A 144,179-nucleotide genomic window follows, 5' to 3' on the forward strand; every position below is an offset into this window, starting at 1 on the left:
AAAAATATAAGTGGTAGGAATTAAACCCGAATTTTCACTTACACTCCTTCCTTCGAAATCATCCATACTATCCCTTTCCTCTTATGTAGAGAGGAGTTGGAAAATATCGTTATCAATCAGATGATGGATGTATGGAGGTCTTAGTTAATTTAGCATTTTCCAAGCAATAGATTGTAATGAATCGAGACAATTGGACAAAATTTGATTGAATCAAATTATCACGTAAGGTGTTTACAAAATTGTACATCGGCAAATATTTCCTTGTGGGCGCCCTTTTCGGAATTCTAATGTGCTACAAATTTGACTTGGGCATCAAGGTGATTTTCATTAGGCTATTCTACTTTGATTAAACTGCCTTCAGCTTGAGTAAGCTGTCACTAAGAATGGAGACACTTCAGCTAATTTTTTGAGCTATGCAAGATTTGAAAATACATCAATTTTTGCTACAAATAAGTGTGTGGTTATGCTTAAGTAGGGATATAATAGTGACATTAATGATACTAAGTTTTACCATTAATGAAGTAACCTCCCATGAAATTTTTACAAATCACTATGTGGCGGCTTGCAAATTAATGTTAGACTACTTGTTAAATGCTTGTGGACAGAGAGCTAAGTTTTATAGTATTATCACTTCTTAAAATTGAACAAATGTGGTAGTTTACTTCTTGCATGAAGTTTGGTTGTTTTCACTTCTCAGGGTCTTTGGTATGGGATGCTTCTTGGGGTAATGCCTTCAGACTCTTGGAATATTGTTGGTAGTTTGCCTAAGAAAAAGGGGGTATAATTTCCCTTTACAAATTTCGCAAAGATTTTCCATGAGGACCGCAATTTGATTAAATTTTGTCCAAGAAATAAAACCATAATTTCTTTGCATTCATTTGGAGAACGAAGTAATGAAAGAGTTGAGCAAATAAGCGTGTGCTTCCTTTCGTCTCTTACAAACTAGCCCTTCAGCTTGAGCACCTCGACAACACTTGAGTTGTGCATTTTTAACTGCTTTTTAAGAGTTTCTTGTTTATATTCTGCTGCTTTTCTTTTTTCTTTTTTTTGGCTTGCTTGTATGGCCATTATGTAAATGTAATTGGCTTTTGATTCATTTATTAATTTTGACAAGCAATGTTGGTATCTTTTAATAAGTTATTTTGTATTCTTCTGTTGGGGCTTGGAAGCAAAGGAGCAATAGTCTCCACCAAGCAAGAGGATAGGATGTCTGAATTGTTGAAATTGCCGTATACTTTAAGTTACATTGGGTACACGACAGTATGTGTCCCTACGGGGGGACATCTGATAAAATTGGAACGATACATAGAAAGATTAGCATGGTCCTACGCACAAATCAAGAAGACGGCAGTATGTATAAATGGATCTCAGTGTGTTTGATTATCAAAAAAAGGAAAAATAATAAAATTAAAACAAATATAGAAAAAAAATAAAGATTATTAAACAAAGATTGTGTAATAAAATCTTGACCTTGAATTGTTCTAGGCGATATCCTACCTTAAACCCAAAAAAAAAAAAAAAATTAAAAACTCTCTACTACCCTCACATGGACCCGTCCAAGGCTAAGGGTGTGTTTGATAAAAATGAAATTTGAAATTTGAAATACGAGGTTTGAATCTATTAAGTTATTGAATTGTTAAATGTACTAAATACGATACATTTAAGTATATATCACATTAAGTGATAAGTGAATAGTTCATCATTTATTTTTAAAAGCAAGTTTTACCTAAGAAATTCAGTGCCATTTAATTAATTCAAATGTTCAATTTTTTACAATCAAACGTGTCTGATCATATTAAGATCTAATTTATTAAGTTGAAATACTGAATTGAATTATCAAACAAGACCTAAGTTTACTCTCTATTACATCTAAAGTCTTGTACTCTAAGCTAACAACATAGGAAGAGGGAAAGTTGTGTCAATATAGACTTGTATGTATGTAGTACGTTTATATGTTAATTTTACATGCGTTTGGATAATGGTTTATTAGCCAAATTTTATTCAATTATATCACAAACACATTTTTTAATATGCTTTTAATCTCACGTGCATCATATAAAAAAATGCTACAGTGTTTATTCAAAATATTATTTCAAATAATCTCCTATCCAATCACACTAGTAAGTCAAAATTTGTGCAAGTGTAAAAGGACCCTCAAAATAAATGGAGAAAAGAGCCAAACACTTGAACGAGCAGTTAGCAGTTTAGTTCAGCTTTCAGCATCTCAAGCGTGCACTTGACCGTGACGCTTAGCAGTTATTTCAGATTTCAGCTTCATGACTTGAAAATTGGATGCTGGCGAGCTTTCTACAACTTTGGCAGTTTATTTCAACTTCATTGACTTTAAAATTGGATACTGGGGAGCTTTTGGAAAATAGAATAGTGCTTTTGGATTTTTGAATAAACACAAACTTTTTCCTAATCAAGTGCAGTAAATTACAATAAAATTTTAGATAAACTTCCAAAAACACACCACTGTCACGGATTCATAGTTATTACCCCTAATCCGCTAGCAATTGATCCATCGCTCAGCGGATTCCTAATCTAACCAAATAAGGAGTTGACACAATCGGGGGTTAATAACCATGCTTAACCCCAATTTAGTTCAACTTTTTCCTCAATTTAGTTCAATATTGAGCAGTCAACCCAGCCAGTTAACTGTACTTTGAACTGGTGGGCCTAAAATTCATCCACCTGTTCAGTTATAAAACATTAACAAGTGCTTGTTGAAAGAATGTGTATATGTCCGTCTGTTAAAAAAATCTTCCCAAAGAACATGTGTAATCTTTGACTTTAAGAAAGAATTCGGATGCAAAGAAACTTGGCATTGAACAAAATAAATGAAAAATGAAAGGTAAGGTAAATTAATAAAATTAAGAACATAGAACAAGACAAAGATATATAATATTTGAGTAAATCGTATATACACTGACAGTGTATATACTGTCATGATTGGATGCATGACACACTTGTAAAATTTGGATTTCAAATTCAAATTCGAATTATGTGTCGTGTATCTAATGGTGAAAGTGTATACACTGCCAGTGTATAAAAGATAAAACCATAATATTTACCTAAACACATCATAGATGTCAACACAATTACGTATCCTAGTGGATAAGCATGCATGCACGTTTAATTTGTAGTGGATGCAAAGGGATCTATGCTTGTACGCTTCAACGTCTATGATCCACAATGTCAAAGATGCTGCTTGAATTAGTTGATGTTCGCATGAATACACAAGAAAAGATGGAAGCAATAGAAAGGAAACACTCAATTATGAATCGTGACTGTTGAATTGAAATGATGTTTAGGTATCGTATTAGAATCTAAAGCTTCTTTAATGGAGTTTTTTGCTTGTCACTTGGGCTGCAATAATTTGCTTTTTGGGTACGTCATAAGCAAATCTTCCAAGCCTCATTTGGTAAAACGAAAAGGCTTTGAAACTTGTGTTAACCTCACTCTTGGTCCCTAGATTTATAATAAAAATTTAAAGTGAAAAAAAAAAAAAAGCTGTTTGAGATGAAAGAAGTAGAACATAGACCTTGAACAATCAAGCATGCATTATTGAGATAACGAATAACTGCAATTTTGTGATTGGAAAACGACTTACTCAAAAATTGGTGCATAAGGCATAAGGGTAAGGATCTTTTGGATGGAGTAACACGAATTCATATTCACGAGTACAATAGCAGGCTCGACTCAGTGTCGGCCGAATTCAAAGAAATCTTTCAAACACTGGACTTGAACGTCGAGAAATGGTTTATCAAACTCGACGACTTCATTGAAATTTCCCAAAAAAACTGGTTATAAATAAGAAAAGTCTTCCAATTGTCGAGGATGGTCATCCACCTCTCTGAGTCTTCTAGCTATAAGAAATGAAATCAAATGTAATTGGAGACTAAATGTTAGAAAACCAATGTTAGGGTAAAAATGATAAATATTTCGTATGAAGGTTTAAATTTTTCTTTCCTTCTCTTTTTTTCTTTTTCTGGTAATCTAGTGGATTAGAAACTTGATGCCATGTTAGGGTATATCATTGTTGGCATATTAAATCAAGACTCAAAAAAAATAGAAATTTCTGTATTATTATTTAACAGTAGTGTTTTAGTCAAGTTATGGTAGTTCACTGTTTAGGAATTAGCATTTTATTGAGAAATTTCTTATAGTTGTAAGACTTGTTTACCAGGTCACGTGATTTATTAATAGGGAGTCTTATTATTGTGGTTAGTTGAGAAAAGTGAAGGATTAAATATCTTGTAATTACGTAATTAAGTATGATTAATGATATATTATTAGTATTATTCCTCTTCTCCTACACATACTTGTATGTATGTAAATTGCCTCTCTATATATATTGATTTTGTGAAATATATCTCCTATGACTTTTTAGTGGAATTTTTTGGTTCTGCAATCATGCTACTAAATTAAGTAGTACTTTAGGAGCATCCAAGCACAAAGTATTCATTAACAACATGTACAAGGATCAAGTCACATCACTTTCTAAAAGGTAGTTTTTAGTCAAAAAAAAAAACAAAGGGATAATTTCAAAAACGTCCCTCAAGGTGTCTGACATTATCACTTAGAATCCCTAAAGTTTTAAAAATACTACTTGCCTCCCTTCTTTTCAAATTTTTTGTAACATCTTAAGCCCAATTCAAAATATATCATTAGAATACTCATTCTAGGAAAGAGAAAATAATTTCTTTCTAGCATTGCCTTACTATTTTACAAAATTATAAGTGTATAAATGAAAAATTAAGAACAAAGATAAAGAGCATGAAGATGTAATGTTAGAACAAAATATAGAAGTCAGACCCATAAGTAACATGTTTTCTTAAAGTACAAACATATACTAAATATTTATTTTAGATATTTTCCAACTACAAAAGATTTTTTTTCTTTAGGATATATCTGTTTTGTACTCTAAGGTCATATAAAATCAGGAATAGACCCAATGTTATAAAATCAGATATTTTCAAATCAAGAAAGGTTTCTAAAATTATTCCAAAACAAAAGAAACAAGAATACTATGGTAGTGTAATTTAATTCTGACCACACATATTCTAGGATGAAGTGCCCGTCTAAAGAATACTATGATAGTGTAATTTAATTTTGACCCCACATATTCTACGATGAAGTACCCATCTAGCATTCAATTTGTAGGACACACTCAAGTCACTGTATTTGTAGGACACACTCAAGTCACACTTATGCTTGCACTCCTTCAATTGTCCCAACAGCAATTTAACTTTTTGTCTTTGGATCCTTAATTTAAGAGAAGTTCTCCTCCAATTTCCAGTACCCTTTACGTCTCTCCCTTTATATTTATTTGTCTTTCTGGCATACTAGTATATGACTGTGTGTAGTGCCTGTACAGGCCATGGAGGAAGACCACAATCAGCCCCTGCTCTCCACTTTTTATGATGCCCATAATCCAAACGCAATTGACCAGAATAATTCTATAATTGAAAAGAAGCCCTGTTCAGTTACAGCTGATCACACATTTTATAATACTAGCATCATTGGCTTCTCAAGAGAATTCTATATTGAATTGAAGAAGCTTTGGTCCCTAGCCGGTCCATTTATATTTGCTTCAGTTTGCCTGTACGGCCTCGGCTGCTTCACTCAGATATTTGCTGGCCATTTGGGAACCATTCAACTTGCTGCAATTTCAGTTGAAAATTCAGTCATAGCAGATTTTGGCTATGGCATTCTGGTACATAGACATTCTATTCATCCGCAAAATTCACTATTTATTGTTCTTTCTTTCTTTTTTTTTTTCTTTTTGTTTCCTTAGATGCATGAAATTTAGCACCTAGATTAGATAAACTTTGTTCCCTATTTTCTAACAGCTTCAGAAAATCCTTGTGTCACCATTTAAATTTAGTTCCTGGTAGATGATTAATTTGCACGAGTCTCTTTTCTATGAAATTCCTTCGTCGGTAAATGGTAACTGATGAATGATTAATTTCATTTCTTCTGCAGGCAGGAACGGCAGGTGCATTAGATACTCTATGTGGACAAGCATATGGAGCGAAGCAATATGATATGCTTGGAATATACATGCAAAAGTCATGGTTTATCCTCACCAGTGCAACACTAGGAAATCTCTCTCTCTTCATATTTGCAACCCCAGTCCTGAAATTCCTAGGCCAAACTGCTACAATATCTACTGAGGCAGGAAGATTTGCCTTGTGGATGATTCCACAGCAGTTTGCATATGCATTGATGATTCCAACCACAAAGTTTCTCCAAGCTCAAAGCAAGGTTAAAGAGATGGCTCTGATAGCTGCGGTGGCGCTTTCTCTACATGTTTTTCTGGGCTGGTTTTTGATACTCAAGATAGGATGGGGTCTTCCCGGCGCGGCCCTGATGCTGAATTCATCATGGTGGTTTGTAGCAGTGGCTCAGTTCTTGTATATCATCTCTGGTAGCTGTGGTCAAACTTGGTCTGGCTTTTCATGGAAAGCCCTCACAAATCTTTCAGGATTTCTCAAGTTATCAGTGTTATCAGCTCTTATGCAATGGTATAATTCTTGGAATTCATGTATGTATATTGACTGAACTGACATATTGATTTGGAGAAATTGAATTCATTTTTAATCACTTGTACAACTAAAAGACCGAGTTCATCAAATTTTGGGGGGCAAAATTAGTAAAGAAGTATACTTAGCAGGGCATCCTTCCATTTATGCAGAACCCTTGAAAACTTCTAACATTTCAAGAAAGTATAAATTGATTTCTAAAATCTAGGGATGGCAAAGTCTAATTTCTATAGGCATAAAAACGAAAATTTTAATGTGTTTAAGGGGATATATTAGAATGTTTAAAATCTTGGGGGCAGCATCTGCCAATGACTTGTACAATCGTAATTTTTAAAATTGGATGTATTTACCATGACATTTTTTTCCTTGATATGATGTACTTTTTCCAAAAAAGAAAGTAAAAAAATAATGAAAATTTGGGCGAAAATTTGCAGTTTGCCATCGTGGAATGGGATGGCAGTGACCCTTCTTGCTGGATATTTAAAGAATGCTGAAGTTTCAGTGGCAGCATTGTCTATATGGTGAGTTCATACAATGGTCAAATCAAAACTCCATAATTGATGAATAGAACATTAAAGGTATGGATTGTTAGACAAGTCATATACCCATAAGCCAAAACAACTTGTGCAAGTTACCTAGTCCGAATTAAATAGATTTCTTCAGAACATGAGTTAACACTTTCTAGGTGACAATTATTAAAGATTCCCAAAGTTTTGAGTACCAAAACAAAAATACTTGTCCACTTTAGAACATGTTGAGGGGGAAAATGATGCATGACCCTTTTTTGGATTTTTTTTTTGGGGGGGGGTGGTGGTGGTGGGTAGGGGTGGTTAGTGATTGGTACCTTTTCGTTTACTTTAATGTTTAGTTTAGAGAAAGTCAGCTGCACGCAAGAAGACATTGAACTCAGAATTGGGGAGAAAGTTTAAGTTTTCTTGTCACAGCTCCAAGTTGGTGAAATTGACATATATGTAAGTTGTTAGAAAAATTTTTTTAAAAAATTAAGGAAAATGTTTACTGAATTGTCTGGCTATTATAATTAACCAAAATATCATTGTAGAAAATATTTCCCATACCAGTTCTTTTACTTTTTCCGTATTACTTGTTTTTATTGCCATATGTGCACTTATATTTTTTTAACTTCATTTTTTTTTTTTGAAAAACATTAACTCTCTAATTCCTACTTATCTAATTCTCAAAGACGCTCGTTAGACAAATTCTTAAAAAAAGAAAAAGAAAAAGTTGACCACTTAGAGAAAGGGTTGCTAAAAAAATGTTAAAAATCATAATTAATTAAATTGTTACTTATCTAAGTGTCGTACTTTGTTTGTTGGTTTGGCATTTGCAGCTTTAATATATTGGGCATAGCCACCACGGTGGGCTCGGGGTTTAGTGCTGCCGTAAGGTATGTTTTAAATGTGGTTTATTTACCTTCAAGAAGGGGAAAAAAATATATAAAAGTCTCATTAGTCATTTAATTTCACAAGTTGTTTTATTGTAAAATCGTGGTATTTATTTCATAGCAATAATTGTAAAACACAAAATCTATTATTAGAATAATACACGATAATTATCTATGAGTTCGAACTAATTTTACTTTGGACCTTTTAACTTATCACTCATTCTCACTTAAAATTTTGAAATTTCAATTTTTGGGACAAATTATACCATAAATTTGTATGTTCTTCCCATTTTAGTCCAATTATTACTCGTGTTGAAAAAGTAATGGACTTATTGCACATGCACTAGTTAGCAAGTCAAATTTAACTGTGAACCTCTAGCTTATTTTCTGCAATCAGTTTGCAACCCAAATTCTAATATTTGGACCCATAAAAAGTGCTCTGTTTTGGTCTATTCTTACAAAGTTGTTTTTGTCAATCATCCATCATGTGTCTATGTTTGTATTGCTGATAATAACACCGATTGAAATATTGCATGATATGCATGAAAGTGTAACATCTTAGTCAATTTGCTCTTTAATCGACATCTAAATCATGTTACAGGAAAATCAATCAAAGTACTTGAAACACTATATGATATGTTTTACCCAACTATGGAATAAATAGTTAAACAGGTTTATTCTTTGGTAAATAGGTCATTAATGAATACATTTTTTGCCCTTTAATTTATTGCTAATAACACCTTTTTTTCTTTTTTTTTGTACCATATTCCTCATTTACACAGTAATACCATGTCCTTTTGTGGTTTAGTTAATATTTGAAGAATTATGAGATTACAAAAAAAATGAGACAAATAATTCCATAAATCTAATCGAGACAGGGTAAATTAAATGTAAGGATAGAACAAAAAAAGAAAAAAAAGAGTTTGGGGATGCTAGGTGGAAATAGATAATTTATTAGAGGTGTAAAGTGAAATTTGACATGCTAATTAACGGTAAATAATGGACTCAGCATGTAAATGAGAATGGATTTAAAAGTAAAGGTTCAAAGTGGGAATGGGTTTTTAAAAAAAAAAAAAGTAAAAGCCTAGTTAGTAAAACAGTTAATATGTAATCAAAAGGTCATGAATTCGAGCCATCAATAAGAAAAATGGGAAAACATTATTGAGAGTGAGAGAGAGAGAGAATTAATGGATTAAAAGTTAGATGTAACATGAATCTTCTTTGGCTATGTATAGACTTCTAATCATGGCCGAAACTCGGGGGCTTGGGGGGGGGGAGAGGTCCTCAGCCTCCATGTCTTGAAAAATTAAGTTTTTTCTTCATTGAAAAGTTGAAATTTGTTTTAAAAAAATTGTATAAATTTGAACTATTACCCCTACAAAAAATTAAAAGTATTTCACATTGTAAACTTGAGTTTTAATTGAATTAGAGTTCGACCTCTCAAAAAAGAAAAGAAATAAAATTTCTAATTCCGCCTACGCTTATAATGACATTGGGCGTGCCTAAAATGACAGCGTGCGGGTGTCAAATGAATTGGGCTCGGGGCGATCAAGAGCTGCAAAATTGGCAGTAATGGTAGTCGGAATATTGTCCACCCTGTTCGGCCTTTTGTTTGCTCTGGTTCTGTTCTTACAACGGAAGCAATACCCAGCAATATTCTCAGATGATGAACAAGTTAAGCAGCTGGTGGAGGAGCTCACCCCACTTCTCGGAACTCATATAACTTTTTATTGCATTCCTGCAAATGGTACTCATCATTTCCAAAATTAATCCATTTTTGTGTGCTATAATCTTTTGGGTATTTTGAGCACTCTTTTAGTCATTTGTTCAAAATAGGTTACATATGGTGAAAGAGCTAACATAATCTGCTAATGCTTAATTTCAGAATTCAACTCTATTAGATTGCCAATTTATTTGAATAGCGTTGGTGTACTGTGCATCCGATTGTGTTAGTGTACTGTGCATATACTGTCAATGTATAGAATATCAATACATAAAAGTTTGATGAAATATTTTTATCTCGGGTCGTTCTCATAGCAACATCTAGAATAAAAGTAACTCTTAGGGTTATCATGTTAATGTGGAAAAGGTGTACTAAATTAGGAGAGAACAAGTATGCAATATGATAAATTATTTATATTGAAGACTAATGAATAGAGAATTTTATCATTAATAGGTCAATTTCAAAAAAATTTGGAAAAAGTTTGATTCAATTGGATTTTCTAAGCAAGCTTTTTTTTTTTTTTTTTTTTGTATAGGATGAGGCATTTGCACCGGAACTCTTCTACGAATTTCTTTACTCATTCTATTATTGTCTTTTGCATTTACAAGGATTTTCCACCATCAAAATTTTGAGCAAAATTAATGCTTATGAGCAATACAACATTTCAACTGTGTAGGTGTGGCTGCTGGAGCAGGGTGGCAAAATTTTGTAGCATATATGAATATTGGCTGCTATTTCCTGATTGGGGCTCCTTTGGGCATTGTATTATGCTTCAAATTTGACTTAGGCCTCAAGGTGAATTCATTAAGCTATTCTACTTTCACAAAATTGCCCATAGTTTTGATTAAACTATTGTTAAAACAGAGTTACCTATGCTAATTAATTAAACTAATGATGCAAATTTGGAAATATATTAATAATGTGATACAACTTAGTAATTATGCTTAACTAGGGACATCATAATTACAGTAACAGTACTGAATTTTACCATATTTACAAAAACAGCCCCTAAACTGTTTAAGGAACATTGTGGGGTGACTAGTAAAATGATGTTAAATTACTTTTTCAATGTGTGTGGATAACGACCTAACTCTTAAATTAGCACTTCTTAAATTTAATAACAAATACTATAGATGAAGTTTTGATTTAGTGATTAAGGTTGGGAACTAATGAATCAGAGATTCTAAATTCAAATTTAACATATATACGTGATTCTTTTCTCCCAGTATTTGTGGGTTATATATGTTTTAAAGTTGTAATCTCCACCATTTTGGGTAACTTTCTAGTATTATTGAGCTGTAATTTTTACCATTTACAGGCTAATTTGTTAATTGTATCATTCCCACCATTGTGCGTACTGTATAATCTTATAGAAAAATTCAACACAAAATACTAATTTACTGCCTACTTGAATTCTGGTTGATTTCAGGGTCTTTGGTACGGATTGCTTCTTGGATCATGCCTTCAAATTCTAGGAATATTGTTGGTAGTTTGCCTAGCAAACTGGAAAAAGGAGGTGCCTATACTCGCTTTACAAACTTTATAAATTATTTTGCATGAAAAATATTTTTTAATTAAACTAAGTGCAAGGCAGAAAACCATAAAATAATTTAATTCCTTCTAGAAACTAATCTAGTTATGGTGCTATGTAATTGCAGGCTTATGCGGCTCGAAAGAGACTAGAACAAATGGGAGGGAAAACGCTACCTCAAGATGATGAAGAGACATGAATTTTGGAGGCAGAAATCGTAGAAATAAAATAAAACTGAATCTAAGGTGTAACATTATAATTATATATATTAGGAAAATTGTACTCAATGACTCAAATTTTGTTCCATATCTTGTGAATATAAAATTAAGGGCTTGCATAGTGGATCTCCGTTATACTAGAATTTATATGTTCAACTGCTTGAAGATTTAAAATTAAAAATTCGTTATCTTTTTCAATATAGAAAACATAATTTTTCAATGAAAACATGTATATTTTTCTTGATAAATATCATGATTTCATTAAAGTTATATTTAATGGCAGATATTACATCAAACATACAAAGAGATACACTATATCTTGAGAATTAATAAGTGGAGACGTTATTCTATTATTCTCCTGCTTCTCTCTATAAAAATCCCCCAACTAAAATCTCATTCAACTCTCCTATGAGAGAGGGACCAAATAAATTTGCTCTAAAAAAATTCTCATTCAACTATGTTAAATTTTGATTGAAAGTGGATTCTATAATCACACGGGCAGAAAAAATAGTTGCACTATAAATTTAGTGAAAATAAACGTATGTGAATTGCCCCAAGAAAAGTATGACCAGATCACCAGTTAGAGACACCTTAAGGAAAGGTCAAAGGAAAAACGTTTTCTTTAATAAGTGATCATGAACAAAGAAGAGGGGAGAAAGAATGTAAAGGACAGGTTCCGAATTCGAGACTTCTCACTTAAACAAAAAAAAAAAAAAAAGACGAACAGAAAAGAGTTGGTTGCAAGAAACGTAACAATCAGACAGCATTTGTGGGAAGTGCTTTAGGGATGTGTATTTTTTTTTTTTTTTTGGCTAAAAGATCATGGGTTTCTTGTGCAATCTGAATTGCATTAATTTATGGCTTGGCATATTGTACTTTTACCCCAAAGTTTTCAATATTGGTAGTTAAAAACTGTGTCTGACAAATATTCTGGAATAATGAACTTTTAATTGGTTGAAGATTCTACTGTTTGAGGTGTTGAGATATTATTTGTTTATTGCTAGTTCCTAATGCTTTCTAAAAAAAAAAAAAAGTAACTTTTTTTAAACAAAAAAAGTGAGAAAAAAAAAAAGGTAAGCTAGCTAGTCTGTTGTTAAGATAAACCAGAATAATCTGTTATTTCCATAATTCTGCCATTACATATGTCATTTTTGAGATTGGAGCATATGTTCTTGATTTTTTTTTTCTTGGTAAATAGGAGGTGTTAAACCCAAGATTTTTCACTTATAATCTCTCCCCCCTACCATCCAACTCAATGTTCCTGATTGCATAATTGCAGGTATGTACAACTATAACAATACAGAAGCACAAACCAAACAAATTCTTCTTTTCTTTCTTGTAAATAAATAAAAATGCTCCAATCTTTATTTATGTATAATTGCTTATTGGGTTTGTCTAACTAGTTAAGTGCAGCCCAAGAGTTATATTTTTTAAAAGTAAAATTAAATCGGAAAAGTATATAAATGTACGGGAACAACGAATACGTGTATGTATATTGTATATTAAAAATACTCGGCACCTTAAATGCGCGCCTTAAATGCACTACTTAAAATTTAAAATATTTTACAAAGGGTTTGTCTAATGGATGTCCTCCTAACAATATGGGGTTTTAGGTATTAATATCCTAGAAATTGTAATTAAGGCGAGAGAATGTGGGAGAGTGCCTTTAGATTGTACGTTATAAGTTCCATCATATAAAAGTAATATTGAATCTATAAATTATGTTATTACTTTGTATTCCTTTCTTTTAACATAATCAATTGTTCTAAACTTGCTGGATAATTTACGGTGTAAATTGGTAAGCTGTCCTCTTAATCCTGTGCGTTTATTGAATACACTAAAGATGTGACAAATGAAAAGATAATGGAACACTCAAGCTTGAATTATAAGCATAACCTTAGACTTTTTCTCAACAACGAATTGTAGTTTTGCCCTGGAAACTTCTACAGATTCTTTGTACTTTTTTTATTTTAAAAGGGCCAATTTATACTTTTCCTTCATGATTGTGGTCTTGGCCAATCATAGAAGCGCTAATTAATTATCTGACAAGATATAATTTCATCATAGTGCTAATCATGTTCTTTTGGTCAATTTGAACATCTATTCAGACCCCCACCAAGAATTATCAGTCATAAAAAAGCATGATATTGCGGATTCTTGACATGGCCAGTCATGCTTTGGGAGTATACTCCCCCCCCCCCCCCCCCTCCCTCCCTCCCCCCCAAAAACCCCACCTTTCACTGTGTGTTTCTCAACAGCTAGTTTTCGTGGCCTTGTACACTATGAAGTAGACATAACTAAGTCATTAAACCACTTGTAACCAGGAACAACTTGATCTACATTACAGAATTTATTTCTTTGGAGCTTGGATTATTCAGTTTTATTTGGGTAAATTACACATAAGCCTCTTGTGGTTTTGCATATTGTCAAATGTTAAAATGATCCTCCTATAGTTTTAAAATAACCCTATAATTTCCATGTAATTTTATATAAAGTGGAAAATTGACGAAATGAACCATTAGTTAAGGCAATTGAAGCACACGCGTTTCAAAAGTGCATGTGATAGAATCACAATATTCACTTAATCCCCTTATAATTTGTATGAATATCTACTTTATCCCTCGGTAGTTTTATGTTTATCCACATAGTCCCCCTATGATTTTATATAAGATGGTTATATCGTTGTTTGATTTAATATTTAAATAAGAACACTATTAGTATTTTAATTAACGACATTGTGGATGATATTTTTCGTTAAGTTTTCACTTTACATGAAATCATAAGGGGATAAAGTGCATATTTTGAAAACGTTAGGAGAATCATATGGCAATCGATAAAAGCATAGGGGACTATTTGTAATATACCCATTTTATATTGAAATCAATCTAGATGCATGCCATACAATTTCAATTTAATTCGAACTTCAAATTTTGCAAATTAATATACATCCAAAAATTGTTAATATAAACATTATTAGTGTAGAAAAGATCTATACTTTTGTGGTTTGTCACGTGTTTTGATGCATTTAATAATTAGACACTTAGAGGAGAAAACGAAGGCCTTCAAATTATAGCTTGGTTACCATGGGTGCTCCAATAATTTAGTGGATTCAGCACAGAATGCAATTTACTGGGGCAATTCCTTCTTGTCTTAGTCGAGAGATTGAGTTAATTCACAGAAAACTCGAATGCCAAAAAGACTAGATCCCGTGTTCTAGCTTAAGCCATTTTCAAATCTAACCCGTGGGTTTACAATGCCGGCTGCTTAAGATCGTTGTCTTTAATAGACCCCTGTGCATGAAAAGGGGGAAAAAAAAAGGTAAATCATATTTGCACTTGAAATAGACCCCTACGCAAGAAAACAAAAGAAAGTTATTCTCTCCATTCCAGATTGTTTGTTGTAAATTCCAATTTTTTAAAAATAGTGACTTAATGGTAATATTAGTGGATTTGTGTCCAAAATTACCCTCAAAAATTCAAGTTTTAAAGGTGAATTTAGTATAAAATATAGATAAAAGTAGGAATGACATTAAACAAAGAGATCAAAATTAATTTTGACTTTGGTAAGATAACAAATAGTTTGAGACATTTCAAAATATAAAGTATGACACTTTCAATGAGACGAGGAAAACAAATCATATTTGTAGACTTTTAGTGATAGCGTGCTGGAAACTAAGCTTTTTTTATTCCCCTCTACTCCTTTGGCAACGATATGGATACCATCATAAGTTTAAGCACATCTTCAATGTTTTAAAAACTAGAAAAGTTAGCAATTCAATTATACTTTAACTCCAAGGAAATTGAATCCCTGGAATGTCAAACACATAGGTGCTATCCTCTTTCCTTCCTCTCATTTTCTCCAATTTCTCTCTTCTTTTTCTTCACTTTTCATACAATCTTCCTCTTCGCGAGGAAGATCACCTCCCATAGATTTTATTTTTAATAAAATCTCTTTTAAATTTTCTTAATAAGAATTCTCTGTTTCTCCTATGGTTCTTAGTTAGAATTTTTTCGTTTCTTCTAGAAGTTTCTAGTAAGAATTTTCTATTTTTTTTTCTTTTGTTATTAGATCCGAATTTAACCTAGGAGACAAAAATCAAATGACTTACACCCAACTGATCACTTAGGGTACTGGTTAGCTCGCTCGTTGCTCGCGCTCCTTTCCCTTATGTTAGACATTCCTTCTAATTAACAATTACTTTTTCCTATTATAGTGCTGAATTCGACAATGTAGAAAATCAATAATCACTTTTACTCACCATTATAGAATACTAATTTTATCTTTCATGAGTACTGATTTTGCACTTTTAACTATTCATTTCTTGACTTTCGATGCAAATCAACAGTGCCAAAAGATACCCTTTAGATAATTAAGAATTTGCCTTTTATAAAAAAGTGACACTTGGTCTCTTACTGAACCAGTGCCCTAGAAGCAATTGCTAGATAAACCCTTAACAAATCAAGTGCATAATGGTTAGTAACAAACAAATAAAAGATATGCTTGATTCATTTTTCTTTTTGTGTATGCGAATCAAAAGTAGAAAGTAACTCCACAGTAAATCGGTAGGCAGGCATTTACTACTTAATCAGAGAGTTGTGGCATCAAGTGCAGGTTAAGTGGCTTTTTAAAAATTTTAGACGGGTACGTAGTCCGGTGGTGATTCAGTGCTCACCGGCACCCCTAGACCCGGTTGGGTCTTCCCCTTAAATTAAGATAGTGTAGGATACTATAGATAAAAAAGTGACAATTAACCAAAAAAAAAAAAAAAAGTGCACGTATGTGTTGGTTGTCTCTGCAAAATGCTGTGACAGAAGAAGTATAGGAGCCAAACACACCCACCCGCCATGTTTACATGTTGCTTAGCATGTGTTCTTACACAATTGGCATTTGAGATGTGGAAATTAATGCAACCAATCATGTGCTTAGCACGTGTTTTATTTTATTCTTTGGGAATAAGAACTATATGAGTATAATTAATAGAAGACTTGAAAACATCATTACTCAAGAAAGGATGTACAAATTGAATAACATCTTGCCCAGTAATATGCCAAAATTTTTTATAAGCAAAATCTGTCAATTATAGTGACTCTTTACGCAATGCTCCTCCTGACTTTGTTAGGCAAATGATGAAAACTTATAAGTTTTACTCACCATTATAGAATACTCAATTTTTTATAAGTTTTTTTGATAAAACTTGTGCAATTTCACGTAATTGATGGAGAATATATATGATGAAAACAATTTTCCAACATGTAATCCCAATTGAACTTGTGAAATCATTGAGGGGCCGGAACTCCGTTAACGAAAATGTATTGATCTGTTTTTGGTCCCATCCAGCTTGCCCAAAAAGGCTGATATGATGGTTGGAAACAAATTGGGCCTCATGGGCTTGGATGTGGGCTTTTCGGGACACCCTAAACTAATGAAATTTTGTGCTTGAGCTCTAGGCCTATTTGGAACCCGAGTTTTTTTGCTCCATTCTATATAGACAAGTTTTCCAAAAATTTTGTTTATAATAACCTTCCAAAAACATTTCAAAATCTTTAATATACACCCCCCAAAATATCCAAAAGTAAATAAATGTTTTACTTTCTTAAATCTCCTTTTCTTCCTCCTCCCCCATCTAAACCTAATGCTGTCAAGTGATGCTTTGCTGACCGACTCCTCTACCAACAATCTCCCTTTTTCCTCCTCCTCCTCCTCTTGCTCTCCCTTTCCTCTCTCCTTCTTTCCTTTCATTCTCCCCCTCTCCCTTCCCTTCCCATGTCCCCCTATCCTCCTCTCCCCTCCTCTCCCTTCCCCTGCTCCATTCCTATCCCCATATGGGCCTTTGGTCACAATTGGTCATTGGGACCAAAGGCCACAAGGGAGAAGAGGTGGCGGATGAGGGGAAAGGAGTCGAAGAGGGGGGGAAGGAGGAGGAGAGGAAAGGGAGTGACTGTGAGAGAGAGAGAGAGACTGAGGGAAAAAAAAGAGAGGAAAGCCAACACCATCACTATTGGTGAAGGTGCCGGTGACCACAGCAAGTAGTGGGGAGAGAGTAAAGAGAAAAAGTAGTGGTGGGATGGGGGAGAAAAAGAAAAGAGGAAAGAAAAGGAAAAAGAGAAAAAAGAAAGTTTTACACACCTCAAAAAAATTTTCTACAAATTTTATAGTTAGTAATAGTTAAATTTTATACAAACACCCAAAAAACTCATCATCCAAATAGGTCCAAAAAACTCACGATCCAAATAGGCCCTTGTTGTTCAGACAAGATCTTTTGTCAATTAGGAAATAAAGTTTTCCTATTCTGTGTCCGAAGAAAATGTGAATTATATATTTTCTTAGCTAAAAATGTTTAGGCCATGTTTGGCAAATAATTTTTTGGGTTGTTTGTCTAATATTTTACTGTAATTTACTATAAAATTTGTAGCAAAACTTTTTGCAGTGTATATAAAGGAACTTTCCTTATTTTCCCTTTTCTTTTTCCTTTCTTTTTCTTTTGCCCTGTCTTTCCTCTCATTTTCTTCTCCCTCACTCCACTTCTCTTCTTTCCCCTCCCTCCCCACTGGTCGATCGTCGTAACTGGCACCTCCACCGACGTTGATCACAGGTGGTCCTTTTTTTCTTTTTCTCTCTCTTTCCTCCCTCTCCTCTGGTTGTGATGGAAAAAAGGGAAGGTGGCCGGGGGAGGGAGGGGGAGGAGGTGGTAGGGGCGAAAGAAGGAGGGGAGAACAGGAGAGAGAGATAGAGAGAGGAAAGAAAAGAAAGAAAGACAAGTCGCTGGCACCGGTGCTATTCGGTCCATGGTAGAGTTCAAGTCCAGCCCATACAATTTCACTAAGTCATTGAAGAAGAGGAAAACTCGAGAGAGCATGAAGTGTTATTTTCTCCTTGGAGTAACGCCAGTGCGAATGAGCTCGTTCTGTCCTTTAGTTGCACCGACTTATTTTACATGGTTCAAAGATGTAAGTCAAGATTGTCATTACATTGAGTTGCTTCCGTGGTATAGTTATTAAACCCGACCCGACCCGATAGTTGAATCGGTCAACTCGATGACTTGGGCATTAGATTGGGTTAGGTCTCTAATTTGACTGAACAAGGAATTGACCTGGTCAAATTCGACCAACCTGTTTGAGTTAGTGGTTCAATCAGAAACTCGTGCGGTTTTCCAATTGATCTAATTTACTTTTTTTCTTTTTACAGTTATGGGTCTTTGTTTTTGAAATAAAGTGTATATATGCTTTAATAAGATTTGTACTTTGGATTTTCATTTAAATGTGCATAAGACTTTACCACTTACTTAGTTTTTATTTGATAACTAAATATTTTTTTAATTTACTTGTTTACTTTTTTATTATACAATTAATATTTTTAACTTTTAAACTAACAGTATTTGAGTAGTTAAAAGATCCCTCTATTCTAAACAAAAAATAGAATAATGAAAAATAATGCTATTTTTTCAAAACAAGTGATATAATTGCATTTTATACTTGACTATACTATTTATTTATGTAAAAATATGATAAAATTAAATTAAATCTTCTATTAATAACTATGTATTCATTATATATCTTTTTAAGTACAACAATTAGGATCTAAAATCAATTATTATGTATTTTATTTATATTAAAATTAGTATTTTATATTTATAAATATTAAATTAATACTCATCGGTTCAACCACTGTCCAGTGACCAGTGATCTATTGACCCAATCCCTCTCTTAAGCGCTTTGTCGGGTCGAGTTTAATGACTATGCTTCATGACTTAGTGTCTTACCTTATATATGATTCTTTTATTTTTTTAATTTAATATCTTGTAGTACAATGCTTGTTTACTAATAAATAGAGGGAAATATAGCAAGTATAGTTGAGGTTTACATCTAATTTTAAAAAGAAATATAAAAACTAATCGTATCTATGCCAAGTCCTTAAAAATTACACCAAACACTAATCATATCTATTCCCAATTCCTTAATAGATGTGAATAGTAATCTAGCTTAGGTCTTGTTTGATAACCCAATTCACTACTTAAATTTAATGGAATCAAATCGTAACATGTTCAAACATGCTTGATAATAAAAATAGAATATCTAAATTAATTATGTGACACTAAATTTCTTAGGTAGAAGTTACTCCAAAAAAATATGTGATAAGTTATTTACTTATCACTTAAGCTAAGTTTGGGAGTTTAGGATAGAAAAGAGAAGAGGGAAAACTTAAGTTATGAGAGAAGAGAAGGGATTGTTATGTTGTTTGGGAGTTTTGAGAATTAGTGGAATGATTTTGGATATAAAAGTCATTAAATATTTGTTCAAGACATTTTTAAGGATAAAATAGGTATTTTAAAAAACTTTTATAAGCTTCCTCCAACTTTCTCTTCATTTCTCTCCAATTTGGGAGGAAAAATTTTACTTATTATTTATCCTCTTAAATCCTTCCATTTCTCTTCTTTTCTTTCCTAATTAAAACTAACAAACGAAGGAAATGTTCACTTTCTCTTCTTTCCCTTTCTTTTCTCTCCAAATCATCCACTCCCAAACGAACCCTTAATGTCATATACACTCAAATATACTAGATTTAGTATTTAATAACTTAGTAACTTAAAGGATTTAGACTTTAGATTTTAGAGTTCAGAATTCAGATTTAGTACTTAACAACTTGGTAACTTAATGCATTGTTAGTATTTGAAGGCCTAACATCTAAATTGACTAAAGGAATAATTTCATAAACATCCTTAATGTTTATGACAATTACAGGCAATATCTTTTAGGTTTGAAAAATTACAGTTATCTTCTGGTAAAATGACTAGAACAACCTTCATTTAAGCATTGAGTCTAACATCGTTAAGGCAAGTAATGGACTCTAAATTGAAATTACAAAATATTAACAAAAAATTAAGCAAATATAAGAAGCCAATTTTACTCAAATTACCTCAAATTCCTTCTTGATCCTACCAGCTATTCCATATCCAAAAAGCTCCATATTCACGCTCTTCTTCCAACAGTTCCAGTATTCTCCATTCTCTATAATCGTCATCACTTCTTCCTTAAATAAAGATCCTCTTGAATGAACTTTCCATGCATGGCATAAGGTATCGAGATGGCATTTGTTGACAATTTTGAACGGAGAATTGGGGAATTAGGGTTAATTTAAAGGTAACAAAATGATGGTGGTCTCTAGTTTTCAAGATATTTTTGCAGAGTTTAAAAGGTCGGAGATTTAAGGAGATAAAATGGCAAGAATATAAGTTGCTGGAAGAGCAGTGCATTTCCATCTTGGATGTTTTTGGAATTCAGAAATAGAGTCCATAATTTGGGCAAATAATGAGTACTTTTAAGGGACATTGTGTATCAAAAAGATGGTGGACAACTTTTACATGGCTTGAACTTGAAGGAAGTCAAAAAACCAAAATGCCCAACTACCTATTTTGTACCAAAATCATCCCATCTGTAAGACTCTTTCTTGATTTAAATTTACAGTATGGTTGAAGCTAAATCAGCGATACCATACCAGAAAAGTTAAGCGGAGAAAAGCAATTCAGAAATTTGATATATGCATACCCCTTCTTTTAGAAGGGTTTAGTTGATCAATTTTTTGTTTCAAAGAGTGGGATTCTTCTACTACTCCAGATTTGCATTTTCCATGCCATTTGGAGTAAAGAATTAGAAGATTTTCTTCTATTTCTTCACTAGCTTAAGGCCTTATGGAATTTGCATTACAAAAAGAGTTCTACGTTGGGAAGGTAGAAGTCTATGTAATCAATATTTGAATCATCGTTTTCCATTGGATAGGAAAATTGGACAAATATTTTAGATAGAGGATCCCGGGCAGTAAAATATATAAATTTGCTCAATGCTGAGGGTCAAGATGAGACGGACCTCAAAACTTGAGATTTGTCATGCGTACAAGTGAAGGCGAAAAGTGAGAATCGATCAAAAGTTAGATGTAATATGAATCTTCTTCTTTGGTCATAGACTTATAATGAAAGAGTTTGGCTAATGACTGCTTCGGGACACACTGTTAAGAGGAGCAAGTATTAATTTTTAACAAAAGTGTAACTATTTTGAGAAAGTGTCTAAATTTAGAGGGTGTAATAAAACAAATGTGTCTATTCACATAGTAAATAATGTATAATTTAAATATTTAACAAATGTTTTGAAGTCCCCCTTAGAAAAAATCATAATGAAATTTGGCATGCTATCAAGAGATGCAAAATTCTCAGTAATGGTGGTTGGAGTACTCTCCACTCCGTTCGTCCTTTTTGTTTGCATTGGTTCTATTCTTACAACGGAAGCAATACCCAGCAATCCTCTCAAACGATGCACAAATTAGACAGCTAGTGAAGGAGTTCACCCCATTTCTTGGAATCTACAAAAAAATTTTCTTGCATTAATTCCTTCAAATGGTGCTTACTATTTCCAAATTAATCTCTTTTTGTATGTAATAATCTTCTAGGTATTTTGCGCACTCTCTTACACATATGTTGAAAAAAGCTATATATATGGTGAAAAGTGAAAACCGAATATAATCTACTAATGCTTAATTCCATAATACATTTGACAATTTGACTAGATTGCCAAAATTACAAGTCACAACATCATCTAGTTAAAAATAAAGAGGATACAGAAGTAATCAACTGTTAGAAATTAGTGGTATCATGTTAAGGTGGAAAGGGTGTTCTAAAATAGGAGAGAACAAGTATGCAATGTAGTAAAATATTTATATTGAAGATTACTTAATAGAGAATTTTACTATTAACAGGTTAATTTGAAAAGGAATTGGACATAAGTTTGAATCAATCGGATATACTAAGCATGCATTTTTTGTATATGATGAGACATTTGCACCACAGCTCTTCCATGAATTTCTCTTGTTATTCTATTATTGTCTTTTATATTTACAAGGATTTTCCACTGTAAAAAATTTGAGAAAAATCAATGCTTATAAGCAACATAACATTTCAACTGTGTAAATGTGGCTGTTGGAGCAGGATGGGAAAATTTTGTAGCATACATGAATATTGTCAGCTATTCCTGGGTGGGGGCATCTTTGGGTATGGTATTGTGCTCCAAATTTGACTTAGGCCTCAAGGTGAATTCATTAAGCTATTCTACTTTCACAAAAAATGCCCTTAGTTTTGATTGAGCTATTATTAAAACATGGTACTTCTGCTAACTATTTAAACTAATGATGCAAATTTGGAAATATATTAATAATGTGATACAATTTAGTAATTATGCTTAACTAGGGGCATCGTAATTACAGTAACAGTACTGAATTTTACCATATTTACAAAAATAGAACCTAAACTGTTTAGGGAACAATATGGGGTGGCTTGTAAAATGATGTTAAATTACTTTTTCAATGCTTGTGGATAACGAGCTAACTTTTAATTTAGTACTTCTTAAGTTTAATAACAAATACTATAGATGGAGTTTTGATTTAATGATTAAGGTTGAGAACTAAGGAATTAGATATTCCAAATTCAAATCTAACATACATGTGTGACTTTTTTCTCCCAGTATCTGTGGGTTTTGTTATAAAGTTGTAATCTCCACCATTTTGGGTTACTTTTTAGTGTTATTGAATGGTAATTTTTACCATTTAAAGGCTACTTTGTTGATTGTATCATTCCCACCAGCATTGTGGCTACCTTCTAACTACTTGAATTTTGGTTGATTTCAGGGTCTTTGGTACGGAATGTTTGTTGGGGCATGCCTTCGAATTCTAGGAAGATTGTTGGTACTTTGCCTAGTAAACTCGAAAAAGAAGGTACCAATACACCCTTTACAATTATTTTGCTTGACAAATATATTTTGATTAAACTAACGGTTCATTTGATAAAACTGAACTCTAAATACTGAAATCTGAATTTTAAAATTTGAATCAATTAACTTATTGAATTATTAAATACTAAATTTGATACAATTAGGTATATATCACATAACTATAAGTGAATAGGTATCACTTATTTTTTGGTGCAAGTTCTAATTAGAAAATTCAATGCTACTTAATGAATTCAAATGTTCAATTTTTTGTTATCAAACGCTTGTAAATAGTTAAGATCTGAATCTATTAAATTTAAGTACTAAATTGGGTTATCAAACAGTGTCTAAGTGCAAGAGAGCAAACCATAAAATCATTTTATTTGTCCTAGAAGCTAAACTAGTTATAGTGCTATGTAATTGCAGGCTTTTGCGGTTCGACAAAGACTAGAACAAATGGGAGGGAAAAACGCTACCTCAAGATGATGAAGAAACTGTTGGAATGTATGCCCTAAAACAATGATTTTGTTTAATACATTCCTTATTATGTTTTGTATTTTAATAACTTCTTCTTTATCTGTTGAATGCTAGATATAACTGATAAAATCCTTAGAATACTTACTAATGTGATGGTGGTCACAAGTGTTGATGACTATAAGATATCAATAACATTTATAATAATATTCTTAAATTTCTCAAGTCATAGTACTAATAAAATAGGACATCATTAGTATGAAAAGACTAGTATACAATTAGTCTCTATTTAATGTAAGTAGTGGTTGTTCTCATCAATCATGGTATATAGATACTTAGATTAATGTGTAGATGATTTGTAAAGTACAAATACATTGGAATGATCCGCTTAGAGATCCTATAAGGATATCTATTTAGTGTCAATGGTTGTATCTCTTGTGATAAGTTATGTAAATGATCCTACGACTTGAGATCACCATAGTATCTTGAGTGTGAATCATTACATTTTGACTCTATTACTTGTTACTTATTAAGAGTGACTTATAGAATAGAGATTGGGTGTAGTGTGAAGCACGGAAAGGTAATGAGTGATCAAGATAGGATTCACCACTCTGATAGTAGGAGTTGATATCCGGATGGCCACTAGTAGGAAATTAACCCTAAAAGGTCGACTACATTAAGTTAATTGAAGAATATCTTCAAGTTAACCTAATCTAGGGTTAATCTAGAAACTAGTAAATTTAATTAGCCATTAAGGAACTGGCACTTATTCCTTATTCCTTGACTAATTGGATATCGGTGGTGAAACGATAATAATTAAATGGTAACTTCTCATGCAAAGGTTAGGTCAAAATTCCCTTGACTAATTCCGGGTACTTGGGTGGTCATGATGTGTTGCTAGACACTGCTCATGATTTATAATTATGAATTAATTAATTATTGTAATTAATAATAAAATAAAGTTGTCTATTTTATCTAATTCCTTTTGGGAATTATAAGTCATAATTATTGCCAATATATTTGGAGCCTATTGGATCACACGCATTAGAGTTTTGATTCTGGATTAAAATTATGTGTCCAAGTGAAGACTTGAAAATAAAGTATAAGATACTTTCGGGATTTAATTACAAAAAAAAATAAATTCCAGACCTATTTGAGTAGATAGGAAAAAATAGTTATCTCCTATCTATCAGATAGCTGAAAAATAGAGTTTGTTATAGGACAAAAAACCTATCTCTTCCTTTTTCTTTCTACCAATCCTATCTCTATTAGAACAAGGAAAAACCTATGACTCTCTCAAGGGAAAAATAGGGTTTTGGAATACATAGAGAGTAGAGAAAAAAAGGTGTGTGAGACACACATAGAGAGAAAAACATAAACAAGAAAGGTGAAAAGAAAGGCCGGCAACTTTCATCACTTTTACAGATATATCGTAGAGACGATCCAGATATCACTCTCGCGTGGATTTCGGTAGAGGCAGAACATCTGGACTGCTCAAGGGGCTGTTCGTCTTCTCCAATTCAGCAAACGAACGCCACACAGATTAAGGTAATCCGTTTTTCCCTCTCTTGTTGAACCATACGCAAAATCTAGGGTGATCCTTGAGTGGATTTTGGGAAATTTTTTTTTTTATTTTTCGCTACCTTTCTGTCCCAAAAACCCAATAGTGATATCAAAGCCATCCCTAGTATTTTTCGTATGACTTTATGTATTTTTTTGTTCATGGATTGATCTTGATTGTTGGATTTAAGAATATGCGATATTCTGGTTTGAATTTTTGGTGAGTTTTGTGTCTTTTATTAACCTATAGAACCTGGAAAAGTTTAAGGTTTTGATGGTTAAAGATTGCACAAAAATCTGCTGTTAGCTTTTGATGCATTAGCCTAAAAATTCTTGAATAACTTGGCATGCTAGAATCTGATTATAGCATCGTTATGAGTTTGATTTTACGGAGCTTTGTAGCTTCTTAATAACCTTTAAAAAACTGGAATAGTTGCAGGTTTTATCTGCTCATTATTGAATAAGAACTTGTCAGATTAATCATCACTTTGCCAAGTACTTGTGGTTCAAACTGTCCAACGTGATTATCAGGTTTTCTTTTTCTTTTGAGATGGAATCAGACCCTAAATCTCTGTTGTTGATCTGCAAGAGTTGCTGGTCTCTTAGTTTTTATGAAAAAAAAAATTTCGCAGCCAAAGTGCAGCAGTTTTGCTGCTACAACATCTCGACTATTGCAGCAAAATATTGCTGCCAGCGATCTTCCAAGGGCTGCCACCGGCTGCCGTTGCTATGTGAGGCCATGGGAGGCTTCCTTGGTGGTGATGGGAGGTTGCTATAGCTCTTGGTGGTTGCTGGGTAAGAAAATCAAGAGTTTTAAGGCGCAAGAATGCATCAAAAGTGCAGCAAGTTGCAACAGCAACCTATGCAAAAAAATTGCAGCAGGTTGCTGCAGTAGCCGAGAACCATTGTTGCCTACGACCACCTAGGAGCTACTGCTGGGAGCTGCTGCCACTGGTGGTCAGTGAAAAACCCAGTGGTGGTGGCTAGAGAGGTGGTACTTTGTGGTGGTTGCTGATGTTGCTAGAAAACGATTGCAATAGTAGTTTGGGAAACTAATGTTTTTGAAAATTTGAAGTTTTGAACTTTTGGCAATTTTGAATTTGATTCCAATTTTAATTGTTAAAATGTGTTATGGAATTTAATATTTCATGTTTTATTAGGTTGGGAATTGATTTGAAATTAATTTGATTAATTGAAAATATTTCCCAGTTATTTTCTTAATTTAGTTAGGAATAATGATGATCTAATAAGAATTTTTTTTCACCAAAAATTTCTTGCATGTATTTAGTCCCCAAATTTGTTTGGGAGCTTAACAAATTAAATCCAAACAATCCATGAATGAATGATTACTATATTTACATGCTTTCATTAAAGTTGTTTAAATTGCAAGAATACATGGTGGATGGTTGTGGATATAAAACCCAATTTGATTATGGATTTATGATTGAATGGTTGTATTTATTTGAAATAGGGTCTGCGTACCCTGCCTCTCTTAATTTCTAGTTGTAATTTCTCTTCTCATATAAGTCTCCCGAATGTAACTCGGGGTTTCTTCTATACTATTTGTAATAGATATTAGATAGAAGATAGATGATAGGAAATTGTATAATTAGCATAGAAATTGTAACTTGAAGATGAAGAAAAGGAGCCATGCAACAAAGAGGGGATTTTCTCGTGATTTTCGATTAAACCCTAGTCAACCACTAATTTCCCTAATGACTGGGGAAATTAGTTTAGAAGTATCCACAACCATCCACGTTTTAATTTCATGCTTATATATATTTTTGAAATGGTTATATGCAAGTCTATTGATGAGACCAACAAACAATTTTTTCAAAACTTTAATTACAAAATATTTTGAAGAAGGAGACAAATCCCTCAAATACAATATTAAATCAATAATAAAAGTTGCCTTCCATCATTATAGTATAAAACCAGAGTAGTTATTAAGTGCTAGCTTGTTAGGATTCACCTAAGGCTGCCTTACTTACTACATGTTTTTATTATGAGAAATGTTTTCAAGAATGATGGGTACGATTTAACTAAAATTATGGTTTGTTGGGATTCACTCAAGACCATTAATTTTACAGACAATGATTGGGTTAATACATAAAGATGTAAAATCAAAAGTTGATACCTGACTTATCTAGAAATTACAATTAATTTGTAATTGGTAAAGTACCTACCTTTCAAAATTATTTTTGATTTGTTGGGATTCACCCAAGGTTAAAAAAATTGAGATGGGATTCTAATCACTATGGATTTTAAGAAAATCTGAGTCAATTTAAGAGGGTAATTGATTCGAAAAAAAATAGTGGAAATAAAATCATAATTTCAAAATTTTTATGATTTTATTAAACAAAATTTTTCTCTTTAACAAACTCTATTTCTGTTGTAGAATAAGTAACAATTTGAGCCTTCGTACTATTTTCACTGATTGCAAACTTAACGACACAAACTTTCTCGATTGGCATCGAATGTTCTACTTGTTCTCACTCATGAAAAAATTGAATATGTGCTTGATGGGCCCATGCCCCAGGAACATGAACCAAATGCTCCTGCTGCTGCTCGAAATGCTTACAAGAAGCATAAGGATGACAATAGGGAAGCTTCATATATCATAGTAGCCTCCATGACTCCTCAGCTTCAGCAGCAGCACATGAACATGGGGGCATATGATATTGCACAACACGTGAGAGATTTGTTTGAACAATAATCAAGGACGGTGAGATATGATACCTCCAAAGAATTGTTCAGGTGCAAGATGGCAGAGGGAGCACCTGTTGCTCCACACGTCTTAAAAATAATTGGGCTAATTGAAAAATTGGTCGAATTAGGCTTTAAGATGGACCAGGAGGTGAATGTTGATTTAGTACTCCAATCTCTGCCAGATTCTTTCTCACAGTTTGTTATGAATTACCAGATGAATAATCTACAGCATACTTTGCCTCAATTGCTGAATGTGCTAAAAACTGCTGAGAAAAAAATAAAGAAAGGGAAGGGTCCCACTAATGTGCTTGTTGTTTCCTCCTCTAAGAAGAGGAAGAAGCAAGGAAAAGAGTTTAAGAAGCCCATAAACAAGCCTGTCAAGAAGCCCAAGAAGGACAAGGCAGACCAATCTAAAGCAACTTGCTTCCATTGTGGACAAACTGGACATTGGAAGAGGAATCGCAAGGCATATCTGGAGAGCCTAAAGCTAAAGAAGCTTGCTGAAACTTCATCACCTGGTACATATATGATTGAAATTAATGTATCTACTTCCGAATCAAACTCTTGGGTATTAGATACCGGATGTGATTATCATATTTGCACATCTTTGCAGGGTCTAAAAGACAGTAGACAATTGGGGAAAGATGAAGTCACTTTACGTGTTGGTAATGGAGCAAAAGTTGCTGCTCTAACTATAGAGACTTATTATATTGCTTTACCCAGTGGACTGATTTTAGAATTATCAAATTGTTATTATGTTCCAGCACTCGCTACGAACATTATTTCTATTTTCTGTTTGGATTTGAATGGATTTAGGATAACCCAGGAGAATAAATGTTGTTCTTTCTTTAAAAATGATGTGTTTTATGGTTCTGAAAATTGGAATAATGATTTATATATTCTAAATTTGGATAACCAAATTCTCAGTGTAAATAAAAAGAGAATGAGATTAGGTAAACTAAACAAAACCTATCTCTGGCACTGTAGACTTGGTCCTGTAAATGAGAAACGTATTTTCAAGTTACACAAAGGTGGATGCTTGGACTCATTTGATTATGAATCATATGATATATGTAAAGCTTGTTTACTTGAAAAAATGACAAAAATGCTCTTTACTGGAAAGGGAGAACGGGCTACTGATTTACTTGGGCTAGTACATACTGATGTATGTGGTCCAATATCAATTACAGCTAGAGGTGGATTTTCATACTTCATTACCTTCACAGATGATCATTTTAGATATGGTTATGTGTATTTAATGAAATACAAATCTGAATCTTTTGAATAGTTTAAAGAATTCAGAAATGAAGTAGAGAAACAAACAGGTAAAAGTATTATGACACTACGATCCAATCGTGGTGGAGAATACTTGAGTGATGAGTTTCGAGTTTATTTGAAGGATAATGGAATAGTTCCACAATGGACTCTTCCAAGTACACCATCGCTAAATGGTGTGTCTGAAAGGAGAAACCGAACCCTATTAGATATGGTACGGTTTATGATGAGCCACTCGAGTGCCCCAACATCGTTTTGGGGATATGCATTGGATACTGCCTCCCATACTCTTATTCGAGTACCCACCAAGGTTGTTGACTCAACTCTATATGAAATATGGAAAGGAAAGAAATCAAATCTATCCTACATGAAGGTTTAGGGCTGCCCAACTTATGTGAAGAGGGTAGAATCGGATAAGGTTGATACTAAATCTGATAAGTGTCTGTTTGTAGGGTATCCAAGAGAGTCTATAGAATACTATTTCTACAACCCAATTGAGCAAAAGGTGTTTGTCTCAAAATATGTTATTTTTCTAGAAAGAGAGTTTATTCTAGAAAGAGACAGTGGGAGTAGAATAGATCTTGAAGAAATTCAAGATCATCAAACAAACATTGAGCAACCTGTTGAAGAACAACTTCAGCCACATAATGATGGTGCACATACAGAAGTTGTGGATATACAAGGGTCCCGTAGGTCAGTAAGGGTACGCTCAGCTCCCAAGAGATATGAATTTCCTATGAGTCAAAACAATGATATACTAGTCATTCAAGATGACGAACTTACTACCTACCAAGAAGTGTTGGATAGTCCAGACTCCTCCAAATGGTTGGAAGCCATGAATTTCGAAATGAATTCCATGTACGACAACAAGGTATGGACCTTGGTTGATCCACCTGAAGGGATAAAACCTGTAGGGTGTAAATGGGTCTTCAAAAAGAAGACAGACGTGGAAGGAAATGTGATTACCTATAAAGCTAGACTGATAGTCAAAAGCTACAAGCAGAAAGAGGGAATCAATTATGAAGAAACCTTCTTACCAGTAACAATGTTTAAGTCCATTCGGATATTGCTTGCAATAGCAGCATATCATGACTATGAGATTTGACAGATAGATGTAAAGACTGCATTCCTTAATGGAAATTTGCAAGAAAATGTGTACATGACACAACCTGAAGGTTTTACAACTTCAAATTTCAGTCAAATATGTAAGTTACAGAGGTCCATTTATGGACTTAAGCAAGCATTTAGGAGTTGGAACATCCGATTCGATGAGACAATCAAAGAGTTTAGGTTTCTCAAGAATCCAAATGAGTCTTGTGTATACAAGAAGGTTAGTGGGAGTTCAATCGTTTTCCTTATACTATATGTGGATGACATATTACTAATGGGAAACGATATACCAATGTTACAATCGGTAAAGGGTTGGTTGTCAAAGAACTTTTTAGTGAAAGATTTAGGAGAAGCAACCTATATATTAGGCATTAAGATCTATAGAGATAGATCTAAAAGGCTGCTTGGTCTTTCACAATCTACATACATAGATAAGATCAGTCTAAGAAAAGCTTTGTACCTATAACTCATGGTATAAGCCTTTCTAAGAGCATGTGTCCTAAAACACAAGTTGAGACTAATAAAATGTATACTGTTCCATATGCTTCGGCAATTGGATCAATTATGTATGCTATTTTGTGCACAAGACCTGATGTCTTCTATACTCTGAGTGTTACGGGCAGATACCAAGCTAATCCAGGTAAGGATCACTAGACAGCCGTTAAGAATATTCTTAAGTACTTGAGAAGAACTAAAGATTTGTTCTTAGTATATGGAAAAGGTGAGTTGGAACTTAAGGGCTATATTGATGCAAGTTTTCAGTCGAATAAAGATAACTATAAGTCGCAGTCAGGTTTCATTTTTACTCTTAATGGAGGTGCTGTATGTTGAAAAGTTCCAAATAGGACACCACAGTAGATTCTACAATAGAGGCTGAATACATTGCAGCCTCGGAAGCAGCTAAGGAAGCCGTTTGGATTAAAAAGTTCATGACAGAATTTAGTGTGGTTCCAACCATTGTTGATCCAGTTACTCTGTACTGTGATAACAATGGAGCTATTGCTCAAGCAAAGGAACCTAGATCTTATCAGCGATCCAAACATGTACTTAGAAGATTTCACTTCATTAGAGAAATCATTGCTAGAAATGACGTAAAGATAGAGAGTCCTCACAGAGGATAACATAGCTGATTCTCTCACTAAAGTTCTTTCTCAAAAGAAACATAAAGGTCATGTATTGTCATTTGGATTGAATGTCATGAATGAAGTGTTTTAGTGCAAGTGGGAGATTGTTGGAATGTATGCCCTAAAACAATGATTTTGTTTAATACATTCCTTATTATGTTTTGTATTTTAATAATTTCTTCTTTATCTGTTAAATGCTACATATAACTGATAAAATCATTAGAATACTTACTAATGTGATGGTGGTCACAAGTGTTGATGACTATGAGATATCAATAACATTTATAGTAATATTCTTAAATTTCGCTAGTCATAGTACTAATGAGATAAGACATCATTAGTATGGAAAGACTAGTACACAATTAGTCTCTATTTAATGTAAGTAATTGTTGTTCTCATCAACCATGGTATATAGATATCTAAATTAATGTGTAGATGATTTGTAAAGTACAAATACATTGGAACGATCCGCTTAGAGATCCCATTAGGATATCTATCTAGTGCCAATAGTTGTATCTTTTGTGGTAAGTTATGTAACTGATCTTACGACTTGAAATCACCATAGTATCTTGAGTGTGAATCACTACATTTTGACTCTATTGTTTGTTACTCATTAAGAGTGACTTACAGAACAGAGATTGGGTGTAGTATGAAGTACGGAAAGGTAATAAGTGATCAAAATAGGATTCACCACTCCGATAGTAGGAGTTGATATCCGGATGGCCACTAGTAGGAAATTAACCCTAAAAGGTCGACTACATTAGGTTGATTGAAGAATATCTTCAAGTTAACCTAATCTAGGGTTAATTATGAAAACTAGTAAATTTAATTAGCCATTAAGGAATTGGCACTTATTCCTTATTCCTTGACTAATTGGATATCGATGGTGAAAAAATAATAATTACATGGTAACTTCTCATGGAAAAGTTAGGTCAAAATTTTCTTGACTAATTCCGGGTACTTGGGTGATAATGATGTGTTGCTAGACACCGCTCAAGATTTATAATTATGAATTAATTAATTATTGTAATTAATGATAAAATAAAGTTGTTTATTTTATCTAATTCCTTTTGAAAATTATAAGTCATAATTATTGCCAATATATTTGGAGCCTATTGAATCACACGCATTAGAGTTTTAATTCTAGATTAAAATTATGTGTCCAAGTGAAGACTTGAAAATAAAGTATAAGATACTTTCGGGATTTAATTACAAAGAAAATAAATCCCAAATCTATTTGAGCAGATAGAAAAAAATACTTATCTCCTATCTATCAGATAGTTGAAGGATAGAGTTTGTTATGGGATAAAAAACCTATCTCTTCCTTTTTCTTTCTACCAATCCTATCTCTATTAGAACAAGAAAAAACCTATGACTCTCTCAAGGAAAAAATAAGGTTTTGGAATACATAGAGAGTAGAGAAAAAAAATGTGTGTGAGACACACATAGAGAGAAAAACATAGACAAGAAAGGTGAAAAGAAAGGTTGGCAACTTTCATCACCTTTACACATATATCGTAGAGACGATCCAGATATCACTCTCACGTGGATTTTGGTAGAGGCAGAACATCTGGACTGCTCAAGGAGCTGTTCCTCTTCTCCAATTTGGCAGAGGAATGTCACACGAATTAAGGTAATCCATTTTTCCCTCTCTTGTTGAACCATACGCAAAATCTAGAGTGATCCTTGAGTGGGTTTTGAAATTTTTTTTTTTTTAATTTTCACTGCCTTTCTATTCCAAAAACCCAACAGAAACATGAATTATGGAGGCAAAAATTGTAGAAATAAAATAAGACTGAATTTAAGGGTCAACATTATTTTTTTAAATGACAAATCGTACACTAGGGAGAGATGTCAACCCTTAAATTTTATTAATAATAATAAATCAAAATACAAACATTAGAGGGGGACAGACCTGACCTCTAAGGAAAAAAGAAAATTATAAAGAAGGAATATGAACCCTTAAAAACCTACTTCCTGATGGGAAGAAAGGAGAGATTATCTAAACTGATGAACATCCTAACCGATACAGGCAAATTCATGTGAAGATGTCAAACCACAATCCAAATGCAAAGAAGCTAAGCAATCAGCCATGAAGTTAGCTTCTTTAAAAATAGGCTTAAGAGAAGCGGAAAGGGAAGACACCAATGCTCGAATCTGCCGCAACACAATACAAAGAGGCCATTTTACTGAAGGGAGGCAACATTATAATTGGATTAGAGCTATTAAACAGAACAAGCAGGTCAAAAACTCAATTGAGCTCAACTTGATAAGGCTCAAGCTCGACTTGTTAATTATAAAGAAGGAATATGAACCCTTAAAAACCTACTTCCTGATGGGAGGAAATGAGAGATTATCTAAACTGATGAACATCCTAACCGATACAGGCAAATTCATGTGAAGACGTAAAATCACAATCCAAATGCAAAGAAACTAAGCAATCAGCCATGAAGTTAGCTTCTTTAAAGATAGGCTTAAGAGAAGCGGAAAGGGAAGACACCAATGCTCGAATCTATCGCAACACATTGCAAAGAGGCCATTTTACTGAAGGGAGGCAACATTATAATTGGATTAGAGCTATTAAACAGAACGATCAGGTCAAAAACTCGATTGAGCTCAACTTGATAAGGCTCGAGCTCGGCTTGTTAATTGTGGTAAACGAGTCGAGTTCAAATTAGAAATATACTCGTTTAATTAACGAGTTGAGTAGGCTCGAATCGTTTGTTACTCGAGTAGCTCGATCGGGTAGGATAAGGAAGGACATATATGTCATTTTAAAAATCAAAAGAACAGAAATTCAGATTAGGGTTCTCGAGTTCTATTTCATTTTTCTTCTACTTCGATTTCACTCCATCTCCGCCTCTATGCCTCTCCGCCACACCCACGGCCCACTGGTCCACCATCTCTACCTCTCTGCCTCTCCATCACACCCCACCGGTCCACTAGCACCATAAAGTCCTTCATTTTTCATAGCCAAAACCAGTCACCGCCACAACCAGTTCTCTATTTTTCACAAACCAGTCACCTCTAGCCATCTCTGCTCTCCGATCTTCACCCAAAATCACCGCAAGCAACCATTGACCAATCCAATTTGACTGATTTCTCTAAACCACCGTGATTTCTGGTAGGTAGAAAGACCTATTATTTTCGAATGGTTGATGATAAGTTTCACATTTATCGACAAATTCATGCATATGCGAGGTTAATTATTTTTGTAAGGGAGTGAAAAGCGTTCTGGGCCAACATTGTTTGTATTGTACTCGAACTCAATGGTATACTTTCAGATAATCACCATTAGAGTAAAAAATGATTAATTAGCTGTATGTGCTGAAGACTTACTTGCCCATAATTAGCCTCAAAACATTTTTGGTCTTGGTGAAATGTTGTCTGAGAAAAGAAAATTTTTATTCTTTTTTTTTTGGATTGTTAAAACCCTAAAATTGTGTAATTTGTCCCTTCTAAGATTTTTTACGAGCTTTGAACAAATTTTAGCTAAACTATGGCCAAAAGTAGTCTCTCATTCCTCTGGATTGTAGACAAGTAGTCCAACTTAGGCTAGTTTAAGTTTGAATTGATTTTTAAGAAGTCTAACAAGTAGTAATTGTTATCAAGTATGTTTAGCTAGGTTAGTTTTTTAGTCTTCAATTAGCTATCCAACAAATCGAGTTTCCATTTAGCTTGAGCATTTTCACTAGAAAGTCACTCGTTAAATCTCATTCAAATGCCCTTTGTAGCCCTTGCATTTTCTTCTACTCTGATGGACATGAAACTTATCTAAGCTTTAAGGTTATGGCCAGTTAATTAAGTTTTTAAAAATTCATATAGAAAAAAATAAGCAAAGTTATTAATTAAGTTTTAAATTCATATAGTAATCTGCTGCCAAACTTTCCATTTCTTGAGCCATCCCTATACTCTAAACTACTCTTCCCCTCCCTGCACCGAAATAAACAATGTTTCTATCTTGATTTATCCAGTTAGTTTCGGCCATTTTCTTGAAGCAATCTTGGTCAGCAATTTCATTCTACTTTTCTCTTCCTTTGTTCTTCATTCTTTCGAGAAAATTAGTGTATACTCAACTACTGACACTATTAACAAATTTGTGATCATTGTTTGACATATTTGAGTGCAATTAAAAACCTTTTTTTTTGCCTTCTTTTTCTGCCATTTTTCTTTCTTTTTTGGATCATGCTAACAGTAAAATTAATTGGTTTTTTTCCTTTCAAAAAATAGGTATGTACAGTCCTCCATTTCATTCACACCAAGGATCATCATCAAGTCCTGTTATGGAGGTTGGAAATGAAGTTGTCAATCAAGAACTTGAGGTGGAGAAAAATGCTGATGAGATGAGCGAAGAAGAACTGGACTTAGATATCTTAGAGCAGTCGAATGAAGAAGTAGAAATAGGGCAAAAAAGTGATGATAAATGAGCAAAACCGTTTGAAAAAAAAAAAGCAAAGGAAAAAGAAGTCAACAATACGGGAGGATATGAAAATAGTAAAGCAGGTCGATGGAACAATGAAAGTGCAGTGCAATCATTGCAAAGAGTTGTTTGTAAAAAGTGCATCTGGAGCCACTTTTCAACACAAGCGTCACCTAAAAAATTGTCTGCAAAAGAAGCTAGCTATTGAGGAAGAAAATCGAAAAAAGCAGCAAGTCTTATCCTTCACCAAAGGACCCTCGAACGGTATAACTTCTATAACTAATTTTTCCTATGATCATGCCAAGATTCGAGAGTTAGCAGCTCATATAGTTCTTGTACATGAATATCCTTTCTCTATGTTGGACCATACTGTTTTTAACAAATTTATGAAAGCTGCATCTCTATTTTATAAAAAGATTAACCGGAAAACAGTAAAGGAAGATTGTGTGATTGTTTACATGCTTGAAAAGAGAAGGCTGAGAAATACATTAAAAGGTGCCAACAGGGTTAGTATAACTATAGATTTGTGGAAATCTAGTCAAAAAATTCAATACATAGTTGTGACAAGACATTTTGTTGATAGTGATTAAGAATTGCAAAAACGAGTTCTAAATTTTTGAATGTCCCACCTCCTCACACAGGAATAATTATTGCTGATACTTTAAGTAAGTATTTTCTTGAGTGAGAATTGCGAACAAGATTTCTACTATAACTGTAAACAATCTTTCTTATAATGATGTATGCATTAGGAGACTTAAGGAGAAGTTTTTCTCTTAGAAAAAGGTTAAGCATTGGAGGAAAAATTTTTCATGTTAGATGTTGTGCACATATACTTAATTTACTTGTTCAAGATGGTTGAATCAAATTGTTGATGTGATTGACGTTGTTCGAGAGGGGGTTAAGTATTTGAAATATTCAGAGTCTCGCCTCAATAACTTTGCCAAAATTAAAAAAAAAAGCTTCAATTGTCTTCTAAAAAGCTCATTTTGGATTGCCCAACTAGGTGGAATAGCACCTATTTGATGTTGGCGTCGACTCTAGAGTTTAGGGATGTATTTCCAGGATATGAGGATCCTGGGTTTCACTATGTACCAAGTGAGTATGAGTGGATGAAAATTGAAGAAGTATGTAAATTTTTGAGTATTTTTTATGAGATCACCAATATCATTTCTGGATCTGATTACCCAACCGCTACCTTTTTTCTTGTAAAGTTGTATAAGATTAAGGAGCTGTTAAATGAAAAAATTCTCGATTTTTCTAATCATATTAAGTCTATGGCTGAAAGTATGACACAAAAATTTGACAAGTATTGAGGGAGGGGAGGGGAAGTAATGTTTTAATGTCTTTGGGTGCCATTCTTGATCAGAGATATAAAATTGTCCTTGTTAATCATACTTTTCCAATTATTTATGGCGAGGATGCAGCCCCTGGGTATATTGATGAGATTAGACGCATTCTTTGTGAACTCTATAATAAATGTGTGGATGCTCACATCTCATCTCATGGTGAGGAACCATAAAGAGAAGTTGGAAAATGAAAACATGCAAAAATTACAAGTAAATCTATCCAAGAGGTTGCTAAAAAGTTTGGAGTTAATGTTATAATTGGGAAAGAAAAATTTTAGATGATTGTTAGTGAAATTGACAAGGCTCCTCCTAAAAAATCAGATTTAGATGTCTATTTGGAAGAGGGTAGGTATGTTTGTACTGTAAATGCAAATCTTGATGTCTTGAACCAGTGAAAAGGGGAAAGGTGGAGGTTTCCTATATTGTCAAGGATGGCAAGTGATGTACTCACTATTTCAGTTACAACCGTGGCCTCCAAATCTACTTTCAGTACTGGTGGTAGAATAATCGATGATCGGCATGCTTCTATGTCGGTTGAAATGATGCAAATGTTACTTTGTGGCAATGATTGGATCTGCAATCTTCATGGGTTAAAAACAAGTCTCATGTAAGAAAAACATAACTTCTACTACTTGTTTATTTTGATACCTCATTTTACCTTGTTAGGAGTTGTAACTTTCTTGTTTTCATTTTGTAAAAACCACTCAATGTTCCCGAATCATCTACAATTGAAGAAATTGATCTTCCAAACATCTGAAAGTTGTTTTCTGGAATATGTGATGCTATTTCTTGTTGAATTTGTTTGTTGAAGTAAACTTGGACTTTTCTTGTAATTTGTGAAACTAGACCTTTCTACATATTTGTGAAGCTGGACCTTTTAAGCTGGACAAATTTTTAGTTATCTAACGTTGTTTTATATAGTTATTTGGCTGCAATTTGTGTATTTGTTCAGTTGACTCAAATCCTGTTGGTCTTATGGATGTTGTCTTTGATGGAATTTGGCTGGAGTTTGTGTAGTTGTTGACTTTTATTCCTGACATTTTATTTCTGGAGTTGGTGTATTTGTTGACTTTTATTCCTGGAGTTTGTGTATTATGGATGTTATGGTCTTATATGTTTGTCTCGGATGGAATTTGGCATTGCATTTGGCATTCTTGGATTTTATGGTCTTTTATGTTGTCTCAGTTGAATCAAGTTCTGCTGACTTTTGGACAGGGTGTAACGTTTGTTCATTGTTTGATAGAAATTTCATGCTCGAGCTCGCTCGAGCTTAGCTCGTTTGTGGTAAACCAGTCAAGCATGAGTTTGAGCTCAAGTCACACATTTTATTTTGCGAGTCGAGTTCGAGTACACTTCAAGGCTTGTCCGCTTAGTCGAGTGAGCTCGAACCTAAGCACGAGTCGAGTTTGGCAGCCAAATACTCGATTCAATTAACAACTCTAAATTGGATATAAAAGGAAAAATTGAGTATGTTAGGATAGCCCAATTTTGCCAAATAATATTTGGTTTGCGTCATAAACACATTTCTTAACCCACCTTTTATATTTTCAATTATCTTTTTATATCACATATATCACATCACAAAAAGTGTCATATTTTGTTCTATACTTTATACATATAAAATCAAGGGCGTGCATAATGGATCTCAGTTATACAAGAATGTATATGTTGAATTGCTTGAAGACTAAAAATTGTCAATATAGAAAACATATAATTTTTCAACAAACAATTGCATTTTTTTTTATAAATATCATGGTTTTCATTAAAGTTGTATTTAATTGTAGATATTAAATCAGATATATACAAAGATACTATTTATCTGGGGAATTAATAAGTGGAGACATGATACTCTCCTCCTTTCTCTCTCTAAAAATCCTTCAACCAAAATCTCAACTAACTCTCCTATGGGAGAGGGATCAAACAAATTTGGTTTGTTCCCATTGGGAGGGAACTTCTCACTAGCTTTTATTTTGTTTGTTTAAAAAAAAATTCTCTCATAGCATTTCTTAATGAGAGATTCTTCTTTCCTAAAATTTTTTAGTGAGAGTTTTCTATTTTGTAGATTTTTCTAATGAGAGTTTCATTCTCTCTTATAATTTTCTTATGTGAGTGCTTTTATGATTTGACATTTTTTAGTGAAATTTGAGAGATTTCATTAAATTGACTTTTCAAATATGGAATTTCTCATGCCTATTATGTCATATCTAAACTTCTCTTTAAACATAAATTGTTGTTGTTATCAAATTTGACCTTTCAAAGAAAGGGATAATTTCAGAAACCTCCTTTGAGGTTTAAGATAGTTTCACTTAACACCCTTAAACTTTAAAAAATCTCACTTGGCTCCCTTGCTTTAAACTTTTTGTAACATTTAAAACCCATTTCAAAATATAATATTAAAAATCTCATTTTGGGAGAGAGAAATATAATTTCATTCCAAATTTGCTCTTTTCTTGTGATTTCTTAATTGTCATAATACACTAAATTTATTGCTTAACTTTTATAAATTGATATAGTTCTTTAATGCAAATTTAAGATTTAATAACAAGATTAAAAAAAAACTCTTTAACAATTTTTTTGTCATTGATTCGGACAGAAAATGTTAAATTACTTAAGATTATGAATGATTTACAGTTAACAGGCAATAATTTATAACCATGAGAATACCTTTTTGGACAAATTTAAAAAAAATACAAACAAGTTATATATAAATTTCAACATGTTGTATCTTTTTTAGTTGTCAAGCCATCGATTTAGAAAAAAATTTAAAAATTTAAAAATATGTAAATGATTTATAAATTAACTTAAAGCACTTTACACTAAAGAAAATTATCTTTGTAACTTGCAAAATCTTCAATAAACTTTGAAATATATACTCTTGGCATTTAAGAAAAAAAAAACTATATTTTGTCACATCAGAATAAACCTTTATACTTTTTGTTTTTATTTTTCATATGTTATTAATATATTCACATTTTGGTAATAAAACAACAAAAGGACACTTTGAAATAAGATTATAGTTGCTCTCTCAACATAAATTTTTTAATATTATATTTTGAAATTGGTTGTAAATGATACAAAAAGCTTAAAATACGAGAGGGAAGTAAAATTTTTAAAGTTCGAGGGTGCCAAGTGAAACTGTGAGAAACCTCAAAGGAGGTTTCTGAAATTATCCCTAAAAGAAATGCACACATCTATGAAGCAGCAGTGATTTATCTGAATAAATGATTTGGAGTTTCAAAATTTTTTGTGTGTTTATTAAATTCTAGCTCATATCCGCTGTCTCCGTTGTTTTCTAGATTTGTATATATTCATATCATATTTGATATATTTTGTGCGGGTAGTGTTGAAATTTTGCTTTTAAAAAGGGTGATGTTATTTACACTTCTATTATGTTATTTACATTTTCACCACCCTAATTTTATTTGGATGACACCATATACCCATATCCTAATTCCTTCTCCAACCCTAATTGGATAACCAAATCTAGTACAGTTAGCTCATGGGTGTTGAGAAGAAATTAAGGTAGGATACTATGATCTCGTCAAAATGAAAATGAGACAGTAAAAGTGCAAATAACATATATAAGAGTATAAATTGCATCAACCTCAAAAAAATAAAATAAAAATAAAAAAGTCAAGACGTGTAAGTTAGTTAGTCAAAAGTTTTGGACCAAGTAAAGCGTGTCTAAGATGAAAATAAATGCACAGCAGCCAAAGGGTTGACTTAGCCAAACAGGAAATTCAGCTTCTCCATCATGCATGTATAGTCTACTCGAACGTGGACTATACTCGAACGTGGCTTTTACACTGAAGCTTAGCTGTTTCTTTAAGATTCCTATTTGAAATTGACTTCATGATTGAATATTGGCAAGTTTTCTACAGCTAAAACTTTTGGTTTGTTTGGATTGAGCATTATTTTTTCAATTTTATTTACTTACATCATCATTATAATTTTCAATACACCTTTTTATTTTCTTAATTACCTTTTTATCTCATATATATCACATCACAAAAAATGTTACAGTAGAAATATCCCAAATAACTTACAATTCAAACAAATTCAATTTTAACAAGATCCTGAGTAAGAATTCATGTGTTGGGAATTGGGATGGAGAATATGATAGCATAATGTAATTTCTTCAAATGAAATTTTAGAATTGATTATCTCTAATTACAAGAAATCCACAATAATGTGAATAATATAGACAATCAATTGAGAATTACAATTCAATAATATCACAAACCAACTCATCAATAAGTGAAATATCAATTATTTGATAATCATGTTATACAACAATTGGATTTGTTTTTTTATATAAAATATAATATTTCGTTCCTTGACATCTACACTAATGATAGAAAATTCATTGAATATGTTAGAAAATGCAACTAATTTAAAATATCAGTAGATTTAACAGATTAAAAAATAATAAAAATTACATTATTGTAAAACTTCAACGGATCAGATAAATCATTAAATGATTAGTCTTTTACTAAATTAGGATGACAGAAGTTAGGACTCCGCGTACTTTAAATAACTATGCAAATCTCGACGTGCAAATCATAAAGACTAATGTAGGCAAGAAATTTGAGACTTCAGAAAATTACAAATTAGGAAAAAAAAAATGTCCAAGCTGACCAAAAAAATATGACGAGATCAAAAGTTCGAGATACCTTCGACGAAACGTCAAAGGAAAAACTTTTTTTTTTTAAATAACTGATAAGGAGCAAAAAGGAGTTGTTAGTTGCAAGAAACGTAACAATCAGACAGCATTTTCGAAGTACCTTAGGGAATTTTATTTTTAAATTCTTGGTTTCTTCTTCAATCTGAATTGCATTAATTAATGGCTTGATATATTGTACTTTTAACCCAAAGTTTTCAATATTAATAGTTAAAAATAGACTACGTGTGTTGTTCTGACAAAAATCCTGGAATAATGAACTTTTAATTGGTTGAAGATTCTGCTGTTTGAGCTGTTGAGATATTATTTGTTTATTGATAGTTTCTAATGCCCAAAAAAAAAAAATTTTTTTTTGTAACAACAAAAGGTAAAAAAATGGTAAACATGTCTCTTGTTAATGAAACACAAGAATTATATTTTATCCCCATTATTCTGCCATTACACGTCAGTTTTGGGATTGGAGTGTATGTTCTTGATCACATAGCTGCAAGTGTGTACGACTACAGCAATGCAGAAGCACAACCAAAAATTTTTTTTCTTTTTATTCTTGTAAATAAATAAAAATGATGTAATCTTTATTTGTGTATAATTGCTTATTGGGCTTATCTAACTTGTTAAGTGGAGCCCCAAGAGTTGTATTTTTAGTAGTAAAATTAAATTAGAAAAATACATAAATGCATTGGAACAATAAACACACCTGTGTACATTATATGTTAATAGAGTTGTAAATTAATCGAGTCGAGTCAAGTCGAATATCTCGTGTTTGAACTCTGTTCGTTAAACTATTCAAACAAGGCTTCTGTTTGTTCGATAATATTCGAGTTTCAAGTCTGTGTTCGTATTTGACTTGTTAAGTAAAATCCTAGTTCGGTTTCGAGTTTGAACTCGACTCATTTGACATAATCAAGCCATTTGCGAATAGGATCAAAACGTTCAAATTCAGGTTTTTTCTCTCACAAATTTGATACAATCTACCTATTTATAGTATTGACAAGTAAGGAACAACACGTTTCAGACTAATAGAGGCTAGAACGCTTGGAATAGAAATTAGGAATACAATACTTATCCTAAATTTTGTGAAATGACAATTAGATTCATATTCATGAATAATTGTTTAAATTCACGAACTAGATCATATTTGTTAGATTATTTATTGAGTCAAAATGTGTATTCAAACTCGGTTCATATAAAATTTTGAACGAGCCATTATCTAACATGAACGAGCCTAAATGATCGCATCTAATGAACAAGATAAAAGTAAAACGCCAAATTCTTAGACTTGACTGGATTCTCATGCACCCTAATTCATATATATTTCTCTCAATCCTAATTGACCTCGTAAAAAAAAAACAGTGGGTAGGAGTCCATGGTTTCTCGTGCTTTTTGGTCAATAAACCCAGTCAGGCAAGGTACGAAAAGGAAAGGCGAGTGGACAACTACGTAAACGCACCAACTGTAATGTGATGTAAAAGATAGGGGTGGTACCTTGGCAGTCTTCTTCTTTTGTTACTCTCTATCCCGTAGCCCCTCCCTCGTTTGCCCAATCTACATTCACCTTCCCTTCAAAATTTCAAACTTTACCCATATATATCTATGTCCCCAAAAAAGTTGCAAAAAAGGGATAATTTTTTATAATCCCAGTTCAGTTTTCTTCTTAATCTGGGGCCCGTTTTTATAATTTTCTTTCTGGGAATTGGGGTTTCTCAAGTTAGGCCTCGGATTATTGCACTGCCCCATGAAAAGGTAACTTTGATCTCACTTGATATAGATAGAATTTTCTGATGCCTAATTTGATTTTTGTTTTGGGCGGTTGAGAATTGAATTTAGTTTTGATGATTTTGGTTCAATTGTGGTATTGGGCTTATGGATGTAAGGCATTAAGAGAATTTAAAGTTGGGGTTTTTCTTCTTTTGTTTCTTTTGATTGTTATTGTGGGTTTTTCTTGGGTATAACTTCTTGATTATGTTTTAGGGATTTTGGAAAATGGGTTCTTGGGGCGCTTCTTATACATGGCTGGAATGAATATCAATTACCAATTTTGATCAATAAAGTTGGTTTGATCACGATTGACTTTAAGTTGTTTCTCTGATTCTTAGTTATGGTTATTATTGGACAGTTTTGCCAAGCATTTTTCTTGTTTTTAAATGTGGATTGTCACCAAGTGATGCATCCCCGTGTAGCAGAATTCAGTTTTAACAGCAGTCTGATGTTCTGTCATCGTTACTAGGGGATTGTGGTTTTGAAATGTACTGTAAACAGGGGAAACTTCAAAAAGATCGTAGACTTGTAACTTTTCTAGATCATTTCTGGAGGTTGGAGTAGTTTGCAGCTCCAATTCTTCTTATTTTGATTCGAAGTTCTGGTGACTAAAGTCAAAGAGAGTCTACCGTGTTTAGTTTTTGTATCCTTTGAATGCAAATATTATTTATGGGCTCCTTTGCTTCTAAATTGTGGTGACTGATAACATTGAACTCTCAATTTCTTGATGTGGATCGTAAAGAAATGACGCATGCTTTTTTAAATGTTCAATTGGGCTGGGTGTAAACACTTTTCTATTGAGGTTACTAGGAAGATTGTGCATCTGACAAATATCAACCTATCACCTTTGTAACCATTTCAGCTAGAAGAATAAAAGGTGTTTGGTAGATCTGTGCATTCTTTGTGTTATGTGTCATAGGTTGCAGGATAATGTTTTTAACCAATTGATATAACATTTCACATATCTAATACAGCAGGGATTCCATCATATTCAAGTTCGGCTGATATGCCCATGGGTGCAGCTCAATTTATTGGTTTGAGTAGATCCAAGAACTTATTTGTTAGCTGATCATCTTTGGTTAGTTTAGCTCATGCTCTCGATGATCAGGGAACGCTTCGGTTTGAATAGGCCCAATACAATGATAACAGCAAGGATGCAACTGCTGTAAGATGAATATTTAGCACTTCTTCTGAAAAGATCTTCTTGGTGGAATGAAATATTATTGTAATCATGACCAAAATTGCTTTGGGGCTCAGACATGTGCTGTTACTATTGCTTTTTGTAGCTATATTTAATTGTCATGTTACATCAGAAACTGAACAAGAAACCTCACGAAGTGTTAGAACTGCCCCATTGAAGAATGCAGACACTGGTGTTATTGATGGGTCAGGTGTGGAGCATGCTATTGGTTCTGATAGAACTGGGGAGTGGAAGGGGGGGAATAGCAGAGTTTCAGTGTCTACAGTGGCAATTTTCACATTGGCAATGGCTGCTGCTACTGGTTTGGGTGCTGTGCCCTTCTTCTTTGTGGAACTCGATCCCCAGTGGTCTGGAATATGCAACGGGATGGCTGCAGGTGTGATGTTGGCTGCAAGCTTTGACCTTATTCAAGAAGGACAGGACCATGGGAGTGGCAGTTGGGTCATGCTTGGTATTTTGGCTGGTGGCATTTTCATTTGGGTTTGTAAGAAGGTGACTTTCTTATCTCTCTCACCCAATTGTGCTATTTGAAAACTGAAATTATGTGTCAATAAAATGGAGGGATCATTGCTTTTCACATTTAATTACTTTCATTGCCAGTAATCTTCTTAGTAACCAATATCCAGCATATAAATCTGTAATTGTTTCACACCATACAATTTTTTTTCCTTGCCTTTGTGGTTACTTATCCTTGTAGCTTTCATGTAGTAATTAACACTAAACAAAATGCTGTTTTAACTTTTATTCTTTTTTCTCCGGTTTTCTTTTCTTGTCTAGTGTTATATACAATCACTATATGATTCAGAGGGTTTCTTTCCAGTGCCTTCCCAGCTTGGGGAAGTAGACCTATGGTGCAAAATTATCCTGGGTTGTCTACATTTCTGAATTTGGTGATTGACATTATTTTGGTGTTCATCTAGGTTTATGGTGACCTGATTCTACAGGGGTTTGCCTGTTTGGATCCTAAGTTCTGAATGGCTATTATATTGTTTTATTTGCCCAAATTTTAGGCAACATTTACATAAGCTATGCCCAGAATATGCTGCTGTTTCTGTTTTTTTGTTTCATATCAAGTTTATAGTCACTTACAAGATAAATAAGCTCCTTTGTTTTTTTCATCTTTTTAAGTCATGTTATTTTCTTCTTGCTTGTTTATAAGCTATCCTTGAAGATTATGCATCACAAGTTCCTGAGTTTTGTATTTCTTGGTTCTAAAATATGCAAGCAAAATACACATCAGAAATCTTAATCTGTCTGCAAGTTAGATTGTTATATGATCGAACTCCGTGGTATTATGTTGTTTTGAATTTTCTAGTTCTGTTGACATTCTTTTTCTTTTCTTCTTTTTTCTTTTGTAATTATGACTTGATGTTGGGAGACCCCAGCAATGTTAAACCACCATGCCAAGTTCAGTGTTTGAGTTTTGTGCCTTTGTTATACTAAATTTCCAATGATTTTGCTCACTAATGGCAAAAGCAATGTGATTTTTCTGTGTGGAGCTGGGGTATATGTTCTTGGTCGCTACAGTTTTCTGGAATAACTTAGGGACTGGAATCAGATAATTTAAGCAAACACATCTCAAAAAGTTGTTTATACTTTTGAAGCATACAAAGGTAGCTAATTTCAACCTTGGAATACAAAACTTTATTTTCCAAAAATCATGTGGCTTGTAGGGCATGATATTTCCATTTTACTATTGTTTGGTTGATTTCATGTCCATGGCCTACTTATCCAGTGCGTCTATTCTTGATACATAGATTCTTGAGCAATATGAAGAGGTAAGCATGTTGGACATCAAAGGAGCAGATGCAGCTAAAGCCATTCTTGTTGTTGGAATTATGACTCTTCATTCTTTTGGGGAAGGTTCTGGTGTTGGAGTATCCTTTGCTGGCTCTAAAGGTCTGTCACAGGGAATATTGGTTACTTTAGCCATCGCCGTGCACAATATCCCAGAGGGATTAGCTGTGAGTATGGTGCTTACATCAAGAGGTGTTTCTCCACAAAAAGCATTGATGTGGAGCATTATTACATCACTGCCACAGGTACTTGTTTTGGGTTTTGACCATTATTTACAATTCATTGATACATTGGCTAGACTTTTTGGACCTTGCACACATATTTAGCTAATGGTTTTCTTTTGTTAGCAGCTGCATATTGCTGCAATTTAGTGGTCTAATTACACGATACCCTTCTTCCTCTAGTTAATGCCCAATTATTTCTGGAATCTTGGTACAGCCAATTGTAGCAGTGCCATCATTTATTTGTGCTGATGCATTTAACAAGTTCTTGCCATTTGCTACTGGTTTTGCCGCTGGTTGTATGATTTGGATGGTTGTTGCAGAGGTGCTGCCAGATGGTTTCAAGGTAACTCTCTTTCTCTTTGTTTTATTACCTGTTTTGATGTGTGTGTTTTTGAGTTTAAATCCTTTGGTCTGGGTTTGGATGGAGCATGGCAATTGAATTTTCTCCTTAATATCTATACTATATATAAAAGGTGTAGGGGGTCTTTTGGTGTAAACTAAAACCTGTCGCTTTATGATATTCCTAAATTACCCTTCATGTATGACTGCCTTCTACATCTCCTTCCACCTCTCTCATAACTACCCACTGCCAAATAATAGTCTATTTGTTCGTCTACACTATATATAAAGGAGGAGGGGGTCTTTTGGTGTAAGCTAGAGCCTGTTACTTTATGATCTTCCTAAATTACCTTTCATAGATAACTGCCTATATCTCCTTCCACCTCTCTCATAACTACCCACTGCGAAATAATAGTCTATTTGTGCATTTTAATTATATGAATGTGAATTTTCTATTTATGTATTAAAAAAATATAAAATCAATTTTTATAAAAATTATTTCAACCAATATCTTTAAAAAAATTTATAATATTTTTTGTAGTTGTACACACATCGAGTGTGCCTTGAACACTAGTTGATATAGTTTCAATGATTATCTGTTAGGATTTGAAGTTTTTCGAGGATTTTTTCTATTTTTTCTGTATAGTTTGTGTTTGCTTTTGCTCATAGCTTGTGATTACTTTTCCTTGTAATTTCTAGCTGTTGCATAGATTGTAAACCTCTCTTGCAGGTGCTTCATCAATGATCAATAAAAATTAATGAGCTTAACCCCCCACCCCCCTTCCCCCTCCCCAAAAAAAAAAGAGAAACAAAAGGATTTGAATTGAAGAGGAAATTGTTGTAAAAATACCTGTGTATCACTATCAGTATGGCATGCTATAATACTATGTCATGTGGTGAATATTCACAATTATCTTAAAATAAATATCTTTTTTGATTATGCATATTAGGAGGCCTCTGCATCTCATGTAGCATCAGCAGCTACACTTTCAGTGGGTTTTATGGAAGCTTTGGGTGCTATATTCCAGAATTTCAGCAACAACTACAGGTGAGCTTATGCATCCATGCATGCATTTCTGCATTCTGAAATATGGTGACAAACTGGGAGAAAATAGTCTTCTGTTCTTATTATAGGAAGGCTGTTTCAAGTGTACGCACATTTGTTTGCTCCATATGTCGCTCTATTTTTTTCACCTTATATAAGTATAATATGTTTCTTTGCATGGCTTTATTGCATTTGAAGGTATACATGAATGTTTATGGAATTATTAGACTAAGGTGTATTAATATAGGCAGTTGCTTTTGAACCCTCTTGTTTTCCATAATGCATCCGTTGTCTTGTTTTTCGTGACCTTATCCTTGGAATTGAGACCTCCAACTGCCATTATGCTCAACAAAAGCATTTATTTAAAGGTTAGAAAAGTCTGGCTGTACAGGTGAATTTGATAAATTATCTTAACAATCTTGATGATGTCTAAAATTATGTAATGGCCTGATTATTAAATTGTGAAACAATTATATTCTTGCTCCAATCTGTTAATTGTGGTACAACTGGCAAGGTTAAGGAAAATCTGTAACATCTGTTAATTGTGGCAATCATTAAATTGAGCAGAATTTAGTTATCCATACTATTTTGCTGTCTCTTAAAGCGATATTTTGTGAGAGAAGTGGCATCGTATTTGGGATGTTGAGTTCGACGTTCTAAACAAAATAGGAATTTATTTAATAGATGATACCAATTGAGTACATGAATCTAGCACTTTCTAGTACTTGCTTATTATTATTGGCGGATGTGATCCCCAAATTGTTTTTTATCTTTGCTCTGTAGTTCTGAGGATGCTTCCGGTTTCTTTGTTTCACTGCTCTTTGGTCTTGGCCCATTGCTTGGAGGATTCGCCCTTGTTGCATTTGCTCTTGCTCTTCGTCTTCAGCATGCTCTCCTAACTGGGGTAGCTTCTGGTGTTGCCTTTATTCTTGGTGCCTGGCGGCCAGTACAACTGCTTCTTTCTTCGAAGATGGGGATTTTCCCCCTTATGCTGCTTCTTGCAGTGGGCTCTGCATTTGTCCATATAACTACTTCCAGTGCTTTAAAATTTGGAGGTCGGAAGCGCACTTCAGCTGATACATTATCTGCTGCAACTGGCATTCAAGTTAGTGCTCTTACCCTTCAGTCAATCTTGTGTTGTATGGCTGTTGCCCTTCATGCTCTTCCTGAGGGGCTTGCCTTAGGAGTTGCTGCACCTAAAGCATATGGGCTTGGTCAGTACATGGTGCTTCCTGTCTCCTTGCATGGTCTTCCTCGGGGTGCTGCTGTAGCTAGCTGCATTTTTGGGGCAACCGACAGCTGGCATGGCTCTCTTCTAGCTGCTGCTCTAATTGGGTTTGTTGGTCCGTTGTCTGCAATTGGAGCTATACTTGGAGGAATTGACTACAGTGGTTTGGACCACTTAATGGTGCTTGCATGTGGGGGATTACTCCCATGTTTCGGGAGTATTGTAAAAAGGGCAGTAAAATTAGACAAAAGAAGAACCGTATCGGGCTTGATAGTAGGCGTAGGATTTGCCAGCATCTGCCTAACTTTCACCAAGTTGGTGTGTTTGCACACACCTTATTGCAATTCTGCACCTGAGGCTGTGAGATGATACATGATGGAACTGCTGTATATATATGTATTGCTGCAGATTGGACGAGAGAACTTGTGACCAGTGCCTAGATAGTAGTAGTACTTAGGCTGGTTCATTCATCAATGCAAAAGCTCATTGAGCTGATTTTGTTAAACTTACATTTATTTCCACTGCTTTGCAAAAAGAGGGTATTACAATTATACAGCAAAGTAGGTGTTAAACTGTTTTGCCCTCTAATTGCAGGCATCACCAATTGACTTTATAGTCCCCTTTCAAATGAAAATGTGTAGTTATTTCCCTCTTAGTTAAATTGCTATATATGCACTGCCTTATTTTGGACAACTGCGTAAATTACTTCTGCTTCTGCAGCATTGCCATTTTTCTGCCTTGCATGGAACCTTGGTCATGTCTTGTGGCAACAAGAAGTAAGCGGTCCTGGGTGCAAATCTTGGAAGTTACATGGCTAATGAGACAATCTTGCAGATGTGACCGTCCTTGCTAGTACAGAATTAAGAGAAATTTCTCCTGTTTTCATGTGTTGGCAGCGTATTTTTGTATTCAATCAGTTGTCACTCTTGGTCACGGAAACCTAGATGAGAATTTCTGAAACAAGATGATGGAAAAGCTGTATATTTCCCTCAATTCTTGGCGAGGTAAGCTGATACATTCTCCTCAAATCCGGAAGCATATGCAGTACCTGCTTAGTCCCAGAAAGCTGCCAAAAATAGAATCTGAATGTTCTGATCCATCCAAAAATAGAAATCACCAAGTGTCATCTATAATGCTGACAAGTTTACTAGAGTAACTTTTTAAGTTTTGGATATATAATCATATACTCCTTTAAGCATGTAGTAAAAGAGTTTCTGTCATAAAGCTGTAATTCCAGAATTACAATGGTTACTAACTGTATTTCACAACAGGAAGTATCTATTAAATATGATCAATGTGCAAGACAATTAGACTTTTGATTGATAATGATAAATTAGACTTTAATAGTACAGAAAACAGTTTAAGACCAGATCAAATCCACCAAATACCACTTTGGTGATACAGACTAATGTCTTGCATCTACAGACTTGGAATGTTAGAAGAAAAGAACTAAAATACTAAAGAAAAAGACTTAAGAAATATATATATATATATATTGAAGAAATTCACCCCTATTACGTTTTCGCTTATTGTATAATTGTAACATATAGAGCCATAGAAGGGATTGGGTAATGGATTTTCTGCCACTTTAATCTGTTACTGGGGTCTGGCATGCGATATCGTGGGCAGGATCACACAAAGAGGCCAGCAAGCAAAGGTGCTGTTTTCTTCTTGCAGAAAATCCAACTGCCTCGCTCATGTCTAAACCATTGGAATGGAGGCTAGTTGGGAGTTTCCAGTCAAAATGATAGAGCAAAAGAGCTAATGGAAGCTCAATATTAGGCATAGCAAATGAAATTCCTGGGCACATCCTCCTTCCTGCACCAAAAGGGAGATACTCAAAGTGAGTTCCAGTGAAATCAATGGAGCTGTTTTCGAATCTCTCGGGTCTAAAACTCTCTGGATCATCCCAATACTCAGGGTCCCTTCCTATTGCCCAGACATTAACTATAACTCTGGTCTTGATGGGGATTATATATCCGTCTATTTCACATTGCTCCCTACATTCTCTAGGGAGTAAAAGTGCAGCAGGAGGGTGTAGCCTTAGAGTTTCTTTAACGACCAACTTCAGGTACTCCAAGTCTTGAACATCAGTTTCTTCAATTGTTGTTTTCTTTCCTATAAAGGCTCCCCTTATTTCAATCTGTGCCTTGGCCATCACATATGGATTTCTGATCATCTCAGCCATCGCCCATTCAACAGCTGCGGGTACATTTGCAAGGCCACCTGTAAACAAGTCCTGCATTTGTGCTAAATTTCTTGGTCACAAACTGCACATGGAAATCACAATTGAAGGCAAAAGGCAAAAAGAATTTCATGACATGTACTTACAATCAGAACAGCTTTGATATTGTTGTTGGTGATTGGAATTTGAAGATCACCACTTTCTTTTACTCTTAGTAGAACATCACTTAGATCTTCATCGCTGGATTCTCCCATGCCCTTTCTCGTTCTTGCTAAGTTATCAACACGCTCAGCAATTATGTTGTCGAAAATTTTATCAATCTTTTGGTGCATCTTCATGAATTTAGTACTCACCCGACTAAAGGGATGAAGCATCTTGTATGACGGAAAAAGATCAGAAACATCAAAAGTACTTACAACGGGCAGTGCTTGCTTCAAAACCTGTACGAATGTATCTTTATGCCGTCTGCTTACTTTCCCGAATGCTGCTCTAAAAACCATGGAGCTCGTGTAGGAGGACAGTTTTTCAGTTAAATTGATTGGAGCTCCAGCAACAGATAGAGCCTGGATAGATGAAATGAGATGCCAAGCCTCATCTTGCATGATAGAGCCAAATGATCGGACTTTCTCAGCACCAAGGAGCTCCATGGTGCATATTTTGCGCATTTGTCTCCAGTAAGGACCGTATGGGGAACCAGCTATGTTTGTACTGTCATAGCAAACAATCTTGGAAGCTAGAATTTCTGCCCTATCTGACAATGCAAGATCATGAGTTTTCAGAATCTCTCTAGCTAAACGTGGTGATGATACCACAATTGAAGAAATCTCCCCCAACTGAAGGTGCATCAGAGCACCATGTTTCTGAGCTAATTTTGCAAGAGCACGATAGGGTGGGGAACCTAGCAAATGATGCAAGTGTCCCACAAAAGGGAGCTTCCATGGAGATGGGGGTAGCTTCTGGGATGCTTTTGATCTCTTGCGTTTCTTGATTAAAGCTGTAACAACGGCTAGAAGAAGAAAACAAGCTATGAAGTTGGAGGTAAGATCCATCATCTTTCTACCTTTTATTATGCTATTGGACTAAGCCAAGCTAATTGGTTAAATAGAAGATCCTTCTGTTCTCAAGGAAGTGAGGATTCCAACTCTCATAGGCAGTAGGGAAGAGAAGATGCACCATATATTTTCAGTATGCGTGGGGTGGCTTTAAATCCTTAGTTGTGAAAGTTTTCGATCCAATTCAGTCGCCCAAATGAGACACTGTCACATGGTTTCCACTAACTCAGCTCATATGTAAAATCAAAAAAATTGTCACGTAACGAGATTAGTGAATTTAACATGGAAAGGTTTTTTATGTCTATGACTAAATTGCGATTGAATATCCGCAACCGAGGAGTTGAAGCCGCCACGGGAAAGATACAGAAAATAACTAACTAGAAGTCTTCAAATTAATAATAATGCAAAGTAACTAGAGATGCATACGAGTCAAATTTAATCGAGTAGCTCGCGAGCTTGTTCATTCAAAACTTGAGCTCGAACTCACATTGACCGAGTTCGAGTTTGAGTTTAATATGTGAAATTCGAAAGTTCGTCAAGCTTAATCGAATTCAATCGAACTTCACATATAAATATTTTTTAAAATTTTTTTATTTATTAGTATGAAATATTTATTTTGTCCCTTGTTTAAAATTATATAAAATATAAACTTATATTTCTTAAACTCAATAGGCTCGATTAGGTTTGATTAGACTCGATTGGGCTCGATAAGGAATACAAAATAAAATCGAACTAGAGTCGTGTACTACTCATCTCGATTGGATTCGATTACACCTCTAAAAGTAAATGTCTTTCAGTTAACTTGCTTTTTCAGTTTATATAAAATATAAACTTATATTTCTTAACCTCAATAGGCTCGATTAGGTTTGATTAGACTCGATTGGACTCGATAAGGAATACAAAATAAAATCGAACTAGAGTCGTGTACTACTCATCTCGATTGGATTCGATTACACCTCTAAAAGTAAATGTCTTTCAGTTAACTTGCTTTTTCTCCACGGAAGAGGTTTTTCAATTTTCCCAAACTTATGAAGATTATCATGCCGACATCTTTGCATTACTTCTATATTCTACTACTTGAGTGTACAAAAATCCTAGTCGTCCATTTGATTGTTTGCCCTCAATTGAGATAATACAATGCTTACAAGGAACAGGAACATTTATTGATAGTCATTTATCGTGCAATTGTTAAATAACATTTATTAGTAGTCATTCATCAACAAGAACATCTTATTATTAGGGGGTAATTTTAGATACCTCCCTTTGGGGTTTTTGACTATTTCATTGGCCTTCCTCCAAGTTTTGAAAATTACACTAACCTCCATTGACATTAATTATCTTGTAACATTAAAATCCAACCAATAATTATATCCCACAAACTCGAGATTAATTATAACACTTGTGTTATAATTTGGGATACTGTTTGTTTACACTAAATGTTGTAAAAATTACAATAATCATTCTATGTTGTAACATTATTGTTGTACCAAATTTGTGGGATATCACAATAATGGTACAACAATAATGTTACAATAATCACAAGTTTGGTTCATCGTTTTATCTTGTAACATTATTGTTGTACCAAAATTACATTATTGTTGTAACATTAAGTATGTAGTAAAAGAGTTCCTGTTGTACCAAATTTTCACAAATTAATTATTGTTGTAACATACCAAAACTGTCTTGCACAAATGTTGTACCAAAATTACAATAATGGTACAACAATAATGTTACAATAATCACAAATTTGGTGTATCGTATTATCTTGTCACATTAAGATCCAACAAATAATTATATCCCAATAATTATGTACACTTATGTTATACTATTGTACAATTTACAAATTGTGTTATACTGAACAAATTGTAGAGTTCAAATGTACAACAGTATAACACAAGTGTACACCAAATTATATCCCAATTCAAATCAACAACTGCACATATTAATACCTGACATAACCATACTTACCTTGATCTCTCAAAGCAATATTTGCACAAAAGAATTCTCAACGCAAACATTGGCAGGCTCTTAGAAATCAAAGGTAAACCACATTATCATAATCTTACATTTTGGAAATTTCAAGTTTTGGCCAAATTCTTGCCTTTGACTGTCAAGAAAGATCTATAATGGTTCTAGTTTGGGTTCTTTACCGGTCATGTCTGTCCAAATAGAGTTCTTCAGATACACAACTGCACGATTGGTTTCCATCCTTACTTATCTGCATCATTCCCTACTGATAAATTCACTTTTCATGTGACCTGCTTAAATTTACATCGATCGAAATTCATACGCAAATGAGACCCAACAGCTCAGAAATCTCAGAAACAATAATAGGATCGCTTGTCAACTGAGTTAGACTGAACTGAACCTGCCATCTTCTGCCAGCATTTTTTTAGCCTGAAAATCATAATCTGGAATCCTTTTGGATGATACGTTAGACTAAAGGACTCAGACTGAGAAAGTGACATCTAACTCTTTTCTTCTAAGATTAATCTTCTATACACTGATAATATATACACTATTATCGTTAGATACATGACAATTAATATGAATTTAAAATTCAAATTTTATACATGTATTGTAATGTAACTATGATAATATATATAATATCAATGTATATATAAGACTAACTCTTCCTTTCATAGTTGATTATTGAGGGATCACGGAAGATCTTTCTTATTTAATCATTGACAGAAGTATCAAAATTCCCTCGTTTTTTTTTTCCCCAACCATAAAGCAGTTGGATTAGCTGGTGCAACTCTATGTAGTCCAAAAACCTCCATGTTTAGGATTTGCTGATATCCTTCCATTAGTCTACTCCCAACAGTAGTAGACACCGTCTCCTCTCATCCTTCTTCTTCTCTCCTCTCCTCTTCCACTATCACTATTTAGCTCCCTTGCGGTGGAGGAAGCAGCGGCAGCAGCTTCTGCCAAAGGGATCACACTCATCTGCATATCTGCCAACAGGGATTCAGTCATGTGCATTACCTTTTTCTTCCATCTCCTTTCAAAATTCCAATATGATGATTCTTTGTAATGGATTGAAATTTTTTTTCTCGCCACATTAAAATCGTTACGAAAATCCTTATAGTCATTGTCCTCTTTCTCAAGAAAAGTTAAAATAGGCTTTTAAAATTTTTTGGTTATGATAAAAAAGGTTTCAAGAAAATCCAAATTTATGCCCAAAATCACGAAACAAATCTGGACAAAATTAAAAGAAAAAAGAAAACTAAAGATTGGATTCCAGATAGATTTGGGGGAAGAAAGCAAATAAGAAATCTTAATCTATTGCAAGTTGATTTGTTTCTTGTCGCAATGGTAACATTTCTATAACCTAAACTATCTTATGTTGGATCCTTAATCCAACGTTGGACTTATATGTGAATGATTATATGTTGCAAACTATCAAATAAGGTTAAGTCCAATTAAAGTAATCAAATATGGTTTGGGTTCAATGTATTTAATAGGGTGTGGGTCTTTAATGTGTAGAAACTTAACGGTATTTCCTATTTATATGATAGGTTGAAATAGGAATCCAAAAGGTAACATGAATGTTATCTATAAATAGGATTATGGTCCACAGGTCACACATTTTCTTATTGTCATATTTTCTAGTACTATAAAATAACTCTTTCCTAATATTCCATTGTCAGGAAAAATATCAGAGAGAAATTAAAGGGCTCTCTCAAGAATTGGCAAATACGTGTGAACTTGGAAGGCCACCCAAAAATCTCTAGAGATTCAAGCACCAGTTTGTCAACATGAATTCAGGTACATTTCCACAATTTTACCGTTAATTTAATTCTTAATAATCGCCATATAGATTTTGGGTTTAATAGGTGATAGTTTTCACCAAAAGTTGAATATAAACAACCACTCTAATAAGTGGTATCAGAGCAAAATATGGTTGATTATTAAAAAATAATTTGTAGTCTTTGAAAGTTTCACCTTAAAGATTGTAAATTATGTTTGGAACCTGAGTTTTTTGGGAGTTTGTCTAAAACTTTACTGTAGTGCACTGTAGAAGTTTTTGAAAAAATTTTGTAGAAGTTTTGTTAGGTGAAAAATTTTGTAAAAGTTTTTGTAAGGTGAAAAACTTTTTTTTTTCTTTTCTTTTTTTTTCTTTTTTTCTTTCCCTTTCTTTTTCTTTTTCTTTTTTTTTTTCTTTCCTCTCTTTTTCTTCTTCTTCTTCTTCCCCGTTACCTCCACCACCCCCAGCTGCAACTCCACCTCCCGCCGCCCCCCTCTGCCCCTTCCCCCTCCCCCCACCTTCCCTCTCTCCCCCGCCGTCCCCCTCTCCCCGCAGCCTCTCTCTCCCCCGCCTTCCCCCTCCCTGCCGCCTTCCCCTCCCCCGCCGCCTCTCTCTCCCCCATCTTCCCCCCCCCCGCAGCCCCCCGCAGCCCCTCCCCCCGCCTTCCTCTCTCCCGCAGCCTCTCTCCCGTCTCCCCGCAGCCCCCTCTGCCCCTCCCCCCGCCTTCCCTCTCTCCCCCGCCGTCCCCCTCCCTGCCCCCTCCCCCCCCGCCTCTCTCTCCCCATCCCCCCCCAGCCCCCTCTGCCCCTTCCCCCTACCCCCGCCTTCCCTCTCTCCCCGCCCGCCCCCCTCTGCCCCTTCCCCCTCCCCATCTACCCCCCTCGCCGCCCCTCTCTGCGCCACCCCCCTCTGCGCCAGACGTAAGAGAGAAAAAAAAAGACAATGGAGGATGATGGCAGGGGAGGAAGAGGGGGAGAGGGAAAAAAATGGGGAAAAAAAAAAAGACCGGCCGGCACCGGCACCGGAAATTGGTGACGGAGCCGGCAATGGAGGTGGTGGTGAGGGAGGAAGAAGAAGAAAAGGGGAAGGGAATTTTTTTTTGTTGTGTTTTGGATATTTTAAGTGTGTAGGTTAAAAACTTTGATAAGTTTTTTGGGGTTCCTGTAGCAAAAGTTGTTAAAAAACTAGTTTTATACAAATTTGATAAAAAACCAAGCTTCCAAACAGGCCCTATGAGTGGTCTATTCCTGTGTTGTTTGTAAAGAATCGGTCAATAAAAAAAAAGGTTTGCTTGTTCCAGAAGAATTGACAAATCATGTTGTGATTCTTAAGTTTATTTGTATCCAATTAGTTTGTTTGATATAATGGCCGATTGACCTTTACATCTGGAGAATTCAGCTTAGCATACTATGACTAGTTGGCACGTGTTTCAGGATCTTAATTGATTGTTAAGTAGTTTGTCCTTTTCTTATCTCAAATAGAAAGCCGAAACAGAAAGCCGAAATATGAAAGAACATGACTTTCTAGTGGGCCATTGTCTTACTATGCTGAAAGTCGAAAGCCAAAATAGTTTTTTGCTGTGACTTTTCATTATGCCCTTGGTCAAGTTATGAATTATGTCTCTTTGGCTTCGGCCAAGTCCCACTAACCAAACTTTGGTTATTTGCTGTGATGTTGTAGTTGACCAATTCATTGTTTATGAATCTAGATTGATATTCAATATGATCCTTTGTACTCAATTTATTTACAATTGGATTCTTTGGCTGGTTTCCTTACTTATCAATATTTATATTAAGAAAATTAGGGTTTCTATGATTTGAGTGAACCCTAATAAAGATAAACAAGACATTTAACCCTTACAAAAGTTAATATGTTTGGTCCACTAAATATATAGTTTTATAGAGTTTTATGGACTTCAAGAAAATTTTGGACTTGAATGATAAATTTGGGTCAAATTATGAATATGGACTTTTGGTCCAATAAGTCTTGATCCAGTTAACTGGTTTGATCAGGTTTGACTACATTTTTAACCAGAGTTGACCAAAGTTGATTTTGATCAAAATTTTTGTGAAATTTGTGTAATTTAAATTTGAATATTTGTATGATTATATATATTTTAGAATAAATTAATTGAAACAATATGCCACCAAAGTGACATCTATTGTGAAAATTAATTTATTTTGGAATATAACTAGTTGAGTACTTGTGATTTTGTGAATATTGATCGGACCAAAGGAAGGTCAATATTTAATAAAATTACATGTGCACTTGTGATAATAAACATGTGATAATTATTCAAATTTTTACATGTGAATTATAAATTAACCCAAAGAAAAATTTATTTTTGGACATGTTATTATTGCCAGTGTTTATTACTGCGTCAGGATATCACTTAAAAATTAATATTTTTGTCCAAAAATAAAATATTAATGAAACATCGATATTTTGAGATGGAATTACTTTTATTTGAATTTATTATTATGGTGGTCTATGTGAGTTTGTTTTAATTATATTATGTTTTCTATTCAGTTACGAATGATTTTACAAATATTACCAACATCAATGATATTCCTATGCTGAATGGCACAAATTTTAAATCTTGAAAAAAAAAATCTCTTGATAGTATTTGGAGTAATGGATCTCGACTTTGTGTTAAGAGATGATTTTTCTCCACCTCTTACAGATTAGAGTACCTCTGATGAAAAGAAAGATAAGGAAAGGTGGGAGAGATCAAATTGCTGGTGTTTGATGATCATTAAAAAAATCGTTCCAGAAGCATTCAGAAGAACAATGTCAGAAACGACAGTAACCGCTAAAAAGTTCCTTCAAGACATTAAAAAAGGTTTGTCAAGAACGAAAAGATTGAAATTAGTACGCTCTTGATACACCTAGTTTCAATGAAATATAGTGGTAAAAGTAATATCAAAAAATATATCATGGAGATGTCTCATCTTGTTTCAAAATTAAATGCACTTAAATTGGTATTCTCTGAAGAGTTACTAGTGCATTTGATTTTAATATCTCTTCCTACACAGTTTAGCTAGTTTAAGGTGAGTTACAACTGTCAAAAAAAGATTTAGCTTCTAAATGAGCTCATCTCACACTGTGTAGAAAAAGAGAAAAGGTTGAAGTAAGATCAGACAGAGAGTGCTCATCTGATCTCAATCACTAATAATAAAAGCAAGGAACTTAAGAGAAATAAGGATAAAAAAGCTGCAGGTACGGCACCACAAAAGAAATAACAAAAGAAATCAGTTGATCAGGAAAAGAATAGTTGTTTCTTCTGTGGAGCTGAAGGGTATAAAAAGAAGCATTGCACCAACTATCACATCAGCGTGTCTATGCAGGGTTATCTGAATTATCGAAAATCTAATGATAATGAAAAATATATCTACATGGGCGATGGCAAAACAGTTCAAATTGAGGTAACGAGGGTTTTTAGATTATTGTTAAAGATCAAATTTTATTTGGATCTTAATGAAACATTTGTTGTACCGTCTTTTCGATGGAATTTAATTTCTATTTTTGCTTTGGACAAATTTGATTATTTTTGTTCATTTGAAAATGGAAAGTTTAAATTGTTTCATGATTCAAATTTGGTTGGTTTTGATTCTTTAATGCACTACGATATTCTATATTTAATTGATACAATTGTCTCATTTAATGGATCTCTGCATTTAAGTACTAGAGGAGTAAAGAGAAAATTAATCAATGAGAATTCAGCTGCATTGTGGCACAAGAGATTTTATCCATAAACCTGCAAATAAATGCTCAAGATGTTGTGTATAACATTTCCCCTTTCAAGTTTAGCATATTTCAGGAAAAATAATAAGAGTAAATCTTATATACACTGACGGTATATGCACTATCAGCATTTGATTCATGACATGTGTGCAAAAATTAAATTTTAAATTCAAATTTTACATAGTTATCATTCATCCAACGCTAATAGTGTATACACTGTCAGTGTAGGAAAGATTAATCCAAATAATAATAAATGCAACTTTTCAAGATTTTTAGCACAAAAATGTTTTTATTTTTTTAAAAAATTGCTATATAGAATTGTTTATGGCCAAATCTGGATCGTTAATGAGTACCTTATATATTCCAAATAGGGCAAATTATCCATTTGGCTCTTGAACTTTTAGTTTAGGTAAAATTAAGCCCTCTAACTATTTGTAGTCAACTTTTAGCCCTCGAACTTGTAAAATTGGGAACTCGTGGCCCTTTTGGCTAATTTATCCAGTTTTGCAACTGGAAAGCCAAATCACACGAATGGCAGTATGCTTTAAAAAAGGACATTTTTGTCCGCATTTTCTAAACAAAAAATGAACAACTCTATCTTCTTCCCTTTCTCTTTTGGCATATATCTTGCCTAACCTCTCCCCGACAATCATCCACTCCAAGGAAAAATCACTCCATCCCTCCTCTCCTCCACCTCCTCCTCTCCTTCTACCCCCACCGCCTCCTAGGCAGGCCTCATCTCTTTCTGTTCCTACCAAGCAGCAGCACCCCCATCCCCACCTATTCCTCCACCACCCCACCACCTGTGCCATCGTGATTGCTACCGTTGCTCTTGCTTCTCCTCAGGATAATAAGCAACATGACCACAGGGATGATTTCTTTGTGAACTTGGGTCTGGCTGTGTGGACTCTAAGGGAAGACCTCCCTCTCCTCTTCACCAAAGACCTCAATTATGACATTTATAGGTACTCTTTTCCCTTTTCCACTTATTCTTTCAACTCATGCTTCCTTTGTAACTAAAATCTAGCCACACGTTTTGTGAATAAATATATAAAAACTGTATCAGCTGAATAATGGATTGGTAGCAAGTGCTCTAACTAAATTCCTTCCTTTTGGCAGTTCGGAAAAGCAGGGATGACATCACATTCGTGGACCCATTAAACACCTTCACTGGAATTGAAAAGTACAAAATGATCTTCTGGGCTTTGAGATTCCACGGCAGAATCTTGTTTAGGGAGATTTCACTTCAAGTACTTAGGATTTGGCAGCCGTCTGAGAATTTGATTCTGATCAGATGGAACTTGAGGGAAAGGGAAGAAGATGGAGTTGTTCACTTTTTGCTTAAAAGATACAGACAAAAATGCTCTTCTTTAAAGCATATCGCCATTCGTGTGATTTGGCTTTCCGGTTGCAAAACCAGATAAACTAGTCAAAAGGGCGATGGATTCCCAATTTTACAAGTTTGAGGACTAAAAATTGACTACAAATAGTTAGAGGGCTAAATTTTATCTAAACTAAAAGTTCAAGGGCCAAATGGATAATTTGCCCTTCCAAATACAACTTCAAATAATCTTTCTATCCCAATCACACTTATAAACGTGACAAAAGGCAAAAAGCTTCCAAACACACAGCTTCCAAATAGAGATTTGTTTTTGTAGTAAGAACCGCTAGTGTAATTTGAACAAATTTCAGAGAGCTTATTTTTAATTTAGTCAAAATGCCATTACAAACATGCAAATAGAGAAAATAACGGGCTCGAAGTGACGCATCACACACCAGCGACCGACAAAGGTACACCTCATCGGAAACCCGCACCGCGCTCACGATTGAATTAAATAAATTTAAAAATAAAATATCCAGAAATTAGAAAAATTCCAAGCTGGCATCTCCTCCACTCCCATAGACTTGTTCTGGTTCATCATCATCATCTTCTTCTTCTTCATTCTACCCGGCGAAGTCGACGTCGTCGTTGTTTAGGTGTGGGATCCGAATCCGATCACCTCTTGTTTCAGTAATTTGTACTAATTCGATCCACTTTCAATTCCGCCCCCCGGCAGACGTCCAATTACAGCATCATTTTATCTTAGAATTGCCCCTCTAGATTTCTCATAGTTTTCAATCATGTCCCTGAATATGAAAACCCTCACTCAGGCCTTCGCCAAGGCCTCAGCAGCGATCGAGAAAACGGTCCAAACCACGGTCCAGGAAGTCACTGGCCTGCCCAAGCCCTTACAGGACTACGACTTGCTCTACCAGATCGGGTCCGCCGGCCCGGGACTCGCCTGGAAGCTATATTCTGCTAAGTCCCGTGACGGCCACGCGGTGTATCCCAACGTTTGTGTTTGGCTGCTTGACAAGAAGGCACTGTCGGAGGCGAGGCAGCGGGCCGGGCTTTCCAAGGCTGCGGAGGATGCGTTTTTGGAGGTTCTCAGGGCTGGTGCTTCCCGGTTGGTCAGGCTGAGGCATCCTGGGGTTGTGCATGTGGTCCACGGGCTTGATGAGAGTAAGAACGCAATGGCTATGGTTACTGAGCCTTTGTTTGCATCGGCCGCAAATGCTTTGGGGAATTTGGAGAATGTTGAGGAAGTGCCCAAGGAGCTCAAAGGAATGGTAATTGTTTGCTTTTGATGTAAATATTTTATTAGCATCATTAGGTGGATTCTCTTATGACTTGAGAATCATAAGAGAATCCACGTAGTGGAAGCAACTTATGCTGACGTGAGGATTTGATGTCTATTTCTACACTCCGTGGAAGCTAAATTTCAGTAATTTTCCACAGTATATGGCCAGAAGGCGATCTGTTTTTACCAACATTATGTATGTGTCGACATTTTAATGGTAGCATGATTCCTGAGCAGTGATATGCTGAGAAAAATGATAATAATGTATAGCAGTCCACTCATAGGCCATCTTGTGTCTTGCCAAGTTGCTTTGAACATAGTGCCACGGCAAATGGTCACGCATTGTGTCTGGAATCAAAATTTTTTTTCCCCTTTGAGTACATTATGTTCTAGGGATGAAGTTTTTCAGGAGTTGTAGAATTGGTGCTGCCTTGAAATGAGTTATGTGAAAATATGCTAGACGAATTGTTTCTATTCTTATTAGATGAGGTGGTTTAAGTTATTTGGGTGACAAGATGGTATTTTTAGGTACAAGACTGAGCTCAAAAAGAGTACACTCTGAGGTCAGCTATGGGTGGGGTATCTGAGTTCTCTATTAATATAGTTACTACATGATGTTGAAAAGGAGAGATTGTGAAAATTAGGAATGAGATGAAAATGAAAACTGATCCAAGCATGTCAGATGAACTACCTTTTAGATACTTGGTCTGAAGATCACTATTGCCCTTTAAGAGTCTATGAGGCGACTAATTTATTTTGGTATTTAATTGGAAGGAAACCATTTTAAATGTTAATCGTAACATCATTCTGATTGAGTCCTATAATAATTACATTAGTAAGTTGTAAAAGAGGTGGACTAAAGATTTAATTGTGCAGAGAACTTAGTTGACTTGTCGATTTGTTAAAATGCACTTTTTTTTTTTTGCAGGTATGGCCACTCTTGATTAGTAGACTTTGTCTATCCATTTGTTTATCTGCGGCCTATAAGCTTACTGAAGCCCCTCAACTAGACCATAAAATGTAGGCATTCTTCTGGAGTTGTTTAGGAAAAAATTGTAATCTTGGCATAGATTTTGGCAGAACTTGGAATTATATTTGTTAATAGCTTAGCAAAGATGGCAAATTTCTCATCGGTTTATATGATAGTTCAGAACTGCTTGGATCTTGAAGTCAGCCATGCGTCCTTACATGAATGGACTTTAGTTCATTATATGCAGCTAAGTGTAAATTATCCCAGATGATACACCAATCTTGCCTTGGTTTGTACTCTGGAAATAGCGTTGGATAACATGCAATACACCAACATAGTAAGAGGAATGAACTACAATGCTCTTTATTTGTTTTTAAGTATTTCTAGAAGTTAAAAAGAAGCCAATTACCGGTGAATGATAGTAACGGCAATGATATGGGACAGCTCACAGGGAAGATGCAGTTTACGTGTGAATGAACCATTGTACTAACAAAATAACTAAAGGAGGCACAAAGGAAAAGTGCTGATTTCAAAAACTTTATACAATGCACATTAATGTGTTATCTTGTTTAATATTTCTTCTCGAGTAAATTTGACAACTACCAGGTGTTTCCCCCTGGCCCTTTGTTTTTTCTTGGCGGACGGAGGAAGTGCATGCAATCTCCCTTTGCCTATTGCTGTGACTGATATACTCATAATGAGTTTACCTACTAGATTGCTAGATTATACAAAAGTCCGACTTCAATTCTGGATTCAAGATCTGGTTTTGTTTGGATTCATTCTGGAAAAAGGGAGATTAGAGTGCCTGACTCATATATGACTGATTTGTATGCTACAATCTTCTTGAAGTAGATAATGTATCGAGCCATGCTACTGAAGTTCTTCACTTTATCCAGTAATATATGGCTGCAAATAATTATGATTTTTGCAGTTTTCTGATAATCTCCTTATGTGCAGGAAATGAGATTATTGGAGGTGAAGCATGGTCTCCTACAAATTGCAGAAACTTTGGATTTTCTCCACAACAATGCTCATCTTATTCATCGGTCTATAGCACCTGAGGTAATTTTTTCTTCTTTCCATACTGTCTTTTCCAGTCAATATCATACTTGGCATTTTGCTTTTCTTTTTGTCCTTTCTAAAAGAAGAACCCTTTTTTTTTGTTTTGGGGGGTTGGAGGTCGACGCATCCTCTTTTCTGTTCCCTTATTTGGAGGAATAATGGGAAAAGATATGTATCCTTTCAAAATATTTGCTCATTCTGAGTTGGCACTTCTTTTTTTTTTTTTTTGTCTGGTTGATCTTGTAAGAGCAAGAGGAATGATTACTGAGTCTGTTTTCCCATGAAGTTTTAAAGAGAGGTTTGTGGTATATCTAATTCTCTTATTCATTTTAGTTGGTATTTTAGAGCCTTAAGCAGTAGTTTACATACAAAATGATAATTAAGCAGTAGTTAATCTAAAAATGTTTGTTTGTCCAATGCATGGTGTCTGGTAGTGAGATGCTAAATTGTGTAGTTCAGATTTTTCTGCTCATACTTGATTGGCTCCAATTGGTAGATAGCACCATGCGAGTCTGCAGAAGATGGGGCTTGTTACTGTGTTTCTCTTTTAATTCCTGGGTTGTCATCCTTCTAAAAATGTCCAGAGGAATCTTTTTCATGCTTACTCTTGTGCTAACCTCCTGCTTCTCTGCTTCTCTTGGTTTCGAGCCAAATGAAAAATCTGCTGATATCCATTGCTAGTGGCTACTTGACTCAATCTTAATAGCTTTCTAAGCACTGATATCTCTTCAAACTTCTAAAAATTTTCTTTTTGAGTCAGGAAGGTTGGGCGAGGATTGTTTTTGGTGTTTTTGAGGCAAGCATTAACTATCGCAAACATATTGTCTTATAAAGGATCAAGATAATTGATAATAGATTGCTTTGCTAAATATTGGCCTAAAGATGGTGTGTCATTGTTGCTTTAGTTGTTTTCATCATTCGTGCCTAAAGAGAGCAATAGATTCTATAAGAAGAATCATGCCGTCTTTTGCTTCTTATGCAATCCAGAAACCCTTTAGGTTCTTTTCAAGTTATGTGCATTATTTGATGTATTGCCTCTTTATCTGATATTGCAGACAATTTTAATCACATCTAATGGAGCTTGGAAGCTAGGTGGATTTGGTTTCGCAATATCTACAGATCAATCATCCAGTGATTCAGCAAATTTGCAGGCTTTCCACTATGCTGTGAGTGTAAATTTTTAGATCCATTATGGAAACACTATACTTTTGCATTTGTATTTTTTTTTAGATCTTTTACTGCATCTCTGTTTTCTGAAATTGTATTTTGATTACATTTATCTGACCCCTATTTTATAAGTTGCTGTTCCAACATCTACTTCTTGAACTCTCATGGAAAACTGATACAGGAACTTTCGTCTGGTATGCTTTACTCTGAAAAGAGACTCTTGGCACATCCCCTATTTAAGGCTGGTTTCTTTTCACCGTAATAACATTAAGTCTTTGGAAGACAGGAGCAAAATACTGGGAGACCAAGAACTTTCTTGCATTGATGTTATGTACAAACAAAAAGCACATTTGGTTTTGCAAATTGTTTAATACCCGAGATTAAATTATTGTGATCACTACAAGAGAAGTTTTTCTTTTGTGATTGTAGGGCTTTGTTGGTAAGAAGAATAGGCTCGTTACTTTCATAATGTCTGAGATTCTATTGTAGTAGCATCATTGTCTCGAGTTGTGGACTAGATTTTACAGGTAGTGCATCTGATATGGGTTGGGATTAATTGTTGGGAAAAGTTTTGAGTGCAAAGTCTTTTTCTAGAAGGGACATTTTGGATTTGGAGTGAGAGAGTGAATTTCAAGTTTGGAGAATGGTCATGAAAGTGGATTATGCTTCTTTCTAGGTTGATATGCGCAAGGAATATGAAGAGGAATGGTGTATAATTTTTTTTTTTATATATAACTTTTGGGATGGGCTTATGTTGTTATGGAGTTCCATAGCTGGAGAAGTAGAGGAAACTGCATGACCGGAATAAAACTTATAAGAGGCATGGCAGAAAAACAAGAAGTAAAAGTTATGTTTCAATCTCTGGTTAAAAGGATCTTAGAGGCCAGTTTCAACTTAAAGTTCTTTAATGCTCCCTTTTCGAGTTGTTGACTTGTCGTCTCTCTATGAGCAGGAGGAGAGGCCAAAGTTGATTGCAATTTCCTTCCAATCCTTTACTAAGTTTGAACTGAGTATCTAGAGTAATACTAAAACAATACATAGACAAAAATCTGATTTCCTCGTGTATAACATGTTGTATCATCTCTGTTTAGGAGGATTCCAGAGGCCAGGTTCAAACTTTAAGTCCTTCCATATTTCCTACTCGAGTTGTTGTCTATCTATTCTATCTTGATATATGGTTTAGCAACAGTTCTGAATTGATTGGAAGAGGATTAATATATTTAGTTCAGTTCTTCTCTTTCTGTTTTTCTTGGTAGTTTTACTATCTTGCTGTGTATTTAGGCAGATGGCCTTAACTTCTAATTGCAATAGCATTGTAATCTTCCAGTTTTGTCTATAAGTTGCTCTGCACAGAATAAATTGTTACATATGGCTGAAGAAAGTTTTGAAAGGATTGTTTCTATTGTATTTGTATGCTCTGTCTCTTTGTTCTGGAGATGTGCAACACCTTCAGCATCAAAATTTTTGCCGCAGTTGATTGGAGTTTTATTAACTGGTCTATTGGATTCTATCTGGAACTACTTCTGACTAAGGCTCTAACTAGTCCGCTAATATAATTCTTTGACAGGAATATGATGTTGAAGATTCTATTTGCCCCTTCAGCCAGCACTGGACTACACTGCTCCTGAACTTGTTCGAAGTAAAACATCTACAGTTGGATCTGCCTCTGATATCTTCAGTTTTGCATGTCTTGCCTACCATTTGGTTGCTCGAAAACCGTTGTTTAATTGTCACAACAATGTCAAAATGGTATTTATCTAATATTTCCTGGCACAATGATTCGCAAAATTTATGGTTGGAGTAGGAGATTTTAGATTGTAGCAATGAATTGCTGTATGGTTATAAGATGATAACATTATGACTAAAATATATACTCTGCTAAAATGAATAATAGTCTGGTTAATTGGTCTCTTGAATGAGAAGTACAGTTGTTTTCCTGTTCTGTTGGATTATTCATTGCTGCCTCAAAATAGTGTGTATCTTTATTATAGATGTGTTCATATGTTTAATTTACATGGTAATAGCGTATGTGACTTTTTATACTAATGTCCCTATGCAACTCGAGTGCAGTACATGAATAGTTTGACATACTTATCCAGTGAGGCTTTCTCGTCAATACCGCGGGACTTGGTTTCGGACTTGCAAAGGATGCTTTCTTCTAACGAGGCTTTGAGACCAACAGCAATGGACTTTACAGGTAAGGATGTGAGACTATCTTCGCACACATATGCTTTGGTGATATTGTATGAGATGAACATCTGGGAAGTAGCATTTTGAGAGAATTCCTGTCCTAGTTTTCTTTGAAGCTTTTATGTTTTTGTTTTTGATGGTTGGGGTAGGGTGAAGATGGCAGATACTCCTCTATAGTATTTTAACAAGAAAGAGAAACACATTCTCTAAATAATTGTAGGATGTGAAAATAGATGGAGAGCATCTGGAATGTGGTAGTAAAATGGTCTTTTTGTCTTTGTGGTTGTAAGTTAAGGAGGCTTTGGACTAGCAATTTAACTATTGTTTAGAGGAGGCTTTGTGGTTTGTGAGCGTGGGTAATGTTGAATAGCTTTACTTCTGTTCTTATTGTGTTTAGGATTTTTATTAAGGTGTATCTTGTTATTCTATATAACCAAATGCACATTCTTTCTTTGCAGGGTCACCTTTTTTTCATAATGACACTAGGTTGCGTGCACTTCGTTTCCTGGATCACATGCTTGTATGCTTTTTTATATTAGTTTGACAGCCAGAAGAGGCTTAGCAAGGACAATTATTTTTTGTATTAGAATGTTATGGAACCTTGAGTATTCCTACTCAAACTCTGCTTGATTGCAGGAAAGGGATAACATGCAGAAGACCGAGTTTCTAAAAGCATTATCAGACATGTGGAAAGATTTTGATCCGCGTGTCTTGCGGTATAAGGTTTGTTTTTCTGCTTCCTTTTGTGTAATATGACTTTATAATGTTGTCTGACATACCTCTTTGAGCTGTATGTGCTTTTATATTTTTTACAGAACCAAAGAACTAGATGATTGCAGGAATAATTGATTTCATGATGTCTGAAGTCCCTTTTAGATGATTCTACAGTGATTTTGGATATTTAACCAAGTTGACTCCTGGTTACCTTGTTTTACTGTCTATTTAGACTCCAAGACATCGCATGAAACCCTTCTCTTGCCTTAACATCTCTGATAGTGCCCCCACAGATAAAAGAGGAGAAATGGAAAAAGAGAAAAGAGTTAGTAAATAGGGTATTGTTAAGCAGCGAGTCATACCAATGTTGGACATGGATGAGACATTTTAATTCCTTCTGCTGTGGAAAGAGTTTTAATGAGATGGCTCTTATCCTGATGATCTTTGCAGGTACTTCCACCACTTTGTGCTGAGCTTCGGAATCTGGTCATGCAGCCAATGATACTTCCCATGGTTCTTACAATAGCAGAGTCTCAGGTACCATTGATACTAATGCCTGCAAATCTTGATCCATATGCCCATGTTCAATGACAAAATAAGGAGCCTTCATTTTTGAGCCTGAACTTGAACATGGCCAAACAGTTGACTTTTGCCAGTGTTTTTTGTGTTCCCCATGTTGCCAGCTATGTTAAATCTTCTGCCGTTCGCTGTGAAAGATGTTAAGCTACATTTTATTCTTATTTCTTTTTATATTTCAAGTAAAATATTGATAGAGATTCATATGGTTTATCACATTGATAAGATAAGCTTCTCAGTGCCATGCTGTCAACAAGTTCAGATCTGGAAGGTTTTGAGATTTATGAAAAAGTTGGACTTCATTAAACAGAATGGCAGGATAGTCTAGGATTAGTTGTTGAAAAAAAGTCATAGTATTCAAGGAACAAAGTTAAAAGTCTCTTTGCAGTCCTTTAGTCATGCATGATTCAACCAAATTGGTTTCCAGAAAGATTAATTGAGGGAAGACTCTAGCATGTGCAATGTAAAGAATTTCACTTGCACTCTTCACAAAGGCTATAGCATTTCCTGCAATGGTTGGCATAAGCTCTCACAGGCAAGTTTGAAATGAGTTTCTTTTGGTTTGATATGTCATATGGATGAAAGAAATGATAAAATTGAGGACCTTCCAAGAATGCTGTTTCTGGATATCATGTTCAGGTTTTTCTGCCAATGAAGCAAAACATCTTAACAAAATCGATTATTTGAAGACATATGTTAACTCAGTCTACTCCAGACCAATGGGCTCTGGTTGATGTGATTTCTCCTACTTCTATTTTTGATCAAGATATGTTGTGCAGTACCATTTTGAAACGCTTATAATTTATGAAATTAACAATGATATTGTGGCATTATGAAACTTTTTTGTTTTATTAGCCTCAGGTTCTGATTGCTGGGTCATAGAGAAATGATTATCTTGCTTGTTCATGTGGACCATCTTATGATATTGTCTGATAAATGTGAAGTTTGGTAGGAGATAATTATGAAACTTGCATATCACATAATTTGTAGATTTATGCGTATAAGAATTTTGCAGGACAAAAATGATTTTGAGCTGTCTACTCTTCCAGCTCTTCTTCCTGTCCTAAATACTGCTGCAGGTGAGACATTGTTGCTACTTGTGAAGCATGCCAAGCTTATTATCAATAAGGTAACAGAGATAGCTTTGAAGAACTTCTGCTAATGCAAGAAATTGCTTTTGGATGTATTGTTTTTCTTTTGGTCAATGCCTTTACATTTTCTTTTTGTTAATTTCTTATCATAGAATTTTTTCCTTTTAGGTTCATATCAACTTAATGATTAGGAGATAAATCTGATTTGTTTAGTAAAATGTCTTAAATTCGTATGCAGAAATTGGTAATTAACTAATTGTTCTTGGGAATCTATATTAGTTGTAAGAGTGGTTCACTTTATGGTAGCTCTTTGTGATTTTTATGTATTAGTCAATTAAAGGATACTGTCATATTTGTTTGTTTAGTTAGAACTTGATGAGCCCTTGCCTGTGAAAAATTTTAGTTTGTCTGAACTAGTTCTGTTATGCCATTTAATGTACAAATGGCTATTATCTGTTTTGAAGTGTTAGTTTTGAGGTTCAGAAAAAGTGACAATTTAAACTCACTGCAGCAGGCTTCACCCGAAAAGATAATCAAGCTGTAGGAGTTGGTCATTCTTTGTGTACTTGTAGATTTACATACAAGGAAAAAAAAATCAAGCTGTGGGAAAAGGGGAAAAGATCAAGCTGTGGGAGTCGGTCATTTTTTGTGTACTCGTAGGTTTACATACAGAAAACTTGAAGTTCAGTTCCTATTCCCGTCACTCCTGACACCACTCAATTAAAGTTGTTGTCTTTGCTGGGATTGTTTTATGTCATGGTGTTGAATAATTTTCCTAGAAGCATGGATTGATTACTTGGTAGTTGGTATGGAATTCGGGGTATTGATGCAATTGCTGTAAGTTTTCTTAGTGAGCATTAAGGTGCTGCTTTAACTTGCCTAATTGGACTTGTTTAAGTGGATGGATTAGTCTGGTGAATTATCTTCATTTCTCCTAATCCTTTTTGGGGAGTGTCTGAATAATATTTAGTCCAGTGATGAAATGGGCGTTGATTATCAGATGTGGAGTTATTCTCAAAGCATTGAACCCTTGTAGTTTTACATGCAAAAGCTATTTTGGTCTTTCATTTTTGCTTATAATTCTGTTTTATCTGTCTATGATGTAATGAAAATTTCCAAGAAACTCCTTCCAGTAGCTGCATTGTGATTGTAGTGCTTTCTGGTCGTTGGTTTATATATACTTTTAGGTGTCCGCTAATAAAGTTTGACTTGGCTATGGTGTCTTAAACTATGACTAGGAACATGTAATAATAAATTCTAGGTGAGGTGGCTTTGGAAGGGATTTGAAATGTAGCTCTCCAGTACATTAGAATTCATAAATGGTAATTTTCCAAATGGTGTGATGGGAAAGCCTTATCCTGCCTTTCAAGAGTGAATCCAATTTTGGGACTATTACTATTAATGTCTAGACTGGAAAATTTGAAATGAAAGTATTTTGGTGAGAGGATTTTATTCTCGAAAGTAGTTGTTTCTGTTCCATATTCATTTTTAAATGAGAAGAAGATACTGTGAGAAATTTAGTTGAACTAATTACAATTAAAATGCTTTCCACTTGCAGTTTTGGTTTATTGTTGGTTTGGATAACCATTGTGTTTTAAACTGTGTTTATTTCTTTGCCTTGTTATTAAGCTGCTAAGTAGTTAAAAGATGGGTTATGACCATGGCTTATACTCATTTAACTAGCAATTTTTACATGTTTTATCAGGCTAGTCATGAGCACTTGATTTCCCATGTTCTACCGATGCTTGTTCGAGCTTATGATGACACTGATGCTCGTATGCAAGAGGAAGTTCTGAAAAAGACTGTATTGCTTGTTAAGCAGCTGGGTGTTCAGGTAATTGGCAAGTGCATGGCTATTCTTATTATTTTAGTGTGTATTAGCTTAGTGCTTCTCAGGACCCCTTTTGCTTGTCAATTTGGATATTCATGAGTATCTTTTGCAGTAGCAAACTCGTATTATGTTGTTGTCATATAATTTCCAGTTTTAGCCTGATGTCTTGGTCCTCTAATAATTTCTTAATGAATCATAGCCTTTAAATGGCAAGATTTCTGAAGTGTTTTCGTTTCTATTCTTGCACTGACGATTAGTAAGTGGTGAGCTCTGTGAATATTAGGCTTAATGATAAGTTTTCTCGATTGTTCAGGAGGATATAATTGGTTTGGTGTGAAGAGGTAAATGTCTCACTTGTTACAGGATAGTGTACTCGTACGTCTTCTTGAAGTCCATATTTTCTGGATATTTGCTTCTTAGAGATAATATGTGATTCAGCCCTGGATATTCTTGAACCGCCGTCATATGACTAAAACTGCAATTATTTTTTTTTTAACAAGATTTGGGCTTAAATTAGGCTATACTGCCTATACCGACCACGACTTAGGAACAAAGCTTTTTGGTTTCAAAAGAAGATGCCCTCCCTAACTTACCCTACTCCTCCCGCGGCCTCCTCTGGTTCTGTCGTTTGGTCTCTCTCTCTCTCTCTCACCTTTCCCGCAGGAAGTCTCCAATCGCTCAAAAGTCCAATTGGCCACCGGCAATTTCTCTTCCTTCCTTTACTCTCCTCTTCTTTCTGCTGCTACTGGCGTACCACCAAAACACCAAGTTTTCAGCTGCGATATTGGGCTGATCTAGATTGTGTTTGTTACCAAATTTAGCATCCGTTTCTTACTTAATTCAGGTAATTAACCATTAGCTGCACACTAACTTGGACAACATCCAGATTAGCATTAGATTGTTATTGAATTTATTGGGCTGCTATCTCTCTCTTGCTTATTTGCTGTCTAGTTGCATTTGTCATTTTTTTTCTTCTTTTTTGAGTGGATCAAGCCTGTAACTTCATTTACCTGTCTGGGTTTTCTGTATACTTTTTACTATTCAAGAAAATTGATTCCTTTACTTAATTTTGTAGAACCCCACTTGCATTTAGTAAATTTGAGTCGCAATTTCCAAGCACTGCACGCTAATTTGATCAAAGATTGCATTTTGTTGAAGTGTTTTTTTTATGTGACAAGTGTAATATGCATTTTGAACTCAAATTTTGCCTTGTAATTGTGGTACAATGTGATTTTCAAATTAAAGAAAGAAAAATGATCTTTTCCCTAAGAAGAAAATCGTTGCTTAAGTGGCTGATAGATGCATTTTAATGCATTTTCCTCTTGTTTTCTTCTTCTGCCCCTTTTCTTTCAGCCACCTTCAACTGTATACATGTCGGCACTTGCAGTCATAGAAAGACTGCAGATGGAGATGGTGCCAGATACCGAAGCATTTATGAAGTTTGCATTCCACCAAGCAAAGCTTGCTTTAGATAGCCTTGAAGTTCCTGTTGGCTGTGTCATTGTGGATGAAGGGAATAATATTATTGCCTCTGGAAGAAATCGAACCACTGAGAGCCGAAATGCTACGAGGCATGCAGAGATGGAAGCCATTGATGTGCTTCTGGACCAGTGGCGAGAAACTGGACTTTCAAAGGTTCAAGTTGCTGAAAAGTTTTCAAACTGCACCCTTTATGTCACATGCGAGCCGTGCATTATGTGTGCTGCAGCCTTATCAATGCTTGGTATAAAACAAGTGTATTATGGCTGTGCAAATGATAAATTTGGAGGCTGTGGATCGATATTGTCACTGCATTCTGGAGATCATTCGAGGAAGGGTTTCAAGTGTCAAGGAGGAATAATAGCATCAGAGGCAGTCTCTCTTCTACGGGCTTTCTATGAGCAGGATAATCCCAATGCTCCTAGACCTCATAGACCACTGAGTCAATCGATTTAGGACTATAGATTCTCTGATTTAGGTCAATGAAAGTGACTGACCCTTTGTTGCTCCTACAACGATGCCTCTGTAATCATTCATTATTAAGAGATCTGTTAGTGAAATAAGTGTTGCATCAGTAAGCTTCGAAGTAAGGCCTTATCTATCTTCCCCACAAATTTTTAATTGCCTTCTAAATCTGTCTTTTGAAGTTTTCGTTCGACATTTGTAACCAAGTAGTTTCGCAGCTAAAAAACCTACAATCCAGAATCCGACATGTAATGAGTTGTAGAATTATGGTAGACTTTGTGACAGGTAAGGGAAGAAGCCCCAAACTGGGGTGATTGACGTTGGCAAGAACAAAAAAATTGTGCCAAAAATGAACAAATTTGTGTTATTGGTTCATTCTTTTTCCCCCTTTTCGTTAAATGCACGAAGCCCTCCTTAAATTTATACCTAAATGCTGTTTAATAATTTTTAGACACTTAACTTTATACCTAAATGTTCCCTCAAAAAACACACTTTATACCTAAATGATATATACATTTATATATTTGATGAAATGTACCGTTGTTATGTTAGTTACCTTTATCCCCTTTGTTTACTTTTCATTTCTTTTCTTTTTATCTCCCTTCTCTCATGCTACTTTTCGTATTATCTACAAGCAACTGTGCATTTTAGTGTGAAGGTCAATACTTAATACTACATTATATGATGAACGAGCTACAACTATAAACCAAAGCAGCACGCCTGAGAATTTCTGGTATAGCTCTCTAGAGATTGTTTCAAAGGTGAAAACAACCAATAAGAACATCAAAAATTTTCATGGTCCGAAGATTATTATACAAATCATAAAAAGAATCAGTGATCAAATCTTTAATGAAATCAAGCAATAATTATAATAATTTAAAGTAAGGCTCAAGTCTATCAGCAAAGTTAGGCAGAGATGAGAGTACTACCATGGCTGCAGACCCAATTGCATTTGAAGGGGAGAATGATCATCAAATGTCATCAGGGTTGCCTTGTCAAGATACGGCAATCAACTTAAAGCCTGAAATACATCTAAAAAAACCAAAATTGTATCATCATAGCCCAATTACGAATAAAATAAGTTAGTATATTTATAACTTTCATCTGCTATAATACTCCAGCCAAAAAGCTATACCCTTTTCCAAAAAAATTACCATCCATCCTCGTAATAACCTAGCAAGAAACAATAGGAAACATGAAGAAATATTCAGATCAAAGGAAAAATTAAGAGAAAATTGCTCATGAATAGACACATCTATGCAAAAAAAAAATGAAAGGATAAACCAATATACACCCTTCAGGAAGTGTCAAATTGGGAAATTCTTGACAACATTAGTTCAGATTTTAAAAAAAAACTTAAAATTTGAATGGCCCTGCAAATTGTCAAAATCTTAAAACAAAGAAGTGACTATTGAACTCCTTTTGCACCCTTAAATAATTCTTTGGAATTGCTGACGTGAAATTGACTTTCCCAAATCATAGTTATGTTTGTCCTATAGAACCCATTTAAACTTTGGAATTCTAGGTTAATGAAATGCATTGGAGAATTAGTACTGGCTATAAAGTATAACAAACCGTTCTAACTCTCTAACAAAGATTATTAATTGCTGTACAATCCTACTTATATGAACATTAATCATGAAAAAGTGTAAGAGAAAATGGTAGCAAAGACATAAGATGATAGGAAATTTCACTGATGAAGAGCTATGCTTTACCTATCTTATTTTGGTTTGCATACAGTCCAGAGGCTTAAGATCTTCCAAAAAATTTTCAGATTCGCAAGGAAAAGACACACAAAGGACCAAACTTTAAAAAAGTTATGGGAAAAATGATCATCTGTAAAATGAAAAGGAAAAAGAAAACCACGACCTCCAGTGGTAATGTCTTTCACAATCCAATAAGTCTATGATTGGGTAAAACTCATTCAGTTCTTTGTACAATACAATAGCACCAAAATTTGAAGTGTTTTTTGCAACATGATCATAGTATGTATAGAGAACGAAGGGGGAAATGTCAAAGCGGTTTCAAAAATAAATATCATACATATCTGAGATAATTCAAAAGGTATCCACCATTTGACAATAGTGCATTAGCAGCATGCAAATAATTAAGGACCTAAGGCTGAAATTAAAGAACCACTCTATCCAATAGTGACCATTCTTCAATCAAAAAGCCACAAAAAAAGGAAAATATAACATTTTTAACTTAAAAATTTTACTATTCCACGAATTGGTTTTAGAATGATTGAATCTTGATTTGGCCACTTCTTTAATATAGTAAAGTATGTTAATAACATAACCAAAGTACAAAAAAAAAAAGCAGATAATTTAAGAAAATAGGATCTGAATGCAAACGAATCCTAACATCTTCTTGTTATTTCAGCTGCAAAAAATTAACTATACTTTTTCAACAAATGAAGAAATTGGAAAGACCAACATATCATACCAAATTTTTGATTGCCTACAAAGATTGAAACCATTTTAGGGACTAGTAAATCTGCTATCATTTAGGCTGTATTCTCAAAATGTTATCCCCAGTAGATGATTACAAGCCAATCTTAGCTTCTCAGAACCAAATCAACAGGAATTTTATTAAAAAAAAAAAACTGGCATTTTTGTAAACTAAAATAAATAAATGATATTCTTGTAAAAGAAAAAGAAAGGCAAGATCTTTGCAAATACGCAAGGAAGAGGTCTTTAAAACAAGTATCTAAATTAGTAGGGCTCCATTATCACTTACAGTGCTATTGGCCGTTAGTCAAAGAAAACCCAGAAACTAAGAACACACAAAATTTTCTTGTCAAGGATTCACAATAGAAAACCTAGAAATTTACAACCAAATCTTAATTTACCAAAATTAAACATGAAATTTACCAACTTTTCCCACCTGCAATCACAAAAACAAAAAAAGGTCAAGTTCAGGTCAAATAAGTAAAAGGAGAAAACAACATGAACAGAAAATTTAATGAAAGAAAAATCTCAAAATATTCAGATTCAAAACCTAAAAGAATTTCAGATTTGTCTCTTCCACTTGCTCATCACATACATGAATAGAAAAAGGGTGAACGAAGAAGAGGATTTTGACAAAAAATCCAAATTGCAGCAGGAGTGAGTACCTACCACTATCCAAGTCAACTTCATCGGTCGCTCTCTCTGTAGAGGCTTTTTCTCTCTCTTGGGAAGAGAGCTCATTTCCCCTTGGTGGGAACTCCAAACTTTTGAAAAATTTCAGGCTACCAATGAACAAAGCTCAAAAGTTTGAATCTGAACTAAAAGCCAGATTCTAAATTTGTGTGCAAGTCGGATTCTCAAAGCCAGATTCTAAGTTTGCGTGCAAGGTTGATTCTCAAAGCCAAGATTTACACGTACATTCGCATAATAGCCTCCAGTAAGAAGCAGCATTATGGATGTCATGAAGTTGGTGCTGGTCGGAGGATAGGGGGAGAAAGACGCAAAAACAAAACAAAAGAAAAAGACAAAGTACTTCGATGGGTGAAATTCCTAAGCAGCTGGTCGGGAATTCCATCATCTTTATTATAAGGAAGAAGACTTGTTCAGGTAGTTTAACTGTCCTTGCTCTTGCTTAGTGATTTTTTTTTTTTTTTCATTCCTACGTTCGTAGCTCCAGTTTAGTGTGTTTTCCTGGTTTGGCTGTTTGTCTCTTTTTCTCCATAGAGCTAGGGGATTAGTGTGGGTCTTGTGGTAAGAGTCTAGGTTCCTTCTGTCTTCTTCCTGTTGATTCATGGAGGAGGAGTTGGTTGAGGTTCTGCAGAAATTTGCCCTCTCTGAGAAGGAAGTGGGTAGCACTCTTTTAGATCTGGGGGACTTAGATGAAGGAATCACAGAATGCCAGGGTAGTGTCATAGGCAAAATAAGAGGGGAGAAAATAGTTAATTTTACAGGGGTTAAAAATTTTGTCACTGTGGCTTGGAGCTATCCTAAAGGCCTTAAAGTGGCAGAATTAGGACCTAATGTTTTCCAGTTTACTATTCCTGATTCTAAGGATAAGGAGAGGATTGTAGAGGGGGGCCCGTGGATTATAGACAATCAGATTTTAGTGCTTAGGCATTGGAAGATTGGGATTGAGGAGGATGAAGATGCTTTTAGTTTAGCTCAGGTTTGGGTGCAAGTGTGGAACCTTCCCATCCACTGCCTATCTAAGGCAGTTGGGAAGAAAGTGGGAACTATATTTAATGAGGTCAAGGATGTGTTAATTCCTCAGACTGGAGGGAAGGAAGGGAAGCATATGAAACTTTTAGTGGTGGTAGATATAAAGCAACCTTTATTGAGAGGAACCATGGTGCAGATCAATGGGATGGGCAAATGGTTGTCATTCAAATATGAGAAGTGCCCTGACTTTTGCTATAGTTGTGGGGTCATTGGACATTGTGAAAAGAATTGTAAGTCCCCTGTGATGGTGAAAAAGGGACAATATCAGAACCAATATGGACCGTGGATGAGGGTGTTTGGGGGTAGAAGCTCTCCTCAGAAAGAGGGGAGTTAAAAAATCTGGACACCTCATAGACAGGTCTGGAAGGTGAGAAATGGGGAGATGATCAGGGTCGAGGAGTTAGAGAGACAGGAAAAGGAAGCTGACTTACTTCTAGCTAAGGAAGGCAGTAGGTCAGATGAGGTTATGGTGAAAGAGTTACAGCAACCTTGGGTGGAGAAAAGTGGTTTAACTGATGTTGAAAAGGGGAGAATAGGGAGGATAATACCAAATTGGAGCGCTGATAAGGAAGTAGAGAAGGAGGAAGGGAGGCAAGAAAGTAGGAATATAAGTACTGAAATGAATGAGGAGAGATCAGAGGAGATTAGATATACTGGTCTAGCAGATAATGGAGGTACTAAGGAAGGACTGGAGGTCCAAGAGGCCACAGGAAAGGAGATGATACAAGAGTTTGAGAGGGGCGAAGGAGGGGAAGAAGGAGTACAAGGCAGACTTAGGGGTGGAGGGGAGCTAGATTGTATGGAAACTGATGAGAGTTTCAGTAAAGAAAATCAAGGGGGCCCCAGGAAAGAAGGGAAGAGATTCAGGAGACTGCATTCTAATCCAGGAATGTTAAGGATTCCTCTGAAGGAGATTAATGGTATCAAAAGGAAATTCCAACTGAGGGATGAAGATATGGAAGAGGGGGGGGACCAGGTTCACTTTGATAAAAGACAGAGAGGAGACAAGAAAGAGGGGGAAGACTATGTAGGGATTGAAGGGGGAGGGATCAGCCCGCACTGGTCCCCAAAGGACCAATGAGAGCTATGGTGTGGAATTGTCAAGGTGCAGGGAGCCCCTTGACAATTCCCCACCTGAGGGAGGTTAACAACCTCCTCTCCCTCAACTTGATCTTTTTGAGTGAAACGAAGAACAAGGCTAAGTATATGGAGAAGGTGAAAAGGATTTTGAATTTTGACTATTGTTTTGTGGTAGAGGCTATGAATAAATCTGGAGGCATGAGTGTGATGTGGAAGGAGGATACTAAGGTTAAAGATATTAAACATTCTGCCTTTACCATAGAAGTGTTGCTAGAGGATGAGGAAGTGAAAGAGGAGTGGTGGATGGTAGGGATTTATGCGAGCTGTGATAAACAGGTGAGAAAAGGGCAATGGGATGTTATTAGCAGGAGGAAAGTTTTGTGGGGGGAGAACTGGGTAATTATGGGGGATTTTAATGACCTTTGTTCTAATGAGGAGAAGTGGGGGGACAGGATTAGAAAGGAATGGAGTTTCCTGGACTTTAGGCAATTTATCCAGGAGAATCATCTGTTGGACATTGGGTTTGAAGGTAACCCCTGGACCTGGTGTAATCAGTGGCAGGATGGTGAGATAAGACAAAGGCTGGATAGGGGGCTTAGCAGTGGAGGGTGGAGTGCTCTGTTTGAACAACCTAAGTGCATTCATGTTGAAAGTCTAGCTTCTGATCATAGCATGTTGATCCTGGACACTAAACCAGGGGAAAGGAAGAAGAGGAAGAGGTTTTTCTTTGATAAGAGATGGGTCCAGAGAGAAGGGGTGGGGGAGGTGATTAAGAAGGCTTGGGAGGAGGAGGTTAGGGGTTCTAGAATGTTTAGGGTAGTTCATAAGATCAAGAGTTGTAGAGTGGCTCTGCTGAAGTGGAGGAATGGTTTTGAGGAAAACTCTAAGAACAGGATCTCGACCTTGAAACAAATGCTGTTGGAGGAGAAAGGATCTGATGCTGAAGGAAGGAAAGGAAGAATTGCTGGTTTGAAGAACCAGTTAGTTAGAGCGTACAGAGAGGAGGAGCAATACTGGAGTCAGAAAGCTAGGATTAATTGGTTACAGGAAGGAGATAAGAATTCTAAATATTTCCATGCAGTGGTGAAGGGGAGAAGGAAAAGAAATAAGATAGGGCATTTGCAGAGGGAGGATGGGTCTTGGACCACTGATGACAAGGAGATAGCTGATGAGATTGCTAGTTATTATAGACAGCTCTTTAGGTCTACTAGGACTGAGGGTCTAGAGGAGGTTCTGGGAGGTATCCAAAGAACTATTATTGACCAGATCAATGTTAATCTAACTAGGCCTGTGGAGGAGAATGAGATAAAGGCAGCAGTCTTCACCATGAATCCTAACAAGGCACCAGGGCCTGATGGGATGACACCACTCTTTTTCCAAAAATTCTGGGCTACCATTAAGGAAGAGGTGGTGAAAGCAATCTCAGCTTTTTTCCAATCAGGGCATATGCTCAAATCTCTGAACCACACCATTATATCCCTCATCCCTAAGGTGGATCTACCTATTGATCTGAAACAATATAGGCCAATCAGCCTTTGCAATGTCCTTTATAAAGTTATTTCCAAAATCTTAGCAAATAGGTTAAAACCTGTTTTGGAACTCTGTATCAGTAAAAACCAATCAGCTTTCATCCCAAATAGACAGATTCTGGATAATATAATCATTTCCCATGAATGCCTTCACTTTCTTAAAAACAAGAGGCAAGGTAAGGATGGCTATACTGCAATCAAGCTGGACATGTCTAAGGCCTATGATCGAGTTGAATGGGATTATCTGCAAGCTGTGATGGAAAAAATGGGGTTTAACCAGGTGTGGGTAGGGTGGATTATGGAGTGCATTAAGTCTGTCTCATACTCCTTCAGTATAAATGGAGAGACCAAGGAATATGTGATCCCTTCTAGAGGTATCAGGCAAGGTGACCCTCTGTCACCTTACCTGTTCTTATTGTGTTCTGAAGGACTCTCTAATTTGCTAAGGAATGCAGTTAGACAGGGTCTGCTAAGTGGATTAAGGATCAGTAAGCATGGACCTGCAATAACTCATTTATTTTTTGCTGATGACACTCTGATCTTCTGTAAAGCTAAGGGGACAGAAACAAGGAAGTTAAAAGACATTCTGGATCAATATGAAAGAGGGTCTGGCCAGGTGATAAATTTGGACAAATCCTCTACTGTTTTAGTAAGAATACAAAGGAAAGGGACAAAGAGGATTCCTGCGTGTCACTAGAAGGAGTAAGGATAGTGAATCAAGGTAAATATTTGGGCCTTCCAATGGTAATCACAAGGACAAAAGGACAAGTATTTTCCTACATCAAAGATAACATCAAAGCCAGACTCAATAGCTGGAAGAACAAGTTCCTAAGTGCAGCAGGGAAGGAGGTGATGTTAAAAGCTGTGACTATGGCCATGCCAAACTATGCAATGGCCTGTTTTAAGTTACCTGCTACACTCTGCAAGGAAATCTCAGGGATGATGGCTAGTTATTGGTGGGGGGAGTCAGAAGGGAGAAGCAAAGTACACTGGTGCTCGTGGGATAAAATGATGAAGGCAAAGATGGAAGGAGGTCTGGGATTCAGGAACCTACTGTGTTTCAACAAAGCAATGCTTGGAAAACAGATTTGGAGATTGGTTAGATACCCAAACCTGTTGGTTAGTAGTATTTTGAAGTCTAAGTACTACCCTAAGGATTCTATTCTGAATTGTAAGACCCCCAAGAATGCATCTTGGTTTTGACAAAGTATCATGTCAGCAAGAGAGGTAGTCAAGGGGGGTATTCTGAAAAGAGTGGGATCAGGGAAGAGTATTAGAATTTGGAAAGACCAATGGATTCCAAACAATCTAAATGGAAGGCCTACTACAAGGATGCCTGAAAGTGGAGAGGAGCAAAAGGTGGAAGAATTGATCACAAACTTCAGCTGGAACAGGAATGAGATATACAGGAGGTTCAATAGGGAGGATGCTGAGAACATATTGAAGATACCAATCAGTTTGTCAAGGTCAGGGGACATGCACTTCTGGATACATAGTAAGAGTGGAGAGTACTCAGTTAATTCTTGCTATCAGGTTCTGATAAAGGAAGAGAGCAGTAGGGGGAGAGGAGCAAAAGGAAAAGCTGGATAGAGCTATGATGACTCCAACACACAGATCTGGAAAACTTTGTGGAGTCTGAATATAAAGCATAAGATCAAGCTATTCATATGGAGGTGCATTACCAATACACTAACTGCCAGGGAAACAATATTCAGAAGGACAAAACAAGGATCGCCTATATGTTCAAGGTGCGGAGACAGGATGGAGACAGTTGAACATATCTTATTCCATTGCCAGCAAGCTCAGAAGGTATGGAAGATAGCTCCAGTTCAGTGGGATGGAATCCAGAATCAAACAGGATGCTTTAAGAAGTGGTGGTCAGCACTAAGTCAGGCTACAAGCAGAACTGAAGGTAGATAGCATATTGCCTTGACTGCTAACATACTCTGGCAACTATGGAAAGATAGAAATGAGATGGAGTTTGAAGGGAAAGTAAGAGATGGTATGAAAATTGTGGAAAAAGCCAGTTCAGAATGGTTGGAATATGAGGAAGTTGGGAAAGGCAAGAATGAGGAAAGCACATCAGAAACAGATGAAGCTATTGGAAGTACAAGGGAAGAAGGACGGGAGGAGGGAGAACTGATGGAACTTCAGATTGCTACTAAGAAAGCAGCAGTGGGACATAAGCTGGGGATTGGTATAGTTGCTAAGCAGGCTGGAGGGAGAATTAGAGCTGAGTGGAAACTAGTAGAGAGGAGCGCGCACAGGGATACTCAAGATGAAGCAGTAGCAGTACGACTGGCACTAATGAAAGCAGGACAACAAGGATGGCAAAGAATCAAAGTTGTTAGTGCTAACAAGCAGCTCATGGCCTTGTTAAAAGCTGGGAAAGGTGATAATCCGAATACTGCTACACTGGTTGAAGACATAAATGGATTAGCTAATCTGTTTCAAATGTGCTCTTTTGCGGTTAAGAATAGTATTAGTATGCCTTTAAGTAATCATCTTAGCCATTATGCTTTAAGCATACTTATGGATGAGGAGAGATTTTTTGGCTCTCCTTAAGTGTTATGGTACACTTTGTAAAGCTGCTTGAGCCGTTGCTCAAATATTGTACAGTTTGCGATTTATAAAATACATCTATCGTTTCCGAAAAAAAAAAAAGAAGAAGAGGATTTTGACCCCAAAAAAAATAAAAATAAGAGAGAAGAAGAGGAAAGAAAGACGACCAAGCAGAGGCAAAAACATCTGGAGCTCTTTTATCCTACAATATAAAAAAAAAATAAACAGCATTAGCTTGCTCAAAAAGCTGCAACTAAACCTCCCATTTCGCTAAAGAAAAATGAAAAAAAATTAAAGGGCTAGATTATTTTTAGTAGAGGAAGAAAGAACCTCAGAGCAAATTATTTTTTCTTCTTACCATTTGTTCTCACCAAGATAAATAGAAGATAAGAAGATGACGATGATGATGAAGACGAAGATGAAAGGCTGAGGAGCGTTTCGGTGTTGATAAAAAGCGAAAAATGATAGATGGAGATGAGGAGAAAAGACGGTTCTAAGTTTTGAAGCATTGAGCAGTCAATTCTCACCAAATCCACGTGGATTTCTTTTACAAATTAAAAAAAAACGTGAAAGTCATGGGAGATCAGATTTCTATGGAAGACTTCCAAACAAATGAACAAACAAACAAAAGAATTGACAGACGTCCAGTCACACGAGGCAATTCACACGATCACGAGACCATCAATTGGCCAATGGCAGATCGACACGTCAGCAATTAGAATCAATTGGGAAGACTTGCATTCCCCAGTAGAGTTAGATGCGTTAATAATAAAGGATATGAGCATTTCACATCTACCAACCACATTTGATAACATATGGTGATATGATAGTTAGATGATTGACCAAAAACTTGGTTCCATGTTAATTTAATAGCCAGTCATCTTGATGCATATTTTATTTGTGTGTGTCTATCTTATAGTTTAGTCTTGTGATTGAACTAGCTCCGGCGATACAACATGTCCAAAGACAGATGTAAACGAGTGACTACTCAAATTGATCTAAAGCTTTCAGGGATGTCAAATTCAACCACTACTGAGCAAAGGATCTTCAGAGTCCATCACAGACTTCGAAGTCAGAATGAAGAGGCATACGAACCACAGATGTTTTCCATTGGACCTTATCATTGCGGTAAGAGGTCCTTGGAAGAAGGGCAGACGCATAAGCTGAGGTACTTGAAAGAGCTTCTTTCTCGGACAGGCGAGTCAAGTGCTGAGAAATACATCGAGGCCTTGACAAATCTTGAAGACAAAGCTCGAGGGTGGTATGCAGAGGACGACCTGATCGGTCTTGGTGCTGATGAATTTGTAGAAATGATGTGTCTTGACGGGTGCTTTATCATTGAGTTCTTCAGGAAATTCGGTGCTAAGTATGGCACAGTTGATGTTAATTATCTCCCCAAAGCAGATGATCCCATTTTCCAAAAGCGTTGGATAATGGGATCTTTGCTCAGGGACATATTATTGTTTGAAAATCAGCTGCCCTTTTTCATCCTTGTTCAATTGTTTGACATGACCAAGCCACCAGGTGGTGCTATAGAAGCGAACCTAGTTGATCTTGCCACTTTCCCTGAATCCCCTCTACATTCCTTTTTCCCTGGTGAAAAACCTGAATCATTCACAAATCCTACCACAGTTCTTGGAGATCGTGATGCACAGCATGTAGTTCATCTTCTTCACCTCGTGCACGAATGCTGGTGCTGGTCATTCGCTGCAAAACTAAGGGCGCCGGCTGATGTTGAAATCCAAGGAAACAGGGTTTCACGAGTCGTTTACTCCACAAGGGGCGGGAATTTGGAGCATATAGAGTCTGCAAGCGAGCTACGACAAACAGGAATCAAGTTTGAGAAGGCTAAGCAAAGTGTATCGTGGCTCGATATTACTTTTGAAAGAGGGGTAATGAAAATCCCGCCTTTGTACGTTCATGATGTTACAGAATGTGTTCTGAGAAACTTAATCGCCTACGAGATGTACACGCTTAATGGACCCTGGGATAGGAAATATGTACTCGATTACGTGACGTTCATGGATAGTCTCATCGATTCCTCGAGCGATGTTGAAAAGCTTCGAAGCAGGAAAATTATGACCAAGTGGCTAGGCGATGATGAAGCGATTTCATCTGTGTTTAACAAACTGGGAAAGGAAGTTGAGTTTGATCAAGGCAACAGGCTCTTCTGCTACTGGAAAGTTTTCCAGCGAGTGAACGAGTATTCTAGCAGCCGTTGGAATACCTGGAGGGCTCATCTGCTAAGGAATTATTTCAACAATCCATGGTCCATCATTTCATTTCTTGCTGCCCTGGTGTTGCTGTTTCTCACTCTTGTCGCTACCATATCTTCCATCCTACAATATACAGACCAGCCAAACTGTATATGTAAATCGTCCTAGTAGGTAAGAGTACTTGGTAATTCGACGATGCGTGTGCTTGTTTATTTTGCAATTAAGAGAGTATATTGCGAAGTTGTATGTTCTCACTTCTCATTGTTATTGTTTCATCATTATACCAGATCGGATGCAAATGAGATTTTTATATGCTAATTTGGGTCAGTTCAGTTCAGGTTTTACATTTCTCGTCAATTATTGTACACACTAGTATATTTTAGAGTGTTATAAACTCAGATCGGACCAGCTGATTTGATCGGTTGAAGTGGACAATAGGTGCACGGACCCAAAATCAAACAAAATAGTAAACAAGGAAAACAGGAGAGGTTACCTTATCCAAACAACCGCAAATAACACACACACACACCCACTACCTAAGGAAAACCCACAGCCCAACCCAAAAGGCATGCTGACTTTCAGGCTACACTGAGGACCTTAAATAGTACACACACACACCACTCACAATCGATGTGGGATAGAGGGAATGGGGGAGGGGAAACACCAAGACTCTTGCCAAAGGCTCACCAACGGCTTTTAACCACTCCATTTTTTTCCTTATCCAAACAGGAGAGGTTACATTGCTTAGAAAATGAAGCAAAATAATTATGGATGGGAACATGTACAGCTTTTTTCACAAATATATATATATATATATATGAAAGCAGCTATTTTAATTAGACTTTTTCTCAATCCTATTTTGCATGCTTAATTGAACAGTATTTACGGGTCAAGTTTTCTTTTGGATTGACCCAATTAATTGGTTAGTAATATCGCTTCTTTCCAAGTTTTCAGAATAGAAATATCTTATCCAATTAATCATATATCTTTCAAAATAGACATATCTTATCCACTCACTTAATCACATATCTTTCAAAATCCAATGTTTAAAAAAATCACCTCATCTTCAAAATTTTCTCTTTACCTTTTTCACACAAACAGTATCCACTTATTTTGATCATGAATAGATAAACCTATTATCTATTGTGAAATTTCATTTAGAATCCACTTATTTTGATCAAGAACAGATGATATCTATTGTGAAAATTCATTCAGATATAAAATCATCAAAATTGAAAATCTTATTCTCATATCAGATTAACCTCAAATTTGAAATCCTATCCCATACTTATAAAATGTATTAGTAAGTAATGATTTTAATCATTTCAGCGACTATTTGGTTCATCTATTGGTTTATACATTTTTTTTAGAAACTTTATGCCTCATATGACGATGATTTAGTGGTGGTTCTTTTGATACATCAGCTTTATAACTTTTAGAGTACAATAGGTTTTAAAAATGTTTGCCCACCTTTTTAGGTTTTTTAAATATATAAGATGATTTTTGAGAACACAATTTTTTGCCACGTTTTTGTTTTTTTTTTTTGTTGCCTGCCACGGTATCCAGGGCTTTGCCCTGACTAATCCGTTGGTCGACTCGGGTCGCACACCTGATTGTGGTGGGTGAGTCTCCCAACAAGAGTAACTGCCACGTTTTTATTGACTATATGAATGCATGGTAAGTTCCTACCTTTTTTGTACGTCCTTAATTGCTTTATTTATCAAATCTTTTTTCTAATGTAGGTTTAATTTTGTACCAAGAGAACATCTAACCTTTCAATCAAGGGAATGTACAATGCATGTGTAAGTTCTTCCAATTTACATTAGTTCAATTAATTAGTTCGTTCCTTGCTATGTCTTCTTAATTGCTTTAAAGAAGTTAGATGTACGTTTTCAGAAATTAGTTCACTCATATATATATACAGGAACATTGTTCCCAAATTGAGTTTTTACCCAATTTATTTTTCTCTACTCCTCGTTTTAATCCTATTTAATAGTTCTATATATTTTTAATTTTTTAAAAGTTTTAAACACTCTATACTAGATAAGTATTAGATATTTTCATAATCGCTATAACCTATGTCAACCTGTGCAAGTGCACGGGTTAAAATCTAGTTCATAGTTAGAGAGAGAGAGAGAGAGAGAGAGAGAGAGAGAGAGCAAATAGTACAAATTGTCACTAAATTATTTAAAATTCTTTATTTGGACCACTGAATTTTTTTCATTTATCAAAAATCACAAACACAATTATACTGAAATCCGCATCTAACGGAGATTCAAGTTCAATAATGATATGGGAGTAAAGGGAATCAAGGAAGACGAACCTTGATATAATTTGCATGTCGCAATCATTTGCTAGAATTATCTTTATCATGGTTAGCAGGTCGTCTGTCAGTTTTTAGCCCATAACTTAGCTGTTAGCCTGTTACTTCTTTTTTTTTTTTTTTTGTCGACACAGGGATGTCCGGGTCAATCCTTACGGGACCCGACTAATTCCCTGCTGCCCATAACTTAGCTGTTACTTGCAGGTAGAACTTTATAACTTTCTGTTTTTTAATATGATTAAATGTTTTCTTTTCCAAAAGAAAAAGAATGACAAACCTTGTCGAGTCTACAAATCCTTTTTTTCGAAACGATAATTATTGTATAATCTAATATATCCCACACTAAGGGAGAGGAGGTGGACTTAAGGAGACCTAGGGGTAATCCGAAGGAGATTGAACTACCACCGGATCAGACTGGTACACAACATACCTACCTGAATTTTTTTGAAGCAAGCCATTTAAATGTGGCATTTTTGGTGACCTTGTCTCCCACCCCACCGAGCCTTAATGACTAGGTGGTGGCCACCAGCATTTGAACCCTTGTCGAGTCTACATCTACACGTGCAAGAGAAAATCATGTTGGAAAATAAGTGATAGAGAACATGGCACGGGGCCAACGTTATGTCCTAGCATTCTTGTTTTATCCTTTCTTTTTGTATGATTGAGTGCCTTCATATATACCATTCTATATGGGTCTAAATTTAAATTAAAGCTCCCTAAACTTAAACAATCGTTAAGTTTTGCCCTGCATAATGAATATAACGAGCAATTTGCCCCCTTGACTTGGATTCAGTTAACTTCCAAACTAACTCTAGTCGTTTTACTTGTAGATTGTCCAATTTATGCTTTAGTTGAAATCACTCAATTATGAAATAATATGTTTTTGAAAAAAAAAAAAGGAATGTTTTCTTCATCATTGTTAGTTTTGTAGAAAAATTGAAATAGTCAATTCCATTTTCTTTTTTTCCTGGCCTTGAATTTCTTTGTGAATCAGATCTTACACTTTCTATTGAAAAAGAACAACGATCTTTGTATGTTGACTAACTGCTAATTGATGGGCAAAGCACAAATTAATTGTGATAAATATTTTTAAGAAGCGAGTCACTAAAATAGAGAAAACCTATATGATTTGTGAATTTGCCGGAATTTTTTTTCATATTTCGCACAACCCTGATTTTGTTGGCTTGGAATTATTCTAGCTAGATATACATTTAAGTCCAGCAATTGTCTTGTGCTTATTCCTAGTCATGGGCGCTCTTATCAACTTGTGGATTAAGTTGCATGAATTTGCTCAAAAAATGTTAAAATCCGCTAACAAAGTTTGTTAGATGGGGCAAAGTACCTATTCAATTTACTTGGAGGGGACACAGTGCAATTTCAATGGAAATTGAGGGGAATAATTTTATGCATTTGACTATCTTTAATTGTAATATAAGAACTTTTGGACTCCGTCGGCCTGTCGGTGTTAGCCTTTTAGGTAGTGCCCATTTTTTCTTCTCAAATTTAGGTAGGAATCCAGATGAATCACGATGCAATTATTTAGACATTTGACAAGTGAATTTGGACGGAATGAACAGATTTTTCACGTTTGTGATTGTTGCATAATCATTGGAGTATACGAAGATATTAGATGGAGAAATTTCGAGGATGTCGCATAATTCCCAGGTCGACATCAGCAAAGTTTCTTTTACTGGCGTAAAACGAACTGATGTTTCAAAATGCCAAATCATTATTAGTTTGTTAATAAAGTCTTAGATTCTGCGGTCCTCAATGGCTCTATGTTTTTGCTTCAGTTTGGAGGATTTCAGAAAGTTGTGAAGCCCTTACCATGAAGTGTATATTTTCCTTAGTAGATACACAAGTGCACTTTGATATCAAGAACTCAACAAGCTATTGATGTTACCTAAAAATAACATTTAATCATACTGTATTATTATATTAAGCAAAATATCAACGCCAGATTCTAAAGTGAATAGTATGGATTCTAAGGTTAACTTTATATGTGAAAGAGAAAAAAAAAATAGGGAATGCTTATTAAAGTGAGATATCTTTTTCTTTATTTTTATCATTTAATTCGCCTAGTCGTAATCATATTTTATATCTTTTTGGCACTTGAAAGCTCATAGTGAAGCCCATATGCTTTAACCACAGAAGCAAATGCCAATAAAGCACAAGTGTGACACATATAATAATCTTATATTAACTCCAAACAACCACAATAAAAAGATAAAAGCTACCAATTTTTTGCTTAATTTTATTGCTTGATCTAAAATGACTATTTGGGGTTCTTATTTTGAGCCAAGGGAACATGGAGATGAGCCAAATTGTTCCAACAGCACAAGCACAAGGGAACATGGAGGATTGAGGAAATCCGACCAGTTGCAATTGATCAGGAGTGGACTCCCCGGTGAAGGGCACAGAGGCTTGAGAAATGTTTTACGTTTTTCACTTTTGCGTTTGTGCCTTATAGGTACTCGTCTCCAAACCATTTTGATTTGAGCAAATTATCTGGAGAACCATTGAATTTTTGAAATCATTGAGTTTTTGCCACTGAACTATTAAAACTCTAGTTTTGGCGACTAAACTATCAAAAGTTTAGATTCTAAACTATTCCGTAAGATTTAATCGTTACCTATGACATTTTCTTTTGTCTTGTGAAGCATGCGAGTACTTATATCTGTCATGTTTAACGATGAAATCTAACGGAATGACTCAAAATTTAAACTTTAAATAGTTTAATGGCCAAAACCAGAGTTTTAATAGTTCAATAATCAAAATTCGACGATTCCAAAAGATTGGTGGCCATCCAAATAATTTACTCTTTTAATTTCATAATATTTAGGGAAAAAACCAAAGATTCACCTATAGAAGCAAGGAATTTTGCATTAGAGCCATATAGGTACTCATCTCTATATGGCTAGTTTGGGAGTTTAGGATAGAAAAGAAAAGAAAAGAAACCTTAAGCTATGAAAGAAAGGATAAGATGAGAAAAGAAAAAGAGATTTTAATTTCATTTGAGAGTTTAAAGAAATGTCATTGAAAATTTGTTCAATAACCATTTAAGGACACAATTGGTATTTTGAAAAAAAATTGTAGGCACTCTTCCACTTTGTCCAAATAAGCCCAAAATCAAAATGGGTAGAATGCTTTTCTCTACTGTAGCCTCAACATAGATCCAACCAAATCCGCTCATTTCACATTTTTTTTTGACATAAAGAATTTCCCAAACGGTGGAAAATTGATTCCCTTTATCACTTTCTTTTCTTTTTTGGCCAAATCTCTCCTCCCAAACGCACTATAAACCATCTAAGCTATTTAATTTTGTGACAATTTGCTAGCATTTTGGCTACTGTAGAACGTTGCTGATAAACTCTTCTTGGGTATCATAACATTTATATCAGCTAGGAGTTGTAGCAACTAGCAAGCCATGCAGATCTTGACGTCTGTTGGAGATCCAAGCTTCCAAATACTCCCATACCGGCATACCCTAGTCATTCTATTTCATTTCTTGCTGCCCTAGTCTTGCTTTTTCTCACTCTTGTGGAGACCATATTTTCCATCCTACAATATAAAACCCAGCCCGGTTATACAGGTAAATTATTCTAGCAATTATGTGCTTTTGTATGTGTAATTAACAGAATGAGTATGTCTTAAAGATCCTATATGATCAATCTCGCAATTGTTCCATCATTATAAGGATCGTATGCAAGAAATGTTTTAGGATAAATACACTTTATCCCCTTGTGGTATAGCTAATTTTCACATAACCCCCTATGATTTTAAGAGCTATATATAACCCCATTATAGTTTGGATTAAAGTGTCAAAATGATGGAAATGGTCATCCATAACGAAACCTATAAAAATGTCAAAATTACCCTTATTTAAAAACTAAAATGGTTGAAATGACCAAAATACATAAACATAATATACATGACATTCTAACCCTGTATAGATTTATATTTTCCTATATAACCTTCTTATGGTTCAGTGCTTTATTATATAACCCTCTTATGGCTTTCAATCTATATACATAACCCCTTTGTAGTTAATAAAAAATTTTCAACTTTACATAGGGATATTTTTGACATTTTAATTGACTCCATTATGGATTGCAAATTCCGTCACTTTGACACTTTAATCCAAATCATGAGGGGGTTATATATAGCTTTTGAAAACCATAGGGGGATTATATTAAAATATACTAAACCACAAGAGAGTATAGTGTAATTTGCCCAATGTTTTAATGTGTCAATTTGTGTCAGTTCAAGTTTTTCAAATTTTATTGTCTTAGATTTGTACAAATTTATTATTGTCATTTCTCCTCTGCCAAGCATTACATATATTTCACATTGATAAAGAACTTGGATTTTCATCTTAAAATCAATCGAGAATGAGAAAGCTGACATATATATATATATGTATGTATATACATGTATGTATGTGTATATATATATGTATGTATGTATTAGTAAATTTATAAAATAATCTAATATTCGATGACAATTGGATTGAATACAATAAGATTTCATGACTGTTAGATTAAATGATACGTTCTTGACCTAGTAAAATGCTACCTAATTTCACCCCCTCTCACTCTCTCTCTCTCTCTCTCTCTCTACTATTTTAGGCTATTACAATTGCATTAGAATTTCATTTAGTGTTGGTGGTAAGGTGATTGTTGAAACTCATGCGAAATTGCTTCCAAATGTGCTACTGATGATGATTGGATTGAATCAAAGAAAAAGATGAATAAGTGTTTATAAGTCTTCTTATTCTATTATTTATTTGCCATCTTTTATTAGTCAAATGACTTTTATTCCATTCACTATTTTAGGGTTGAATTGTGAGACATCTACCAACATTGACACTTAAAAAAGAAAAAGAGGTACCAAATTATGTATTTTTTTTTAATAAAGCTGAATATCTTTTTTCAAACTAAACCTAGTTGTCATTGTAACTAATACAAACTTTTTCAGGAAAAGAAAACAAAAGTAAAGGTAAACAAATGAAAAATTAGACATGGATGCAATCGAATCTTTAAAAATAAATAGAAGTAACTGATAATAGCTCTTTCTCTAAATTCATAATATTGCATTCAACTTATTGAATGTTAATTTTATTATTTGAAAACAAAAAATGGATGGTATTTATATTATTTATAAACTCTATATATTTATAATATAATTTTACTTTAGTATGTTCAAAAAAATACCCACCAATACTATTGGATATCGAGATCCATGAGAATTTGGGCATGGACTTACTTTTCCATATCTGTAAGGGTATGGATCTGGATCTGAATCTAAATAAATTTAATAGATGTGGATCCAAATTAAAAGAATTCAATTGTATGCCTAATCGAGATGATATAATAAAACTTTTTACTCGAGAATACAACTTGAATAGTGGGATCAGTAAGTGAAGCGCTTCTAGGAATTGAGTGAAGAGCAAGTGCTCGGACGACCCAAAATCAAACAAGATAGCAAGCAAGCAATGGAAATGCGGGAGAAGATAGCAAGCATAGAAACTAGAAAGTGAAAGGTATTAGAATTCTTATGTTCAAGTTCTCTTGCTTCCTTCCTGCTTCTTAAGTCTCATCCCTTCCCTATTTTAAAAAAAACTTAAAAAATTATATATAAAAAAAGAAATAAATTAAGAGTGGGAAGTTGTACACTGCCTTGCCGACAAATTGATGAGTAAATTGTGAAAATTTGACAAGAAAAAAAGTTCCAAATTAGAAATAAAAAAGCATCTTTCGACAGCTTTGAAAGTGTGTAGACCATAGAGTCTTATGATGACTACGTGGGATTTTCGTCATTCCACGCCTAATAGCCATTCAAATTACAAACCTTTTATGGCTAGTGAAGGGAATCCAACGTATTTTACCACCACAAATCCTATTGGTGTCTGCAACCACGAGAGCGGACCAGTGTTAGAGAGGTAAAAGATGTTGCCCTCTCCTGCTATTCCTGTTTGAATACAGAGAAAATCATGCAGGAAAGTGAAGTGGGAGAAAGTGAGATAAAGGAAAAGGAAAAAAAAAAATTTTAAAAACACGTTAAGTTATAAGGAAAAATTATGACAGAAAATTGGAAGCTAGTGGTGGTTAGTGACATTAATTGAAGTTTTTGTGCCTAACCAACTATTTCCTCAAAATCTTACAAATTTTATATAACACAAAATACAAGAAACTGAGAGAATGTGCAGGAAATTTTTAAAAAAATTTTCTAATAAATGAATATACGTAGAGGAAAAAATAACTAATTTTCTTTTGTTTTCCAACACTTTCCTTGCAAACGAACGCTATCTAAAAGAAACCAAGGAACTTTTTTTTTTAGGCCAAGGAACATGGTATCTTAGTCATATAACCAAATTGGACCAACACTAAAACCAATTCTTAGGCATGGCAATGCCCCGTTCCCTGCCCCATCCTCTAAAACCTCCTCCCGCCTCCATCCCAGCCCCCGCTTTTTCTATCCCCTTCCTCCACCCATCCAGTCCCTTGTCACTGTGGGTGCCCCACGGTTGTTTAATTATACTTTTTTATTTTTTATTTTGACATTATGTTTTATATATAACATCAATAACAACATTGTAAAAAACATTTTTAGATTCTTAACTAAATATTCAAAGTAAAATCAAGGTTAAAAATTATTTTTGATTTTTTGAATTCATTTCTCTACGTTTAAAAGCAAATCTAAACTTATAATCATCATATTTGTTTAAACAACTGATAATATGTAAAAAAAAAAAAAAATTGAAGTAAACTAAAGATAAACAAAACATCATTTCATAATAGAAATTATGATTTTTTTAGTTCTCAATTATAATATATATGCATATATTATTGACATGTATCTATAATGCGTATAGCAAATCTAAACTCACAAGCATCATACTTATTTTTAATGTTTGATTAACAACTAATAATATGTAAAAAATTCAAGTAAATTAAAAATAGCCAAATAATCATTTTATCATACAAATTATGATATATATATATATGCATATATTATTAATATGTAGTTATAATGTGCATATGTATATATGTATGAAGCTATATACAGATATTTACTTTTTGTAAAAATTTATATTAGTAGTAGGGAGGAAGGGGCGGGGGAGAAAAATCTTCCGCCTCCTCCACCGTCGGGCCTCATGTCTCCCCGCAGGGCAGGTACCCGCAGGCACTCACCCCCGTTGCCATCCCTAGGTCTCCTATTCGATCAAATCAGGCTTTCAAACCGAAAGGCTTTAAGAACCACAGCATTTCTTATGACCCGAATTATATTCATGCACAATGAGTTCAATTGTTCAATAGCACCGGTTTCAAATGAATCAGCTCCTTCAGTCTCCCCAATGCAATGAGTACCAAATTTGAAAATTTGCTCAAATTTGCACATTAGATGACAATTTAGATTTAAATGCACCTAATTTCCAATTCAAACTTGTCTTCAATTTAATCATAGTAAATACCTCAAAATAAAAAACACACAACGATAAATCAATTGAACTAGCAACTCAAAACCAATATCCCTCCCATTTGGATCTAGTCCACCTTTCACAAGAGGCAGATCCAAAAGGATATGAACTCGGCTCCCTAAAGTCTTTAGGACCACCAGCTTCTTCAGAGCATACAATGGGCCCATTAGACTATGACCTCGAGACTTCGGGATAAGCCCATAAAGCTATAAATTTAACGACGAAAATTCACTAACATTAATTTTGAACTTGATTTATTAATACCTAGTTTTTTTCTTCAAATGTTTACTTTTTTTCAGTTTTTTAAAGTTTTTTAAACTTTTTTTTGTAAGTTGAGAGATTTTGAACTCCGAACCTCCTACTTACAATCCCTCCGACATTACAACCCAACCTAACCCTGCCCCATCTTTAAATGTTTACTTAGTCAGTCTTCATGTTGATACCTAATATGGATGGTGTGGCATCAAAAAAAATGTTGATAGCTGTGCATAGCACAAGTTTTTATTATAGTAAAATGTATATGGTCAAGGAGGTAGGTGAAAACAGTTGAAGCGCCAAGCACACTATATCAAGTTCAATGCTTATCCTTTGTTTTTTAGTGCAAAGCTTACATTATCTAAAAAAACTATATGTTTTTTTTTTTGTTCTTTTCTTTTTTTAACGTTGAAGGCATATGAGAAGGTGGAGACAAGGAGAACTCATAATCAATTTCACTAAATCATTATCTAACTTGGGAAGTTTCCTGTTGAGAATCTTCACATGGAACACTTCCGTCCTTCTACAAGTGTCAATCTTGTTCTAGTCTCTTTCTTTTCTTGTATGCACCATTCTTTGCAAAAACAATACCTCCTTTGCATATTTTACACCAAACAAAAACTTATTTAAAAAGAAATTCAACAGGAGAGGAATGAGACTTGAGAAACGAGAAGAGAACAAGAAATTTGAACTCAAAACCTGAAGCTACACCAAACAAGAACTTGGTTATAATTACATGAATAATGGTAAATGCAACAAAGATGGTAGCGGTATGCATGACCAGAGCACAAGCTTCCATATGCAAACATAACATTCTTCTCTCGAAGTTAGGGAGTTTCTAGTTTTAACTATGGTGTTTTGACCGGTGGGTCACTTGAGTATTTGTCCAGGGTTAGTTACTGGATAGTAGTATGAGTAGCAGAATACAAGCCTGTATATGAAAATATAAAAATCATTTTATTCTTCTAAAATTTTTAAACACAAGATAAGTTCAAACATTCTTTTTAATTTTTTATGTCAATCCTAAACATACTTTTCCCCACCTCATTCCTCCTTCGCAGGGTGGGTGCTGGTCCCATTGCTATCCCTAAGCGTTTTGTAAGGATTGGATAAATGTCAGGCCTTTCGATACCGCGTTACCTACGGCATTGATGTAAGCCCTACAGACAGTCCCTCTCGTACGAATAGCAGATGCATGTATCACCGACTTCTGGGCATTTGGCAGCTATTTTGACGCCAAGAAAAAACATTAAATCCATCTTGCATACCTTTGTGTACAGTGACTGATATTGATCAAAGAAGAAGACGTACACATGAGCTGTCTGAGGAAATAAAAGGAAGTGATCACCAAAAGAATAAGCAGATGAGGGCTACTTTAGTCTCGTGACTGATCATTCAAAATAGTGAAATGGTTCATGATACAAGGTGGAAATTGTCCCCAACCACCAGCCCATTTGTTGTATAAGTTATAACCACGGCATTAACAGATAACTTTATTGCTTATAAACGTTTTAACTGCCGCCCATTTATTCTAGGCAGGTAACTTTTATGGCTTGAAGAGTTTTTACTTGACGGATGTTGAATGGACATTCATATTTATTACTCCCTTCGTTCCATTTATTTGATCATATTTGGGAAGTTCAACTTTTTAAAAATAATAGTTTAATTATGATGTTTGTGCTTCTCTTTTTAATTTTACTCCCACAAATTCAAATTTTAAATTTGAATGTTAACATACATATGATTAAAAAGAAGGGTTATATTGAAAAAAAAATTAAAGGTGCTTTGACTTTTCTAACATGACAATTATTTTAGGACATTCTAAAATGGAAAGTATGACACTTTCAATGAAACAGAGGAAGTAATATATTTAAATTCGAGCAAATTATTTAAGTAGCCACTAAATTTTTAAAATAGTCAAAGTTTGGTCATTCAACTATTAATAGTATATTTTTACCTATTCAATTTGATACGTCAACTTATGAATACTAGTAAATAAAATAATTTAAGTTGAACCAATTCTCAGTTGTTTCTTGACTAAAATGAGAAGCTTAGTTCATTTTCGTGAAAAAATACACGCGCCAAATATTTGAATTAATTACCGAGACCATTCTCCAAAATTATGAGATGAAACACCAAAAAGAAAAGGAAAAGACGTCGTTCCTTTTCTTGCGAAAAAGAAAGTTTCCAATCCTCTTCTTGACTTCATGAGACGAAAAGAGCAGATATACGACAATTCTCTTTTGCTTGCTCTCGTGTTCCGACTAAAACTCCTTTTCTAAAACGAAATCAAGTTCTCAACAAGTCATTATCTCTTATTTGAAAAAGAATAAATTCTAATAGATAAATAAACTAATATTCTGGTAGGAGTAGAAGACTCTCTATCCGGTGGAACATCTGATTTTTGCAACTTTAATTCGAAACTTGGAGATCACGTGCCAAATACCGAGCCTCCAGATATGCAGAGTAATACTTTATTTCATTATTATCCATTGAAATACGTGCATAGTATGTTTTTACCCATCGAATTTAATAAGTCAGATAGACTACAGGCATCTTAGACATGCCCACGTTTAACTCCATTTTCAACTTGAAGCGAATTTTGAACCCTCCATGATTTGAATTAGGTGAACAAACGATAAAGTGTCACCCTTAAGGCCTTCAATATCCCTTGGAATAATCTTTTGATCTTGAACAGCATGAACTAATACTTGAAGTGCGTCACGAAACTACTTAGCTTGAGCTTTTGTAATCGGTCCCAAAGGTACACGAACCTTCTCAACTTATATAGCTCACTGTTCACCTTGATCTCCATCAGAATTATTAAAAGTATAAACTTTGGAGCATACCGTTTGATTACACCTTTAATTCTGTTAGATATAAGGATTCACGCGATTCACGAGACATATTATTAATAGTTAGATATGTCATAATTAGCTGTAAATTAGATAGAATGATCCAAACTTTACACTTTTGATAGTTTTGTAGGTACAAACATACTAGTAATAGTTGAGTGGGCAAAAACTCAACTATTCAAAAAGTATAGTGGCTGTTCAAGTAATTTGCTATTTAAATTTCACCCAAACTATCATGCATATATATATATATATGTGCATATACATATATGTACACACACATTAACAATTATTACGTTCCCTTATATTTATACACTTTTCTTAATTAATCTCATTTTTTCAAAAATCTAGCACCAAAGTGGACACTCGTTAGAAAACCCCTCTTAAATACTCTTGAGGAGCAAATTATCCTGGTAGCTATTGAACTTTTTGAATAGTCAAGATTTGGCGATTCAATGATTAGTAACATGCTTTTACCCACTGGACTATCAAAAGATTAAATTTTGGATCACTACGTTTGATTCTACCCTTAACTTTGCAAGATCTAACTATTAATAGTACGTCTCGTAAATCGTTCGGACCCTTAAATCTAGCAAAGTTAACAGTCAAGTCAGACGGAATGGTTCAAAATTCACACTTGTAATAATTCAATCGGTAAAAGTGTACTATTAATAGTTAAATAGTCAAAACTCCACTATTTAAAAAATTTAGTAGTTTCTATCCAAGTAATTTGCTCTACTCCTCCTGAGTAAGTATCCATTCCCTTTTCTTCTTTCTTCAAATATTAAATGGGCTGTTACTATAACAGAGTCACAGACGTATACGGTACACATTCCTATATATATAAACTTATAAAGAGAGAGAGAGAGAGTGAATAAATGGAAATGTAAAGGCAGACAAAAGTGTGGGGCAGGAGCAATGTGCAACCTCAACAAGCATGTCAAGACGGTCACATGGGCTGAGTAAATCACGGCAACAGCCTCAGATTTATTTGCTTCTATGTTTCCAACCAAATGGGTCCAACCACCCAATTCAATAACTACAACTCCGCCAATTCCCGCAGACCATCGCACATTCTTCACTTGATTTGATCCGCCGATTAAGCCACGAAAATGACCAGAATTTTCCTTTTGTCCTTTCGTGGTTTGTTGACTACCAGCCGACCCAAAACTTGTACAACAAAAATTGTGTATTTACTTCTTCATGTGAGATTGGCGTATCATCATCGAAGACCGACTAAGAAATCAGAAATGATTTTTATAATTTCTTTCCTTCATGTGTGGCATATGGCATTTTATCTGAAAATATTTTTTAGTTGCCTTTTTTTTTTTTGGAATTGTTTTCTTTGGGATCTACAATGGAAGAATTGAAAATTTGTCTGAGTTAGTTTTATAGGTTGCTTTTCCAAATTAGTGTTACAATTTTGGGTTTAATAACACTTTGTCCCTCTGTACCAAGGAGGCAGCCAAAATAATATACACTTTACTTCTCAACTTAATGGAAGCTGCGTTTTTGACGGTCCCAAAATAATAAAAGACTTTTTCTTCAATTTTGTCCTTAACTTTGATGACATTTTGCCCTCTTGAAATAAGAAAAAAAGCCTACTTTGTCATCCTCAACAAATAAAATATATGCTTTGCTTTAACAATCTATGATTATACATGCATTGAAATATAATTTGATTATACATGCATTGAAATATAATTTGTAATGCTTAAAACTAATATGTTTTATTCCAAAGGGTTTATTATTCACCAAACGAAACTTCTTACTTATAAACTTGCTATAATTTCAACATTTTTAGAAGTTACAATTTTATAATTTTCTTGTCGAGTTCGAATTAGCGGCTTCTACAATTACATAGTGTTCACATTAAATTATAGATAACCTTGTCTGCTGTAATTTTTTTAACATTAACCATAAATCTTTGACCTCAAAGAAGCAAAAAGAAATGAGCTATTGAAGAAATGAATAAATTTGACATCAATATAAAGAGTTGGAAAAGCTATTTTAACAAGTATTTTTGAAGCGCTTTGTCAAACATTTATGCATCAGCTATATCAACCAATGATATCTAACCATAAAATTAAAATCTATTACCATGTGCAATAACTATAAGGTTAAATTCAATGATAAATTTAAGTGTTCAAGTTTTGTAATTAACTCCTAAATTTAAGAGGTATTAATTAAATATCCAAAGGGTATGTTTGCCCATTTATCACTACAACATGAGCAATTTAATCGCTTCATCAATATTTTTAATGGTATTACCAAAAATAACTGTTAACTATTTTTTGAGAGATAAAATTATATGTTATTTTAATTGATAGGGAAAAATGTGGCCACTCCCCTAGTACATGGGGTTAAAGTGTTATTAACCCGACAATTTTGTGTATACAAACACACACATAAATGTATATACATATGTATTTGTATATATATATATATATATATATTTGTGTGTGTATGTGTGTGCTGTCAAGAGCTTACTAGAGATACAATACAATTTCTTCTCTACGCATGGTTTTTTTTTTTACAATATCCTTGATATATTAACACAACTTGATTAATTAATTTAATGATTTTATTTGAAATTATTCCTCTTTTTTCTCAAACTTTGCTGTCGGATTCCATTTGTTCATTGGAGACTGTAAAATACTTAAAATGCTTTGTATCTCTAGAATTGTTACATTCTAGAGAAGATTTTATCCTCAAAAATTTTTTTGCTAGTGTATGACCATTTGAAAAGCTGGTTAAACTTATTGACCCCCTCAATGAATGAATGAAGAAAGAATTCGAGTAAAAATTTCCAACACTTCCCAATGCATGGAGAAGGAAGTGTAAACTGTTTTAGGCCAGTAAACGTGAATGCTCAGGAATAAACAATATCTCAATTTCTTAAGCATCCATCAACTAATTTCTCAAGGGATGCAAAGACATTGGATCAAGGTAATGCTTTTAAGCTTCATTAAAACTATTAAGGATCAAAACATACTTTATCCACAATACAACTGGGTAAAAACATAAGCTCAAAATACTATAATTTACAGACTTCAGTCTTTCAGGTGTATTTACAGGTTCTTCAAATCTGTTTATATCTGCATGTAATTAATTAGTGTGATTTTTGCCATTACTGCAGATTTAATGAATGATGATGTTTTTATCAGAAAAAAAAAAATCTGAGAGTAGCAATACTCTGTTGCTTTTAGATCTCATTCCAAATTCAAGAAAATATTTGCTTCCTACATTAAAAACAGCCTAAGATTGAGTTGTCCCATGATAGGAGTCTAGAAGCCTCTGCATAATTCTTGAAGGTTAAGCTTAGATTCATATACATCCATCTTTAAAGTCTCACATATGTACCATGTGATCTAGCAAATAAAGAGATTGAATTTGAATTGTCTTGCCATTGTAGAGTTGGAGTAGCTAATTCACTCCACTAATGGATGCGTGAACTTTTGAAGGTCGAATTCTTCTTGAGGGAACTTCGCATTCAGTTCAAACCATTCTAGATCCTATGACAACAGCTTTTATATAAAAATAAATCAAGAAACCTTAACTCTCAATATGCTATAAAATGGTTGGGAGTTCTCTATTACTCCTACGAGCAAGAACTACAATCACAACTCGAAACTTGAAAGTACATTGTTTACAACTTCTCATCTATAGCTTTTTAATGCCAAGAAAACATAAAAGTACCACTTGAGAAGTAATTGGGAGCACTAAAATTATCCTTTTAGAATTAAAAGTAATTTGATTAGAGGGGTTTTTTTTAAAAAAAAATTTAATGTATTGTAATCACCATTTTATCGCGCACACACATTAAGTTCTAATAAAATTGTTAGAATAAAAATTTTCTAAAAGCACCAAATGAACAACCATCCTACGTACATTGATTTCCAAAAGAGCAAATTACCCGGATAATCGCTAAACTTTTTGAATAGTCGAGTTTTAGCCACTCAACTATTAATAGTATATTTGTATTTATTAAATTATCAAAAGTGTAAATTTTGAGTCGTTCTATCTAATTTTACCGTTAATTCTGCCACATCTAACTATTAATAGAATGCCTCATGAATCGTGCGAACCCTTATATCTGACAGAATTAACGGAGCAATCAGACAGAATGACCCAAAAGTTATACTTTTGATAATTCAGTGGATAAAAACATGCGAGTGTTAATAGTTGAATGATCGAATCTTGACTATTTAAAAAGTTCAGACGCCACCGAGTAATTTACTCTTTCCAAAATCAACTAAGTAAGATCCATGTCATTATGATTTATGACCTTATCCAAAATTTTTAGGCACATGCATGGAGTCTTGTGGGGAGTATCTGATGAAATTTGTTCAAATTTCTAGAAGTGATTCCAGCATGAAATCCAAAACAAGGTTTCAAATATTCAAATGTACAAAAGGTGAAGGTTAAACGAAAAGGCAGGCTTAATTGGAATCATTAAAGCAAAGCAATACAAAGTTTTAAATCAATACTCCTAAAACAACAGAAAATGCAATGCATGGATTGTGGAGAAAGTTCCAATTTTTTTAGTCAAAAACGATTTGTGACAAGGAGACAAAATCATCAGGGTGGGTACTCCTTTCCACACTCCCCATTCTCATCCATCTTCCCTCTTCCCTTTGTTTTGAGAGTACACCCCTCCCTATATAAGCACTGCCCACTTAGCTAAAGCATAGAAGCCCCAAACCATCTTTAACTAATACCCACTTTCTTCACAAAATGGCAGTGAACATTTCTCTCTCGCTTTCTTTCTGCTTTCTCTTCATATCCTCTGCCTTTGCAGCTCCTAGACCTATACATACTCCTAAACCTGTTCGTACACCTCTTGAAGGTAATGGCTCAAATGCACTTTACATCATTATCAGTCCTCGTCTTAAGCTAATTTCTCTTCATACTTCTTTTCTGGCCTCCTCTAGTTGTAGATCTTTGCTGAATATGCATTCTTGAAATATTTGTTTGTCTTGACTCTGCGTGCATTTTGGTTAATGGCATGTTTTCTACTTCCATGTTTAACTTAATCTGCTTCTACATTATTGTCTTTCAGGACTTCTCCCAAATGGCAACTTTGAGGATCCAATAAAGCCATCTGACATCAAGAAAACAACGCTGATAGGAAAATATGCACTGCCCAAATGGGAGATCTCAGGCAAGGTTGAGTACATTCATGGAGGGCCACAACCAGGTGGGATGTACTTTGCAGTTGCACATGGTGTCCATGCAGTTAGGCTTGGGAATGACGCCTCAATTTCTCAGACAATTCCTGTAAAAATTGGAACCCTTTATGCACTCACATTTGGGGCTTCAAAAACTTGTGCTCAAAATGAGGTCTTGAGGGTTTCAGTGCCACCTCAAACAGGGGATCTTCCATTGCAGACTCTGTATAGCAGCAATGGTGGTGATACCTATGGTTTTGGTTTCATTCCCAACACTAATTATGCAAAGATTACCTTTCACAATCCTGGGATTCAAGAGGATCCTGCTTGCGGGCCACTTTTGGATGCTGTTGCCATCAAAGAACTTTCCCCACCTAAGCCCACAAGAGGTAAACTCACTGCTTTTTCCTGCATTGTTGTTGCTTTGTCCTTTTTCTTGCCAAACATTGCACATGGATTCACACGTTGGTCTTAATTTAATGAGATTTCTATGGCATTTTTCTCCGTTTATGTTTTTATGTGCGCAAATCTTAATCCCTGGTTTGGTTAAATCTCATCAGATAGTCATTGATTTTCGATAGCAGGCTAGTGCCAATAGTCTATAAGGAAAATCTTAACCAGAGATTTGTGAACCATCGCAAAACCCCAAGTTTTTTCAGCTCCAGATCTGTAAAAGTTTTTTCAGCTCCGGATCTGTAAAACTTTGTCACATTTTAAACGAATAGTCTTTTTCCAACTTTGTCCCATCTTAAACGAATAGTCTTTTTCCCACACGGTAATCTTATTCAGTGGGTAATGTAAAAACCTGAATGTTTTTGTGCTAGACCACTTTCCACATCTGTTTGACTATCCAGACAAGTAAGCTTTCATTAAGAAATTGCAATGTTGCGCTAAATTATAATTATTTTGTTTGGAATAGTTGGTTCTGAATGTAACTCTAGATTTCCAGCATTTTTCATTAAGAAATTGCAATGTTGCGCTAAATCTGTTTGATAACTCAATTTAGCATTTAAACTGAATGAGTTTAAATCTTAATATATTCAGTTGCGTTTAATAATAAAAAATAGAACATTTGAATTAATTAACATTAAATTTTTTAGACAAAATTTGATCCCAAAAATAAATGATAAACTATTCACTTATTACTTAATGTGATATACATTTACATGTATGTACTTAACTATTTAATAACTTAATCGATTCAGATTTTAGACTGCAGATTTCAGTTTTCAGACATCAGTTTTATCGAACTGTACCCTTATAGTGGACAATACTCAAGAATCCCATTCAATGACTGCTTTGAGATCTTGGAAAGGGTCCTCTGTTTGGCCTACTGAACTGGGAAAAAAAAATTTTCTAGAGCATAAAGAATACTGAAACTCGCTTCAATTTTGGTTTTGGTTCATCAGTTTCCAAAACAATCTAGATACGATAGTCTGTTTGTAATGGCATTATTGTTTTCTGATGACAATGCAGCGAACTTGGTTAAGAACGGTGATTTTGAGGAGGGTCCTTATCGGCTAATTAACTCTTCCCATGGTGTCCTCCTCCCTCCAAGCCAGGAAGACAGGACATCTCCACTTCCTGGATGGATTATCGAATCACTGAAGGCCGTCAAATTCATTGATGCCATGCATTTCAATGTCCCGAGTGGACGTGCAGCAATAGAACTTCTTGGAGGGAGGGAGAGTGTGATTGCACAGATTATTAGAACAGTGCCTAACAAGGAATACAATCTTACATTCAGCGTAGGGGATGGAAAGAATGGCTGCCATGGATCAATGATGGTTGAAGCATTTGCTGCAAGGTCTACATTGAAAGTTCCGTTTCAATCCGTAGGAAAGGGTCAGTACAAGACTGTTAGTTTCAAATTCACAGCCATTTCAGCCAGGACAAGATTAACTTTCTTCAGCTCTTTTTACCACACTAAGATTGATGACTACGGAGCTCTCTGCGGCCCTGTTCTTGATAATGTCAAGGCGGTCACTGCTAAATTTTGATCAATCATCATCAAGGTACAAAAAGGGAAGTGAGCGAGCACCTCTGTGCATTTAGTGGTCTTTTTGTGTTAATTTCCTCGCCACAGGATTGGATTTTGATTAGTTGTATGCAGCAACTCTGCAATTGCCTTTGACTATAAATATATTTCATCTAAAATGCCATGCCCTTCCTTGTTTGGCTTCTTAGTGCCTAGCATGAAATAGATGCCTATAGAAAGACTAAAGGGCAATTTCCTACTCGGTTGCAAGAGTTTCAGTGAAGATATTACTTGTATGATATCTCCAGAAGCTTGGATTTGATTTATTGGATTTCAAGAACCATAAATAAAGCATTTTTCAAGCTACGACGGCTCCATATTACGTTCCATCTAGCCTGTGAGCTTAACTGTTCTTTGGATCATTTCACAACATTACTAATCGTCAACTTTCCATAGACATGCTTATGGCTATATGTAGAGAAATAAACTGTTACTTTTTGTTTCATTGTTATCACTTCTAATCAATATATAGCTTCTTAACAAGAAGATAAGTTGATCGAAGTCTGCAAACCTTGGAAAGATTAAGTTTGGATTACCTGTTTTTGGAGGTGTTTTTGAAAAATTTTACTATAGCAGAATTTTTAAATTATATTTTGAGATATTTTCAAAAAATATTTTGAATATTTAAGAGTAGAAAGTTTCTAGAATATATTTTGAGATATTTTTTAAAATTTTAAAAAAATTTAAACTAATTTTTAGATTACCTTTTAAAATATTTTTTAAAAATTTTTATTGTATTTGAAAAACACTCCCATCCAAACAGAGTTTTAGTTACTAGTACCTAACAATCTTCATAGCTTTTCTCGGTCTTTTGTGCCCCATCCTTTGAGAACATGTGGTACCCAAACCATCTTAATTAACAATGGCTAATGGTGCCTAATGGAAAAACTTGAAAATGGCATAGTATATCATTGAATGGATAAAGCACCAGCGATACAATTGGGACCTAGGCTATAAACACTTGTCCTCGCAAGGAACAGAAGCACTATATCTGCAATTTTTTTTTTCGAGTCTTGAACTATATATATATGAGACTCCATGAGCTGTTACAGGTGATACACTAGACATGGTGCAGAAATATTAATGCAGTTGTCCAAAGATTGACAAAACAATGTGAGACAGATCAGTGAGCAATTACAGTTACAGCAGTAAAGGGCTGAGAAAAGCTAAAAGGCCAAGAATAATTCATAGCAATTGGCAGTAAAAAATCAAATACATAACCCCTTGCTGTCAGGAATGTGTTATCCTGCACACAAGTATTCTAGCATCCACTCGTAAATTATTTCCTTACCCATTTGACATTATCAACGTCAGTCTTCAAATTGTACATTCACGTAGGAAGATGTAATGTGTCTTATTCTCTAAGGCAAATATGCTTGTCATAAAGCACTTTTCCTGAGAACAATTTCTTGAATCTTGCAAATAAATGGTTGTTCAATGGCCATCCTGTAAAGTGCCCACAAGACACTTTTCCAGTAAAAATTCAGCATTAACCCAAGGATGGTATTTATCTGTATAAAGAATAAGGATTACAACAGTAAGATCTACAGTCTACCATGCGTGGCTTTTGAACACTTTATTTTCCTTTCTTATTAGATGGAGAAAGTATATATGTCCTCTAGTTGCAGAGGGGGGGAAATGGACGTCACATGCTACATTAAGCAAACACTAAAGGAACCACAAAACCATCATCACTGCATACTTTTGACCAGTAAAAAGTTTCTGACTAAAGCAGTTATTGAACTTTCAAAGATCTAACCTTTTAATACCTCCCTACGTTTTCACCTGCTAGGTCCTCCCTCATATAATATTTTAGGGGCATTTATGCCACCATAGACAACAAATCTTTCAAGTTCTTTCTGTCTCTTTTATCCTTTTCTTTCCCTTTGGCAGATCCCTCCACTCCCTAAACCCCCAACAAGAAGTCAGCACGTCCCCTTCACCGCTTATTGCACTATCTCCCAGTATTTTCCCCAGTACCCCCGACACCCTCGCCAAACATTCACACACCCCCCCCCCAACCCCCCAAAAACAATAGCTCCCTAGCGCCCAAGGTACCTCCTTTAAATCATTAAAATCCCCCACTGCGTCCTGTTAAACACCATTATCACACGGTATCCGATCAGCACCCCCAAACATGCAAGAATGGAAAGCTATGGGAGGAGGCTGGCTTAGAGGAAAATGGAAAAGCAGGGTTGATGGGGTTGTAAGTTGTAAGATATGATGTAACAGAGGAGAGACGTGGAAGGGGGTAAAAAGACTGGGTAGCACAAAAGATGGGGATAGGAGAGGCAGCATAGGTCAAAAGGGGGCTGGAGGCGTTCTCTGATTGGAGATACCTGATGATGGGATAGTAGGATTGCAGGAAAAGAGCAAGAAAAAGGAAAGAAAGAAGGGGAAAAAGGCAAAAGAAAAAGAAAAAGAAGGAAAAAAAAAAGAAGGAAGAAGGAAAAGAGGAGAAGTAATAGGTCTATAAACTTCTAATGAACTTTAAGGATCCTTCTAATGAACTTTAAACATCCTTAAGTTTTGTACAAAAAAGGACTTGGCAGCTCAAACTGATGGAAGTACTAGAAGTTTATGCTCTTTCGAGTTCAATGGGCAAATAAGACTAAGAATAGTTGAATGGACAAAAGAATACCCCATGACAAGCTTTTAGGTGCATCGAGGTTGTTTGCCCTCAAAAGCTCAACTGAAATTCTTGGAAGTTTTATCGTTTTGCAGGGCAAAAATTCCACTTTACATCACTATGAGAAAATTTTATGTCCCTATTTGACTCTGTATTCAGACCACAAAATAGTAAGTCTCAGATGATAGTAGCATACATCTCCTCTTGCCTCCTAAACTACATTTTGTCCCCTTTTAAACCCCCTTGAGCCAACCTTTTACCATGCAAAGATCAATATCCACTCCTTACAATTTCTACCGTCCAAACAGTTTCTGCCAATGAAAGGATAAGGGATGACTTTGGCTACAATTTATCACTGGCCAGACGTGGAGCAAACCCAACACTAATAGGGGGGCAACAGTGTGAACTAGATACAGGGTCCTTCCCTTTTTTGAAGCCTTTCTCCAACCCCTATGCGATATCTTCATCACCATTTTTTATCACCCAATATTGCTAGCCCCTATTCAAAAGAATATTAAAAAAAAGGCTACAAATGTTCAATCTTCTAATACTGATGAGACAAAATAATAGCCCAGTGATAAATTATCTTCCTGCACAGTAGAACTTGGAATCTACCAGCCTAGATGTGCACATGTACTGGAAACCCCAATTTCTATCCTATAATTTGCAGTGTGGGAAAGTATGAAAGAGGCCCAAACTTAATGCAGACAAAACCATAAAAGTGTGCTAAATCGAAGGAAAGGATACTGAACAAAGATGTGCAATCCTTGCCAACCGCTTTCATCAGCATATCAACACCTACAAACGAATGAGGCATAAATCATTGCCAAAATTTGTGAACTCAACAAACTAAAACATAACAAAGAGTAAACATTTAAAGACAAACTAGCAGACTCGAATCATTTTTACATTAGATCCTTTACTTTCAGAACTACAGTTTTTATTGTAATCTTCCAAGTACCACATAAACTATAGAAATATCATTAATGCACATTAACCAACAAAAAGACGAGCCAGTCAATTCTCACAAGCTCTGATCAGAATCTACCGATTGATCAAAGTGAAGGAATTTGGCATGCCCATTAGGACAGCTGTGACTAGAAGAATGAAGTATAGAGCAACAATAAAACACTAGACAAATGAGCCCATGGTAGTTAATGTAGTACTCTGCCAAATGGACTACCTTAGGTATTAATAGGTTGTGTCTGGGCATCCTACGAAGGACAGGATTCGGTGGACTCAGGGCAAGAGGTACTACTATGTTGGTAGAAGTCAGAGATTAGATCAACATTTCAGTAACGTTATAAGAACATGATGGGCCTAGTGACTCAGTGCAAGAGGTACTGCTATGTTTGGTAGAACTTGGAGATTAGATCAACATTTCAGTAACATTATAAGAACTTGATGGGCCTAGTGCCATGGCAGAGCTTATGGTGCTTAGATAGATCCCCTCAAGTTCACATGTTGGGAGATAGTTCTATCAGCATATACAGGAGAAGTCTTGAGACACATGCTTGTCCAATACTTCACCTTCATCAAACAGACAATTTTTATCCACTGCTCAACTATTTCCATTCAAATAGGAGCTCACTACCACTAGAACTTACAGAGATCTGGCCCCCACTCAAAACAACCCAACTAAAGCACTCTTTCACTTAGAAAACTGTCATACCATCTTCATGCAGCATCGACAAATCCTCCAAAGGTCTCCACAAAAGAATCCATGAAGATTTGAGAGAATGTAATGGACTGGTCATATTTAGAATCCACACAAACAAACTGGCCTTTCCAAAAAATAACCATTTAACTTTAATTGAGTCTAACAAGGACGTTGATAGAAATAATTAACACATTGAAATTTAATCTTCAACCAAGGAAAAGAAACAGAAAACGTCTTTTAGGTGAGAACACAGATTGCATGAATAAGAACTTAAAAGAAAAGGTGAGATTGAATTTCATAAACATGGGAGTAAAGATGCTGGACTCAGCTTTTCTATCACATTCATCAATTGAATAGGACACTTGTACTGGGCCTGACTGAAGCTCTATTTACAATTTTAAGTTCTTTTGCCTTTTTTACGTTACAAAAGTCGAAGTGTTGCTTAGCTTGAAGATACATTAATTTCCCCCTTAACATCAATATTAATAGTAATACTTTGTTCTCTTTCTATTTTAAAGTAATCATAGACTAGTAACATCATTATTGATAAATCTATCTCACAAAAATACTGCATCAGTTTACAACTTCTTGAATTCAAAATGAAACTAACAAGTTGCTCTTTGGTTGATAAAGCAGATGAGAAGCATTTCCCCCCCCCCCTCCCCAAAAAAACCACTCCAAAATTGAGCACATAAACAAAGAAAAGCCATTAAAATGTAACCTTAACGATTAGTGTAAGTAATAACATCAAAAAGCTCATAGAAACTTTTAATCCTACCTCCTGGGTGAAATTTCATGTATGGAGCTATGTTGTAGACATGACCTTTAAGAACTGTCCACATGGAGTCCTCATTTTGGTGTTGTTTGACTTCATTCAACGAAACAAGTCTCCCGTTGGATTGTCCATTTAACCCTGAGAGGCAAAGATTTAATAACAATGACAGCTATACTTAATTATCTCCAAACATGAAACATGGAAATCAATCGCTTTCAGGTAATTTAAAGTTTGGCACAAGCAATGCCTATTCTGCTGTTTAGCATATAGCAACTGGGAGACCACCACAATTTAAAAAAAAAACACTATTGTTTACAGTACTTTTGAACAGAGTCATAATGTCTGAAATCTGCTTTTTAAGGTAATCCAACCATATTTACACAAAACAAAGTATTAATCAGTTCCATGTATAAACTCAAGCAGCAGAATCGAATAGAAAGGCAGAAAAGTGTCTGTAAGATATCTAAATGAATGTTTTTCATATATTGTATTTTCCAGAGTATTTCGTATCAGAGTGCAGATGTAGAGAAAAGGATTTGATTCTGATTAGCAGTATAAATGCATAATTACAATGGAAGTAACATGAGGCTCTCCCAGTGCAACCTAACAGGGACCAACAAATAGCTCATTATAAGGCTAAAGCTCATTGAAGACCTCTAGGCAAACATCAAGGACAGGTGCTGTGTACACAAGTTTTGCCACAAAAGATCAACAATGGAGAACAGAAATATCTTTACCGATTAGACTTGCAATTGCATCTTCTACCATAAGGCTGGAAAGGGATGATAGAACAATACATAGCCTGCTTGAGTTCTATAATTATAGTTACTCTTATATCCACTAGTTGGTAATCAAAATCGGGGAACCTGTTCTACCACAAACAGTCCAAGGTTAAATTAACTTTTGCAGGTACTTCAAATCACAAAGAGGTCACCAATGAGCTGTGAGAGAAGGGAAGATATGAGGCTTTCACAGGCTTGACTAGCTGTGCCTAAAAGTTTCACCATAAGAAAAGTAGCAACTAAGCCACCATATTCAGAATAAAATTTTGTCACAATGACATCTAGAATAACATCTGCTTTAGGAAAAGTTGCAAGTTCTTTTTCCAAAAAAAATTGCAAGTATCTTCAAATAAATTTGTCTTGTCCTAACTTAATTTTTCATCAGTTGAGAACTAGAGAATCCTTTTCAGCAGTGAGCTGCCCAACATCACAGCATTAAGCTCTCATGTCATAGTTTATAAGACCCATATGGCAAAGTCAAGAACAGTTGATCTTGATGATCCAAAATTTCCAATTCAGTAGTTGGTCAGTTTGTACTAGGAAATTACCCCTGCATGCTCCCAGTATAACTGCACCATGAATTCAAACTTATCTTTATACAAAGATAAATGCAAGACAGTCACATATGTGGCATATAGCTATGCTCATTCCTCAATCAGCTTAAATGTCAATGCTATACATATACACATATTATATCAGTTGTACCCTTTGATTTTTCTTTCGGTGCCTTACTGAAATCTGATCAATGGCCTCTCAAAGAGAAAAAAAGAAGTTGATCTGCGAAATCTCCAACCACTAGCAGGATAAAGGGGATCCAAATTCAGTGGATGTATGATATGATAAACTGACGGAACATAAGGATAGAATCTCAAACAGATCTCATGAACTCAACAAGATTTAGTGGAAAGGACCAGTATCATTAGGAGTAGCTTGAAACCCGTAAGATTAAGCCAAAACTGCAAATGTCAGGTCTGTAAACTCTATCTAAACGTCACTAAGAGTTTTAATCATTAAACTGACTAGATCTTGCTCATGGACACTTAGGAAATCCGCTTTTCTTCGTTCACCCTTTCAAAGCAAAGCTACGACAACTAGCAGTTCATCTTCTTTACTTCACACCCTATGAATTTGTTTCTTCCGTATTTCAGATAAAAGTTTATAAAATAAGAGATATTTTAAGTGGAAACTAAAGTTCACTCAGAGTAAGTACCTGCCAGATCAGGATGCATTCTAGTGAGTCTCATCCAATCCATCTGGCTATAACCCTTCTCAAATGGAACCTTATTCCGCTGTGCAGGCTTCCTTGTAGCAGTCTTCTGTCCCTGTGAAGCCTTAGCTGAACTTCCTGCATTTTCAACTTCACTTTGGCTAACATGTTGGTTCACTTTATCGCTGGAAGATGTATCAATTACACTGAAAGACAGCGATCCTTTTCTTTCTTCCTTTGATGAAGCAGTGGTACGAGGCAACTTATCATTCCATAGTATGCCACTGGCCTGACCAGAATCATGGTCATTCACCGACTCATCTTGTATTCTGAGGCCACTAATATTTTCAACTACATTTTGTGCATCAATTGCATCTTTATCCTCATTAACACCAACCTATTTAGAAGATTCCAAAAACACCTTCAATTTCAGTACATATTGTCCAGTTATAGATATTGCAGCCACTAATGCTAACATTACATGAAGCATTTCTTTAAAATTCAAACACCAACTTACTTGACAAAAGGTAAAATCATCATCATTAGCAATCATAACCCTGCCAATTCAGCTATAAGACAGACTTCAGCTGTAATTCACCTGTTACATGACAAGGCTCTTGTTTAGACTAACAAAGCAGAATCTAAACATAAAAAAAAAAAAAAATTATTGCATAGAGCCATTGTCAAGAACAAATTGCTACAATCACTTATATGACAAGAACTTGCCCAGTAAACTAACAATTATCACCAACATTAACAAACTAAATCATCATAATTAAAATAACTATTTCCTAACGGCAATATATGATGGAAAAACTGAATTTTCCAGCTGAAACGTAACGACTGAAGGACCCAAAAGGGGAAACTAACCCTCAAATAACAATAAAAACACTTTTGCCCATTTCGATGACCTATTAAAGTAAACTTCAAGATTGCAACTTTTTTCAAAAGCAAATATTAGGGCAACAAAAAATAAAACAACGCCCGTTTTCCACCTCAAAACTCTCTGCAACATTCCCACAATCGTTCCCATAAATCAATAAAAAGAATCAAAAATTAACACGCAGAACAGTATTTAACTGGAAAAAGATGGGGCTTACTTTTTGTCGAAGACGATCCTTTTTCGGTTTTCCCTGTTATCTAGTTCTTCTCTGCACGAGCAATTTCCTTGAATGATACTTACAAGAAAAAAGAAAAAGGAATAAATAGACTGGGAGAAAATAAAAAAATATAGTAGTCAAATATTAGACAGCTATAGGTGTGGCAATCGTTTCAAGTTGTTATTGTGCTCGTATCAGAAGTTATACGCTGTTTGTCTTAGAATACTTCAAATCCAATCCATTGGATTACTTTCGTGTCATGTCGGCACATGACCTGTTTATTAATAAGTTATAATCCAATCAACTTTCGTGCCGTGTCGTCTCAAAACTTGTTTTATAAGTAGGTTGATTCAACTCAACTCGCATAATCAGTTAAATACTCTATACAATTAAAAATAGTTTTGATATGACGCATTATTTTGGAAAATCAATCTATTGACCTATGCTAGAAACACTCTAACATTTTAATCACTTATTTTAACTCATTTGATTATATAATTGATTTAATGTTGCTATTGTTCAAACACATTTCTTGAAATACATCCGTTTGAATTAGCTGTTTTTGGGAGTCTTTTTGAAAAATTTTACTGTAACAGAGTTTTTAAAGTATATTTTGAAATATTTAAAAGTAGTAGAGTTTTTAAAATATATTTTGAGATTTTTTGAAATATTAAAAAAAATTTAAACTACTTTTTAGAGTACCTTTTAGAGTGCTTTTTAAAATTTTTTAAGTATTTGAAAAACTGAAGGTTCCAAACAGATCACTATAGCTTTCCAACTTCCAAGCATAATGTAAGTACAAAGTCAACCTTGTTTGGATTGATTTTTTTTAAAAAAAAAATCTCTATTTTCTATGAATATTCCTTATGCATAATTTTTAATCATTTTTATATCTCACATACATCATATTCTAAAATATACTAAAGTAATTTTTCTCCAAAAACTCTCTGGAAAATAAGATCCAATCAACCCTTTAGAAACACGGTCAGATAGTTCCATATATGATAAGATATAAAAATATGAGTTTTTAAAACTTCTAATTGAAATTTTCAAACCAATTTTGATGGTTGTTAATTTTTCCTAAATACTCAAAATGACCTCTGCAATGTTTAATTATTATTATTATTATAAAATAAGCACTTTATTGGGTCAGCGTGTCAACTTGCGAGTTGATTCAACCCAACCCAACCCACGTACATTTTGACTAACAAATTGACCTAATAATGACCCATTAAAATTTGGACCGTGCTAAAATCTATTAATTTCGAACCGTGTTCGAACGATATTGTAGTACCATGCTAAAAATTGTCACCCCTAAACTGTTATGAGTTAGAAAAAGTGGTTGGGCTATCTGGCATTAAAGTAATTTCTTTTGGAGTCTGTAGTTGGGCTAAATAATGGGTCGCACGTAATTTGTTTCTTGTCCAAAGAAACCTTCAAGGCCTGTGGACTCTGTTTGAGAGAATATGTTTGAATTGGAGATTATTTGAATTTTTTAAAATAATATTGTTGGATTTTTTTGTGATATATGGTGATTGAAAAATGTATTCGCGTTGCATAATCAAAAAAATTTTTGAAAACAAAAAGTCTATTGAAACAAATATTTGGCCCGTTTGGAAGGTGAGTTTTTCGGGTGTTTATCTAAAATTTTACTGTAAATTACTGTAGAAGTTGTAAGAAAAATTTTTAGGATGAAAAACTTTTTTCTTTCTTTTTCTTTTTCTTTTTCTTTTTCTTTCTTTCTTTCTTTCTTTCTTTTTTCTTTCTTTCTCTCTTCTTCTTCTCCCTTCTCCCTCCCCCGGTACCTCTGCCTCTGAAGTTCCAGAACCACCAGCCATGGGAAAATTTTTTTTCCCTTTTTCTCTTCCCCTCTTCTCCCTCTCCCTCTCCTCTCCCTTCTCCCCATCGCCATGGATTTTTTTTTTCCTTTTTCTCTCCCCACTCTCCTTCCCCTTTCCCGCCACTCTCCCCTCTCCCTAGTTGCGATCTGGTCGCCCATTGGAAACCTGCAATTTTTTTTCCTTTCTTTTCCCCTCTTCTCCCTTCCCTCTCTCCCTCTCCTCTCCCTTCCCCCTCGCACTCCGATGCCAGAGTAATGGAAGTCATGGATTTTTTTTTTAGCTTTTTCTCTCCCCCTCTCCTCCCCTCCCCCGCCACCCTCTCCCTCCCTTGGCGACCAGATCGCAGCCCCCCTAATGTTCTTTTAGCAAACTTTGGCCCCAATTCTGCATGCCCTAATTTGACCCCAGCAACCACTGATCGAAGCCTAGATGGCATTGATCTGAACACCTTGACCGGCACATAGTAGAATCGAACTGATGGTCGGGGAGGTCGCATTCCAGCAGCTAATCGAATCTGCACCCAGGGTTGAAGTTGTAATGGCGTGGGCATCCGACTTAGCAAATCTATGTTTGGTCTTCTCGGGTGTCGGCCACAGTCCAAGAAGTAGTATTTTCCCATTTTTTTTCCTAGTTTATTGATGTAGTTATTGATTATACGAGCGGAAGACTTGTAACGAGTAGAAGAGGTCACCATCTCATCTTTATGAGTTAGAGATTACCTCTAGGTGCTGGCACTGATGAGGGAGAGGGAGAGAGAAAAAAAAAAAAGGAAGGCGGAATAGGTGACGGCGCCGGGAGCGGTGATGGAGGTGATGGCTGGCGACCGAGGACGTGGTGGGTTGGGTGAGGGAGGAAAAAGAAGAAAAGTTGAAGGGAAATTTTTTGTGTATTAGATTTGAAGTGTGTAGGTTAAAAACTTTGATAAGTTTTTTGGGATTCCTGTAGCAAAAGTTGTTAAAAAACTAGTTGCATACAAACTTGCTAAAAAATTGAGGTTCCAAACAGGCCCATAGTTTGCGGCAAAAAAGCCGAGTGCGTTTGAATTAAGATTTTTTTTACCCAAAACTAGTTTTTCCTTTCACCAAAATCTACACAGAGGTGGAGTGACAATTAAAGAGGAGAAGTGGAGGGAAGCAGTGCCCGTAGGAGTGGGAACAATGGTGAATGGGTCATGCATGGGGAGTGAAGGGGCAGGGATAGAGATGGCAAGAGTGGAGGAAGAAAAATGGTGGAGCATCCCAAAAAACAACTCAAAAAAACACCCAAAAAGGTATTAACAGCGGGATGAATGATTTCTGAATGTTGTATTTTGCTTTTTTGTGTTATATATTAAAAGAAAATTATGGGTGATGAAATGAAACCCTGGTTGGGAATAGTTAATCACTAAACCCATCGAGGAGGCCTACCATTTCGATTGATTAATTTCGATTGACCTTAAACAAATACTCTCTCTATCCCAATTTGTTTGTCATATTTATGAAATACAATTTTTTAAGAATAGTGAATTGATTGTGATTTTTCTGTTTCTCTTTCTAATTTTATCTCCACAAGTTCAAATTTTGAATTTAAATGGTAACATGCATATGATTAAAGAGATGGACTATATTAAAAAAAGAAACTAAAAAATGTTTTGACTTTCTCACCATGACAAACATTTTAGAACGTCCCAAAATAAAATGTACGACACTTTTCAATGGAACGATGAAAATAATATGTTTTGGGTGTGATTGCAAATGAAACCCATTCACGTGCACAAAACCCATTCACGTGCACAAAACCCATTTTCCAAACACACCCTAAGTCACCTTAGGTTTTTCGTCAGTGTCTCGCGGCCCTTCTTTCCTCTAATCCATTTAAAATTTCTCTTAAAAAGTGAAGAAAAAAAAATTTAAGATGTTACAATGAACAAGCAATTTTTATGTTCCTCAAATCCGTCAAGTCTTAACAACTTATGAAGGGAACTTAGGGAGCTGGACAGTACCTTTGGTCTTCTTTATCGTTGAGATGACAATGCAATTTTTCACGCTCAAGAATAGGATGTTGTAAGAGTCTATGCGGTGGAACCCACCCTCGTTTTTGTGTCTCACCATTGATGTTGGGATTGCTTGGTCCAACTATTCCTCTTAATCCTAAGTCCTTATGTATATCTTACATATATATAAAAAGCGAAGACTTCTACTCCCAGGTTTAGCCACGTGGTAGGCTGAGGGAAGGGAGAAAATTTTTCTTCCGTTTATGCCCTGAGAATCTTGATTAGTTCTCCGAACAGTGTATCACTGTTGAGGTCATTTTTGTCTTTTCATATGAAATTACTATCTTGCCCAGATAAAAATAACTAGCTCCAAAACAGTAACTTACTGTTGAGGGCTATTTCTGACTTCTCGCGAATAGCCTTTTGCTTTATTTCTCAGTTGTCATCTTTTCTTAGACGTAGTTGCCATCACCTCTGTTGTTCTTCACTTCTTTGTCTCCGTTATCAAAGACAAGAAGTCATAGGAGTCAAAAAGTCAAATAAAAATCTGGAAGTGCACCGATGTGGCAGGAAAGCAAAACACTCCCTCTTTACTTCATTTTTACAACTTTAGCCCACAGGAGTCAAAAAGTCAAATAAAAATCTAGAAGTGCATCGATGGCAGGAAAGCAAAACACTCCCTTTCTACTTCATTTTACAACTTTAGCCCATCATCTTTTGTTTTCTTCTTCCTTTCTGTCTCTCCCTGTTTCCCGTTAATTTTTCTTTCAGTTTTCTTTTCTCCCACAAAGAGTCAATTATGGCTGCCCATCCATATCCGAACTGTGGGATTGTTCCACAAAAGATGATAATCCTCTTTTTCATTTCATTGTTCCCGTTTCTTGGACTATTCTTCTCTTCGGTGGAAAAAAAGAAGTACAGAAGCAGCTGAATAGCTTTTAGAAACAGTGGCCAAGAAATGGGTTGTCCGCCTGCTTCCTCCAACAATTGGTCAACAATTTTAGGATTGGCTTCGCTAAATTGTGGCTGCTCATCGGATTTTTTCGTTAGTCATTATCTATTCCTTTTTATTCCCCAGCCATTCTTTTCCTCTTGCTTTGTCTCTTTTTTTCTGTTTGCTGTTCTTTACTTTCCCCCTCCTGTTGTTTCCAGATCAGTCGGTCAATCATTTCATGATTTTCTTCCCTAAATTATGGCTATCCATCCAATTTTTTTACTTCTGTGCTCTCTATCATATCCCAACCATGGGATTGTGGTTTGTCCTTTTGTATTCATTTTCATTTTCCGATTGAGAAATTATCGAGACTCAAAAGAAAAATCGCTGACAATTTATCAGTTTGCATCTTTATCCGCTCTGTTCATGATGGCTAATACCATTGCTAGGGATATAGGTTTGTCCTTTTCTTTTCCTTATTGTTGACCACTTGGCAAATTATCTAGAATGAAGGAAAGTTTGTGCCTCTATATTAGGAACAGAAATACTGGTCACAAAAAACTTCACGCTTCTTCAACCTGGTCATCTGCAACCTTTTGTACTAAAGGTAACTACTACTCTTCTTTGTTTAATTTTTTTCCCTACCAGTATTAAAGAGATTGGATAATCTGTCTACTTGTTATTTTGGTTGCCAAATTTCTTGAGGGGGTTAATTGCACTTTGAAACAATTGGTGCAGAAAAACTTCTAATTAAGCGTCCACAGATTTCCAGTAAGCAGTTGCTTCAATTTCAGGTCACTCTCTTCAGTCCTTCAGTTTCTTGTTTTTTCTTTTCCTGTTAATAATATGTACAACTGATTATGAAGGAAGGGTTGTCACCACTTTCTGAATAGAGATAACCAAGCTAAAACAAGTTAAATTCTCTATCTGAAGTGTAAGCTGAGAATAAAAGATAAAGAGTCTTACACATTAAGGTTTTGCCCCACGTTGAAGGTATTATGCACAAAAGTTAGGTAGGCGATAGAAGAAACAAAATTTAAAACTGATAATCCTAATATTGAGTTTCTAGGATTTGTTGTAGCTGGCTTAGAGGTGTGGTATATTAATTCCTCAAAGCTATTTCTAAAGGCAACGTTCCTGGTTCCACAGAACTCTCAAATCTTAAAACCACAACATGTTGGCTGATCTATTAATATTCACGTATTCTGGATACAGTTAGTGATGCATAATCGGTTCTATGAATACTATTACACCCAATTAAAGATTACAGAATCTGTGGTAGTTTCTCTAAATCCGAGTATCTATAAAGCTGGAACATTAAAAAAAACACGAGGTTTCCTTGATGAAATATGTTTCTTGATGAACTTTGAACCATACAACCTGATATTTGCATGAAAAAATGCGCAGACCTAATGAAGCCAGATTGTCTGGTAAGCAACAGAAGTGTGTTGTTTCGTGGCTTAAAATGACTGTAGTTTTTGGGTTGTAAGTTCATTTGGTTTCACTTATTGACTGAATATGGCTGAAAATGATTGTACCTCTGCAATCTTTCCTACTAAAACTAATCACGCCTTTCTTTTTGTCTAATTTTTTCCTCTGTCAATATTAGACTTATTAGATAGTTTGCATAGTTTTACGTTGACTGATAGGATTCTTCTGCATGCTATTTAGATTGCCAACTCTGTTCAGCGGTTCAGTTGCGGTATTCCTCTGTCAACAACTTTTTCCCCCAAATTTTGGCTGGTATTTTGATTCACAAAGATCGTATTCTATCTCATCTCTCAATCATGTGATTATTGCAAAAAAGACATTTTTGCAGATTTGATCGATTTTCCAGTTATGATGACAGATAGGCTTCTTAGCAATTTATGTCTTTACGTTTTGGGAAAATATAGAATCAGAAAGGGAACAGACATATTTATCACTCCTTATTTTGTCTTGCAATCTGAGCTCTTACTATTGGAAGGAAATAGGAGCAGCAAAAAATCCCACCTTGCTCTTCGCTGCTTTTTCTCTGGTGCCTTCTTGGGTAAGACAGATTTTTTCTTTACTTTTTGTTAATTTCTTTACATAAAAAATAACAATAGTAGATAAATAAAGAAACTAATGTATACACATTATTGATCATAGTCTCTTTTTGGATTTTATCTTCGTTGACAAGGTTTGTTTCATTTTTTTAAGTTTTTGATTAGATGTTCTTCATTTTGTTATATCTTTTTCTCATCTTTTTTATTAAATGATGTTCTGATGTTTGAGTTTTTTTTTTGGTTGGTGGTGTTTGTTTTGGTTGCAAGCAAATACAGATGTTCAAACAAGTCAAGTATGTGAAATCTCATAGACTAATGACTATCAAGCGTTTGATGAAATGTCTATATGAAACTTGGGATAATTAGTAGAGAAAACGTGGAGAGAAAGATTACACAGGTAAATTCTATTTTGCTCTATATCCTTTTTTTCTTCTACGGCCAATTCTTTTTGTGTTTTCTAGGGCACTTTATCTTTCCTTTTCGACCTTTTTTGGTTCTGATCTTGATCTCATGTTGCTCATTCTATGTTGACGTTCGCTATATTTTTGCTGGTGATAGATGTCATATGGAAGTTTAATTTTGATCTTTCAGTTTGATTTTTGAAAAATTTTGTTCATTCTTTCAACCTTTATATGCCTTTCAAGTTCAATTTGGTCCATGTATACTTTCAACTCTTCATCTTTTCGTTACTTTTCCAGAATCTTTTTTGTGGCTGAGCTAAGATTTCTTAAAAATGACTTTGATGTCTATGCCTTTTGAGGAACATGATTACATAGGCTTATCAGAGGTTCCTGCAATGGAAAGTTCTGAAAAGAATAATGCTCTGCCTTTGGGAGATAAATAAGAAAATAAAATGATGCATTGTCCTGCGTGCTATGGGAGGGGTCTAATTGCTCAGAGATGGGTTTGATACAATGTAAAGTTGTATTCCATACTCTGACTTTGTTGTATCTGTAGGGAGAGTTCATACCATAAACTGAAAGTTACACACTTCATAGTTTAGCTATGTTAGGCCCATCTTGATCGTTAGCAGCTTTCTCTCTGCAATTATTGTTATCGGATATAAGTTTTTCTATTTAGCTGATAGCTTGTCGAAAAATCTCCATGCAGATGCTTAAAATGTAATGGGAAGTGTATGGTGCCTTGAGTAACTTGTGGTTCTTGTGGGCCTATCAAATGTGTGACGTGCATGGGTGGTGGTTCTCTTTTGACTCGCAAAGTGGCTGTTATGAGATGGTATGGCCTATGTTGTTTTGCACAATATATTTGGCATGCCATATCTCTTACAGACTTTAGGACATAACTAAAAGAACATTTTGGATTTAGTTTAAAAGAACATAACTAAATGAACTTGTTATCATGACAGGTAAATTGATTTTGAATCTAGCCTGAAGCATTTTGGGAGAAAAATTGTTAAAATGCTAAAAGAACATAACTAAGTAAAAGTTGGGGTTCAGTTTGTCATTAAAAGTTGGTCCCTATGCACATTCCTCACAGGTAAGGGCCATTTAGTCCATGATCCATTGGACAGTCAGTTCAGGGCCAGATATTGAAGCAGTGCCATCTGATTTCTTTTGAATAATTTTATAACTACTTTTTCAGTTTGTTGGTTCATTCAAGAATGGCAAGTATGTTGGTTCATTCAAGATCATTCAAGAATGGCAAGTCAAGTATTCACAGAATCTTCATTGGACAAACTTAAATGTGCTAGGCTTGAAACCCTCCTTTGAAGTAATTGTCATGGATGGCCAAGTACACCCTGTGGACATGCGTACTAGGTCACTTAAGCCTACAACAACTTTGGCTTGTGATTTATGCGTTTGGATGCTATGTTGAGATCCCTACCAAAGCTAAAAGAGCTTTAGTGAACCCGACCAGAAAATGTGAAATCACTCTGTCCACAAGATTTATTGTTTCAGTTTTGTTGTTTCTTGCATGGCATTCCTTCAAGTTATGTTGTTTGCCTATTTCAATCTGCCTCATAGTTGTGCCATGATGGAGAAATAAAGGAAAACATAATTGTTTTAAGTACCGATTATGCATTTTGTCTGTGTTTTTGGCTGTCCAGGAACACTTTCAACTCGGAAAGTGAGTGCAACAAGTAGAGCTGCTACAGTTCCTAATGTTTTGTTTTCCACAGAGTGCAAGGCATCCAGTTGTGCAATACCCAAGCCTACCAATGCACTCCTGCTTTTTTTGCCGATTCATTCTTCCTCAACAAGTTTTCCTCTGAAGTAACTGCAGAAAGGGCTTCGGTCCCTCATACTGCAAGGGTTATAGTGAGAGACATATCATCTCTATTGTCCCAGTCACTCGTGTGACTATGGCCCATCATAATTGCTCTTTCAGTTTCTATATTATCAGAAACGGTAGAGAAGTTTATCTCAAGGACTATCCGGCTAGGTTCTGTTGGGGCCTGTGCCCATGCTTTGAGTGGTTGAAATCAGAAGTTGCTGTTGTTACTCCTGAGGTCCTTCACTTGCTAGATTGAAATGATTTCCAGAAGACAGATATTTTAGTTTTTGCTCGAAATTGGGAAGATAGAATCAGTTCAAACATGTTAATGGGTTATGCGTTGAGTGAATGAGCTATTGTACGAATCAAGATTTTTTTGTGCTCATGCAAAAATAGAAGTTAAGCTGGTAACTACAACCAGAAATGCTAGCACATATAAAATGGTGCAAGTATTGCAATGAGTAAATGGTCCAATGAGGATGGTTTACATTCTGTATGCTGTCAACTATATTCTCTGCACAACAATTTCATCGTTAGACGTTCTATTCAACTTAAATGAATCATCATCTAATCAGATTAGTATTTTTTAAGGTTCCAAACGAGTAGTTTAATTTTTTATTTTTAAAATTTATGATATGCATCTCCATACATCTATATAGGAAAACCAAATACCTCTCCTGCATATTTAGCCCAACACATTGGGCATTGGCTGTGCGTTGCACAGCCGAAAAAGTTTCTAGTATATATACACACAGATAATCAATTAGTCTCTTTCCAAATCATTTATGAAATGATAATATCCCAACCTCTTAATCCTAAGTTCTTTAAACTAACTAACTATATATATATATGTATTTTGCTCTTCACCACAACTGTGTGATATTGCAGGGGATGGATTTTCATATTTTCGTGTTATTTGAGCAGGCATGCTCCATATAAACTACAAGCTATTGAAGGCTTTTTGTCCTTTGAGAATCATTTCACTTTTTTTTCATTATCTTTGTCAAATTTATCTTGTAGCTCTTATTCATTTGCACGGCCTTGTATTCTGTTAACTTTACTAACGGTATCATCAATTAGACTTAAGTGAGACACATTTGAGAGATTAGCATGTAACATGTCCAAAATTAAAATTTCAAGTGTAAAATGAAAACGGTGCACAAGTTCGAGGATACAAAATGAAATTGATCTTGAATTTAAGGCACGTCACCTTCTTGCCTAACTTTCCCAGCTATGATGTTATTTTTGGTCAATTTTTCGCCTGTTCATTGTTTTTGGATTCATTGAATGTAATGTTTTGATATAACCAAAAACAGAAGAAATGAAAAGCATACAAAAAATCTTCTACCTGCCGCACAACCCATGGAGGTTTATGGACCTGTAGATAATTACATCATAAATTGTGTTGTCAATTAGATGTAAATCCTATCCTACCCTAATTCTAATCCTTTTTTTTTTTTTTGAAAAAACCCTAATGCTAATCTTAATGCTAATCCTTCTATCCTATTCTACCCTTAAGACCTAAAAAGGGAGAGTTCAAATTATAGGAACCGTGCCTACTGGTCCCCTGTCAACACCGCTGGTTGGTGGGCTATATGTAATTTTAGTTGGGCTTCAGGTAAAGAGATGCATATTTTGCTGGGATAATTTCAGAAACCTTCCCTGAGTTTCTAACAATTTCACTGAGCTCCCCAAAATTTGAAAAATTACACATACCTTCCTTAATTTAATAGTTTTAGTAATAAAATCTTAAAATAATATTGAGTTGGTCAAATTTTTAAATGAATACCCAAAAATGCCCTTGTGTAATGAGTTTTTATTTACTTTTCGATACAATTATAAGATTATCTAGTATAATTATAAGAAAATGTGTCAAAATTTCCATGTCAATACCTACTATTTGATAAACAACTATAATAATAATAATTTTATCATTATGATAGAATACTTTTGATGGTATTTTATTATGAATTTAAATTTATAAGATAGAAAAGAAAATGTTGAAATAATTCATTTAGAGTTTATGATTTTTTGAATAGTGAGATTATCATAATTTAGTAGTAATTTTGAGCCATTTTCTTTTGATTTATTGTTAATTTTAATACCAAAAAATAGAAAACAAATATCAACAAAAAAATTGAATTGCATATAAAGTTAATTCATTAAAAATCACTAGTTTGATTGGTTACAATAGAAACTAGGGATAATAGTGATAGTTATATAGTTTTATTGGTAAAAAATTAAAAAAAGGAATAAGAAGAAAAAAAAGAATAAAAAATTATTTTTAAAAGTCATTCTAAGTATAAACATATCAGGAATTTCATTAAATATTTAAGCGTAGTATTATCATTTTAAATAACGAAGGAGGTATGTATAATTTTTAAAACCTTGAGGGAGCTAAATGAAATTGTTAAAAACCTCAAGGGAGGTTTCTGAAATTATCCCTATTTTGCTTCTGGACCTGGTAGCAAATGGTGGCGCGGACCAACTAAAGTGGTGAATAAACTATGAATGATTGTTACCTAAGATACTAAATACGTCACCTATGAATGATTGTTATGCTTTAGTAATAACTGTTTGTGAAATTTCTCTTTTCCATTTGTTGTCTGAAATCTCATGCGATTCGATGTTTACTGTTTCGTGTATAAACCAATGATGAGATATTATAGGAATATTCATAAATAGAACCCAGGTTAACTAAATTCTCGAAGTTTTAAAGAATCAAACTTTTCAATATTTCGTGTATAAACCGATGATATTAAAAATGGTTCACTTGACTCATTAAAAGATATAACAATTGATTGAGTAAATTTTTGGTGAGATCCGTGGGGCCCAATGGGTACTCTAGCATTTTTCAAAAATTTTCATCAATTAGTGGGTATGAATGAGATTAGCCATGTTTCAAGATCAACATCAAAATTAGAATACCCACCTTGTCCAAAAACAAACCCTTTACGCATGGGTAGCTTATTAAGACTTGCGACAGATTGCCAAATCTGATATCCATTAAATAAATGTATTAAAATGAGTCAACCCATTTATACCCATTGTATTTAAGGGGGTATGATTATACTCAATTACCTCTTTATGACTCATTTGAAATTTTACTTGTTCTTTTTTTTCGAATGTTGTTGATAAGAAATAATGACATTTTATTGTTATTGAATTGATGAGAAATCAAACTTATTCACTTCACATCTATCAAAAATTAAATTTAAATGTAAAATTATTTTTAAATGAGTATAAATGGATAATACAAGTCAACCCATTACTCACCAATTAAAAGAATTTAATTAAGTTACACATTTAAACTCATTTAAAGTTCATTACATACCTAAACCCATTTATTAATGGGTGAATGTAGACAGATGAAAATAGTTGGATTGTAATTGATACCTATGATGATATCACGATGCTACCTTAACATGGATTTCTAATTTTAGTTTTTTGAAAAAATAAAATTTTATCAAAAAATTTTAGGGTTAATTAATATAGTTCTTATTCTCTATCGTTTGGAAAAAAAATTAATATAGTTCTGACATCTAAATAGCTTATTAGATATGAAATAGATGTACTTGCAAATTCTCGTTGTACACCTGTTTGAAGGATCTAATGTCTAATCAATACACAAGATAAAAATTTTTTGCCTTTAGTATTCACGTGGTCTCTATATCCGCACGTTCACAATCAGTTGCTTTAGGAACTAACTTTACAAATAGGGTTAAACGAACTAAACCCTCTCAACTTTACCTTTAGTTGCCCTTTGCTTCTCGGTCTAAACTCATTAAATATGTACTTTGTCCTAGATCTATTTGATGTTTTAAGTCAAAGGTGTTCTTACTATTTTATTTTGTTTCTTTTTTAATTTATTCATTCCCTTATTTTTTCTTTTCTATTTTTTCTTCTTTTACTTCTTTTACTTCTCCTATATTGCAATTTCTTATTGGTATTACTAATTTGTGTGCTTATTATAATATTGTAATTATCTTTTACTCATAACTTAATTCTCATTTTATATGTTTACACTGTTAGAAAATTCAAACAAACTATGTAGCATAAAAAACTAATATATGCCTGTCATAATCAAAAGCCTATTTAAAAACATATTAGCAAACGAGAAATTTAAATTACTTAATATTAAAAGTACTATCCCCAAATAATAAAGTGACTAATATATTTGTTTACTTTTTTTATATATAATTAGCAAATCATTATGTTATTACAATTCGAATTTGTTACTATTATTATTAAAAATTAATTTATTCTAGACTCTAGACGAATTGATTTAACTAATATATGAAATAGTTTATGCCTATAGATAACATATATTTTGTTATAGCATAGACTTTATGGTAATTAATACTTCTAATAATAAAAAGTTAAAAAGATAGAAATAAATAAAGAATAAGTTCTAAAAGACTAAAATTAATATATGGATAATAATAATAATAATAATAATAATAATAATAATAATAATAAAGAGAATAGAGTAGTTGATCATATCAGAGAAGGAAGAAATTTTTAAAATATGTATAAAGAAAAATGACAAGTAGAAAAGAAGTAAAAAGGAGAAAAAGAAATAAAATAATAATTAATATTGAAGGGGTATTTTTATTCTAAAACATAGAATATGAGGGCAAAATGCTTATTTATTGAGTTGATAGAGATAAAAAGCAATTGAGAATAAAGTGTAGGGAAATTTAATGCTTTTAACTCTTACTAATAATGAAGATGAAATACTTGAGGAATTAACAAAATTGGTAAGTCTTTAGGATTGAATGAAGTAACCTTTATGGAGCTATGTTTGCAAGTAGTTTGCATTAAACACTATCTAATAACTAATATGGAAGATAAAATTCTTGAAAAGTTAGGACAATAGGCTAGCCATTAAAATATAATGAACTCCCAAATTCCACCAGTCAATTGCGCAAATGTCATGACAAAAAAAATTTCCGCAAATGTTATGTGGGTGTCAAGCCCTTCAATAATCAAAGGAACTAGCGACAGGGATAAGCAAAAAAGGGGGAAGGGACAGAGAGGAAATGACAAGGGAAGATAGAGAATTGAGAGAGGGAAAGAACAGAATCAATGAGTTTGTTATTTTTTGATTGCCCATCCATTACACACTTAAGCCTTTTTACAATTGAAGAATGATCAGAAGTTATTTCACTACTACTGATAACTAAATGGATGAGTGAGCGGAATGGAATGACCGAATTTGGTTAACATGTCTATGACCACCAGAATGGTATCAAATCCTTTTGAGGGATGTAACCTCTCTATAAAATCCATGGTGATGTGTGACCAGGCTTGAGTTGGAATAGGTAGAGGTTGCAGAAGTCCTGGATAGGAAAGATGCTCATTCTTATTTCTTTGGCATATGTCACACTCCTGTATGAATTGAATGATTTCTTTCTTCATCCCTGGCCAGTAAAATATACTCTTGATCCTTTGTGTACAGGCTCTCTGTCCAGAATATCCCCAAATAGAAGATTCATGTAAGGCCTTGATTATCTTCTGCTTTATTCTTTGGTTGCTCCCTACATATAACTTCCCTTTATACTTGAGTAACCCCTGATTCAATTGAGAGTCAGAATTCTGGGGTGTAGGGTCTAGAATTAGCTGACTCATCAAGTCTTGACACTGCTTATCCTCATAGTAGCTATCTTATAATTCTTGCATCCAAATAGGTTGCACACTTGACAATGCCATCAATTGTGGTTGTTGTCCAGGCTGAGGCTCTGCAACACTTCTTCTAGATAATACATCAGATACTGTATTTTTAGAGCCTTTCTTATACTAAATTTCATAATCCAAGCCAAGTAACTTTTGTCAACCACTTATACTGGATAGTAGTATTTAACCTTTGCTCCACCAAAAATTTTAATGACTTGTGATCTGTCTTGATAGTGAAGTGGTTCCCCACTAAATAATGCTTCCATTTGGTTACTACAAAAACCAGTGCCATCGTTCTATTTCATAGACAAACAGTCCCATATTTTTGGGGGAGAATGCCTTGCTAATGAAGGCTATAGGGTGGCCTTCTTGTAACAATACTACTCCCATACCTTGACCACTGGCATCTGTTTCTAGTTTCTACCATAAATGGCATCTCAAAGTTTGGTAGCCTCAACACTGGTGCACTACTTATGGATTGTTTGAGTAGATCAAAAGCTTGTTGAGACTCTGTGCTCCAATTATAGGCATCCTTTTTACTTAATGCAATCAGTGGTTTACTGATTGCTCCCTAACCTTGTATGAAATGTCTATAATACCCCGTGAGTCCCAAAAATCTTCTGAGACCCTTCACAGTTTTAGGAGTAGGCCAAGTGAGTATATAGTCTACTTTGTTCATATCCATACTGACACCTTCACTGGATACTACATGATCCAAATATTCCACCCTAGTCTGAGCAAAGGAGCAATTAGAAAGCTTAGCATATAATTAGTTTTGCTTAAGCACTTCCAACACTTGTTTTAGATGCTTTTCATGAAGATTCATGCTAGTACTGTAGATCAAAATATCATCAAAGAAGACTAAAACAAACTTCCTCAGAAAGGGCTCAAATACTTGGTTCATTAGTGCTTGAAATGTTGCAGGAGCATTGGTTAATCCAAATGACATCACTAAAAACTCATGATGGCCCTGATGAGTCTGGAAAGCAGTCTTATGTGTATTCTCCAATTTCATCCTGATCTAGTGGTATCCTGATCTAAGATCAATCTTGGTAAAGAACTTAGCACCATATAGTTCATCCAATAGCTCATCCATGTTTGGTTTGGGATATCTGTCTTTCACTGTTAGGTCATTGAGATGTCTGTAGTCCACCCAAAAACACCATGGCCTTGTTTGACAGACAAGTTTTTGCCAAATTTGTCTGCTACAAGTTTTTTAAAAACTTTAGCTACAGTAATTTCAAAAAATTTCTCAAAGTTTTTAAACTATACACTTCAAAATATTAAAAAAAACACACTTCAAAAATTTTTTTAAAAAATTTCTACAGTAAGTTACAGTAAAATTTTAGATAAACACCCAAAAAATTCACTTGCCAAACGGGGCCCATGTGTTGTCTTTTTTCTTAACCAGTAACACTGGAGATGCATAAGAGCTGTTGCTTGGCTTGATAATTCCAGATTTCAACATATCAACTATTTGTTTCTCAATTTCTGCCTTCTGAGAGTGAGGATATCTATATGGTTTCAGGGGAATTTGGTGGTCTAAATTTCTGTTTGGAGGCAACTGAGTTGGCTCCTGGAAGATTTCTGGGAACTGATTCAGCACTGCAGTGATTGTTTCTGGTATTCCTTGGTCTTCTGCAATTATTTTGTTAGTCTGTATTGAAGTAGCACAGCACCTTCTTTTGGCCTACAGGAACCTTCTGAGGTCCTTCCTCCTGACCAAATCCATGGTTGCTTCATTTACTGCTCCATGTAAGATGACAACTTTTCCTTGATGGAACATAGAAATCTTCAACTGGTGAAAGTTAAAGGTGATTGGACTGTAATTGCTCATCCAATCTACCACTAAAATGATATCCCAATCCCCCAACTTTATGATCCCGAGATCAAAACAAAACTTGTATTCGTGAATACTCTAGGAAACCTTTGGACACTGTGTACAACTGGTCACCAAACTCCCATCTCCAATGGTGACAGTAAAAGGTTTGACATATTCATGAGGAATGGCATGTTCAGAGACAAGCTTGTGGTGAATATAGTTGTCACTGCTGCCAGTATCCACCAGTATCTTAACAATTCTTTCTACCAGCTTTCCTTGCAATAAGATAGTATTCCTTCTAAGGGAGTTAGAGAAGGCATTCAAGGATACTTCCATTGATTCTCTTGGATGGCCAGATAATTCATCTTGCTCTCTCGAGGCATCTTGAAACTTTGCATCTTCATCCTTCTCGTATAACATGAAATTTAGGTGCTTCATTTTACACTGATGTCCCTGGCCAAATTTCTCACCACATTTGAAGCATAAACCATTGTTTCTTCTAAACTGTACTTCTTGGGGAGATAACTTTTTAACCTCCAGATTCATAGTTGCCTATCTAGGGGTGCTGCCACGGGATAGCTTGTAGTTACTGACCTCTGCATTAGCAGGAGTGGGGTGTCTAAACATCCCAAATCTTGGCTCAGCCACTATTCTACTACCATTCTTCACGGTTTTCCCTTGTAGTTTAAGTGCTTGCTCTTGTAAATGAGCTACTTCCACAACCTCAGAGAGAGTGCCTAGTTTAAGCATTTTTACGATAGTCTTGATTTCCTTTTTGAGACCACTTGTAAAACTGGAAATAAAATAGTCTTCACTCAAATGGGGATTCCGGATTAGCATCAATGTCTTTAGTTCCTCAAACTTCTCCCGATAAACTTCTACAGTAATATCCTGATATAGTTTATTAAACTTCTCCACTATATCCCTACCGTAAGTGCCCTTGAACCTTTGACACAACAATTCTTCGAATTCCCCCTTGTCAACTTAGGTCTTTCAAGTTTAATGTCTTGAAACCAATTATCAGCTTTTCCATCAAGAAACATCTCAATTATTAACAATTTATGGTTCTCAGGTACCTTGTTTAGTAAGAAGTATTTATTGAACTTCCTAGTCCATTCCCTGGGATTCTCCCTACTGAACATATTGAGCTTAATCTTAGGCAAAATATAACTAGAAATCTTACCCATTGGCTCGCAGCTTTTTGCTTCTTCTTCCACTCCTGTATTCAATCTCTGATGGATAGGAGGATTAGGTAGCAGGGGCGTACGATCCCTTCCACCCCTTTCTTCTTTAGTTGGATTTCTCTCTTTGCTCATCCATGCTTTCATCATTGAGCTCAGTGCTTCAAATTGTTGATCCATCCCTAGGACGATCGAATCCAGCCTTTTATCCTTTCCGGCCAGTTCTTCCTTCATTTGCGACTGCTAGGTTCTGACATCTTCCATAACTTCCTGCAACTTGTTTTCTTGCTGTTTGAGATGATCTTCAAGAGTCTTGAAACAAGTACTTTCCGCCATTTGAACTCCACAAGTTGCCGAGGATCAGTCAGTTTTGATACCAATTTGTCAAGCCCTTCAATAATCAAAGGAACCAGTGATACGGATAAGCAAGGGGGGAGGGAATGAGAGGAAATGAGAGGGGAAGAGAGAGAATTGAGAGAAGGAAAGAACAGAATTAATGAGTTTGTTATTTTTTGATTGCCCACCCATTACAAGCTTAAGCCTTTATACAATTGAAGAATGATCAGAAGTTATTTCACTACTACTGATAAATAACTCTTTCTATAGTTATGTTGCAACTAACAAACTAACTTACTACTTAGCTTTTGATATTTACACCAATGCTCCCTGAAAACTTTTGCTTTTTGCAATTAAATCCTTGATCCTGTCAATGGGCTATAGGCTATAGGGAACCACGCTTTTTGTATTTAAGTCAAAAAATTTTAATTTAAGCTGCTCCAATTTTCTACTAAGAAGTCATACAGCTTGGTAGTTCCAACAAAAAGTCGAATTACTATTAAATACTTGTGACATTTCACTGTATATTTAATTAATTATTAATGTTAGTGCTTTGATCACTAACATACAAGAAAAAAGAATTTGCCTTTTCTTTAAGAATTAATTTTTTATAACACTACAATATATACACGATTATACATGAATAAAAGACACATAATCTTAGTTTGAATAAGAGATATAAATTTTGTAAAAGTGTATATGCACTAACAGCATATACAATACTAGATGCATGAAATTTGTTTTTTTTATACATATGTTTATAAAGCACTTACCTAAGTTTCAATTTTTGCTAATAGGATTATACAAAAATATCAATTGAAAGAATAAATTCAATTGAAAATTTGTTGTTCATCTATCATTATATACAACACTAATAAAGATAAAGTATAAAGTAAGAGGTATATAAAATGACATCGATTCATCATCTGTAACATCTGCCTATTCTGTGATTTCAACCAACCCACTTATTGAGTAACTCTTAGGTAAAGTAATAAAAAGAATCGGCTCATGTACCTACATTAAAAAATGAAACTCTTTTTGAATTATTATAAAATAAAATTCAAATTCAAATTTATATATATGTCACCCATTCAAGCCAATACCATATATACTACTTAAAAGAAAATACTTTTAGGTTGTTTTATGTGGTCGCTGGACAAAACTTAAAAAAGAAAGCCAAAAAATTGCATATCGGCTACAAATGAAAAGAACAAATGATAGAAAAAATTTATTTGGATAAAAATTTATTTGTTCTTTTTGTTTGGATAAAAAATTTATTTACTAATTTAATATGACTTTAATTTTTTATTACAATAAAATGTTATCATTTGTATTTAAATAATATGTAGGGACTTGAACTTCTACATGCATATGCAAAAATCTAATTTTCATCTAATTTCTAATTAAATCTTTGTTCATAAAACTAACTGGGCGTTTGATAAAACTGAAGTTTGAAATCTAAATTTTGAATCCTTTAAGTTATGGATTAATCATCTATACACTGACAATGTATACACTTTCATCATTGGGTGTATGACATATAACCCAAATTTTGTATATGTGTCATGCATCCAACCGTGATAGTGTATACACTGTCAGTGTATATAAAATTTACTCTTAAGTTATTGCATTATTAAGTACTAAATTAGATGTTCAATTTTTAGTTTTCAAATGCATCTAAACATATTAAGATATGAATCCATTAGATTTAAGTGTTAAATTTGGTTATCAAACAGGGCCTAACATTTACTGCTTTCATTAGTTGCGAAATAATGTAATCAGATTGAAATTCTTAGCTCTTCTATTTATCTTTACATTCCACTTAGTTAATTTATCCTTGGATAATACTTATGAGTCATGGCATTCAGTATTTTATTTTTATTTTTGTTGGGGCTGGTATTTTTGGTGAGTTTCCAAAAAATCTCCCATTATCGGCCATTTTATGATGACCAAATTTGCAAAAGGGACTTTCCTTGTAATTTTGAAAGAATTTTCTACCTTGCACGTGAATTGCATTCTTATATTTTTGTTCCACAAGCAATGGGTTTCACCCATTCACTTTTAGCCTGTGTTTTTAAATTCACACCTAACATTGAGTCGATGAGATCATGAGTCAATGGGTTCGATCGATTATTTAATCGGATGATTTTATATCGACATCATACATTTATTTAAGTTATTTATAAAAATAAAACAAAATATAAAATTACCCTTAACTTGACATATTTGATGAGTTTATAGCTAATACAAAGAATTGATTTGCAAAAATTCTACAATTTAGGGGCTGGAAATATAATTTGAAAATATTTATGGTCCAATTAATAATTTCTTGAAATAGTTATGGGTCAAAATAAAATATGCAAAAATTACCGGGACATTCATGTTCTTTTTTTTTCTTTTTATTTGGATAATTAATTATTTATTAAATTTAATATGTCTTTTATTTTTTATTTGGCTACTGGTTGATTATATGATAGAGAATGAAATCAAATCAAAATGAAAAAAAAAATCAGCACCAAATAAAAGCAAAGAACAACATGGTTCTCTTCTTGTGATCAGCAGTGAAAATCACTAGCATTTGGGTCAGTGGCCACCACTAATGCATTAAGGCTTGGTGAATTTGCCACAATTAAATGTGGCCTTGCTTAAAAAATTCAGGCAGGTGCGTAGTGCACTCGTCTGATCCGATGGTGGTTCAGTCCCCTTCAAATTAACCGGGAATCTTTTCAGGTCCTCTCCCTTTCCAGAGCGTAGGAAGCTATTGTATCGACCAAAAAAAAAAAAAAAAAAGGATCAGCAGCGAAGCTTGTTTGGAGCAGCCAAGGGGTTCGTTTGGAGCACTCAATGAAAAAGGAAGAAAGGAGAAGAAAACAACACTCAAAGAAGCAAAAACGGAAAAACTTTTGGCTGCCACTCTCTATCTGCCCCACCAAGTACTATTGCCATTTTTATATTGGCAATCGAAAATATTAACTTTCCCCCGTAGTAGCCAGGACCCAAAATATTCGCCCAAATCCACAATGCATTTAATGCTAAATTTCCCTTTGGTACTGTGCACGTGCCATTACCTAGCTCTCGACTCCATTTACTGACGTGGAAATCATGAATATTAGTCACAGGGCAGTCAGTAAAAGATTCCAACATTCTTGAACTTTCTGTGAAAATTACAAAATGTGCCCTCCTATTTTGTGCAAATGCTTTTTCAGCCCCTGGTAATTGGAATAAATCAATTTTGTTTCTAACATGTTTAAGCTCCGTGCCAAAATTTGAAATCGTGTTTTTGCTTTGTTTGCTATGGAATGTTAAAGCGAATGTTACCGGCACATATAATCAATGAAATCCCTTCCTTAAATTCTTCAAAATTTTTCATACCTATGTAATAGTGATGTTGAACTATCAAAATTATTCTCTTAAAACTAATTTTTTATTTTATATAAAAGTTTTTTCTTTATGAAATAAGTACCATCTTTGTATTGCTTTCTTCCACTGATGTATTATTATGTCGATTCTCAATTATACACAAACTTCTATCAAATCAAAAAGACGATCCTTGCTTCACAAGAAAAATGTCGCAAGAATTAGTTCCAAGTTCTGCTTAAAGTAAAATGAGCTTGATAAAAAAAAAAAATTTTCACAGTTTGGAAATTATGTATATTTAAGATAAGAAGGACATTTTCGTGGCAATGATATGATCGAGCTTTATCATTTAAAAAATATATATAATTAAACACCGAATTTGACATAACATAAATACAATCATGCCATTACTATGTTCATTCAACTTTTAGATCAATGTCATTCGTGTAAACTTTAATACTACTAAGTAGTAGAAGTTTTGTTTTCTAAATTTTAGTACTAGTATTAGATTGAGAGGTTCCAATCTGACTCCCTAACATATACATTACAACTTTTCAGCTGATTTAATCTAAACCTAATAAAATTGAAAAATTCTATGATCCCCTTTTTGATAAAAACAAAAGTCATCCAAAGCTTAAATCCCACTAGTTCAACTCCACAATTTCCCTAAATCAAAATAGCTTCTAGAAATGTGAAGTGCCGTGGTCCAATGTCCAATTGTCCATGGCCATGAGGGCAATTTACCCAAACTTTTTGTTTCTACATTTTTTTTTTGTTTCGTCTCATTCTCTTGGGCCGCTCACGTAGATAACATTTAAAAAACGAGACAAATCTTTGCTGTCTTCCCCGTGTCTTTCTCCTCCTAACTTTTCTCCACTCCCCTCTCACTCACCCAGCTGTATCAGCGCACACTCGCACACTAGTAATTCAGCACACCACTCTTCTTATTAAAATCCCATTCAAGACTCAGGCCTGACCCCCTTTTTCCTCTTTTCCCCGTTCATCTTTGCCGGCTTTCTTTCTCCATTTCACGCTAGATCTCTTTCGACGTAAGTCAAGATTACTGCTGCATTGCTTTGCTTGCCTTGTTTTTTTGTGAAATCTTTACGCCCAATTCTTTTATGGGTTGTTTTTTGGTCTGATTCTTTGTGGGTTTTGTCTGTTTGTCCGTTTTAGATCTTGGGTGGTGAAAGCATCGAGAAAAGATGTCGAAACCAAGTGCATTGGATCTGGCTACTGGGCTCGGTGGACAGATTGCCAAGGATGATGTTGTCTCTGCTGTTGACAAGTATGAACTCGTTTTTACCCATTTCTGGCAGTCCCACTGTTTTTTTTTCTCTCCCTAAGCATGCATGTTATGAATATGAATATGTTGAATTGTTATGGACGGGATTAAGAATTTTCTTGATATATGAATGCTGTGCATGAGATTTAGATATTTTCAGACTGATGATTTTGTGCATAAAATTGGCATGAATTTATCTTTTCCGTAAAACCCCATTGTTTTTCTTTTCCTGATATTGAGTTTGTTACAATTTTTAGTATTCGGATTGATGTTGATGGTAATTTGCTCCCCTCGATAGTTAGTCAACGTCATGCTTTTTAAACCTGAGTGTGAAATTGGGTCATTAGTCCAAATTGATGAGGCTGATGTGGTTATGCTGGCTTCACTGTATACGGTTCTTTGTAACATGAAATGATTACTAGAAGTCAATCTTGGAGTGCGGGTGCTCTTTTTTTTTCTTCTTTTTTTGTTTTAGTAAATGCCTTGCTGTAACCATAATGTTTCTTGATAAAGTAACTTGGTCTATAAAATACTAACATTTAGAATTTTCAAATTTGTGTTTTTTTTGTCGATGATTTGAGATAAATAGTTTCAGGGTAAGACTATTTTGAATTAATTTGTAAGGTACTTAATTTCAAGATTTATCAAATAATTTCGGCCCAGATGTTTTGTGTTGTGACATCATAATTATTACTTGATCTTGAGTGACATCATAGCAATAGCTTGATGTGGAGGTGTCCAGTTGTTGGTTGCAGGTTACAATTCTTTTTTAATAATTCTTGAATTATGACATCATAATTACTCCTTGATGTTTAGTTTCTGCCTCTCTCTCTCTCTCTCTGAGTGCAAATTTTTCTAGTATCAATCTTCTTGCTAACGCATGTTCTGGTTTTCCTTTTGTGAGTAGTTTAAATATCATTACATTTGAGTCCTTAAACCTTGGCCTTGTTCCCAACAGTTTGGGATTACTTAAGCTGATTAATTAAAAGCTGTTGAAGTCCTACTATAAAATGTGAGAAAATATTGTTGGTTTGAAATGCTTTTAAAAGCTAAAAGCTGCTCTCAGAAGCACTTCAGGGGCTGCTTTTCTGAGCAAAATAAGCTAAAAGTAGAAGCCATAATAAGTCAAGAGTACCCAAAAATACCTTTTAGATTTGGAAAAACAATAATCAGCTGATCATGAACTATTGAGAAAAGTTTATTGCCTTTTACCTGAGATTTGCATTTATAACAAAGAACTCACCTGATGTTTACAGATCTAGCCCCTTTAGAAAAGTGGAGGCTTAACAGTTTTAGAAGTTATTTGGAAAACAAAAAATGTTTATACATTTTTAAAAGTTATTTGGGTTTATGAAGTTTCTAATGAATGACATCATGAAGTACTAGGTGAAGACTTTTAAGGTGATTTTCAGTTCTGAGAATATTAAATGAGACTACTGCTTGCTAGCACTTGTATGTTGGTGTTTTTTGGCCTTTGTACTTTTGAAGGGTGGAAGATGGTTTGAGAGCATCATTCTGGCCATTGTTGTTTGACAATTTCACTTGAAACCTTTTGCCTTCTCTATTGTTTAGGTGAATTTCTGATCTTTTTTTTTCCCTTTCTTGTAATGATAATGAACAAGGTATGAGAAATATCATGGTTACTATGGAGGTGATGAGGAAGAGAGGAAAGCTAACTACAGTGACATGGTGAGAGGGCTTTGTTATAATGGATCTGTTTACTTATGTTGATGTCTAAGTCACGTCTAAGTGGCAGATTTAAACATTTGCTTGTGTGGTTAATTTAACAGTCATTCTTAGACTGTTTTGTATGTGTGTTCAGTGGATAATTTGCAACTGCAATGATTTGACAAAAGAAAAGGATAAGCTGGAAGAATATCTATTAAATCTGGGGCATGCAAAGTATTCATAGTATACTGGTCCCAAAAGTGACCACAAATCATCACATTGAATGTCCCTGAGCCTTCGGAAGTATGACATTTTCCTGTATCCAAGCCTCTTTCTTTGATAATTTTCCACCTGCTATTAGATCGGCATTTATCAGGTTACCTCTCAGCCCCTAGGATACATGGTTTGATTTAGAGACTAGATCATCAAATTTGGTGCAAGCAAAGCCTGCTTGTTGCAATTTTCTGATGATTTTGAGCATTCCTTACCTGCCTACTACGAACAAAATGCATGTCATTGTTTTGGTTGGCCAACTTTAGAATTTCCAATGTGATTCAGTTTGAATTTTAAGCTGCAGATAGGAAGTGCTGACTGGGATTACATACGGTCATATAGCAAGCAGTGTAGCTTATAAGTTAGCAAGCATCTGTGCAATCATTTTTGCTCCCTTGTAGCTCAAGCATTTGAATCCTTTTGTCCGGTCAATGTGGTTATGGGTATGTAATTTGACTGCAAAGACATCATGTTGTTTCATATTATGTGCTTTTGGTTGTCAGGTCAACAAGTACTATGACCTGGTGACTAGCTTCTATGAATATGGCTGGGGAGAATCATTCCACTTTGCAGCAAGGTGGACAGTTACATTTTATTATCTGTCTTATAATTTTCCACTTTGCAACTCTTGGGACCAAAAATTGGTAACTAAATTCCACTTTCCTGCAGATTGAAAGGAGAGTCTCTGAAGGAGAGCATTAAGCGGCATGAGCATTTCCTGGCTCTACAATTAGGGCTGAAACCAGGACAGAAGGTCTCGTTCACTAAATCTTGAGTTATTTTACCACATCAAGGAAAAGGGCTTGTGTTAGTCCTCTAATTATCTCTTCCAGACATCATTAAAGTTCTGACATGATTGTAGGTCTTGGATGTAGGATGTGGAATTGGTGGACCCTTGAGAGAAATTGCTCAGTTCAGGTTGATAAAATTTACCATCAGACTGATCCACGTTATTTGCTTCTCATTGCTTGAACTTTGATTTCTTTTCTTAAAATATTTTTTGCTTATGATATGTCATTTGTCCATCTTCCTATCTTGTGTGCTATTACAGTCACAAGATGCCAATTGTTGGGATGTAAAATATTCAATTCTCAAACTTCCTGTTGTTAGCTGAAATATATATTTTATAATAGGGTATGCCCTTTTCTCTATGATAAAATTGTTTGCTAAATACCTACATATAATTGCTGCATAGATATCACAAAATTGAACATATGGTAAGTTATTAGCCTGACGAGAAAGGCTACTAGCTGTAACAGTACATTGAAATTGATGTCAATACTGAAGGCAAGTGCCAAAACTTAGTAGAATTTCCATTAGGAATCTTTTTCATGTGTATCATCACAATGAGTATCTATCATGTGTGTCCAAGAGTTTGCACATTTATAGCATGTTGGTTCAGAAACTGATTTATGTTGATATCTGGCAGCTTAACTTCAGTTACTGGTCTGAACAACAATGAATATCAGATATCAAGAGGAAAGGTACAACTTATTTTCATTTCTTGTTGTTTAAATATAACAACGGACGCCTAATCACTTTCAATGTCGTTGTGTATTGGTGGCAAAGCATTTAAATTGAAGGACCTGTGTTGACCAATTCATGTGTGAAGTTGAAAGTTTTTTATTAGAAAAGAAGTTGCACAGTTTTTTTTTTTTTTTTGCACTGCTTCCTTTTTCCTGGTTGTCTAGCATGTAAGCTATGCATGTTCCAATGTGTTTATCCTTGACTCTAGGTACTGAACCATGCTGCTGGGGTAGAACGCACTTGTGACTTTGTGAAGGTCAGTAACTTAAGGAGGACAAGTTAACAAGTTATTCTCCGGTTCTGATTTCTGTCCTCTCTAGTTATAGCATTGCTTAATGATGTTGCAGGCTGATTTCATGAAAATGACATTCCCTGACAACCATTTTGATGCAGTATATGCAATAGAAGCTACATGTCATGCACCTGATGTGGTAGGGACATTTCTTCATCCTTGATGTGACATTTTAGACTTCCAAGCTATATTTGGTTTTTGTTTGTTTTTTTACACCAGGTTGTAGAGTCCTCTTCCTTGACTAATTGTAATTATTGATGACTTAAACTCGTCTTTGTGTGTTTGCTTGTCTGCTTACTTATGTTTGTTTTCTGGCCTTAAGGTGGGATGCTACAAAGAGATATATAGGGTACTAATACCTGGTCAATGTTTTGCTGCATATGAATGGTGTATGACAGACTCTTTTGACCCCAATAACAGAGAACATCAAAAAATCAAGGTATTTGAAGCAGCATGGAGATCATCTCCTTAGCATATTTTAGCAGTATATATTTCTTAAATGGATTATTTACATCTAAATACCAAATTTAATGGCTGCAGGCTGAAATAGAGCTTGGCAATGGTCTACCTGACATAAGATTAACAGGACAGTGCCTTGAGGCTGTGAAGAAAGCAGGTTTTGAAGTGAGTAACAAAATTTTGATTATTCTATGGAGTCTTCATGTTCAAGGATGCTTTTAATTTGCCAGTTGATTATTGGAAAACTATTTCTGTTTGTTAAGGTTATTTGGGAGAAAGATCTTGCAGCAGACTCACCGGTTCCTTGGTACTTGCCCCTGGATAAAAGTCACTTCTCCTTGAGCAGTTTCCGACTAACAGCAGTCGGACGTCTTATTACCAAAAACCTAGTAAGATTTTTAAATGCTTTCCATTGATGCTGCTGAAACAACAAGTGAAAGCTCCTTTACTATAGTTTGTGCTACCATTGTACTAATAAGATCTATATTATGCTTTTTGCCACCATTGATCTGTTTTCTTGAAGGTTAAGGCTCTAGAGTATGTAGGACTTGCCCCAAATGGAAGTCAGAGGGTTCAAGATTTCTTAGAGAAAGCTGCAGAAGGGCTTGTTGCTGGTGGAAAGTAAGCCTTTTATCCAAACTTTGACTTCTGTTACTAGTACCTTGGCCTCTTGTCTGAAATAAAATGCTGCACATTAGTTGATATTGCATGATTGCTGTGGATGTTACCAGTGCTGCAAATACCATTCTGCCAGAGTATTGTTTCATTTAAGAGAGTTTCCCAGCAGGAAAGAGAGAGGAATTGATTCCTCTTATGCTCATTCGATTCTGCTCTTGCGCTTGTTGACTCTCAATCCCTTTTCCAGAACTATTTAAAGTGCAATTTTTTAACCACTGGTGAAACATCCATACACATTGTCTCCTCTTTCAGACAATAGATTACTAGTCTGACTTACTCATCAAATGCATAGAATGACAAAAAACGAATATATCAAATATACACCACGGTAACAAATTTTTTGTGTAATCTATTATAGGAGTTCATCTCTGAACTGGAAAAAAAAATCATGCCTAACTTGGTTTTGGGATTAGAAGCAAATAATTTTGATAAGTAAGTTGTGTTAGGCTTGTGGTTTTTCAATTGGGTTCTGTGAAAGCTTTACAATCCAGTGGGCTGCAACTTAAAAGATATGACAATGCAAGTCTTCCTGTTTAGGCGAAAAGATGGTGCCGGAAAGGAAAATTTTTAAGTCTGGTTTGTTCTCATAATGGGGCATACATTTACATCCTTGTTCAGGTTGCACGTGAAAGAAGAAAAAATTTTCCTTCTGTTTTTCTTCCTAAAATGCAGCTTTGTATCTGTTGCATATATGCCCTCATATAGGATTATCCCTGGAAATACCACCATTCATTCATGAAAGGCATCACAAGTGCTATTTGGTTAGATTAGTTTTAGGCTCATAATCTTAGTAATTGCAAGTGCGATCAGAATCATGAATGTCAAAAGAGTCAGAGAAACTAGAAATGCCTGTGACATACCATCTGATTAGCATGAATTACCTAATCAAGTAAAATTGCATGGAGGATTTTGAATCTTGGTTGAGGTCTTTTCCTTTGCGTGGTGGAAGCTTAGTTTGAATTTTAAAAAAGCGAAAAAGAAAGGCTTTTGAAGTTCACCCAAAAACTAGGAAGGAACAATTTTGTGAACTTGACTAGATAAGTATGGAGTATGAAGTTGTGTTATGTGTGTCCTCATTATGAATGGCAGATCTAGGGGCTGGTGGGTAGCCTTTTTACCCATTGAAAATTTTTTCTCTTTTCAATAATAGATCCTCAATGAACTTTGATTCTTCCACATCAAAAAAAATTTTGCAAAATTGAAATCAGCCCTCCCAAGACTTTGTAAGCATCTAGATTTTGCACCACTACCTGTCATAGAGTGGAAGCTTGCTTCTCGCCTTCTACATTCTTCCTTCTTCCCTACCTTGTAATTACTGTTTAAAAGAACTGAAAGGAGAAAATGTCATGGATCCAATGGTTATCCCTAGATTTTCTAGGTTACAGCTATGAACTTTCTCCTTAGAATTGTTTTTGAAATTATAATAAGTAACTTATTAAAGTTTTGAAGCTGTCGATTTAGACTTAGTTGGAAATTTTCATCACAGTATGTTTTGTTTGTTTCACTTGTATTATTTTAACACATGAATTCGTCTTTTTTGTATCCCATAGTCCAATAATCATCTGAAATGGCTCATTTATTTCATCCTGGGTAAGGTACACGTACAAGTGGTGCTTTGCTCATGTTGGTCGGGAAAGAACTGAGAGTGGGAACATGTCAGTGTTAATAAACATTTTTGGGGATGTATGTTATCTCTCATGCTTGTTTCTGATGCATATTTACTTTGTGGTGCTACATTTAGACCTTATTTATATTAGCATGTTGGTTGACTCGAAAGAAAGTGCATACTCAAGGTCTAAAGCATCTTTTCTTGGGGTGTGGTCATGTATTCCGATCTGCTGGCTCCTTCAGGGTCATAACTAATGGTTCTTTGAATTCGCCTCTGCAGGAAAGATATCTTCACACCAATGTATTTCTTCTTGGCTCGGAAGCCCCTTTCAGATGGTCAGTAGTGTGACAGGGATCACTGTTTTGTTTGAAGATCTTGTTCAGTAAAATCATTTAGGTTTGGCTGAGTCTTGTGACTATGCTAATTGTGCGTTATTCTGAAAGATGCTCTGCATTTGAAGTTCTGTTGCTATTTCCTGCATCTTTCAGCAGATTTCTCGCTTTTTCTTTGACTCTCTTCGCCTCAAGTAACCTATATAAGTTTTCTTTCTCTGCAATTTGTTTGGTTGGGAAAAGGGATACTCTTTTAACAGACATACAAGTCAGGGAATGAGGATATCACTCAAACTTAAATCACACCAGTTAATGTAGGCTTGTTTTTTGCTTTTCCTGTCACCAGACCTTTTAAGGTTACTTGTGAATGGCTGATCAGGCAAACTAATCGGTTGCATGTGATATAGAATTTTGTGCTCATCTATATCAAGCAAATTTTCCTCAATAGTGTGACCGCAATTAGGCTGAAAAAAAAGAGCTACATAG

The 144,179-nt window shown here is 34.9% G+C and overlaps 10 protein-coding genes, 1 long non-coding RNA gene and 1 pseudogene across 12 annotated transcripts; 9 read left to right on the plus strand and 3 right to left on the minus strand.

Annotated features, from left to right (window-relative positions):
- Window positions 1-1,266: 1,266 nt before the first annotated feature.
- Window positions 1,267-1,358, plus strand: LOC113764307 (annotated as a pseudogene).
- Window positions 1,359-5,383: 4,025 nt separating this feature from the next.
- On the plus strand, window positions 5,384-11,463 carry LOC113759528 (protein DETOXIFICATION 29-like). The gene is made up of 8 exons (XM_027302103.1): window positions 5,384-5,719; window positions 5,989-6,530; window positions 6,983-7,069; window positions 7,897-7,953; window positions 9,465-9,697; window positions 10,350-10,468; window positions 11,103-11,189; window positions 11,332-11,463. Exons 1-8 carry the CDS (start codon window positions 5,384-5,386, stop codon window positions 11,401-11,403), a joined length of 1,533 nt encoding a protein of 510 aa, XP_027157904.1. The 3' UTR covers window positions 11,404-11,463.
- A 31,840-nt stretch (window positions 11,464-43,303) lies between these two features.
- Window positions 43,304-50,153, plus strand: LOC113760877 (putative zinc transporter At3g08650). Of its 2 annotated transcripts, none has more exons than XM_027303616.1 (6): window positions 43,304-43,611; window positions 44,601-45,319; window positions 46,585-46,869; window positions 47,063-47,191; window positions 48,138-48,235; window positions 49,016-50,153. In XM_027303616.1, the coding sequence occupies exons 2-6, from the start codon at window positions 44,858-44,860 to the stop codon at window positions 49,827-49,829; spliced, it is 1,788 nt and encodes a 595-aa protein (XP_027159417.1). In that variant the 5' UTR covers window positions 43,304-43,611; window positions 44,601-44,857; the 3' UTR covers window positions 49,830-50,153. The 2 variants fall into 2 exon arrangements, with proteins under 2 accessions (XP_027159417.1, XP_027159418.1); XM_027303617.1 differs by having other exon boundaries at window positions 44,604-45,319.
- Window positions 50,154-51,048: 895 nt separating this feature from the next.
- On the minus strand, window positions 51,049-51,977 carry LOC113759529 (premnaspirodiene oxygenase-like). The gene is made up of 2 exons (XM_027302105.1): window positions 51,792-51,977; window positions 51,049-51,699 (listed from the first exon to the last, which is right to left on the minus strand). The coding sequence occupies exons 1-2, from the start codon at window positions 51,975-51,977 to the stop codon at window positions 51,049-51,051; spliced, it is 837 nt and encodes a 278-aa protein (XP_027157906.1).
- A 10-nt stretch (window positions 51,978-51,987) lies between these two features.
- LOC113759530 (cytochrome P450 71D6-like) lies at window positions 51,988-52,697 on the minus strand. Its single transcript, XM_027302106.1, has 2 exons — window positions 52,119-52,697; window positions 51,988-52,002 (listed from the first exon to the last, which is right to left on the minus strand). Exons 1-2 carry the CDS (start codon window positions 52,695-52,697, stop codon window positions 51,988-51,990), a joined length of 594 nt encoding a protein of 197 aa, XP_027157907.1.
- Window positions 52,698-62,146: 9,449 nt separating this feature from the next.
- Window positions 62,147-74,456, plus strand: LOC113763066 (SCY1-like protein 2). Its single transcript, XM_027306757.1, is given in 12 exon segments — window positions 62,147-62,802; window positions 64,741-64,845; window positions 65,901-66,011; window positions 67,580-67,598; window positions 67,601-67,761; window positions 68,083-68,209; window positions 68,661-68,722; window positions 68,839-68,925; window positions 69,367-69,453; window positions 70,508-70,621; window positions 72,289-72,417; window positions 73,768-74,456. Coding segments are annotated over 12 exon segments (2,073 nt in total). The 5' UTR covers window positions 62,147-62,313; the 3' UTR covers window positions 74,350-74,456.
- Window positions 74,457-78,099: 3,643 nt separating this feature from the next.
- On the plus strand, window positions 78,100-78,861 carry LOC113759531. Its single transcript, XM_027302107.1, has one exon. It carries the CDS (start codon window positions 78,100-78,102, stop codon window positions 78,859-78,861), a length of 762 nt encoding a protein of 253 aa, XP_027157908.1.
- A 5,762-nt stretch (window positions 78,862-84,623) lies between these two features.
- On the plus strand, window positions 84,624-86,200 carry LOC113762439 (putative UPF0481 protein At3g02645). Its single transcript, XM_027305894.1, has one exon. It carries the CDS (start codon window positions 84,655-84,657, stop codon window positions 86,080-86,082), a length of 1,428 nt encoding a protein of 475 aa, XP_027161695.1. The 5' UTR covers window positions 84,624-84,654; the 3' UTR covers window positions 86,083-86,200.
- Window positions 86,201-103,496: 17,296 nt separating this feature from the next.
- Window positions 103,497-106,358, plus strand: LOC113760640. Its single transcript, XM_027303297.1, has 3 exons — window positions 103,497-103,676; window positions 103,890-104,387; window positions 105,475-106,358. Exons 1-3 carry the CDS (start codon window positions 103,565-103,567, stop codon window positions 105,996-105,998), a joined length of 1,134 nt encoding a protein of 377 aa, XP_027159098.1. The 5' UTR covers window positions 103,497-103,564; the 3' UTR covers window positions 105,999-106,358.
- Window positions 106,359-107,103: 745 nt separating this feature from the next.
- On the minus strand, window positions 107,104-114,378 carry LOC113761783 (cytochrome b5 domain-containing protein RLF). Its single transcript, XM_027304914.1, has 6 exons — window positions 114,190-114,378; window positions 113,607-113,687; window positions 113,093-113,486; window positions 111,104-111,238; window positions 109,413-109,463; window positions 107,104-107,547 (listed from the first exon to the last, which is right to left on the minus strand). Exons 2-6 carry the CDS (start codon window positions 113,640-113,642, stop codon window positions 107,471-107,473), a joined length of 693 nt encoding a protein of 230 aa, XP_027160715.1. The 5' UTR covers window positions 113,643-113,687; window positions 114,190-114,378; the 3' UTR covers window positions 107,104-107,470.
- A 6,523-nt stretch (window positions 114,379-120,901) lies between these two features.
- Window positions 120,902-122,187, plus strand: LOC113760729. The gene is made up of 3 exons (XR_003467097.1): window positions 120,902-120,965; window positions 121,240-121,360; window positions 122,074-122,187. It is a non-coding gene; the product is annotated as an uncharacterized LOC113760729 (long non-coding RNA).
- Window positions 122,188-136,425: 14,238 nt separating this feature from the next.
- LOC113761525 (cycloartenol-C-24-methyltransferase) lies at window positions 136,426-144,027 on the plus strand. Its single transcript, XM_027304547.1, has 14 exons — window positions 136,426-136,619; window positions 136,747-136,858; window positions 138,478-138,544; window positions 139,300-139,373; window positions 139,466-139,550; window positions 139,659-139,714; window positions 140,226-140,280; window positions 140,532-140,579; window positions 140,671-140,754; window positions 140,938-141,054; window positions 141,156-141,239; window positions 141,338-141,463; window positions 141,598-141,695; window positions 143,641-144,027. Exons 2-14 carry the CDS (start codon window positions 136,776-136,778, stop codon window positions 143,702-143,704), a joined length of 1,041 nt encoding a protein of 346 aa, XP_027160348.1. The 5' UTR covers window positions 136,426-136,619; window positions 136,747-136,775; the 3' UTR covers window positions 143,705-144,027.
- The last annotated feature ends 152 nt before the right edge of the window (window positions 144,028-144,179 follow it).

This window comes from Coffea eugenioides, chromosome 2, assembly GCF_003713205.1.
Source record: "Coffea eugenioides isolate CCC68of chromosome 2, Ceug_1.0, whole genome shotgun sequence".
In the NCBI taxonomy this organism is placed as follows: Eukaryota; Viridiplantae; Streptophyta; class Magnoliopsida; order Gentianales; family Rubiaceae; genus Coffea; species Coffea eugenioides.

What these genes read in the sequence shown, in the direction of transcription:
- LOC113759530 (XM_027302106.1), bottom strand. Translation starts at nt 52,697, where the DNA reads ATGATGGATCTTACCTCCAACTTCATAGCTTGTTTTCTTCTTCTAGCC.
- LOC113759528 (XM_027302103.1), top strand. Translation starts at nt 5,384, where the DNA reads ATGGAGGAAGACCACAATCAGCCCCTGCTCTCCACTTTTTATGATGCC. An exon ending in GTGGCAGCATTGTCTATATG is followed by an intron (nt 7,070 to 7,896) that starts GTGAGTTCATAC and finishes TGGCATTTGCAG; the next exon opens with CTTTAATATATTGGGCATAG. An exon ending in AATTTGACTTAGGCCTCAAG is followed by an intron (nt 10,469 to 11,102) that starts GTGAATTCATTA and finishes GGTTGATTTCAG; the next exon opens with GGTCTTTGGTACGGATTGCT.
- LOC113760640 (XM_027303297.1), top strand. Translation starts at nt 103,565, where the DNA reads ATGGCAGTGAACATTTCTCTCTCGCTTTCTTTCTGCTTTCTCTTCATA. An exon ending in TGTTCGTACACCTCTTGAAG is followed by an intron (nt 103,677 to 103,889) that starts GTAATGGCTCAA and finishes ATTGTCTTTCAG; the next exon opens with GACTTCTCCCAAATGGCAAC. An exon ending in CCCACCTAAGCCCACAAGAG is followed by an intron (nt 104,388 to 105,474) that starts GTAAACTCACTG and finishes ATGACAATGCAG; the next exon opens with CGAACTTGGTTAAGAACGGT.
- LOC113762439 (XM_027305894.1), top strand. Translation starts at nt 84,655, where the DNA reads ATGTCCAAAGACAGATGTAAACGAGTGACTACTCAAATTGATCTAAAG.
- LOC113759529 (XM_027302105.1), bottom strand. Translation starts at nt 51,977, where the DNA reads ATGCACCAAAAGATTGATAAAATTTTCGACAACATAATTGCTGAGCGT. An exon ending in ATATCAAAGCTGTTCTGATT is followed by an intron (nt 51,700 to 51,791) that starts GTAAGTACATGT and finishes GCACAAATGCAG; the next exon opens with GACTTGTTTACAGGTGGCCT.
- LOC113760877 (XM_027303616.1), top strand. Translation starts at nt 44,858, where the DNA reads ATGACCAAAATTGCTTTGGGGCTCAGACATGTGCTGTTACTATTGCTT. An exon ending in TTATTACATCACTGCCACAG is followed by an intron (nt 46,870 to 47,062) that starts GTACTTGTTTTG and finishes ATCTTGGTACAG; the next exon opens with CCAATTGTAGCAGTGCCATC. An exon ending in TGCTGCCAGATGGTTTCAAG is followed by an intron (nt 47,192 to 48,137) that starts GTAACTCTCTTT and finishes TATGCATATTAG; the next exon opens with GAGGCCTCTGCATCTCATGT.
- LOC113761783 (XM_027304914.1), bottom strand. Translation starts at nt 113,642, where the DNA reads ATGATTGCTAATGATGATGATTTTACCTTTTGTCAA. An exon ending in ATGATTTTACCTTTTGTCAA is followed by an intron (nt 113,487 to 113,606) that starts GTAAGTTGGTGT and finishes TCTTCTAAATAG; the next exon opens with GTTGGTGTTAATGAGGATAA. An exon ending in GGATTGCACATCTTTGTTCA is followed by an intron (nt 107,548 to 109,412) that starts GTATCCTTTCCT and finishes TTCTTTATACAG; the next exon opens with ATAAATACCATCCTTGGGTT.
- LOC113759531 (XM_027302107.1), top strand. Translation starts at nt 78,100, where the DNA reads ATGGAGGAGGAGTTGGTTGAGGTTCTGCAGAAATTTGCCCTCTCTGAG.
- LOC113761525 (XM_027304547.1), top strand. Translation starts at nt 136,776, where the DNA reads ATGTCGAAACCAAGTGCATTGGATCTGGCTACTGGGCTCGGTGGACAG. An exon ending in TCATTCCACTTTGCAGCAAG is followed by an intron (nt 139,374 to 139,465) that starts GTGGACAGTTAC and finishes ACTTTCCTGCAG; the next exon opens with ATTGAAAGGAGAGTCTCTGA. An exon ending in GGGCTTGTTGCTGGTGGAAA is followed by an intron (nt 141,696 to 143,640) that starts GTAAGCCTTTTA and finishes TCGCCTCTGCAG; the next exon opens with GAAAGATATCTTCACACCAA.